This window comes from Pipra filicauda, unplaced genomic scaffold (genome assembly GCF_003945595.2).
Source record: "Pipra filicauda isolate LSUMZ 115617 unplaced genomic scaffold, ASM394559v2 scaffold98_size3848907_pilon, whole genome shotgun sequence".
In the NCBI taxonomy this organism is placed as follows: Eukaryota; Metazoa; Chordata; class Aves; order Passeriformes; family Pipridae; genus Pipra; species Pipra filicauda.
The window spans coordinates 2,500,324-2,642,244 of NW_024105186.1; the positions used below are offsets into that span (position 1 = coordinate 2,500,324).

Genomic DNA, 141,921 nt, shown 5'->3' on the forward strand with positions numbered 1-141,921 from the left:
CATGCGGAGCGCGCTGGGTCTCCCAGCACTGCAGGGTGGGTACATCATCACTGCCTGGTCCCCGTGGGACAACCCGAAAACATGACAGCAAGAGAAGACGGGAGCAGAAAGGGGCATAGAGCCAGCTTGGGGTTGGCCAGGAGGAAGAAGAGGATGGCCCTGGTGGGCAGCAAAGCTGCAGGCAGCCAGGCCCATCCAATGAGAGCGCGATCGAGCAAAGGAAACTCGGGTAAAATTCTTATTGCCTTTATTCTGCCCATTGCCTCCCACAGTCCTGCGGCCAGCACACACCCACGCACGCATGCACACACTCACGCACACTCAGGCACGCTGGGAGTCTCTCCCTCGGCTCGGAGGAACCGGGCTGCAGTGAATCCTCAGGGAAAGGTGAGTGAGTCTTTTGGCAGCAATCACAGCGTGTGTCAGGAGTGGGCAGCCATGCCGGCGGCACCTGCTCCTTCTGCATAAAAGAGAAGGCTGCGGGAGCCACGGCCCCGGCGCAGCCCCCACCCCAGCCCCGCTCTCCAGCCCCTCGGGGGGAGCGCGGCTGCCGTCGGTCCGGGGGGCGGAGGGTCCCTGTGCAAACGTGCTGATGGCCTCGCTCTGCAGTCCAGAGCCGGCCAGGAGAACCAAGAGGGTAAGAGATGTGGAGCCAGGCAGCTGGTCCCCCTCCCTCCCCTTTCTGCTCCCTCTTTTCTTTTTTTTTTTTAATATATCTCTTTTTTTTTCTTTTTTCATTTTTTTTGCCTAACTCCCTGCATAGTAAATCGGGTTCGGGTTCTGGCGTGCAAAGCCAAGAAAGGGAGCGAAGCCTTCCCTTCGGACACGTTCCAGTGCAGACCCTCGGACGGAGGGCTCGCCAGGGCTGGAGGAGAGAAGTGATTGTCTGGGGCTGGTGGCCCCAGCCCTGTCGCCGGCTTGGCCTCCCCCGGCTGCTTCCATTTGAGGACCAGAGTTAGGGAAGGGTTCTGACGTGTCTGATGGACTCAGTGGACGGGTCAACAGTCTGTGGCCTTGGGGAGGTGAGGGAAGGGAGGACTGGGGGGAAAACAGGGTGAAAAGAAATCCAAGAAGCAGAACAACTCTTCAAACCGATGAGCACCGAGACAGGGCGGGAAGCGGGATGTGCCATCTCTGTCCCATAATCCACCTTCAATATGAAGATGTGTTGCTGCCTCGCCGCTCCAGGACACGGGACGAAAAGCTGGGCTCCCTCTCGGCATGAGTGCCTTTGATCCAGGGAAGGGTGTCCAGTCCCATCCCGTCCCAGGCGACCGTCCGAGGCAGAGGAGCGCCGTGTGGAGGGGAAAACGGGAAGCTGGGCTGCACCGCAAACTGAACCTGGTTGGCAGGTTCCCTCGGTCCGTTCCAATGCAGAGTCCCCTGCGGTCAAACCTGCACTGGGAGCGTCTGGTTCATCTGCAGCCTCATGTCCTGAATGCTGCTCAATATCTTCTTCTGGTGCCCTGCTAACGTCACCCCTATCCTCAGCAGGTCCCTGCAAAGACAAGGTGAAGACTCAGCCCCCCACCACCAGCAACATCAGCATGTGGCCCTGCCCCATGTAGCTGCAAGGCTAGGGACCTATCCGTCTGCATTACAGCCCTCTGCTAAGCTCTAGTGCTCATCTAACACCAGGGGACTGGATGCTGAATCCCAGACCTGAACTCCCTTGGGACTGGATGCTAAATCCCAGCCTTAACTCAGCCAACTACATGCCCAGGTGGGAGGAGGTGGCTGTCAGAGAGGCAAGTGACAAGGGACATTGTGCAGCAGCCCCAGCCCCAGCCTCTTCTCTCCTCTGCAAGCAGGGACTTACTCTGCAGTCATCTGTGCCACCAGGTCAAAGGAGGCAAACCCGGCATTGACAAAGTTCTCCTTGTACCGTCCCATTTTGATGGCATCCAGCCAGTCTCCTACGGTGGTGAAGGTGGTGTAATCCGGGACGGTGCGGTCCAGGAGCGGCTGGGAGATGCTAAAGGGCAAGAGAGCCACAGGTCACAGGCAGCAGAGGGCAGAGAGATGTAACTGGAAGCAGGGGATATTTCTTATCCCTGTCCTCCCACAGTCTATTTCCAACCACTCCAGCATTTCCTGGGCTTGGGGGAAGCCCTGGCTGGAAACAGGGATGCCACTGACCCAGACTGGACGCTGGCGATGACTTTCAGGCTGGCAGCATTGCGGATGAGCTTGTCCAGCGTGTTGACGATCTGTGCAAACTTGGGCCGCAGGTTGCGGTCCCGCACCCAGCAGTCCAGCATCAGCTGGTGCAGTGCAGTGGGGCAGTCCATGGGGGGTGGCAGGCGGTAATCCTGCTCCACTGCATTGATCACCTGCAGAGAGACATGTAGGCTGTGAGCCACCTGGGCTCCCACAGGCAGCCTACAGCCCCCAGTTCCCCGCTCCCCAGAGAGCACTTACGTCCTGGTTGGACATGTCCCAGTAAGGTCGCTCCCCGTAGGACATAACTTCCCACATGACGATGCCGTAGCTCCACACATCGCTGGCTGAAGTGAATTTGCGGTAGGCAATGGCCTCAGGAGCCGTCCATCTGATTGGGATCTTGCCCCCCTGCACAGACACACAGCTCCCTGATTAGCACATACCTGAGGTGTCTCCCCCCACCCCCAGATCAGTGGATCCCTCACGAGTGTCCCATACCAGGGAGCTGGTGTAGGTGGGGTCAGCTGGGTCATCCTCCAGAAAGCGAGAGAGCCCAAAGTCAGACACTTTGCAGACCAAGTTGCTGTTGACCAGGATGTTGCGGGCAGCCAGATCCCGGTGCACGTAGTTCATCTCCGAAAGGTACTTCATGCCAGCAGCGATGCCTCGCATCATTCCCACCAGCTGGATGACCGTGAACTGCCCATCATTCAGCTGCCAAGGGAGAGATCAGAGGGGCTTGCAACACACCAAACAGACTGAGGAAGGATCCCAATGTGCCACCATCGTCTTCCTCCTCCCTAGAGCCACCCCTCTTCTCCCACCCCATGATGTCTATGCAGAGCTTAGCTCTGGGGACTCTAGCATGACAATATAGAGAGGTGGGGAAAGGCTTGGAGTTGCTGTCCCCCATTCACAGCAGTCCCCACCCCAGGGCAGGAAGGTATGGATGCTCACCCGGAGGAAGGAGTCAAGTGCACAGTTCTCCATGAATTCCGTGATGATCATGACGGGGCGGCTCTTGGTCACCACACCCTCCAGGTGGATGATATTGGGATGGTCGAACTGGCCCATGATGCTGGCCTCGCTCAGGAAGTCCCGCCGCTGCCGCTCGGTGTAGCCCACCTTCAGCGTCTTGATGGCCACAAAGATCTCACGGCGGCCGGGCAGCTTCAGGCGTCCACGACAAACCTCACCAAACTCCCCTGTGGTGGGGAAGGAGAGAGGAGAGCAGCACAGTGAGCCATGGGACAGGGTGGGAGGTGGTAGTCTCAGCAGCTGCTGTGCCCATATCCAGGACTTGCCTGCTCCAATGACCTCCTCAATTTTCACACAGGAGATGTCAATCTCCTTGGCGAATTCCCGAACAGCTTCGTTGGGGTCCTCATATGTGAAGGGGTCAATGTACACCTTCGTCCCAGGGGTAACTGCAAGGGCAGGAGTCATGACCAGGAGGGACACAGCACAGGTGACAGATGCCAAGTTACTTGGCTGGCTGTCAGCCCACCCCTCCTTCATTAGCAAAGGCTGTACCTTTGCCTGCGCACAGGGCAGGAATTGGGAGAGAGCAGGCAGAGCCCATTTGCTGGGCTCTCACACTCACCATATTGCTGCAACTTCTCTGTGTACTCAGGGTCGGTGTTGTTGCGTTGCTTCCTGCCCAAAGGAGACGAGAGGAGGTGTTCAGTAACCATCCCTTTCCTGATGGGGCAAAGACATTCACTGCCAGCTTCGAAATCCCAGTATAGACAGTCTATGCCAGAGAGCCTTCCCTCTGGCAGTCTGCGTGCAGAGCCATCCCTCCACCCGAGGTGCTATGGGAGGAGATGGCCTAGTTGTGCTGCGAAGATGGCAGAGCACAGCTCATGCTGGGGAAGGAGACCGGCACAGTCCTTCCACAGAATCCAAGGTCTGGGATCCCTGCATGGCAGGTCCAGTCCTTCGCTCTCAGACTGGAGCTGACAGAGCTCTGCCCGTAGGTCAGGGGAAGAAAGCTCTGTGGCACACAGGAGCAACCCCCAAACCCAGCTCTGAACCCACCCTTCCCTGCAAAGCCAGTACCTGAAGCAGACGATAGCGATCACCACCACAACGATGACGAACACCAACCCTGCTGTGGCCGAACCTACGATCAGAGGCAGTTCCTGGAAAGTCTTGCTGGTGGAGCCTGGATGGATGGAGAGGCAGGAATCAAAGTCAAGCTAGGGAAGGAGCATGCATAGGAGCATGCGTAGGAGGGCTGGGGGATGGAGGCAGCCCAGTCCTGGTACCTACCACCCTCTGCAGTTGTCTGAAACTCCGTGGGGAGGCTGTAGCGGCCATATCCAGCCACGGTGCGTGCCCGGACCTGCACCATGTACCGAGCATTGGCCTTCAGCCCATCCAGCCGCACCGAGTTCTTCTGGCTGGTGACTGTGTTGGCGATGCCATCACTCTGGCCTTGCTGTAGGGGAGACATGTGGGCGTCACCTCTGGGAAACCCTCCCCTGTTTGGTGGCTCCCACATTCCCCAGGGACCATCTCTGCAGTGGCTCCCTTCGCCACAGAGCTGATGGCCAACTAAGAAAGGCTGGAGGAGGGAAAAGGCTGCTCCTGCTTTACCTTCTCCGAGTACTTGATCTCATAGTCAAGAATGATGCCGTTGGGTCTCTCTGGGGGAGTCCATGACAGGGTCATGCTGTTCCCAGTGCTGCTGTGCAGGTGCATTGTTGGCACGGCAGATGGGGCTAGGAAAGAGGGCAGAGGAAGAATGAGCCACTGGTGCCAGGCTCCCCCCCTCCACCATCCCACATCAGTGTAGGACCTGCTTGGATGATCTTGGTGGAAAGGCATGGAAAACACTGGCCTCCCCCAAGTTTCTGTAAGGAGGTGTGATCTCAACACCAAGGGGAGCCTCAGAAATAGTACCAAGGCTTCACCCCATGCCTAGCTGCAAACTGGTCTGGGGAAGTGCCCTGCCAGCCCAAACTGGGGCTCCCTCCCCTCCTCCACTTGCCAGGAGCTCCACGCTCCACCCCACCAAGACCCATGAAATCAGATCAGAGCGCAGTGGCTGGAGATTACCAGTATGCTGGAGCAGGGCCAGAGCACGAGGAAGGAGGGAACGGCAGAGGGAGGGAACGGCTGGCTGCAAAGCTTTGGGCTGGTGCTGAGCCTTCCCAGGCCCACAGGGGAGAAATCTCATTTCCTTCCTCCTTCCTTTGCAGCAGGCACAGCATCTCTGGGGTAGGTCCAGGAGCTCCAGAGCTCTCTGGAGCATCTGCCAACCCTACCCTTCTCCACTTGCATGTGTTCTGATCGCATCTCCTCAGGAGACATGCGTTAAACGGAGAGGGCAGTTCACCCAGGGGATTAGATGCAGACGTGGAGAGCCATTACGCGGCACCACAAAGGACTGCAGCCTCCCAGGCTGTCAGCAGGAAATCTCTGCTCCGCTCTGTGGCGGAGATCCAGCCCCTGCTCCCTTGCAGCTCCACTGACCTGCCTGGTTGGTGGTGATGTTGACAGAGGCAAAATGGGGAGGGTAGGGACTCTTGTTGGAGATGCCATTCACAGCCTGGATCTCGAAGGTGTACTGGGTGTGGGCCATCAGGTTGCTGATGTAGATGCGTCGCTCGGTGAGGCCGAGCTGGCGCGGCACGAACTCCACGTTGTCGTCGCAGCGGGTGCACAGGCGCCGCTCCACACTGCACTTCTTGCAGATGACATTGTAGAGCAGGTCATCCCGCCCGCCCGTGTCCTGTGGCTCGCTCCACTCCAGCACCAGCGATGTCTCGTTCACATTGGAGATGACATTGCGGGGGGCCGAGGGGACACCTGCAGGGAGAATGGGGGGGTCAGGGATGGCATGTCCTCATGCCCAGCTCATGCCTGGCGGGCCCAGCATGCTCTTCCACCCCAGACGTGGACCCTCACCACTTCCACAGTTCCCCTCGCCTCCCCTCCTTGCCCCGGGCAGGACTCACTGGTGCAGGCGCTGTCTGCAGGGTCTGTGTCTGCCCGGAAAAAGCCATTTCGACAAGTGCAGACCATTGCTGCTCCAGATGTGGTCCGGCTGTTGGGAGGGCAGGGAGAGCAGGGACCTTCCCCCTGCTTAGACTTGAAGGTTCCCGGGCCACATGCTGGAGAAAGGAAAAACAGACCTGAGTTATAAAGTGAACCCAGAAAGCATCCATCGCCCTCAACAAGGCTGGGGAGATCCTTCCTGACTGCCCTGCCAAATCTTCCATCGGTGGCTTGAAGGCCACTTACAAGTCTTTCCATCACTGTCAGCCATGCCCAGGTATGTAGCACCTCTGGCTGTGCAGAGTGGGCAAGAGTGGGCTGCCAGAGGGCAGGAGCACCAGCCAGCTCAGGCACAGTTCTGCCCAGGAAATGCTGCGCTCCAGCAGCAGGACCACGGTAATTAGAAATGGGAAGAGCTGGTCACCACCAGCAGTACTGGGGGCAGGGCAGTCCATTCAGGAGACCACATCATCGGTTTTGTTTCTTCACTGTTCTTCCCAAGGGCTTTGCCATGCTCCCTTCCCCAGCTGGTTTCCCGACCCAGCCCGCTCCATAAGGTCATTGATCCATTCTCCGGAATTTGAGCTGGAATTAAGGCTCAAAAGGAAAGGATTTCTCAGCCCTGCTTGCAGCAGCCCCTGTGAGAGGCCTCCACCATCCAAAATCAGCCACTCAGCCCCAAACCTTCCGCCTTGGGCTCTTCAGCCACTTCTCAGTCCCGGGGCGGTGGCACCTCCCGAGGTCGGCTCAAGTGGAGCACTGAGTGAGATGAAAACATTCCTGCAGGTCCTTGGCTAAAGAGCTGCTTCAGCATCACTGCCACCTCCCTCCTCCACTTCCGATCAGGGTCCTTCAAGGAGCCATAAGTCCTGGGATATGGCCTGATTGGCACCACAGGGTGTTTATTTGTAACGAGGGGCACGTGAAAGGATTAACAGCACTTGAGCTGAGGAGCAATGTGGCCTCAGGAACCCAACCCACACCTCAAAATAGCCCAATTTATCACAGTGCTGCCCAAGGAAGTGGATTCTGTGCTCTGTGTTTGCAGCCAGATGAGATGAGAGACCTGCTGGTGCCACCTTTGCTTCGGCATAGCCCTGTCCCACCTCCCACCCCTGTCACACATCACCCTGAAAACAGGAGGAGGTTTCCTGGTGCTTCACCAGGCTGTGGCAAGTGGAAGTTTCCTGCTATGAGGCATCTCCCGTCACCCTCTGTGGAAGTTTTCCGGCTGGTTGCAGCCCCACACGGGGTGTGGAGCGCTGCTGAGTCACACGCTGCCGGGCCGGCCCTGCAGGGACCCGCACGCAGGTCCGGGGTGCTGTCCTGGGCCCCTGGTTTGACCAGACACCAGGAAGCAGAAGCCCCAAGGGAGAAGCCCCACTCCAGCACGGTGCTGCTGGGCAGGGGGATGTGAGAGCAGCCCCTCACAGGGGGTGTCACCTCGCTGCTATAGAGGGGACTGTGTGCTCTCCAGTCCCATTGCCCGCATGGGTGGCAGGAGCTACTTCCTGCTCTCAGGGTGTGAGCCTTCCGGCAAGGAGACTTCTTTGGTCAAAACAGGACCGACCACATGGCTCGACTCACTCCAGTTCCTTGACCTGAGCTCACCCAGCCTCTGGGCCTTCCCTTTGGAAATGAAAGCTTAGCCTGTCTCGACTGTGCAGGCTGGAGGGCAAAGGAGTGTGCAGACCTGCTCCTTGGCTAGTGATGGGAGGCCAGCAGGTCCAGGGCTCCCATCTCCCCAGCCTGGGACACCCTGGCCACCACAAAATGGGTCTTTATGCGGATAGCAGATGCCCAGAGGTCGCAGAGCAGCCTCAGTGCAGGCAGACCCACCCCAGCTGGAGTCCCGGGCGGTTCAAACTGGGTGGATGCAGATTCACACATAAGGAACCAGATTGTTGAGGAATGAGAGATGACTGAAACCTCTTGGACAGGAATGCTCTGGGCTCAGAAAGCTGCCAAACATGCTTTGGTTATGGAGAGGAGCCCAGATCCATCAGGGACAAAACCCCCTGAAATAACAGGCTTGTTGGGGGGAGAGTGAAGTCAGAGCAACCAGAGCTTGTGTGAAGCTGACAGCCCAAGCATGGCATGGCAGCTGGGGACAGCCAGGTACTCTGCAAAGGATGCAGGAGGGATGAGGGCACTTGGCCTCCTGCACATGCAGTGCTAGCTGGTGCCCGGTGGGTTATAGGCATGGAGGGGACAGTGACCTCCTGGATATGGGAGGAAGGGACAGGTAGAGCTGTCCTTAGGCGGGTGCCTGCCACCCCACAGGAGTGCCCGGTGCAGGCACAAGGGGTGAAGGTCATTTCTTCACATTCTCATGCTACCCCGGCAGGAGGGGGGAGAGCCATGTCCTAGCCCTGTTAAGCAGGGGAAGAGCAGGAGAGGGACCGAGGCCCAGATGCACTCCAGTGTTTAAGTTTCCAACTCTGCTTAATAAATCAGAGCATAAAGACCTCGGTGGCAGCATGACAGCTCTCAGCCGCCACATTTGAAGGCTGTAACCGAGCTGAAAGCTGATTCCAGGTCCCTGGTGGATAAGCCGCTGTGTCATCTCTTCTCTGCAAGAAACTGCCTGTACAACAACCACTGTCTTGGCCGGCAAGCCGCGGAACGAGCCTGGGAGCTCTGGAGTGGGACCGTGACTCCATCCAGCCGGAGCTGGGAAGCCAGGCTCCCCTCTCCCTACTGAGAGCTTTGCATAAGCACTTTTCCTGCTGAAGTGTCCTCAAATAAAATAACAACTCTGAACCTCTGCACACAGATCACATCTCCTGGTGCTGTGCTGCGGTCACCTCTGGGGAGAACATGACAGTCACTGACAGCCACAGGATAACAGGTCAGGGAACCGAAGCGGAGCTCCCCGGCCTGAAGAGGAGCTGCTGGTTTGATGGGAGGGAGAGGCAGTCTGGCCTGACAGCAGGGATCGGCCTCTGAGGGGATTTGTGTGGGGTGTGGGAGGGAGGAGGGCAGTAACAAAGGCCTGCTGCAAAGCTGCCCCTGCACCCTCTATGGAGCATTGCACAGCCGGCATGGCACGGCAACCTCGGCCATCCGGCTGCTTCTGGCAGCCCCTCCAGGGTTTTCATCAGTTGCCCACCTCCAGGGCCTGATCCTGCCTCACAGAGCTGCAGCACAGGGCTGGGGGAAGAGGAGGGCACTATTCCCAAATACAATCCCCACACTGGTGAATAAAATCCAAGGAAGGGAGCTGAAAAAAACACCGAAATAAAACCTTCCTGGCAGCAGCAGAGAGCAGTGACTCATCCCACAGGCAGCCTCCATTATTGCACGGGATGCAGGCAAGCAGCAACGAACCCTGAGTGCATCCCCAAAACTTTGGGGTTCCCTCCCTTGGGAAAGGCAAGGATAGTCGTGACACATGAGGAAACACTAGCCCCAAACTACCGTGTCTCATGTCTCAACTGCTTTCCCATTCACACTACACTATTCCAGCATCCTTCCAGCTATTTCTCTCCCTGTAGGATGAAGCAGAATGCCTTGCTTCAGCCTAGATAAATTAAACTGATCATATCCCTTTGCCCAACAACCCTGTAATTTCTTTAGAGGCAGCAGCCGGGTTTGCTTGGGACGATCTGTGCTTTATGAACCCGCATGGCTCGCTCCCTTCCTGCTGTCATAAGAGGCTGCAGATGGAGCAGAACTGTGGAAGCAACAGCCTGGCTATAGCTGAGGCGGTAACTCTGTTTTTAAGTCTCTCTTAAAAGGCAGTTATTTAAAAAAAAATAAAATAATCACACTTTGGGTGAAAATATTTCACACCAGTGCAGTCCAAAAGTGGATGGAGTAAATCTGAAGGGAGGGAAGGGAAAGAGCCCTCAGGGGTTTGAAGTGGCATCCAAAGAACAGGCGGGAAAGCATTTTTTTCTTTTTTTTCAAGAAAAGAAAAAAAAAAAATCAATAAGCAAAGCTGCCTCTCAAGCCACAGTGGGTCACAGGCAGTACAGCAGGGGCAGATTTCCTCGAACGTGTTACAAGTAACCCATTGTGGAGTTGCCTGGCTATAAACCGGCAGTTCTCCCTGCCTTCCCTGTTGCTGCCTTTGATCTGGGAGCCCGGGCAATTAATCCCAGGCAGTTTCACTTCCTGGGTTTCATGCAGCAAGCCCATGTTGCAATGCAAAGCTGCAAACAGTTGGCAAGTCCAATGCTTGCTTGGCAATTTTTTTTTCTTTAATTCAGGGTGATGTTTCCATTAGTCACTGATTGCAAGGGAAATTTATTTTTGCAAAAATTCTGTTTTTGGCCCCAGCCTGACCTGCACTCACCTACTGACTGTGCCCAAATGTTCAGTGGCTGGTGCCAAGAGAAAAGGGACATCAAAAAGTCTGAGAAATGGGTCTCAGGAAAGTGTGGTGTCAGGCTGGACACTGTCACCTCAGGTGCTCTTATGGTTCGGGTATCCACAGACTGCACCACACAGCTTCAGTCTCCCTCCTGAGTGGGGTGTAGGCTCTGGGGGCACTGTGGTCCTCCTCCAGGACCCCCATGGACATGGGACCAAGCGACAAGGGGGCTCACTGCTCACACTGGCATGGCAGCCAGCCAGACCCCAAACCTTTCTTTGCGTGAAGCCAGCAACATGAGGGGTGCAAACCCCAACGAATTTGGCATGGGAGCACATGCCCAGGAGCACTTTTAGAGAGCCCCTTGACACCAGGTCCTCTGAACAGTTTGGGTGCTTGCTAACCAAAAGGAGAAGAGATGGGATTGCAGGGCTTGGTGTGCAAATGCAGTGTGTCCCTGTCTGTGGAGGAATATGGGGGCCTTTGTCCCCTTCCCTGGCCAGCAGCTCTTCATCCTGCAAGAGCTGCCTCTGCAGCTCTGTGTGGCAGGGAGTGTGTGGGAAGCGGCACAACCCCCAGAAGGACCGTGTGCTAATTAAATAAAGATAATGAGGCTGAGAATGAGATGCCAAATCAATGCTGTGGCAACTCAGGACTAGAGCGCCAGGTACCAGCCTGGCGTATCGCCTTACAAAGCATGCCAAAGAATCTGTCTTCAGCTGGGCAGGATGAGCCCTCTGCTCCCGAGGGACTGGGATACAAGCTGCATTGTAACAGGTCTGAATGCAAGGCCTAATCTTGGCTCCGGATGGAGATAAAGAGGAGGAGGAGGAGATCTTCAAAGGCCACTGAAAGTCTGGGGAAAGGGGGAGATTTACAACAGGGCTTATCCCATCTAAGCGGTAACAGGGTATTGTTATTTATTAAAATGCCATCTGGCACTCTGGAGTGCTGCTCGCCCGCTCGGTGAAGCCTCAGAGGGCTCCCCAGGGTGGGAGTGATGAAACCCCAGCTCCGTGGGGCTGCATCCACACCTCTCTCCATGATGTGGGGGCCGGGAGCCTTCTCGGTGGTGCTGGACTGTCGAAATGGGATAAGGGAACATCCAGCCAAGAGCAGAAAAGGGAGCTTCAGCTCCAGCTTCTCCCAGCCCTTCTTCAGCTGTTTCCACTTAAAACACACGATCATATGGCGGAAAATCTGATCTTACAAGCGCAGCGCAACTTTCCCAGAGAAACGTGAGGACACTGCCGCTTCTGCCCAGCAAGAAGGCAGGCTGCCGGATGGAGACGTGCCCGTGGCTCAGCATGGCTTCCCTGCCTGCAGCAGAAGAAGCTGGGGTTTGGGGGGAAAATCAAAGGTGCCGGGAAAGCCGCCCACATGGGGGTCTATCCAGCTTGGGGGATGTGGAGAGGGGACCTCACTCTAGGCTCCAGCGATGCCCTGAGCCCAACTCGAGGAGCCCTCAGTCCTGCCTTGGGACGCCCCGGCCAGGCAGAGACCAGATGCTGGCTGGAAACGGTGTCACCTTGTGCCCAAACCCCACTCCCTGCTGGGAAAGAGCCAACACCCTTTATGGTCCAAGATCTCCCAATCCAAGCAAGAAGGAAATCAGCTCCCCAGGAGCGTGGACCCCAGAGCACAGTTTTAAGTGGGGATGGATGCCTGGCACCGGTGTCCATCTGCCCCAGGAGGAGCCAGATCGGCTGCTCTCAAGAGTGATGTGGGGGCTGGGACACCGAAGTCAGGGCTGTGCTGGCACTGACGGTGCTGGAGGCTCTGGACACCCGGCAGAGCTGCAGCCCTGTGAAGACTGAGCTCTCCCCAACCAGCCACAGCAGCATGGCTGACAGCAACACCGCTCCCAAAGCCAACGGAGAGGCCAGCCTGGCCCGAGCCCCACATCATGGGCCGTCCCACATCGTGTGGCCCCTGCCAAGAGCAAAGGGCCGGTGCCAAGCATCCCGTCATCGGCGAGCACGAGGCATCCAGTGCTGGGGGCCCAGCCAGCATCCCACTCCCTGCTCAATGCCTCCAGCCAAGGAGAACAGCGACCTTTCTGCCCTAAACCCCAGCCACTCCAGGGCAGGGCCCTGCCTGCCAGAGAAAGCTCCCAATTTAAAAATCACCCCAAGGGAGAGTAAGATCCACCCAGCAGATTTTTCCTTATCAACACACCCAAACTGGGTTAAACTGCAACACCAAAGTTACCGTGGGAGAGCATGGCAGCTGCAGGACCCACACAGAGCTATCCTGCTGCTATGGTGGCTCTCCATCCCCAGCATCAACATGTGCAGGATGTGTTTCCCTCTCTTCTGAGCAGGAAGAAGAGGTTTCAGACCCCCTGCCTTCATGCTGCTCCCCACCCTCCCTGCTGCTAGCTTTCAGCACTGTCAGGGGGAGCATGCATCCACATGGCTTCTCCCACAGCGCAGTGGAGCCCCGATCACCACCAGGGCTTCCGAGTGCCTCTGCACAAGCAGTGTGAAATCACACTTGCCAGGAACAATCAATAGGCCCAGCCACGAGCACTGCAGGAGGGAGAGAGGGGAGATGCTGGATATGGCAGCAGCGGCGAGAGAAAGGTTTTGGTAATGCTCAGGGGCTTAGGTGTGCTGGATCCCTGCTGAGGACCATGCCTGGAGCTGCAAGGAGATGCATCCTGCACTGGTGGTTGCAAACTAGTGTGTCACAGCAGACACCGCACCAGTCCAGGCCACAAAGGCTTTAAGGTTTCCAAGTCAAACTGCAGGCCAGTCCTCTGAGAAACCACCCTGCTCCCTTCTCAGGGAAGAGCCTCCAAAACCAAACTGAGCTCAACACAAAACCACCTCCACCGCGTCAACGCATCCATGGGGACAAAAGCCATGATCGCTCTGCCATGCGCGTACCTTGGCACTGGGTATCCTTCATGGCCGGCTCGTACCCAGCGGCACATGTACACGCTCCCACAGGTACCATCCACTCGCCGTCACCGTTGCAGTACAGCTTTAGGGGCACAGACACCTCCACCGCGTTGGGGATGCAGGTGCCTGGCGCGATGACCAGAGAAGTGGGCTCGGCCCCCGTTAAAGTCTCCGGGAAGATAGCAAAGCCAGCAATGGTGTTGGAACATTTCTTGTAGAAAGCCCGGACGGAGATGAGGGACATGCAGGCTCCCAGGTCCTGGAAAGCGAGGTAAAAGCCATTCTTGGAGAGGGGTCCAAAGCTGCGCACCTTGGTGTTCACGCGGCCAGACTCCAGCTTGGAGAAGCTCTCATCTGGGGCAATTGTATCCACTTTGATGTAGGGGTTCTCCATCCAGAAAGGGCTGTTTGCAGAGGCAGAATCCGTATCTGACTCATAATAGAAGAGGTTGAAGGTCTCTTTGCAGGAGCCGGGGATGTTGGGGATGCTGTTGCAGTCCCGCACAGTGAACTTCAGCTCCACATAGACGCGCTGGACGTCCTGGCGCTGGATGAACTTGGTGCGAAGCCAGTTGTTCTGGTTGGCCTCCCGTACATTGCAGACCTGGTACGTGCGGATGGGGTTCATGGCCTCATCGTAACCGCTGACTTCCTCCCACTGTGAGCGAGAGGGGAAGGGTTAGATCCCCAGCTGGGGACATCAGTGCCACGGACACATCGTGAATGTGGCTGAGGGTGGGGGGGAACAGGCAACAGTCAACAGGGAAGGGCAGCAGCTGCACCTCCACCTGTCACAACCCTCCCGGTCATCAAGGTGACTAAGAGCAACCCAGGCCAGGGCCCACAGCACTCCTGCTCTGCTGACACAGAGTCAGGAGGAGATAGTTTCATGAGGCAAGGATAAGCATGGGAGGGAAGGACAAAGACACAGGTCCACAAAGGCACTGGTGAGCAACCCTGATTCCCGTGGGGCCAGGGCCAGCTGTGCCCTTTGGAGGTCAGGACCAGGGCTGGCTCCAAACTTACCCCTGTCTCTGGATGAGTTGTCCAGGCCAACTCAGAGGTCACCCACTTCGTGTCCATCAGGGTCTCTGGAGAGAAAGGAAGGAGAGAAAGAAGTAATTGGAGATGAAGGCCAAGATTAGAGGGAAAAAAACAGGAGGAGTGGGGGAGAGGAGAGCTGAGCCTGACATTTCTGTGGAAAACAGCAACTTGGGGGGTGAGACATGGTGGGAGGAGCGGGAGTGGAGCAGACAGACTCCAGATTTCTCTTCTCCCATCAGGAGTACAGGAAGAGCGAGGCGTCCCCAGAGAGCTGTGCCGGAGCAGGCAAGCAGGACAAGGAGATGGCCAGGTGGTGAGGGGGGGATGGTGATGGGTTGCCACCCCCAGCCACCGGCACAGCCAGTTGTGCCCCCCGGCCAGCACAGGAGGTGCCAGAGGAGGGAAACCGGGCGCCCCCGTCTGCTCCCTCCCCCTCTGCTTTGGCAGGGCGCGTATTTACTGTGGCTGGGGTTGAAAGGGCCCGTTCCCATGACAGGGCGGTGTGGGCCAGGCAGGTTTATCCAGAGGAGGAGGGACTGGCAGGCTGCTCTCCCAGAGACGCCCCACATCACTCATTTTACAAGAGGGGAGAAGAATTTGACCGTCTGGCCAACATTCCTGGAGCAGACTACAAGACAAACCACCCCGGCAGCATTCCCCAAACAGCCCCAGCCCCAGCCTTGGGGGAGCGGGACGCTTGTCTGGGAAGAGCTGCAATTGCAGGCAGCTGTCGCTAATCCCAGGCAGAGCCGCGTGGCTCCACGCGAGCACTGCGTGCAAAAACCAGGAGCAAAATGCAAGGAAGAGAGTACGGCAACAGGCTGTGGAGCCAATGGCCCCGCTGTGGGCTGCTGGCCTTGTGACCCCCACTCCAGGGATGGCCTCTAGGCTTTTTGGAGGGAAGCAGGCACCTGGAGGTGTCTGGATTGTGGGTCTTCTGGACCCTTTTCTGCCTAAGGGGGGTCTAGTGCAAGAAGTGTGCAAATGCCTGGAAACCCTGATGTGCCCAGAGGGGCTTTAGTGCCTGCCCCAAGCGGGACCCTGGACCAGTGCCAAAACGCCTCCCTGATGAGGGCATCCCACTCCCCAGCTGCAGGTATGGCCCCATCCCAAAGCCCAGTGCAGCTCCCCAAGGGCTGTCTATCCATCTATCCATCCATCCATCTATCAGCCCACTCAGGCCCAAGATGAGGGGCAGGGAGCCATGGCTCTCTAGCCCCTAGAACCAGCAGTGGGCTGGGAGCCTCTCACTCTGGCTGGCTGGGGCACAGGACATGCTGGGGCAGCTCAGCTGTGCCGGCACCATGGCTCAGCCCCAGAGTGAGAGGCAGTTTCAACTTCTTTCCCTCCACCCCAGGAAAACCACAGGCTGACCCGGCCAGGGAGGAAGTGTGGAGGAGGAAGGAAATATTCACGCGTCGCAGGGTTTCGGATGAAGCCCGTCTGGAGGTAAACACCTTCCTCCCGCGTCCCACCCCGGGGAGACCCGCCAGCAGCTCCTGCGCCAGCACCCACAGACAGGCCGGGAGCATGGGCTGTGGGTGCCACTGCGGCACAGATAAACAAGCACATTTGGGGACACGTGGGCTCTCCGACCTGCCTCGCGGTTTGCCAGGTTCCCAGCCAGGCCAGTGAGCCTGCTTCTTGCCCAGGCTGCTTGCCTGGAGCAAACACAAGCACAGTCCCATTGTGGGCTGGTGGCACTGGCAATGGACATGGTAAGGGGGACAGAGGGAGGAAAACCCCTCATGGTGTTAGCTCCCTGGTGAGAGAGGGGCAGGGAGGCAATCTCTACAACAGACATCAGCTCTGATTTGCAAACACAGAGGTGGTTACTGGGTAGCGGTTATTTACTGTTTTTCAAAAACACAAACTAGGAGCATCTGGCAAAAACAAAGGCGGAGAAAGAAGGAGCCCTCTGCCAAGTGGGTAATGCAGGAGGGCTGGGGCACAGGATGGGCAGGATGGCGCTGGGCACCCATGAGGCAGCCTCTGCTCAGTCCCATGGCACTACCTGCCCAAGGAACACAGCAACACGCCGTCCCTGTCTTCCCATTTCCCACACCATCAGTTATTGAAGACCAGTAGGAGCCCAAGTGCAGCTCTGTGTGGTCACAAGACCCCCAAGGATGCTGCTGCACTCCCCAGACCCCTGCATGGAGTGGCTACCAGGGCAGGCGGGCAGCGCAGACCATGGGGGAGCAGGTTCCCGAGTGGAGCTGCCCACAGCTCTCCGAGGGACAGACCCCGTGCTGGCTGCCCTAATAAGGGCACAGTGGTGCTGTGAGGGCCTAGACGTGCCGTGCTGGCGGCAAGCAGAGCCAAGCATGTGCTCGGCGCTGACAGCGCTGCGCTGCCAAGTCCTGGTGCGGATACCCTGTGTGGGTCCAACCAGTGCAGGGCCCCACTGCCAGCATGGGCAGCGGCAGGGCCCCACTGCCGGTGGGTGTTTCTGCAGGAGGAGTGGGGAAGGGATGCCCTGCGTGCTCAGGGCTGGGGCTGCTGATGGATGAGTGGCTGCAGCGGTGAGTCAGGCTGAGGAGATGGGAATCTGGGTGCAGGGTGTGCCCGCAAGCAGAGCAACACAAGGATCCCTTGGCAAGCCATAGCACAGTTTGGACTGACCAGACCGTGGGGGGAGTTTGCTTCCCAAACCTGTCCAGGATGTGTGGGAAGCCTCCTGCACTCCATGAGGCTCCATGTAGGAAGCCCTTGCCATGGCAGACGTCCCCTCCAGCAGCGTCCTTCCCCATGAGTGCTGGTCCTGGGCAGAACCTCATCTTGGACAGGAGGCTTGCTGCCTGCATCCTAATTTGGCAGCATCTGCCATCTGACCAGCAGAGGAGAGAAAAAACTGACAGAGCCAAGTCAGCTGTTGGCGTGAGAGCCACGTAAACCACATGGAGAGAGTGGGAAGAGGAAATAATAAAAATAAAATCACTGAGCAACCCAGCTAAAGGAAACAGGCTGAGTGCAGAGGGCAGAGGGGGTTTCCTGCAGCCACAGGAGTGACCCAGGTGGGGTCAGCGGAGCTTCCCAGACCCTCACAGCCTGCCACAGTGAAGGTCGTGGGGGGATGGCCCCATGGGCTGCTGTGCTGCATGGTCCCAGGGCTGGTGGCACATGCTGGGCTGAGCCACAGAAACTGCTCTCTGCCCATAAAGCTGCCGCAGAGATCTCACAGCGGCCTGGGACCGAACCTGTGTCCTCCCTGGGAGGACACAGTGCCCAGGGTGCTAGTGCCAGTGCCCAGGGTGGGGAGCCCAAGCACTGAGCTTCAGTGGTTCAGGAGCACACAGCTGCTCTCTCCCTCCGGTGCAGGGTGCCAGAGGTGGGCTGAGAGACGTCACCGGTGACTTCCCGGCACAGTTCAGGTTTGCAGGTGCTTCGAAGGGACGTGAACGGTGTCAGGGCTGGCTGAACAGTGAGTCAAAGACACTTCAATCCCGCACGCCACAGAGAGAGCCTGGTCCCATTAGTCAACGGGAAATTGGCTCCCAATTTTGCCAGCTTGGGGAAGTCACCCTAAGGCTTGCTTTATCACTGTCTGCAGTGCTGGGAGTTGTCCTCTCCTTACCTTCAGCTGGGCAAAAGCAAGGGATGGAGCAGGAGCCTCGCTATGCTCAGCGAGTGCAGATGGTCATGGTCAACCCCACATAAAAGCAGTTCCATGGCAGAGTGGGATCGGGGACAGGGAAAGAGCCTTATTCCTCGCTTAGGGCTTTGAGCATCACTCCAATTGCCTCTTCCCTGCCCTGCAAGTCTCCTCCCAGGCACACCCTGTGCTGCGAAGACAAGGGGTACCCCAGCAGCCCTTCCATCACCTCCACAGAGTCCCCAGCAGTTCACTAGGTGTTTGAAGCCCTGGCAAGGACCCATCTGGAGCCAGGGACCTCTTTCTCCTGGTGCAGAGGCTCAGGAATGCGGTGTGCATGGTCTGAGGCCAGCGAAAACGTTTGAACTCCCCCCTTAAGAGGCCCAGAGAGCCCGTCTCGCGCTGTTGAGCGGCAGACGCGCGCGGCAGCAATGGCTGAGCCAGGAAAGGGGGGGGAGAAATATCAAAATTCTTTCAAGATGAAGCCACTGGGGAAGACTCAATCGTCTCCACCAACAGGCTCCAATTTGAACGCTCTCTCCTTTGAATACAGGGACTGATGGCTTTTATCAGGACGTGCTGGCAACATAGAACACCAGCTCCTAGCCCCAGTGAGGAGAAGGCAGCTCGCGCAAGTCCAGAGCATCCTGGAAGAAGGCAAAGGAGGGAAGTTACTAAAGACGCCCACGCAGCTTTGCTGCAAACAGAGGAACCTGTTCTACAACGTGTCCATGCTCTCTGGGAGCTATGCACACCATGGCACCATGGCTGCAGGAGCTCAGTGTGGGATGAGTGGCTCGGACTGGCCATATGGGCCACTTGCCCCATGCTGAGCTCCTGCAGACACCATCGATGGCTGGACCATTTGCCCCAGGACATGCCCCACCATGGTGGCTGCTCATAGTGGTGCTGGATGCCTCTCCGCCTTACTGCCATGCTTTTCTCCTCTGTAAGAAAAAGCAGCTTGTTTAGGGATGTACTTTAAATCTTGGTGACTGCCTGCTAGTCAAAAAGCCACCGAAAGGGGCATCTCCCGGTATATTTTAATTTCCTTCTTGGTTTTGAAGATAATTACGGCAGGAGCGAGTGGCCTCGCATGCTCCCCATTCAAGCACCTATCGGTACAATTAATCCCGGCACTGTTCTGAGCAGCGGCACAAAGGGCCTTTGGTGTAAGGTCCTTTATCTGGGAACAAAGAGCTGCCTGTGGGAGAGAACCTGAGGTTGCACTTTTCCCGCTGACGAGTGTTTCCCGTACACAAAAGCTGAGCCACACCGAGCGCCCTGAGTGCACGTCAGGTCTGGGAGACCCCGCAACACGTTTTCTTGAAGCATGCAGCTCACCCGGATCCCTCCTCCTCCGGGAGGGTTCTTCCCTCTCTGACCCCAGCTAAACCCTATATCCATCCTCCTGGGCAGGGGATGTCCCTGTTCCAGGGCTAGGGGACTTCATGTGCTGCCTGCATTGAGGAAGCTCTCCTGTCCAGCTCGGCCCACCATGCTCCGTGGATGGAGCACACCACAGACAGCAGCTTTGGAGCCGTTGTGTGCACAGGAGGTGGTGTGCTGGGAGGTTTTGGCACTTGGCAGCCCCTTGTGCCGGAGCTGCACTGCAGGGAGGGGAGGCCCTTGCTGATGTAGCTGAGAGCCAGGAGAGCAGGGAGGGAAACTGAAGCCAGGGAGGGAGGCAGCAGGCAGGGTATCAGTGGACTTGGCAGCACCTGGGGTGGGCAGAGGGTACCCATGGTGGAGGTGCCAGGCGTGGGGTTTGAGAGCGTGGGGAAGGTTCCGGCAGGCGCTGTCTGCCAGCTCCCTCTGCAGGGACGGGGCTGGCAGCACTGCCAGCATGCTGCACAGCCCACATGCCCTCGTCCTCCCCTCTCTCCTGGGGACCCTCTGCATGCCTGGCCACCTGAGCATCCAGAGCAAGGCCAGGGGGCTGTGCTAGTCCCACCCTTGCCCTCCCTGGCTGTCAGGCCAGGCAGGCCAGGCGGTGCGGTTCAGCCCAAGGGAAGGGCTGGAGCACTCCCTATCACCGCCCACGCTGGGAACCTGTCCTTATGCCGAGTAGGGCGCCTGCTGCTCCCCAGTGCCGAGGGGGAAGACGCAAGGCTGCCGTGGGAGCCGGCCTCCCACCTCCTTCCTCTCCAGGGGGACACGGGAGCTCTGACCACCCAGTCCCACCAATGTGCACTTGCCCCAGGTCCAGGGCAAGCCAGTGAATTGTCAATGAACTGGGAACAAAGGGAAGAGAGGAGGGGAAAAAAGAGAAAAAAAAAAAAAAAAGGGCCTGTATCACAGCTGTGGCCCTTCATGCCAAGGGCGTTTGGCCCATCATCAAAGGGGATCGGATTTGCTGAGGCAAATGATGACACATCCACTTCAAGCGGGGCAGGTTCTGCCTGCTGCTGGAGGCGAGCCACCAGAGTGAAGAAGTACTGTGGGCACTTAATAATAGACTCATTATTTCTGCATTATGGCAGGGCCCAGAGGCCCCAACTGAGATTAAGGCCCCTCTGCACACACACCGCGCATGCACGTGCAAAGGCAGAGGCAGTCCCTGCCTGGAGAGCCCAGCCAAGGGTGGGCAGCACTGCCAGTCCCGGCACCATTCACCATTGCTGGTTCCAGCCCTGCCAATACCATGGTAAGTTCACAGCAGGGCCCAAGACTGCCATTCCAAGGATGCTCCAAGGATGCATCCTCTATTTCCCAATTCCACACCTGCACTGGGGTTTTAACTTTATGCCAGAAGACAGTCCCATGACTCTGAGCCATTGGCCTTCTGCATCTTCCTCACAGTCCCCCCATCCGACCCCAACGCCCTTCACCTTCTGCATGGGCCAGATCCAGCTTTCAGGTGAGCGGGAGCTGCCTGGCACACGGGATGGAGAGGGACAGGAGCGCTCCCTCCATCCAGCCCTGCCTTGTCATCGACCCACTGGCTGCTAACTGGCTGAAGAGGGTTTTCCGGTCGTGTGCTCCTCGCCAGGAGCTGTTTCCTGACGGCCATGAGACAGACTGAAGCATGTGAGGGAGGACAGGTGGCAGTTCTGCAAAAGGCAGATCAAGTGGCAGTGCCTGGGATGCGGGAAGGGATGGGTGCTCCTTTCCTCTTGGTCACGCACCGGATGGAGGCAGGGAGGGCAAATTTCTGCCATTTCACGAGCAGGGTCATGCCTGCTCCAGCACCCACCAGCATCACACTGTGTGCACCCCCCTCCAAAGCGCTGCATTCAGAGTCTGGGACTTTTGCAGGACAGCAAGCTTCCGCCCTCCAGTTGCACGCCAAAGACACGTGCAGCCTGCTGCCCAAACCCTGCCAGGTCCCGCTGCCAGGTCCCGGTCCTGCAAAAAGGCTGTACTGACGCTGGGAGAGGACAGGAGCCAGCTGCTTGAGTCCAGCCCTGCACTGCAATTACTGTTCTATTAATACCACGGGAATTTCGGATGTCAGAGCCCAGTGTGCTACACCAGGGTCAGCTTGGCCAAGGAAGAGCTGCCATCCCTGCCCATGTGGTGGATGCACCCTGGTACTCGCTGCTTCGGCTTGCCCAGGAGGAAAAGGTGCTTTTCCTGTGGCAGGCTGTGGGCAAGGGGAATGGATAGACCCCACAGACAGCCTCTCATTCCTGCTGCCTGACAGCCTGCTGCCAGACACACTGCTGGCCTTAAAATGATTGCTGCTCACTTGGGACAGGAATGTCCCTGCCTGGCCCCAGGGAAGGGGCTGCTCACTGCAGCTCCCCGCCATGGGGACAACGTGACCAGCCATGCCAGGCAGGCAGGACCTCTACAGCCAGCAGGCAGGACAGATTTATAGGTCACCGTCCCCAGCAGGAATGGCCATGCCTCTGTCCTCCACTGCCACAGAAATAACTCATCCGATCAGGACATGCCAGACCTGTTCGAGCTGAGAATGCCATTGACTAGGACATAGGCAGGAAATGGGCCTGCAAAGCCACCCTTGTTTCCAGGACACGCTATGATAGGGACGTTCCTGCCACCTCTCTCTGTGACCCCACTGCCCTGTGGCCGTGGTTTCACAGGGCAGGCATCCCCACAGGGCCATCAAGGTGAGTTGGGCTGGTGCGGGTGGATGTAGAGTCCCAAAGTCCCTGGGGGAAGGAAGAAAAGGCAGTCGGTGCTGCAGACCTGTCTCCGCAGGGCAACTGTTTGCAGCAGGCTGAGATCCAAAAGGCCCCTCTCCCCCTCCAGCTCCATTTTTTCCAGGTTGTACTTTTGGAAAGTGCACAGAGAAAGAGTAATGATATTTAAAAGAAAAAAAGCTCCACCTCTTCCCCAAAAAAGGTTACTCAGTGCACATCCAAAGGCTCGCCCCACAGACGGGTGGCTCGGCTGCCAAGCTCCATCCCATCCCGGCAGCACAGAGCGGGAGTTTCTGCCAAAATCTCCCTCCTCTCTACTGCCTGGGGCAGTTACCCAAATCTCTGCACTGCTCTTTGCTGCTTCCTCAGCTCTCTGAGAGCACCAAGCCCATCTGGAACTGCTTAAACCCAAATATTGCCCCCCCCCCCTTCCCCACCTCCCCCACCCCCAAAGTCAGATTCTTCCAGAGTTAAAACAAGCACAGAGTCAGGAGGGGGTGCCGGGCCGGGCTGACTCGCTCCTTCATTTCAGTTTAATTTCTGGGGAACTAGAATAAATCTGTTCCTGGCGATCGTTCAAGCCCTGCACATTTTTCTCATTAATAAAAAAAGGCCTTGGATAGCACGCCGCGTGTGCATGCCCCCCCTCCCGGCGGGGTCCCCCCTGCGCCCCAGCCCTCGCTGGGCAGGCGCTGAGCACCCGAGAGACAAGCAGGACTGGGTGAGGGAACATGGGGACAACAGTGTCCCTTCCCCAGGACAGGGATGGGTTTCGGCAGCCCTGTGCGATGGCCACACCTCACAGAGGAACAGGGAGGCTCAAATCCCCTCGCAGCTGCCGCTGGGGAGAAGAGTCCTGGGGGAAGGCTCCCCTGAGAGGGGACATCCCTGCTGCCCACCCCTTCGGCATTGCAGCCCCTGCAGGGCCCCCGGGGCATTCCTGGGGAGGGGGGCTGGGAAACAGGTGTTTGTCAACAGTTCCTGCCACATGCATGAGAAACACCAGGCCCTGCAGTGCAGCGGGGCTTAGCGATGGGCAAAAATAAAATTAAGAGACCCTTACAGCAAAATCCCCTCCGCCCCAGCCCGGGACCCACAGCCAGCACACGCTGGCATGTGCATGGAGAGCGGCCGTGGGGCCGGCACTCGGCCCTGCTGCCGTCCTCCAGCTTCTTCCCAAGATGGCTCCCGTTCCTCTTCAGCGGGGCGGCCATGCGAAGCCAGCACTGGGCTCGCTCCCTCCTGCCTCAGGGAGCACGGGCTGGAGGGCTGGGCTGCACTGAGAGAAAAGAGGGCACCAGGGGAGGGATGCAACCCCTCTGGGAAAGGTGGCACTGTGGGAATAGCTGCAATTGCAGCATGGGGATGTCGCCCCACTCCCAAGCTCAGCACCGGAACTCCTCCGTGGCTGTGCCGAGGGTAGGTGATATCAGTGCCCAAGCATGGGAGGATGAGGCTTCACCAACAGTGCCAAGCCTGTCCCTCTGCAGGCAGGACACCCACCTGCCCGCCCTACAAAATGGCTCCCACATGGAGTTCAGCTCTGCAAGGGAATGGCCCATGCCCTGCTGCCAGCACCGCCCAGCCTGAGCACAGGGCTGGGTTTGGAGCAACAACAACAACAAAAATGCAACAAAAAAACCAAAACACGCATTTGAATGGGACAGTCCCAGTCGGGTGGGAGTGTCACTGCAACAGGCTGCCTGGCCTTCAAGGTGGCCCATCCCCTGGGGTGTGGGGTTGTACCTGGCTCTTCGAGGAGGGGCCTCCCCATCCCCACCATCCCCCAAACACTTCATGGAAATACACTGGACCTAGAAACAACACCAACTCATTATGGCTTAAACCACAGAGAAGTTTGTGGCTGCTCCACCATGGCCCTTGGGTATAGTCCCCCTTTCCCAGGGTTCTCCTTGGGGGGGGAGGCTGACACCCACCCTGCGGTCTGCACCAGCTGGGAACGGGGATCCCGACCCCGGGGCCGCCCCAGCACCCTTCCCCCAGCACAGCTCCCAGGCGGAGACGCTTAATCCTGACAAACCAGTTTGACTCAGCACAACAGGAACAGCTACAATTTTAAAAACATGCAAGTCTGTGATTCAGATTGCTGGGGCTGTTTTAATTAAACGCCAAGCTCCCTTGCTCCAGCGGCAGCAGCAAACGGCTCACGGAAAGAAAATGCAACCAACTGGTTTCCCCAAATATCTCTTGCAGTAAGTCATCACAACAAAACAAGGAGTTTCGGTTCATTCCTTAAAAACCAGAGGCCGCTATTCCCAATCGCAAGGGCCAGGCAGAAATGGTCCCACAGCCGCAGCCTTGCTGTACATTAAGGGAGAAACGTGGGGCCGCAAACGGACCCCAGTGCTGCAAGTTTTCCCTCTCCCCAGCTCTCTGCATGCTCCGCCTGACACAAAGGAAAGCCCTTCTCCTCCCCTCCTCGGGAACACGGACAGGCAGGCTTCCTCGAGTGCAGCTTTTAGTGAGGAATGGGAGATTTAATGAATCCAGCGAGTGTTGCGGAGCCCCACGACCTGCTTTCCCTTGCAGCCCTACCCCAAGCATCAATAAAACAGCAGGGCCAACTTGCCCCATCGCCCCGCCGAGAAATATGCCATTTCTGTGAAAAGTAATTAAACGGAAAGCAAATCTCCCTGCCAAGAAAATACCTGGCAGTTCCAGCACAGGGGTCAATTAAGTAGGGGTTTGCTGGTGCTGAGAGAAGCGTGGTCAGACTGTGTAACACCCGGCTGGGGTCTGGGAGCTGCCACTGGGCAGAACTCAGATGAGGAAAATCCTGCCTAGAAATCCTCCTGCACTGGGGGCTTCGGCTATTTCACTGGAGCCTGAGAAGGCTTGGGACTACGTGCAGCAACACAGTGCTTCTGCACAGGGGTTCGTGGGGAAGCACGTGGGAAACCCCAAGTTTAAATGGAGTCCTGGATCCAGAGAGGCTGTTCAGGGCAGAAGCTGCCTGGCAGAGCGGCTCCTTAGGAGAGCAGGTCCCTGTCCCAGCCCACCTGCACCCCCAGAGCAACAGGCAGATCCAGCCTGTGGCTGTCCACACTCCCTTGGGCCAGGGTATTTTGAAGCCTGGGGTTTTACCCTCGGATGGTCAGCAAGGGCCTGGAACGCAGCACGTTCCCCATGCTGTTCCACCGTGTCCGCTCCCCACAGGGCCTCTGCTCCCACAGCCCTGCTCGAACAAACTCCTCAGCTCAAACCCCTGCACTGGAGAAAGGATCCGCTGTTGCCCCTGGATAGAACATTCCTTCTGCAGCCGGCCTGGGGACTGCTGAACCGGAGAAGAAAAACACATTGTGACTTCAAACAGACCCAGCGCACTTACAGGATCTGGAGAGAAACCATTTTCTCCTCGGCAGCACAAAGCCCTCACTGAGCTGCTGCCGAGTGTGGCTTTTCCCCTCCACCCCCGTGGGGCCTTGTAAAGAAACCCAACTCCCTGCCATCCCCCCGGGAATGAGGAGCGCCATCCAGCCCCAAAGCCCCCTGCCCTTCCAGCCCAGCACCAGCCGCAAGACCAGCCTGTTGCCCCTCGGAGGGGATGGTAAAGTGGCCGGGTCTGGGGACCGCTCGCTGCTGTTCTCTGCAGGACGTGTGTGCAGATTTATGGTCACGCCAGATTTATGATCAGCACTAAAATATCCGAAGAAACGTGCACGCGAGATTTACAGTAACCGCTGGAACGCGCCGGTCCCCATCAGGAAGCAGCGTCGAGCGCGGACAGAAATGCCCAACGCAGCAGAAGCGCGGGAGCTCGCTGACCGTGATGTGAGCAGCGGCTTCCCAAAGCTGGGCAAGGCAGAAGCCTCTCCGGGCCAGCTGAAACTTTCCCTCCAGCTCGACCAAGAGCAAAGGAGAAAAAAAAAAAAAAAAATAAAAAAAAGAGAATCCCAGGGGAATCGGGGCCAGCCCCAAAAATGCTGGGTGGCTGCCAGCCAGCCCTGAAGCAGTCCCACTGGGTTGGCACACAGCTGGGCCCTGACCTCTTGGATGGCGTGTTCGGCCCCTGACCCCTCCACACGTTCGTGAAGCTGAAAAAAAATTAGCGACTCCTCAGCAGGGGCTGTTTATTTTCTCTCCATCGGACTCTTCCCATTGCTCCATGCCCGGTCAGCGCTGGGGCTCCCTGCCTCCCCCGGGACACGCGAGACAGTGCCCAGGTGATGCTTGCTGGTGTTGCCAGCTCCCATGTCGGCTATCCTTCCCCAATTCCCAAACCGCTGATGGGAAGCAGGTTGCACGGCACTGCCTGCAAACCTGGGGCCCCACTGGGCTCTCCGCCCGCAACTTCATCCTCCGACACCTCTCCAGCAGGCAGGGATCCCCGGGTGGGTGCTCGAGAGCCTCCATACCGGGAGGGCTGGGTGCCAGTGGCTTCCCCTTCTGCTGCGGGGCTCCCGCTTAGCCAGGAGCTCATGGACCCGGCAGGCCCACCAGCTCTGATTCCTACGGCGTACAAAGGAGAAGGGTTTTTAATTTTTTTTCCCCTTTTAAAGGAGAAAAAAAACAAATCAAAGGGAGGGAGGATGAAAAGGAACTCGGGCAACAAGCACCCCCGAAACTTTCTACAAAGCCCAAAGCCGGAGGAAAGATGTCCCCCCATCCACCTCAGGGGAGATGGGGCTCCTGCCCACGGCCCCCCCCGGGGCCGCGGCCTGAACCCCGTAAAGCGGGGCGACGGCAGCGCGAGCCCGAGCACGACACCGCCTCCGAGCAGCCCCCGCCGCCCTCCGCCCGGGCGGAGGCACCCACAGCTCCGCTCCAACTGGGGCTTCTCCCTTCTCTCCCTCCCTCCCTCCCTCCTTCCCTCCGGCAGTGGGTTCGGTTACCGGACACCGGAGCGCCGCCGCTCCTGGCACTCCTGGCCAGAGCCCTGCATACTTTGTGCCGAGACAAAAACCCGTCCGGGCCCCCTTCTCTTCCTCCCCTCCGGCGCGACCCGCCTCGCCCGTCTGGGGATCCCCAGTCCCTCAGCGGGGCCAAAAGCCGCTTTCCTCGCTCAAACCTAGGGGTGCTTTGACACCCCACGCACCGGGGTTCATCCTTCGAGGGGGGAGGATTAGTCCCCGTTCTATTTCCAACTCCACCGGAGCTCAGGGGTGGGCAAGCCGCGCAGCGCAGACCCGCTCGGGGGTGGATGTGGCACGCGTGGCCACTCGCCCCGGCGGTCCCACGCTGGAGCCGCGGGGGTTAAAGCGGCGGGCGCGGCGAGCCCTGCCGGGGAAGGGATGGAGCCGGACACGGCACACGGACACTCCTTCCGCGGCCCCACCAGTTCTGGCACGCCGCGAGCTTCCACTGAAAGAAATATTAATTTTCCAGCCCTCTCGGTCGTGGCGAAAAGCCTCGAAACGTGAACCGAGTATCCAACGAGGCGCCGCTCCCTGCCAGCAGCCGCCGTCCGCGGAGCAGCGCCGGGCTCGGTTCCACGGGGCGTTGACTCTGAAACCCACCGAGGGCGGCGGAGCGCGGGGAGCGGGGCTGCGGCGGCGAGATCCCCGCGGGGACAACCGGCCGTTCGCGGCGCCACGACGAGCTGAGCCACGACGAGTCGGCGGGCCGGGGACACCCCGGAGGGTGCGTGCGCCCGTGCGCACTCGCCCGGGCCCCGGCACGGCGGGCGGGGATGCCCGCCCGGTACTCACCCTCCAGAGCGCGGCGGCCGCCGGGGAGCAGCAGGAGCAGCAGGAGGGGGAGCAGCGGCGGCGGCGGCGGGGGGGCCCCCGGGCGGGCCGCGGCCATGGCGGGGGCGGTGCGGGCGGCCCCGCCGGGCAGTCCCGAGCTCGGCGCCACGCGCGGCTCCTCTCGCCGCCGCGCCACGATCGCGCTCTGGCGCCGCCGCCGCCGCCGCCGCCGCTGAGCCGTGAGGGGCGGGGCCCGCCCGCCAATCACCCCGCCCCTGGCAACCCGGCGCCCCTGGCGACGGCGAGCGCGGAGCCGATTGGGTGGTGCCGGGCTGGGGGGCGGGGCCTCTGCGGAAAGATGAATTGGAGGGGGCGGGCCCTGCCCAGCGCGGCCTCGCTGGCCCCGCCCCCGGCGCGCGAGGCGCAGGGCGGGGAGCGCGCCCCACCCAGCGGCCGCCCGCGGAACTGGGCTCTTAAAGGGCCCGCGCCCCCGGCCCGCCCCGCACACCCCCGGCCTGCCCCGCACACCCCCAGCCCGGCGTGAGCCTGGTACTGTGTGTTGACGGGCCCCTCTGTGCCACACTACTGGCAGTCTGATTTACCTGTGCCACCCATTACCATCCCATCCTCTACAGTCCCATGCCATCTTCTCATGTATCCCACCCTGAGCCATCCCATCTCAACCCATTGCCCCCTAACCCATCCCATACATCCCATCCTACCTCACCCATCCCATCCCATCCCATCCCATCCCATCCCATCCCATCCCATCCCATCCCATCCCATCCCATCCCATCCCATCCCATCCCTCCTCACCCCATTCCATCCCCACCACATCATGATTCCCACCACAGGGACTCAGATGAGTGCTGGGATCCTGGCCAGGGTGATACCATACACACATCCCCAGGATCCCTTCCCCTGCCCCCAGAGTGCCTTCACCATCACATTTCTTACGGGAGAAGGTGCTGGCTACTGTGCATGCAGCCACAGCTTCCAAGCCTGTGAGTGCTTCAGTCTTCTTCCCCTTCTGTCCCGACATTGCCATGGAAAGGTTTTGGAGCCCTGTGTTGGACAGACTGCTCCCTTGGGGTGGTGTACACACACACTCTGTCCCTGTGGTTGGAGCCACATCATTCAGGACAGACACATACCTGCCGTGCCAGGTGCGGGACACAGGCTGTGACCTGTCCTGGCCCTCTGTGCTGCGTCTCCTCCTTGGATACCTCTGGAGGCTGTGCTTGGGCTTAGCAAAATCCCCCAGGTCCCTGATGTTGGGGCATGTTGATGCTCCTGGTCCCCAGGGGTGGCTGGAACTCCAGCAGGTCCAGGGGCAGTGGGGTGCATGACTGGTTGCATCACCCCAGGCAGCCTTGTCCCCCTGGCACAGCCATCTGGGCTGCCCCCTCCGCAGCCACCTGCCATCTGCCAGCAGCACCTTCCACACTGCTCCTGCCCCAGAAATCTGGCCCAGAAATTCCGTAGCTGTGCAGACCCAGTCTCAGCCCCGCACAAGCACAGTGGGGTGTCCACAGGCCCACGCTCCTGGCTACACTCCCTGCAGCTGCTGGCAGGAGCTGGAATTCGGGAGGTTATCAGACCTGGCTGTTGTTGACCTCTCCTCTATGCAAACAGACGCAGAGCATGTCCATATAACCTCTGCCTTCTGCTGCACAAACCAACGCTGTGGATGGGCATTTTCCTTCCTTGTCCTGGAAGGATTCCTATTTCCAAGCCCTGGCCACAGAGATTGGCACAGGCCTGAGCTCTGCCTGGGCTACTGAAAATTTGGAGATGACCAATTCCTACTGCAGGAATTCTGGCATCGTCTGGGAGCTGCAGGGAGTCTCGGCAGAATGCTGTGCCCTGAGGAGTGCCACAGTGCCCCAGCACCACTAGGCACAGTTTCCAAAGGGAAAAGCCATGCCCGAGACAGGTAGTGTGCTAATTTAAGACAGGACATATGACATATGACTGTGATAAATATCTGAGAGGGACAGGAGATGCAGCAAGTGGGGCATTGAACTCTCCAGGTGAAAGGAAGCGGTTGAGGAGCAAAGCAGAGGTAAGGGGATTGCATTGGTGGAAAACACCAAAGTTTCAGCCAACAAGCAGAAGCTGTTGGTTTGGACACACTGTCACTCAAGGAGATGAGCAGTGGAGAAGCGAGTGACAAAGCCAGCACCACTAACACCTGCACTGGGGTACGATGCTGCCCTCAGTGGGGAAGGAGAGGACTGGGGGCTGATGGAGATGTCGAGACTCTTAACCAAGGGCCAGACTCAGGGTGGGAAGATTTGCTGTCTCCTTATGAAATCACTCCTGGGAAATCCTCACTGCTGGAGACACCGTACCAATTCCGGCAGCCAGAGCCTGCTGGCTTAGCGAGATGCAGAAACCTCGTTTATTCTGCAATTCCAGAGGTCTGAGTTACCCAAGCACAAAATTTCTGAACGGAGCACATGGGGAAATTGCTTATTCACACTTGAATAACTCAAAAATGGCTGAACCAATTTTACTTAAACTTTCTCCAAGAATTCCCCTTGGAGCCAAGCCATGCCTGGCAAATTTCAGCCCGAAAGGAATTTATTTCAGAATAGGATGAGAAACTGGAACAGGCAGCGGGGGGGCGCGGGCTGGGGGAGGATGCTCCATACAATCGAGTCTCTCCCCACGTGCTGTAATTAATGAGCCCCTGCTCTCTCCCACTGGGCTGGTGCTGCCAGCCGACCCCTCCCTGGGGCCTCAGGCTCCCCTGGTGCTGGCGGGTGCAATGCCGTGGTCTTGACTGGAGCCTGAGGATTTTGGGGCAGATCGATGGCCAGGGAGCCCCGGTTGCTGCCTGTGTGTTGCAGCTGGTGGGCAGCGTGGGGAGCAGCACTGGCAGGGCTCTGACGCCTGCACAATAGGAAATAACTGTGGTAACTGCGTGGTATTTTCTGGCAGGGGCTGGCTCTGTAATGTCAATCCGCCTGCTTGGGCAAGGACTCAGTACTGGGTATGGTGCTGCTGTGGCCCTCAGGGGACTGGGTGATGGTGTGGCTGGGGGACACACATGTTTGTATAGACACGGACATCTCCTGGCCACAAAATGTCCCTGCACAGACACTCAGCCTCAGTCCCCTCCAATGGCACTTCCCTGGAACTTTGGGGTGATGGATGGAGCTGAATAGGGCTGTAAAGAGGACCCCGTTGGCACGACATGGGCAGGGATGGGCTGAGAGCTGAAACACAGCACTGTGGGGTAGGCAGGGGAGCGTGTCTGCAGCATTGACCTGAGTTAGGGATGTTTTGCCTTAGAACAGCCTACAGCCTGCATGGCAAAGCTGTGGAGCCCACAGTGTCCCTGGGAGGCATTCCTGTGCAGACAGGGAGCAGTAGAGATGAAAGAAAAACCTCGAAAAGCAGCAACGGCCATGGAAGTTCAGAGGACAAACCTCCCAGCCAAGCCCTCTCTCTGTAAGAAATTTCCTACCTAGAGACCCAATCCCGCTGAAGCAAGCCTGACTTTCACTCCCCATTTCCAAATGCAGTCCTTATGTGCTCCGGTGATGGGTCCACATCGCACAGGCACGTGCACAGTGTGTGTCAGACCATGGCCCCGCACACGGGTGCACCCACACACCCTGCCTGCTGCGCCCAGCCACCGCCCCTCACCTCCTTTGCATGCGGCAACCTCAGCTGCAATTTCATAAGGGAAGGTGATTAGGGAACAATTATTCCTATTTTCTCAGAAGATCTAAGGGGCATCAAATGAAACTACCCAGCAAGAATCTAAAAACAAACAGACGGGAGTACGTTCCTCACCAGGCAGCCAGTCCCAGGAGCGCATCGCCACAAGGTAGGTACGGGGACGCGTTTGAAGGGTGGAACGGGGGGAAAAAACCCTGCAAGACGCCTCCGTTGTCTGCTCACCTGGAGGACAACTGTGCTGGGGATATGGGAAGCTGGGTGGAGGGTACCACTGTAGTGGGGCCATTATGGCATCAAGTGACATCATCAAGTCCCCTGTCCAAAGGTCAGCACTCAGAAGGGCAACATCTGAGCAGGCACTTGGGGCAGCCATGTGGCTGCTGGGGGGTCCCCTATGCCCTCCCCAGTCCAAAGGGAGCCCCAGGGTGCCCTGTTCCCAGGGCTGGGAGTGCCACCGGGTGCCAACTTGCCCAGCCGGTGTGTTTCCCGCCAGACCAGAGCGGGCTCCAGCCTGTCTCCTTCCCAGGCTCCCTGGGCTCTCGCCCCTCCGGGAGCTCCTCCCTGTGCTGCCAGGCGCTTGATGCTGCCAGCGGGTTGGGGTGGCTGGCAGCACCCATGCCAGCCCAGCTGGGCCCAAGCAAGGCAGCCACCTCCTGCTGCTCCTGGTCCCCACTTCAAAACCCTCTTCCGTCCCACCCACATCCACCACCCCTCACCTCTGGCAGCTTCAGGATGCAGTTTAACACTTCAGCACTTAAAATTTCAGGTGCTAATTGCTTAGTAATGAAAACTTTAATCACAGGGCAATTAAAACCTTAAGTAGCTGTGGGAGATCCATTCCACGTCAACAAAAAAAAGAGTGCCGTCACTGCTCCAGCACCACCCTGGCACGGCAGGGCACAGCACGGCTGGGAGAGCCCATCCTGCCTCCCCCACTGCTCCCTGCTCTGGGGATCTGAGGAGCCCCCCTTCCCATGCCGAGCAGGAGGTGGCCGAGGAATGATCAGCTACTGCCGTAAAACTTAAAACCCAGCTAATTTCGGATTAAGTGCCATATGAAAGGGTTTTGTTATTTTAAATCTCCTACTTTCCAAATTCCCAGGATTAAAATTCTCTGCATTTATTTTAACCACATAACATTTGCAGACAAATCACTTCTCCCAGTGCAAAGTTTGAAGCAGGCTTAGCAGATCTAAAGCCTGGCCACAAGCTCCAGGGTGGAATTGCTGGAAGTGGCTGCCAGCGGCCACCAGCCTTGTTTGCTGGCGCGCGCTTGCAACGGAGCTCAGCCACCATTTCTGCAAGGGGAAAGGGCCTACTAGGTGCTGGAGCCCTGTGAGGCAGCATGAGGAGGAAGGGTGGCTGTCATCTTGGGTTCTAGGCTGATTCCTGCACTGCGGATGTGCCCTTGGAAAAATCTGATGAGGTTTGTGTGTTTGGAGAGCCAGCCCTGTCCATCTGCCATGGGGTGCGTGTTGCAACCATGCTGATGCTGTCCAGGTGACACTGTCCACTTCTGCATCACCCCTTTGTAATCAGATGCTGACAAATGTTGCACCAAAAATAAATAAAAATGCCTTTTCCCTCCTGCTCTGCAGCCCACTGTGGCCGAAAGGGAAAAGAGGCATCCAGCCTTGCATGCTTTTGGCTCTGCAGGAGGCAAAGGCTTCGGGGCTGGGGGACGATGTTTGGCCCCAGCTGCTGGGAGGTGTGGGAAACATGGGTGCCTGTGGGCAGCAAACTGCCCCCTGCTCTTTATCAAAAGCAGCATCAGTGTCTGGCAAATGTCACTCTCCCGCATGCTTCCCAGCTGGGAGGTCCATTTCCTCCTCCCATCGCCCCCTTCCCCTTGCAGCCTCCCAGCCCTGCGGCAGGATGGGGCACGGCAGGATGGGGACGCACTGAGGGGGGTGGCCAAGGGGCTGAGGGGGCCAAGGCAAGGATGTCAACTGGTGACACTGCAAGGGGGGTGTCCTCACCCAGCCTACTCCTCTCTCGGGAACTTTGCTGACCAGGCAATTAGCAGCCTGGCCCCATTACGGACATTTTAGGGGGCTGCAGCTGAAATGCCAGCGCAGAGACCCTTTGCATGCTTGGCCCTGAGCTGGGGTCAGCTGGGTGCCCACTTTAGTCATGGGAAGCAGATAATCTCCAAACATGAAGATTTAGGAACTGAAACCTGCCTTGTGCCACAGCCTGACCCCACAAAGACATTCCTAACTGGGGGTTAGTGACCCCCAAGGGGGGTGACAAGGTATTTGGGGTTCATGCTCATATTCAGAGATGCTTGGCAGACCCTTCTGGCTGCAAAAATCTAAGAGGTCTCACCTGACCCTGCTTGTCCTGCAGAGATGGTTGCTCTCCTGGACTGAGCATGCAGGAACCAGCACCATGTCCTCTTGGAGCTGCCTGGGAGTGGCTGGAGGTGATGGTGGCAGCGAGCACAGTGGGGCTACAGTAGGGTTAAGCACAGAGCCTGGACCCCACCAGACTCCATCTGCCCACCCCCTCCAGGTGCTGTGGGCCAGGGGCAGCCCTCAGAGCAGGGTGGCTTTCCTGGACTCCGAGCCCAGGCTTTGGCATTCCCCAGCCTCAGGGGGGTACCCTGGTCCTGCTTCCCATCCCACCTGGAGCATCCCTTGCCCAAAGCCAGCTCCGGATGCTGCGCCTCTCATCGCCATGGCAACCCCCATCCTTGCCGGGTTGCCATGGCTCCCCGGCCCCCAGCCGCAGCAGCATCCTCAGCATTGAGAGGACCCAGTGATTTGGGTCCTCAGAGGCTGCCACCAGAGGAAATACCATGTAGGGCCTGGGAATGTAGGGATGAGCCAGGGCTGGGAGGATGAGCAGCCAGGGCTGCTAATGGCTTGCTGGCATCTCCACATCATGCTGGGTTTGGGCTCTGGGAGCACATGGGACCTTGGGAGGCTGGTGGGGACAGGGTCTCCCAGGACCATCACTGATGGCACTGGGATGGCATCACTCCATGGGCTACCCTCACTCTTCGCAAACCTGCCTCCTTCCAGCCTAGGGTGTCTCTGCTTGGTGTAGCTGCCATGGGCCTGTAGGGTTGGGTTGGTGGGCAGACACACAGGTGCTGAAGCCCTTTGGTGTGGCTGTGTGCTGGCAACATCAACAGCGCCAAGCGCGTGTGACCACCCTGTTATCCCCTGCCCACTGTCCCCTTGAAACACCATTGAACCCATTGCAAACACCCCACCAGGCACTCGGGAGAAACCTCAGCACGGGGTTGCCATCGCGGCACTTGCTGTGCCGGGGTTATGGCTGTGCTCAGCAGCAGCGCGAGCCCGGCGGGCTCCAGGCTTGGCGTGCTAAATAAACACAGCCACCGTGAGAAAAAGGCAGCCAGGAATAAATAGTCAAATAAAATAATAAGCTGAAGGAATAAACAAAGTGGGGATGTGCCTGGGCATGGCACAAGCCTTTGACGTAGCAATTCCAAGCCGGGCTCCAGCCCAGCCCCAGTGCCTGCAGGTGGTGGAGCCCAGCCTGCTGGCAGCACGCTGGCCAGACGCACCCCCACCCCAGTTTCCCCCCAGCTGCAGGGATCCCCTCTCCCCGTCAGGCCGCATTCCTAGGGTGCCCGAGAATGAAAGTGCAAACACCCTGGGAGAGGTGCCAGGCAATTCCTGGCCTGCCCGGGATTTGCATCCGCTGCCCTGGCGCTTGGCTCGGGAGGGATAAGCCCAGGCTTAGCTATTGCTTCCCCTGGGGCCGGTTGCCAGTTCCTAACCAGTTTTGCTGTAGCCCTTTCCCACACTAACTGGGGTCAAGGGAGTTGTGTGGCCTCCATCCCACCTCTTCCCTCCAGCCCTCAGGAGCTTTCATGGTTTAAACAATTTGCTGCAAAGCGAGGGTGGGAAAGGGGCAGCACTGAAGGCAGGGGTCTGTAGTTGGAGGGACTGGAGGGATGTGATACTGCAGAGGATCTGCCTGCAGGCTGCAAAGCTGGTGTGTAGACCCACGGCTGCACCCCCAGAGCCTGGATAAGGTTTACGTGGTGGCAGAGTGGGGACCAACTGAGAACTTGCAAACTCAGTGCTTCCCGGGGGAAACCCACAACACGGGGCCCAGGTGGCAGTGGGGGAGAGGGCAGCTCAGAGGACTCTGAGTGTAACACACTGTCCCCATCACCACAAACCTCCTTTAAAACTCTCTGCAGGGCCCTGACACTTCACCTCCCTCCCTCTGCAGCTGGCATCCAGCGGTGCTCAGCCAGGGAACAAAGGAGTATGGTTTAAAGTAGCCAGTTATTTTAAGAGCCTGCACTGGCAGTGACAAGAGGAAAATAGAAAGAAAACCAGAATAAGCGACAAAAGAACATTCCCTGATACATACTTTCCCAGCAGTGCTTCCATGCATTCGGTGTAAAATCTATTGCAGGCAAAAAATTGAAATAAAAGGAAAATTGCCTCAAAGCCCATCCACAAAGCAGCACCTGGGTGTCCCGGTGGGGCAGGACATCGGTGGAATGTCACTGCCAGCAGCTGGGCGCTCAGCCTACAGGATTTTGCATGTAAACTTCACATCTGCAAGTTTCCCTTGGCTTTCCAGCCTGAAAGGTTGAGTACAAAACAAATTGCTGGCATGCCATGCTTCACTCTGCTGGCCAGGCAGATGGACCTGCCGGGGCCCCGGCACAGCCTGGCTCACCCTAGGAGTGAGCGACGGCAGAGCTGCAGCTTTGGCATGACCTGGACACCCTTTGTGTCCTATGGCACAATTCTGCTGAGATTTCCAAGTGAGCCTTGTTTGATCTTTGCCTCCACATGTCTGGAGGAGCAGCTTGACTTCTCCCTGGCTGTGGTGGGATGCTTTCTCATGCTGCTCAGCAGTGAGGCTCTGAGGATTCAGCATGTTGTAAAGAGGTCAGCAACATAAGATTTATCACCTCATGAGTGCTACATTCCTAAAAAGAGCCTGTCACGGCACAGCCCTCTCCACCGTTCACTGATTGGGATGCTGTACTGGCTATCCTGACTTCCCCTGACTTGGGAAATGGCCCCCAAAGCCAGCAACAGTGTGGGCTTTTCCTGAAAGCATTAATGTGTGCCATTATACCGGGGAAAACCCAGTGAGAAGGTGTAGAGGAATGCAGGATGTGTTGTCCAGCAGCCTCTGGGTGCCAGGGCTGGTTCAGCAGGCCTGTGGTTTGGTGACCCTGGTGTGCCCCTGCCCACCACCTCTGTGTGAGCCTGGTGGGATGGGGAGGAGAAGAGTGGTGAGGGAGGACCTGCCCACTCCACACCAGCATGGAGGAGAAGGCAGGAAAAGCTGACGGGCAGAGAGGTGCACCTGGGACTGTGCTGAGCCCCAAAATGCCCCCAGGCTGAGAGCTGGTGGCCCCAGCACAGGAGGGGATCTGCTGTCCTTTGGCAAGTGGGCAGACCTGGACCTCTTGGCCACGGTGCAGATCAGGGGAGGTTGCTACAGTTCAGCCGGCCCAGAGATGAGGGCCATGTGTGGTGCTCAAATCAGATGCACCCCATCAGAAAGCAGCCACTGCTGACCCAACCAGGTACGGCTTTGTCCCCTACAATGGCTACTCAGGATGCTGTGGCTCATCTCTGTAGTCCACATGGCAGCATGTTTTTTAAATTTTAACTGCTTACTAACCCCATGTTAAAACACCATGGAAAACATCCCTGACAAGCTGCTGGGATGCCAGCAGGAACATCCCTGCTCACTCCTTGCTGAAGTCCCAAACTGCCTGGCACCATCTTCACCTGCAGCAGGTATAGGAGCATGTGGGATAGACCAATGGGAAATGGGGACAGGGAGAGGACACTGACTTCAACCCTCCCTCTTGGCACCCACACAGACCCCCAGATGATGCCCAGAAGGCTGGCAGGCTGTTGGGATGCTGAGCATAGCCTCTAGGACCTATTCACACTGTTTGGAACAGGGACCCCCAAAGTGCCAGGCCCCCCTCAGCCAGGGCTTTGGCAGGTGCAGCCAGGGGTGCTCCACGTCCACCCAGGTTCTCGGCCTCCAGCAGAGCATTCGGGGGGAGGTCAAGCAGTTTCTTCATTCTCTCCCCCCTCCTTTTCCAAGATGAAGAATTTAATTTTAGTTTTTACAGCTCCTCCTAGGTGGATAAATCCCTTCCTGGCGAGTCCAAGCCCTGGAAAATCTTGTGAATCTAACGCTGGCCCTTCTGGCAGTCACTGCAGCAATTCCTGTTTCTCTCCAGCCGCACTCTGTAAAGTTTTATAGTTTCCTGGTTGTAGCTGCAAGGCCCCAGCCATGCCGAGGAGGGTGGTGGGAGGAGAGCCCAGCACTCAGGAACTCGAGGCCAGGGAGGTGAAGCAGGGAACCGCAGCCAGGTGAGATGTGCCAGGGAGTTGCCAGGTCCCTCCGCAGGCTCATCCAGGCAGAGATGTTCTGTGCAAGGGGTGGCACAGTCCTGCACATGGAGATGTGGTCCATCACGGCTCTCATCCAATCCCAGGGTGGATCTGGGCCAGCTCTGCCTGTGCACACTGGGATGGTGGCACGGAGATGCCATCCATCACCCGGTGTGGGGCACGTGCCTGGGGAACAGGCAGAGCTACCAATGGCACAGCCCTGCTGAGTCCAAGCGGGGCCCCACGGTGAAACCTTGTGCTCCTCCCTAATGAAAATCAGCTTTATATCTGCTTTATATCACCTCGACGCTGCTCCAGCCCCGGGGGGATGAAGAACCTGGAGAGCAAGCAGAGCTGCAGTACAGCCCATCACCTTGCCCATTCATCCCCATTGGCCATGTGCATGTCCTTGTACCTCCAGCTTCACAGTGGCGGCAGTGCTCCCCATGGTGATCCACTCCCCTGGGAGCCTTGGGCACTGCATAGAGAAGATGAACCATCACATCACCAAATCTATTGATTTTCTTTCTGATTCTTACCTGTATTTGGCAACTTCTGGTGGAAAATTTCATCCCCAGCAAGGTCAGGGGTGAGAGGATGAATCTGGTGGCTGTGGAAGGCAGAGAGAAGACCCTGCTAAATGCACCATCGTGGCTAAAAATCCTGGCTGATGTTAGGTTTTACTAGGGAATCTGTGGAAGACTGAGTGCCAACACTGTAATGCCATCAGCTCTGTTAATACTTAAGCTCAGCCTTTGAACACCAAAGTCACCATGCTCAGCTCTGGCTGCTCTGTTGCCAAAAGGATACATTAAAAACAGCCCAGAGAGAGGCAGGAAGGTAATTTCTGGAGAAAAGGAAAGAGGATTAGCACAGAGAACAGAGGAATGAAAGGGTTGTGACAGTGGTACACAGCCTCCTGTGGTACCAGCCCGGTGCCCTCTCACTGAGTCCCATGGGGCTTCAAGGCATCAGAGGAGACAGAAAATTGTGGTTGGGGTGAGGAGGCTGGGTGGGAAACAGCATTTCCACTGCTGAACTCACACTGGGTCTTTCCCTCGTTCTCCCCAGTCACCCAGCAGCCAGGGAAAAGAGGGTACCTGTGGATGTCGGGGCACCCAAGGGTGCTGGGGGTCATTGCAGCATGAGTGGGACCTGGGGGATGAGAATGCTCTTGAGTAAGTGCCACATGGGGAACTTGCTCCTCATCTTCCTCTTCATCCCAGTGGCCAGGCTGGGATGTCCCCATCCCCTCTGCTAGTGCCAAGTTGCTGGAGGAGGACATCACGGGTCACAGAGCAGCACAGAGACCTGTCTAACCCTTCACACCCTTCCCAGAAACAACGGGCCGGGGGAGGCGGTGAGTGGGGTCATAAACTCTGCATTACCACTAATTAAGCACTTGGCTGTCACTGAGGCTTCCTAACACACCTCCTTCCCTGACACTTTTACTGTTTGGGGAAACGGTGTCTCGGGCCTTTGATGAACTTGCTATGAAGTTGAAAGGAGCTCTTGGTGCAGTGCCAAGGCCCATCACAATTGTCTCTCGGGCTGGAGATGGGAAATGACCCATTTATAAAAAGTGTAGTGATAAATTAGACCTGGGAAATGGGATCCACTGACTGTGGATAAAAGGCAGGATGGGCTGGACTGGCTGTTGGGTGCCCCTGCCTGTCCCCAATGCTGGTGGGTGCAGCTACAGTCAGGCTAGGATGAACCCAGGGGGTGACAAACCTTGTCCTAATGGTGATGCCAACCCAGCACCTGGCCCCTGCTGTGGTGGGAGCATGAGCTGGTGGAAAAGGTGACAGACACCCTGCAGGACACCATGCAGAGGAGAACTTATTTATATTTATAATAGGGTATTTTTGGGGCAAAGCAAATTTAAAAGATGGAAATCCAGAGCAGGGATGAGGAGGAACACATTCCACTGTCAGGCTGTTGGGAGGAGCAGACATGATCCTTGTCCCACCATGAAGGCAGCTCATGGCTAGGGCTGAGGCACAGCCCTGCATGCTTTGCCTAGGGAATGTGCAGTCCAGGGGGCTATTGAGCCCCCATGCACATGGCTCAAAGTGCCACCAGGACACAGGACCGGGTTGGGGTGCAGGTGACAGTGAGTGTGTGGCCATGCATTCCTGCTGTTCCCATGTGGGGACCCCACACACCCTGCCAGCACAGATCCTCCTGCTACAAGGGGCCAAGTCCATTCCTTGGGTCAGGGTGGGCCATGGGAGCCAACTCCTGCTGGGGTGCAGAGGCCCTACAAATTCATTTCATGCAACACGAGCCAGGACCATGGGGGCCTCCCAAGCACCTCATATCCTGAGCAAGTGAAGGTGTGACTATGCTGATGCCTGAGTTCAGGAGCCATCACCCACAGCTACACCTTCAGCCACCTTCCAAGTTCTCCCTGTCCCTTGTGTCTGCCCCTTGCGTCTGCCCCTCGCCCTACCTCCATCTGGCCATGGGTCACGACTCAGCTCCGAGCTGGAAAAGCAGCCTAAGGGCTGCACTGCAGGATCACTCCAGGTTAGTTCAGGGCAGCTCCATAGAAGGCGGCTGGTTTTGCATGACTGGTGCCTGACCTCAGAGAGTGGGGGCTGCAGGAAGGCAGCAGCAGCCTTCCCTTTCCCTGTCCCCATCCCTGTTCCTGATCCCCAGGCTGGGGTGATGCTGGGCGATTCTCCCCTTCTCTTGACAGGCTCCTGCAGTCAGTATGGGGCAGGGGGACACCAGCTCTCTTCTTGCTTCAGCAGATTGCAATGGGTTCTGTAGGGCTTGCAAGTCCACAGTGTGAAAGCCTGCCGGAAAGCTAATTAATGACTACCAATTAGCACTTGTCAGGCCCGGTTGGAGGCTGGGAACCGGATGCAGCAGGTGATAGGATTTGCTGTGCAGCTGAAGGGAGAATCTCTGGGTTTCACATATGCAATTCAGTTGCCTATTTGCTGGCTGTGGATGGCCAGAAGCTCAACTGCACACAGACACAGCAATGGCTGCATGGGCTTGGACAGCTACTGAGAGGCTGCAGAGCGTGCTTTGGTCAAGGATGCAAAACACCGGCACCCAGAGATGCTGCTTCTCATCCCTCCTTGGGCTTCACCACCCACTGCAGCACAGGTGCCCACCAGGATTTCACCCCTTCCCCAGGGCAATGTGGGAGTAGCCCTTGGCATTTCCCTCCCTTTGGCTTTGTGCATCCCTGCACATCTCTGGGGAAGGAGCTGAGGGAGATGCCTCTGCCTATGGTGAGCTCCCGGGCCAGTTGGTAGGTCTGGGGGTCCCTGCTGCCATAGAAGACAACACCTGTATCCCATCCTTTACACCCCTCAAGCCCCCTCCATCTGTCTTTTAGGATTCTCCCTTGTGCCCCTGCTCTTTGCCCCACATTTTCATGGCCGCTGTACCGCAATATTCCCTATACATTTGAGCCTCAATTATTCCTAGCACTATATATGAGTGTGAGTATATGTATACATATATATTCATCTTATCCTCCTTGCGTTGTGTTTCTCATTAATTATTCACATCTCATGAAATAGGAATGAAAAGAGATTGCACGATGCTGGCCAGAGTCTCACAGGAGGGAAATCAGCCCAAAGATTTCCTGCAGCCACTGCTGAGCTCAGGCATGAAACCTTTTGCCCCGGGGCACAGGGCACCTGGTGTCAGGGTTCCCCAGGGTGAGAACCTGGAGAAAGAGACCCCAACTGAAGCAAGGTTGCAGGGAGCCTCTCAGCTGCATGGAGTGGGGGACAGAGAGCTCTCCTGGCCCTTGGTGAGTTCCTGCCATGGTGCTCTAGCTCCAGCCTCTGGGTTTCATTATGTATTTTTGACTGGAAGAAATCCCTTCCCTATGGAGGCACGTGCTGACTGCAATGGAGTCTCATCCTAACCTCCACTGGGATAGACTAAATAGGCAGGGGCCTGCCTCAGCCTCCCACTCAAAAAGCAGTTTCCCATATTCCTGAGCCTTCTCCAATCTTTCCATATCCTTTCTCAAGCCAGGACGCAGCATCCACTCCTAGTCTCACCCACTGTACACAGAGCTGGGCACATCTTTCTCCTCTTTCCACCTTTTCTCCTTGGACAGTCACACCCTGGACAGCACACAGGCACTGAGCCCTGGGGTCACTGCTCTGCATGAACGGGAACCACTGCTCCTGCTCCACCCAAATAGCACTTGCTTTTTAAAATAACTCTGTTTTCCCTCCCCCTTCTCCCTTGCTATTTAAAAATCTACTCCATATACTTCATCTATTCTGTTTTTAAGAGGTTATCAGGAAGAGATGGTTGAAGAAGGTCCCTCACTGTCCCCTTTTAGTCTCTTGCTATACTGTCCTGTGCCTATCACCTTCGCCCTCCACTCCCCCACATGCTAGCTGTGTTGATTTAAGCAGTGGTACTGCAATATTTCCAGTGCTTTGCTCCATGCTCTCTGCCCATTGTAATCTTTTCTTTGCTCTTTTGACCATCAGCATATATTGAATAAGAGCTGTTAATTGAGCTGTCTGCATTGACATGTTGGGCTTGTACTTAGTGGCTATAATTAATTTAGGACAATATATGTGAATTATCTTGATTAGTCTATCCAAGATGCATCATCTTGCATGGGCCCATGGTGAATGTCATATATCTTCGTGCAATCCTTTCCCACAGCAGCGAAGTCCTTCAGCCTTAACTAACCTAAATATGTCACGTTTTTGCTAACACGCTGCCTTCTCCACATCATTAATGAGCGTAATAAACCACACTGATGCTAACGCTCAGCAGCCTGCCTGGCCCTCCGCTAACCTCCTGCCACGGGGAATAGACTGTTCACACAGCCTGGAGGTAGAAACCAGGACCTGGTGATGTGGAGGTGCCTGGATACCTGGATATGTGCTGGGATGGGGGTGGCTTTGTGCAGTGCATGCTGCCAGGGGCTTTCCCTCCTCCCCACTGGGTTGGACCTCATGAGAGGTCCAGACAGGTCTCCTCCGAGGACTGTGCTATAGTTGGCACGTGGATCTGGGGATGCATGGTCATGTTTGCATTTTTTAGTGTCTTTTTCTGGGGGGAGAGGTGTGTCTCTGTCAGCTTTCCACAACTGAGGAAATACAATGGTGAATATGCTCAGCCCTGCTTCTGTCAACTTCCCCACTCCCCTGCCTCTCCACAGCCACATTTTGGCCACAACCTTTCACACCCACTGCTTGACCCCTGAAGAGAGCCTTTCTCAGGGTTCTCCTGGAAGTGCTCAGTGATGTTAGAACCTGTTTTCAGGCACAGTGGGCGATCCCCCACTCCTGTGGGAATGCTGGTATGGCTCTGGAGCCGCCACTGGTAGGACGGGTTATGCTTATGGGGACATGTAGTGGCTCGACCTGGAGAAGGGCTGGTGCTGGCTTCAGGGCAGGCCCTTTTTTAGAAGCGGCGTGTATCACCGCCGAGACCTCCTTTGATAGTTGTGCTACAAACAAACACGCAAACAAACCAACCAGACCTTCAGATATCACTCAGGCAGAAAAATACAATTACAGGGCTCAGGTTTCCAGCATCAACCTCACGCTGGTGCTTTGGAGAGGCCTGAAACCAGTAAATGCTTAACTCTGCATCCATTTGCAGGTTGCTCTGAATTTCTCAAGCACTGCAGAGGTGTTTACCCAGTGCAATAGCGCACCGAGATGGAGGAAATTTGGCAGTCCTGGTGATGTCTGAACCCAAGGCAGTGGGGAGATGTGGCACACACACCTCACATGCCGGCAGCCTGACCTTGCCCAAACAACCACATGCTGCAGGATCCTGTTTGGGACAGACTGAGCAAGATGGGAGAGATGTTTAGGCTAAGTCCTCGGTATTTAGCCTTCGGAATTTAACCCCGCTGGTTCTGATTATGGCTCAAGAAGTTCAGTTTCCATCACAGACCACCAGTTTTGGCCATTTAAGAGCAGTCGGTATCACCTCTGACCCCCTGACAAGCTTTATTGCTGCAGCTCGCAAGGAAGCAGCCTCATCGGCTGCCTCGTAAACCCCAGGGCTGCCGAGGGTTGGTCCCAGAAAATAAACCCCTCGCAGATACCCTCCCCCCCATGCACTCCCTGGGGTCCCTCAGGGCCACCCACCATCACTGGCCTCATCGCAGGATTCTGTGGCGGTGCGTGGGAGAGGGCAATGCTGTGGCAGCCAGAACAGTGCCACTCACATCTAGTGGCTGGTCCCTGGGGAAGGCTTCAGCAGGGACAGCGTGTCCACCTGGGGACACCCCTCACTGGCATGGAGTTTAGGTGACATTTCCTCAGAATGGCCTTGTTTCAGCTGTGAGTTGGAATGGTGCCGTTCCTGCCCTGTGAATGCTTCAGCTGCAGCCAGGAGAAAGCTTTCCTATGTGATTGCTGTTTGGGGAAACGGCAGTCTCCCTCCTCCTCCTCCTCTCCCCAGCCTTGGTTGAATTACTGACACCCAACAGAGTCAGGAGGGAGTTAACCTCACAACTATCACACCCCTTTCCTGCTTTGGGGGACCTCCTTGCAGCCTTGCGTGGGGGACATGTGGGTGATGGAGGGGAGCAGCTCCATTCCACTGAGTCTCTGTCCCCATTTCCTGGCAGGCTGGGGACCAGGAAGGTGGCCCCAAGAGGTCCCCATCCCCACTGGGATCTCTCCTCCTCATCCTGAGCCTACTTGCTTGACATCATCCCAGCTCTTTCTCTCCTTGGAGCTTCTCCCAGGCACACATGGTCTCAGGGGCTGCCTGCACGTACCCAGGCCCTCAGCGCCACAGGCCATCATCCCAAGGTGCTCGGCTCAGGGATTTCTCCTGCTGGCCTGGGACTTCTGTGAGGAAATCACAGCCAGTGCCCACCCTGCTCCTGGCACACAAGCATCCCCAGCGTCCCCTCTGCTGGCATCTCCTCCTCCACTCCCAGATGCTCTCAGCTGTGTCTGCTCCCCCTGCCATGGCCTCTGGGTCAGGGATGGGCACTGGTGGCACCTCGGCTCCAACGTCCCTTGCTCTGGCTGCAACACTGCTGGGGATTCTCATCCAGACAAGCTGAAGGAAAACCTCCAGGAGCTTTTCTGCTTTTGTACAGTGAGCCAAGGCTCAGGATTTGTTTTGGAAACTCTCCCAGGGGAGGCTTTTTGGCTTGAATTTTTTTTTCCCTTAGAAGGATGAGGTGTGCCCAGTCTGGGCTCCCCAGCCCTGCCTGGAGAGAGTTTGGGTTTCTACTGAGATGGTGAGTGAAGCTCACGGGAACAAAACTGCATGCCTAGGCTGGCCTGCAGGTCCCCTCCAAGGGGACACAGTGCCATACACGGCCAATATCCTCCAGGAGAGATGAATCCCACACTGCTAACATGCACAGCAAGCAAACGCATGGGTGTTTAAATTAAGAAAAGTTAGTCTTCTGGGTTTTCCCGTGCCTCACAAAGCGCCATGAAAGGGCACCCACCCAGTGTTCCACCTTCCAGGCCATCCCTGATGCCCAGTGCCAAACCACCAAGTGCTCCCCAGGACCCAGTGCTGCCCTGGATGCAAGAACCCTGAGTGGCTGCGGCCACCATCACTGAGGCAAGGAAGCTGCATCTCTCCCTGCATGAGAGCCAGGGCATGGAGGCACCCCACGGTGCTCGTGGAAGGGAGCAGACCCAGCAGCTTGTACCCAACGGGCCTCAGGACTCCAAGGGACTCTCAAGATGATGTTGGTGCCGGGGCTCCACCAGGGCTCCACCCTCCATCCTCCTCTCACGGCTTGCTAGGAGGAAGAGTATTTTGGCAAGAGGGGTGGCTTTTCAGGGGAGAAAGGGACAATTTAGGCTGAGCTGGAGTCCCCCATCTCCCAACCACTGAGTGCACGCAACAGGGATGTGCGGGGGCACTGCTGGCCGCGGGGACGCTCTCCACAGGGACACAACGCTGACGTTGATACTTGAGACACTTCAAACGGTACCGGCCAAAGCCCCCGAGAGCAGACTGACGGCAGAGCTGCTGGCGCCGTCCCCAGACGGGCTCCTCGGGTCCGAGGAGGGCTGCGAGCGCTCGCCTCTCTATTTACATTACGAGGAATGCACAAAACAGGGGGGCGCAGGATGGGAGGGGGGCGGTATTGGCTGATTGTTCCCAGGATCCCCTTGTCAGAAACCCTCCCTGCTCCGTTAGTGTCTCTTGATATATGGCTTGCATTAGGGGATGAAAGTGAGGCATAGCTTGGGGTTTTGGCACGACAAACCCCATTAAACTCTCTCTGGGAAAATGAGTCCAAAAAGCGTTTCGGGGGGTTGAGTCACTAACGGAGCTGTGAGCAGCATTTACCCGCACCTCCGCCAGCCTGGCCAGGGCAGGAGAGGGGAGGGTGCTGCCGGCGGCTAGAAAGCAGCTACAGCAGCTCGCTTCACCCGCCCCCCACCCCCCTGCACCCGCCGTCCTGCCGGGGACCTGGGAGTGCTCAGAGGCAGGGCGACTGGCCCCAGCCCTTCCACCGTGCTGGTCCCAAATTCAGGCATCCCTCTGCCACCTGGACGTTTGGGAGTGGGGGGAGGAGTCGCAGATTTGGGAGTCTTCCCTGCTCTCTGAAAGCTGTTTTTGGGGAGGAGATGAAGACAGTATTCTTCCCCACCATCGCAGCCCGACCAAGGAGGTCACCCCACACCCTTCTCCTTGGGGTGCTCCACGGGCAGTGGGGTGCTCCTCCTGGCACTCCACATCCCCAGCTGCTTTTCATTTCCCCAGGGACAGCAGGTCAAACCAGGGGGGACCCAGCTCAGTCCCACTCGGGTGTGCCACAGGCTTAGTCCTCCACTGCTTGGAGGTCAGGTGGAGCAAGAGTGAGCCATGCCGGGAGAAATCAATGGGAGCTCTTATGACCTGAACTGCTGGTTAAACCCTCTCTCTCCCCAGCAGCGATAGGACTCAAAGACAGGCAGGAGGAGGGAGGGTCAGAGCAGCCCTGAGCCCACAGCCAGCCTCTGCCTGTCGTTCCCAGCCAGAGGGGCCAGGCAGCTCAGCCACCTGCCTGCACCCCCCAGCCCCACAAAGGCCACTCTGCAGGTGATCCGCTCCAGGGCAAGGAGAGAGGACTGCCGAAAACTTTCCATCACCCGGTGAGGGAGCAGGAAAATACCTGCAGAGGCTGAGGCAAGAGTCAAAGCACCAGCAGGGATGGCAAAGCACGGGTGAAAGGAAAATTGCTCCTGGTCAGAGAAGGCAATCCTCTCCAAACCCAGCCCAAATCACCTTCTCTTCCCTGTTCACACTGTTTCCTGCTCTCTTTGATGAGAGGCCACATGAATCCCTGAGTGCCAGTTGTACAGCAGTGAGAATGTATCAGATGCCAAGAGCAATGTAATAAGAAGATTGAGAAGAGGGACAGTGAGGACATTGTTTGCCTGCTTGCCCCCTGCCTCCCCCACTAGCTACTCTCTTACTGTACCATGCTTGCCCCTAGTTTCCTTTTGAAGGGACCAGGAATTTGGGCACCAGGGGCAATGGGCAAAGGCAGAGCATCACAAATGTCTCTGGCTGCTGCCCACATTGGGTTCCTGAGGCTCTTATCTGGGGGAAAGGGTGATCCAAGCCCCAGCACCTGCCATGCTCCATGTGTCCTCAGACAGCATCTCAGGATAGATGGTGCAAAGGCACCAGGGAACTGCGAGTTACACTAGGGTCACCATCCTGTGGGACATCAAGCCTGGCTTCCCTGGCCTGCCAACCCTGCCCAGTGCTGATGCCAAATGCCTCCTCAGCATCCCCCAGTGGGGTGATGCTCATGGGTGCCTACTGCACGGTCTGCCTGGGCCTTGGAGGGGAGGGGGCGGCTGTCAGGAATGAAAGGCAAGGCCCTGGAAGATGTCCAGCTCTATTTTAATTAACCTGAACAAGCCAGAGCTTAAGTTTCCGAGCCAAGCTGAAGTCTCCCTGTTAGGAAAAACCTGCAGTACCTGGCAGTAATTTAATAACTCTCATTTCGAGCTTTCTAATAGCAGTGCTGTGGAATGGCTCCAAACCCGCTGGTCTCTCTGCCTTTCCGCAATCAAGTTACCTTTATTGCTTTATAGCAATATTAACAGAGATACCAGTGTTAATGCCTCACCTCAAACTCGGCTGGTAGGAGCCTGGCACGGCTGAGAGGAAACCCGGCGGCACGTGGTGGGGCCGGGATGGCTGTCTCCCAGCACGCATTCCAGCACCCACCCCTCAGCCCCCAATGTCAGGCACGTGGCAGGGTGAGCTGTCACCCCTGGGATGGGGACTGGCTCAGTGGGACCCCAGGATGTAGGATGCCTGTTCTCAGGAGTAGTACACACCATCACCCTTGGATCCAGCCCTTTGCTGCAGGGGTACAGGATCAAATCCTTTCCCAGCCGCCACAGGGGCTGCCAGGATCCATGAGGGATGTGGCACCAGCCACAGCTGGCTTGTCCCCTGCAGCACAGGAGGAGTTAGGGTGTCCTGTGTGGCAGGAACTGCCTGCCTGCCCCCCACCCCTCGCAGGGCTGCAATTAGCTCAATTGCATTAACCTAGAAGAGGAGATCCATGGCTTGAGGTCCTTCAGAAATACTCCTCCCTCCCCTCTCAGGGAGGGCAGGATGACTTTCACTTTCGAACCGACAAGCAAGAGAGGGACAGATAGGAGACAAGTCCCTCTTTCATTTTGAGCCCAAATCTTGCTACTCTACCTGGGGCCATGTGAGTTATTTATAGGAGCCCTCTCCTCTCTATCAGTCACAGGTGTCCCTCCATGGGGCTTTCCCTGGCTGTGGTCTGCCCCGGCTGAACCCTGTCACCCAGCAGCTGATGCTTTAGAGGGGTTTCCCCAACACTCCTGGCTCTGCCACAGGTTTATGATACAACTGTGGTGCTCCGAGAGCATGTTTGGAGAATGTGCTTCTTTCTTGCTGGCTGGACATTGTAGGGAAAGCTTGTCCTAAGGCACAGCCCTGACCAGGGGTACCACACAGGAATGTGGGTCGTGTCACCCTAGACTCCCTTGGTCAGCCCATGTGACAAGGGACAGATTTGTCACCGGTGCCATGAGCACCAGTGAGGAAAAGGAAGGGCTGAGGAAGCAGTTGGCACGTGGCATCTCAGCTCTCCTAACCCAGGCAGTGCCATCAGGGGAGTGGGGTGCTGGTGTGGGGAAGGCGCACATGCCTGAGCCCTGCTGGGGCGGTGGCAGCGCCACGTCCCAGGGGAGAGCGGGATTGTGTAAAAGCCCCTGGCTGTGGCTGGCCACTGGCATGGGAGCTGACAAAGCAACACTGTTCCAGTTTATGGGATTGGTAACAGCTGTCAGTGGGATATGGATAACCTGACATGGCAGGGAAAGGATGGACTGCCCGAGGGGACAGGCTGACAAAGAGTGTGCCCTGCTGGGGGTCACCCAAACCCTACTGGTCCCCACTGGTTTCAGCTGGGAGCTGGGCTTTGGCAGCGGATGCTCCCAGGACTGGTGTGCTTTCCTGGAGCATCTCCCCATTTGGGTGGGAGGTTTCTCCCCAAGCAGGAGAGCAGAGCCGAGTGTCAGCCTGCGTGCGGAGCTGCTGCTAATACCTTCTTTGCTATTTTTAGCTCAGCAGCCTCGTGCTGTTGGTTTCAGTGTGTTTTTTTTCCTCACAGTAAATTCCAAATCTTTTTCCTCTTTCACCTTCTATTCCGGGATGCTGCCTGCACCATTCGGCTTTGATCTGCACTGATGCCAAGTGTGTTTTGAAACTCTAAGTATAGCACATCCCTTGAATTTCTCTTATCTAGCAAAGCAGTAATATCCTCAAAGAGCTCCAGCAGGCTGGTTAAAAACCTGACATTGCACGGCTCAGTCCACACCAGCTACTTCTCAGCCTGGTTCCCAGGCATCCTCCCCTCCAGAGTGCTCTGCAGGCTCATGACCCAGGCTGTGCATTGCTGCTGGTGTCTAGAAGTCGCTGTCAATCTTTTTTTACAGCTCAGAGACTGAAAAGGGCAGCTAGGAGCAAAGAGGGCCAATATTTATTTTTCTTTTTTTGTTTCCCCCCCAAAGATGCCTGAATGCAGCCTTGAATTTTGCATCTGAAGAATGATTGTAGATACAAATGATAACATTTTAGACTTCAAAATAACTGGTTTTCTGATGTAGGCAGGTAACCAGGTGGCCAAATGTAGTCATTTGTGACTGGCAGTGGATTGCAAGGGCAAAGATCTGAAGGCTGGTCTTAAATCCGTCCCCAAAATGTCTAGTGCTCTATACACACACTCTGTAACAAATTAATGTCAGATGCTGCACTTGGTATAATTAGACAGGATTTAGAGTGGCAGAGCCAGCAAATTGCTACAATTTATGTGAAGTCCCTATCCCGAGGTCTGTACCCGTCGCTGCTTCATCATCACTGAAAAGCTATTCATCAGTTGGAGGAGGGAGCCCCTGAATTGTTTGGCACAGTTTGGCCCCAAATTTGGCCCCTATATGGATTCCTGATGCCAGCTCCTTGGGATGCCCTTTGAGGTGTGGGGTATCAGTAGGAGCCCAGAGTGCTGATAAACTACATAAACCAAGAAAGACACGTACAACATCCAGAGCCAGAATGCTAGGAAGCACCAATCTGGTTAGTAAATCTTTTGCTGCTTTTCCCCAATGCACAGTATGAAATAAAAAAAGGTTAAAAAAAGAAAAAGTGCCTTCATTCCCTAGTTCTCATTAAGAGATAGACCCAATCTGGCTTAACTAACTAAGCCAAGCTCTGGCAGCAGTGGCGCGTGAGTGGCGCGGGTCTGCTCCAAAGTGGAACCAGCTCCCAGCCCAACTCTTCAGGAAACATCTCATCCAGTGAACCTCGTATTTTTCCCACAAACTCCCCTCAAGCTGTAAAGCACATCTGGATAATTTTAGGCAGAAAGGGATTTTCCCAGAAAGTTGGAGGGGGAGGGGGGGGGAAGCAAGGGGCTGGTTATATTTGGAAACCTCTTTTAAGCACGGAGACCCCATTGCGGCGGCAGCATCGTGGGGTGATTGTAAGCGGCGCGGCGGCAAGGGCGGGTGTTGCACCGGCATGGAGTAATGTCTGGCAGCAATTTGTGGCCATGGGTGGGTTTTTCTCCTTGCAGCTTTGTTTTGGAGTGTGCTTCTGCCTGTACTCCCTCGGCTGCCCTAGGATGAAGCAGGGACCTGCTAAAATTCTACGGAGATTTGGTCCAGTGGCTCCAGGGCAGCTCCGGACATGGCACTGCTCAAAAGCAACGGAAAGGCAACAAAAAAAGGCATTTTGAAAGGATAAAGTGCCCCGACTGCCTCAGGGCCCAGCCAAGCGTTTCTCGGAGGGGCCGGGCCAGTGATGAGGGTATGAGGAGGCAGCTCATCAAGCCCTTATTAGCACAGGAACTACCGAGTGCAAATTAACGCTCCAGACTCCGTCTTGTCCCAGCCGTACGGTGAGCACCGCGTGCGCAGCCACGCTGAGCAGTTTAATCAACTCAGAAAGCAATTTGTTCTCTCTCTCTCTATAACCTTGACAAGCTAGCAGGTTATTTTTAAGCACACCGGCAAAGGCAAAGGTAATTCCCGGCCGGGAGGCAGCTGGCTGGCAAACCATCGTGCTGGGCAGGTGAGCAACCCTCTGCCAGCTCTGCTGCCGAGCAGGCAAAACCTCTGCCGAAGCTCCAGCCCCTTCACCCCCACACACTCAAGTCAGGGTCACTCTGCCATGGGCACAGTCCATCACCTTGGGGCAATGCAATTCCCCGATGCTGTTGACCTGAGGACACATGTGCACCCTGTTTGCTCTGTGCTGTGCTACAGAGAAGGTTGGAGGAACCAAGCTGTGTGCAGGGCTCAGGAACTGAGGAAAAACAAATAAGGCATGATGATTTCCCAGAGGATGGGTGAGTAACTGGGGTACTGTGATGTAGTGGCATTGCTTGCCCTGTTTAATAATTCCTTCCCCCTGGAGAGGGCTGTCCCCAGGCAGGGAGGATGGAGGAGATGGTGTGTTGGGATGGCAGACACCCCTGCCACATGCACCCTGCCACCCAGCCTGCTCCTTCACCTCTCACATCTGATCTCCCAGTGAAGGAAGGTAGATGTTTTGCCAGGCACGGTGCCCACTGTGCAGCGTGCCCAAGGTCACCCAGGTACTGGTGTCAAAGCACCAGCCCAGATTTTGGCCAAGGCAGCTCCCTCCCTCCCTGCCACAGCATCCCTCCTCCCCACTGCAGTGCTGCTGGGTTTGTCCTGCCGAGCCTCTTTCTTTCCAGAGGCCAACCGGACCACTGTGGTGGGAGATATGGTGGGAGATATGGTGGGAGATATGGGACCTGGAAACCCGAGAGTAGGCGCAGCTGCCTCTGACATGCTCTGTGTCCTCAGGGCACTGGGCTGTGTTTGCTTTGGCCTGTGCTGCCCCAGCAGCTGCTCAGATGTGCTGGTGATAACATGATTAGCAGCAAATTAGTTAATGCTTTCCCAGCGAGCAGGGTGCATGGGGGCCGAGGCCACCTCCCCATCATGACCACTACGCTCCCTTCAGGCATAGAGGTGCTGGGTGCTCTTGGGGATAATGCTCCCATGCTGGGAGCTGGAGATGGGAGCTGGAGAGGACCTGGAAAATGGGACTCCTGCCCCAATGATGATATGGTTCAGTGCCTGCACTTCAAGCTGATTTAAAGCAATGCCCAAGTTTATAGAGAATTAGTGAAACTAAGGAACGTTATTTTTCTTTATTAGGTTAAAGGGTAAGCAAATACAATCAATCTTGTCATGTATCACAAGATGTCAGCAACTTCCCACCTCAGCCAGAAAATTACCAGCTCCTCAGTGGATTGTGGAATTACATTCATAACCGCAGAAAACAAATATATCCGTGTATATTTTAATGAAAACACTGAAGGTCGCTACCTCACATCATCATCACAAATAGGTTACTGCTGAGCTAATTTAATAAATAATGAAATCCAGGCTGTGGAGGAACCCCCACTTGGCACAAGATGCAGCCCACATAGGGAGACGAAGGTGTTGGTGAAGGGATCTGCAAGGTATGGAGCCGGCAAACACGACCCCAAACCCCAGACTGGGCTGGGATTTGCTGGCCCAGCCCCCAGCCCTGACTCAGATGAGTACAACCACAAGGTGAGGTGCTCTGCCCTGTGTTCTAATGATGCTCTACCCTGTGTTTTAGCTGTGGGGACATTTTGCATTGTCCCTGCTCTGGCTCACTTTGGCTTCTTCCTTTAACAGCTTCCTAATTCAATTGCACTCATCCTCACCCTTCCCTTGCCATTCCTGGTGCAGATAACCTTGCTGAACTCCTCTTGGAGATTTACCAGCGGGAGAGAGCCCAGTCCAAACTTTAGAGCTGCTAATCACAGCTAATGAATTAACCAAGAGGGTGTTGATTTCCAATCTGAACATATAGGAGAGGGACAAGATCTGTCCTTCGCTCTGCCACATCTCCTGCATCCCGCCACAGTCCCTTGCTCTGACAGTGCAGGATTCTCCCCTCTCCTCACTCCATCCTCAGTCCCACCTGGCTCGAGGCCAGCCAAGAGTGAGGTGAGAGGAAAGCCCTTTTGAGCTGGGAAAACACAAATAATCATTGTAATAACGGCTGGTAGGATTCCAAGCTGCCTGCCAAGATCATGAGCTGCTCAGACAGCCCAAAGAGCAGAGAGGATGGACGTCAGCTGGCAAGGATGGGGCTGCCCGCAGTGGTGGCGGGGCAGAGGGCAGGAGATGCAGAGAGGCGAGGAGGAGCACAGGGCTGAAGGCTTTCCTGCCTAGCAGGATGAGGGATGTGGCCCAGCAGGGCCAGTCTCACCGTCGCGGGCACTGTGCCATGAAGGAAGCTGTGTGTGCCGGCCGGCGCTGCCAAGGGCTGCTCCTGCCCTGTGTCTGACCCTGCACTCACCCTGCTCCCCCCACGCAAGGGTGACCGAGTGACAGTTTATACAGTACCAGGCTGACTGTGTCTCTAAACATAAACTGGCGCTCTCCTCGCTCAGCAAAGGGCAGGACCGAGTCATCGCCTTTTGCAGCTCCAGGCCCCCAGCTCCACTGCGTCCACATGTCAGAGACAAATCCCGAAGCAAAAACATTTGGTGACGCTCAGCAAGGTCCCCCAGACTGCAGGCAGCAGGAGGAAAGGGGTGGCCCAGGCAAGCGCTGCTGTCCCCTTGCAGGGAGAGGATGTGGCAGGTTTTCCCACTCCAGAACAGTGCACCCTCCAAGATCTGATGTGCAGGGTGGGTGATGATGGCAGTGCTGTCCCATGCCACTGCAGCATTGTACCACAGTGGAGCTGGATCAAGCCTTGTACTTGAGGTGCTCGTGGGCAGTTAGTCTTGGATGTATATCCTTCCTGGAGATGTTCTGCATACGAAGCTGGTAAGGCCCTCATCCCTAGTCAGGGAGGTCACTGTCTGTCCCTCTCCCGCCCACCTGGTGGAAGAGCCACACTGCAAGGTCTCTGTTACCCTTGTCACCCAGCAGGCAAAGACTGTGTTTCCCCAGAATTTGCTCTCCAAACCTGTCCAGGGAGCCCAGTCATCCACTCCAAGGGTCACACAGGCAGCCTGGGCCCTGTTTGGCAGAGTCATCGCTGCACTCCAAATCCCAACCAATGCCCAGACTGCAGTGACAGGCACCATAAAACGCACTCGCATGAACAGACGCGCAGCAGTGCCGAGGGCTGGCTGGCTGGCTGCCTCCTCCAGAGAATGTCCCTGATTCAGAAGTGCCCATGGTTGCCCAGGCTGCTCAAGGCTCCCCCGGGGAGCCCTGGCTCAGCCCCTGTGAATTGCAGGGAAGTCATGGCAGCTCAGAGCTGAAGAATTACTGGGGTTGCACAACTTGCTGCTTACCCAGCTGATGCAGGCTGAAAGCTGCCGTGCACACGCTGATGCTCACCGAGACCTGCAGCAGGATGCTGTCTGTTCCCGCATGGAGTTTACCTGCACCACTTGATGCCCACTGGACAACGATGGCTCGAGCGTGCAAAGCCCAGGGGCAGGCGGCACGTGGCACAGCCACCACGTCGAACAACACAGCTGGGGAAGCCGAAACATGTGCAGACACAGGTACACAAAATATGCAGCCCCCTGCGCCTGGTGGCACATGCAGACCCCCAGCCTCAAGCTGGACTCCTCTACCTGAACCCACAGCTTTCAGTTGAACCCAAACACCTTTAAAAAAGGTTTTCCAGCAGGACATGTGCAGGAGGATGGCGGGGATCTGTCTGCGCCTGGCGCTGCAGGCGCCCTGCATCCGCAGCCACGGCGTGCTGTCGCTGCGCAGGGCGGGCAGCCCCAGCCTGCCCTCATTTATCTCCCCTCCAAATTGTGAATGAACGAACTTTCTCCCAGAATAAATAACAATCGCTCAAAAGTTATTTTAGGGCTGGTCTCAGTCGCTGGAGTTTCCGCGCCTGCCGAGGCCCATCACATTGTTTTCTGCTGCTTTCCTTGGCACAGCCCCAATCCAGGGTTCAGAAGTTATTACTATAAAAGTCAAATTGCTTTGAGGGGGGGAGGCTGGGAGAGGCAGGGTCGGCGGAGAGAGAGGGGATGGGATTCCTGGAAAGTCTCCAGCCGGGGATAATTGGAGCTGTGCAGGGTTGGACCAGTCCCCGCCGCGCTCAGAGGAGCGTTTCACCTGGCCCGTGGCCAGCGGGAGCTGAGGCGAGGAGGAGGAGGAGGGATGGGGTATTGTAGGTACAGCCCCCCCTACAATACGGTACTGCTGGGGCTCAGTGTGCTGGAGGGGTCCTGGGGGGCTCTGGGCTCATTCCCAGCCATCTCCTGGAGAGCCCCTGCCCATCCTCCTCCTCACAACCCCTTCAACCTGTGCTCACCCCGCTTCTATTTAATGCTGGTTATTTCCCCATCTACAGCACTAATTACTTTCCTGCCTTTGCACTGAGGATTGCCTTAAGCCTTGAAGCATTAATGTTTTATTTCCCTTCTAAAACTTCCTCTTTCAGTGTTTGCCATCACAACTCAGTAAATTTTGGCCATCCCTAAAAGCAAATGTTCTGTCCCTTCACACCAGGCACCACACTCAGTTGCAGTAAAGCTGTTGACAAGATGCCAGTCCCCATTCTGCACCAAGCAGCATCTCCCTCCATCCTTTGGGCCCATTTCCCAGCCCCTCTGCAGCCAGGGCTTGCCCTGGACCTTCCTCAGCACAACAGGGCAGGAGCAGCTCATGGATGTGGGATCTTAGTGGGGATGGGGGAACAGGCTACCTCTGTGTCCTCGTGGGATTGCGCCCTGGCTTGTGTCCCACATCCTTCAATCTAAACTCGATTTTTTTTTTCCTTTTTAAAATGAATTACATGAAATGATCATGCTATGTGCCCATGCAACCTCATTAGGATTCAGTTTGCTCTCTCCTTCCCTCCAGGCTGCCTTATTTTTATTATTCTCATTATTTAAGGTTGACCTTACAGCAATGACCAGCATCCTCCTGGCAAATGGGGCCTCGGCTGTGCCAGCCCTTCCAACCCACACCCCAGAGACCTGCCCCAGGGTTCTCCCTGCCCTGAAACTGGAACCTCTAGCCCACCACAGTACACGGTGCTGGGGAACCACTGCAAACACCCTGCAGCCGGGACTCCCAGGCTGGGAGCAGGCAGGAACACAGGAGATAAGATGTGGCTCAGCTTTGATACGTGCAGCTCGTACGCCTGCAGCAAAATCATCAAACACAGGCATCCACTCGGCGAGATGACCGCTGGGCAGTGAGGCTTCAGAGGGACAGGGGGCAAGCACGGGAGGTTACCTGGCAGCAGGATGTGGCAGCAGCAGATGTGACCTGTGGATGCACTTCAGAGAGGACATCTTCATGGAATCACTGACTGGAAAAGCCCAGCACTGCTCTCACTCCTGTTCCCCGTGCTTCTGTCCCGCTGGCACTCCAGCTCAGCTCAGCCACCCTGGCATGGCACAGGGCACATCCCCAACCCCTTCCCTGCCCCATCACCTGCCAGGGAGCTGGGATACTGCACTACCTGTGATGCTCAGTGTGAGCAAATATAAAAGCATTAACTGAGAATAAAGAAGAAAAATGTGACAAAAGGAGAGGAAAGCAAGCAGGGTGAATATCAGCTGCCATGGCAGCTGGGAGATAGGCAAGGGACAGTGTACCATGCAGGAGGGACCTCCCTGCCTGAGGGCATGCGGAAAAACCCTGTCCCAGGGCTGCAAGGTTGCCATTCCACACCTGCAGCGACCCAGCACAAACCCCCAGGCACAGCTGCTGAGGAAAGTCTCTGCTTCTTGCAACTCAAATCCAGCAGAAGTATCCCTGGGGCCACATCCAGCTGGGCCAGTGTGTGAAGTGGGCTCCTGGCTCCTCTGTACACTTTTTCCAACTAACTCTTCCTTTCTGTAGAATCACAGAATGGTTTGGGTTGGGGGGGACCTTTGAAGCCCATCTAGTCCAACTCCCCTGCCATGAGCAGGGGCATCTTCAGCCAGTTCAGGCTGACCTTGACCAGGACTGATCTTCCAGGATTGGGGCATTCACCACTTCTCTGGTGGTGAAACCTGTGCCAGTGTTTCACCACCCTCATTGTTAAAAGAGTTGTTCCTTACATCTAATTTAAATTGACCCTCTTCCAGTCTCAAACCATTGCCAACTTTTCCTGCCCCTTTTAAACCCCCACTGTGAGCCCCTACCATCCCGCAGCCCCTCCACCGCCCCTCTCCTGCGATCGCTGTCCACCAGGCATGGCTGGTTCCTTCCCTATTCCTTCCCTAATGGATCTGACAGCTGCTCCCTGCACTGGGCCAGGTTTCGGTTTCCCCACGCTGAGGTTTTCTTGTACAGTCTGTTGCAAAGCAAGAGCCAGGGCTGGCTCAGCCAGGCGGCACCAGTGCTCCCTTCACCCCAGCATGGCTGCTTTGCCAGTGGGTCACCCTGCCAGTACCCTCACGGGCAGTCACCGGCATGCTGGGGAGGGGAAGGAAGGAACAGAGTCGCAGGAATCAGATTATGAACTGAGTAATATCACATGTGGAAGGGCCTGTGGGGAAGGGGCTTCCAGGGCTATTTTTGCCCAACGAAAGTTGCAATTAATTTGCAGAGGAAGTCTCTCAGCATTAAGAAACCCTCCAGGCAGAGTCCGGACTCAGGGACACACATCACATTATTTTCTCGTTTAAAAACCATCGCGGTGGTGAAGGGGGCTGCTCCCCCCAGGCCGGCGCTAACGGGCAGCTGTGGGGGGAGCGGGGGAAGGGGGGAGCTGGCTCCGGAGGGGCAGGCGTGTTTGGAGAGGGAAAGGGAGCCGAAATTAACCTTGGAAAGCATTCAAATTAGGCTGTGTAATAAGAGACCCACTTCTCTGGGTAAATTTGTTAGGATTAGGGCTCACTGAGCTGTTGAGGAGAATTCAGCATGGCTCAGAGCCAGGGCAAAATGAAGCTCCTGGCTTGGTCGGCTGCGGGAAAAGTCCAGGCTAATGGGCTTTGGTTCAAACTTTGATACGAAAAAAATCCAGGAACAAAGGCACTAATTCTTCCAAAAGCCCCAAAATCTCAGTTTATACATTTCTGTTTATGTTCATTCATAATAGATATACACAGCTGTTCTTATCATTCATATTCAAATTCCATATGCATCTTTAGCAGTTAGTACTCCTGCCTCAAAATGAAAAAGAAAAAAAAAAGGCATGTGGAAGATTAAAGAAAACTGAAAACCAACCTGTCTGGGGGTGTGAATTCTTCCAGCATCTGTGTCTGAGCTCAGGTCCTTGCACTGGGGTCCAGCCTCGGGGCAGGAGAGGAATCCACTGCCAGCCTGGGCTGGACATTTTAGGGACTTATTTAAGGCTCTTTGTCACCTGCCATGGACCTGTCCACTGAGCTCCCTCTGCCCTGGGTAGTGACGTGGCTGGTTGGGGTTCACCCTGTGCCTCCACTCCCAGCACACATCGGTGCACCCACAGATTCCCTGGTGATACTCTACAAATCAGAGAGGAGTGGGCAAACCTGACCCTCTCCTCAGAGCTGGGGCATCTGTGCTCACACTGCCCTGGGTGAGCAGAAGGAAACTTTCACAAATTCAGTTGTTTTAAGCTAAAAAAAACCAAAAACCTGTGATTTTATATTACTTGGTCTTTTAAAAAAGTTTCTCTATCTCACATTCTGGAGGATCTCTCCTCTCTTCCTTTAAAACTTATCCCTGGACTAAGGAACAAAAAAAACCAACACATTTAAATCTGGATATATCACAGAATATTTGCATCTTAAATCTTATTTTTTGATCCCTGGAGTTTGCTGTTACAGACAAATCTAGTGCTGTTGAGTAAAGCTCATTAGTAGGAACTAGCTCTTAGAATGAGCAGCGGGGACACAGATAGCACAGATACTTAAAGTGTTGTCACTAGGTTTCAGAGTTAATCCTGCTAAGAAGTTCCCCTCTTAACTCTGAGCTGTTGTTGTGCACATCCATGGGGGCTAGAGACACCGCTATTGATTCTTAGGATTATTAGGGAGGGCTGAGGCTCCATCCCTCTGGCAGTGAATATGTGACCCGTGGTACCTCACTGCAGAAAGCAGGAGCTGCAGCAGTGGGACTGGACTGATGCAACAGCCCCTGACTCTCCTCCTGCTCACCTCTGCACACTGCCCAGGTGAGACTCAGGTTCTGCCATGGCACAGACACGGCCTGAGCTGTTGCAGGTGGTTCTCACACAGCTTCCAGAGCCAGGAAGGGGGCGACGCGCCCTGCGGAGCAGCGCGCTTCTGCCGTATTTACATTCCAGCATAAATTGGCTTCTCCTCTGGTCTCTCACGTGTCCTGTCCCGGTCCCCTCCTGCTGTGCGTTCCCCCGGCCGCTGCAGCCCCTCCGTCTGGTTGAAATATCCTTTAATCGGGAGCTCATGTGTTCCGGCCACAGCAGAAGGGGGGCAGCAGCCTGGGGACAGGGGACAACTCAAGCACGCGCTGCCCCCCTCGTGCTGCACCCCAGCACGGCCCGTAGTGCCTGGGGACTGCACAGGGTTGTACCAGCGCCTTCCCCCACATTGTCCTTGTCACCTAGGACACAGGTTTAACATCTGACTGGGACACGACCCCAGATGGATGTGTCCTCAACTCATGCAGTGTTTGGGTGCCTGTGAGATATGAAGGGGGGCGTCACCCCGAGGCCAAAAGACCCTTTCCACGATGCAGGAGGCAAACCAGAGGAGTGGAAAGCAGGCTCACCAGCCGTCTTTCATTTCATGAACAAACACATGAAGACCTGGAAGCAATAAATCCAGAGCTTGGACTACAAAACCAAACATGACTGCAGCTCTCCCTTGGAACAGGAAAGGGAGGAATGAGGACAGTCACAAAGCCAGCCAGGGAGCACAAGCACCACCAGGATGCTTTAGAGGGGCTGGATCAGGGTGCTCTGGCCAAAAACCTGTTCCCAAAAAGCTGTCTGTGCTGGTGTTTTTGAGCTGTCAGTCACTATGCCTCAGGGATGCACAGAGCACCCTTGGAAGCAGCCTGGATCGACAGGTCCCAGGGTGAGCAGCTGTCCCTCACCCTCCTGGGAGCAACAGGAGCAGAGCCCAGGGATGCAGAGGGTGCACTGGGAGGACATATACCCTCCAGGTGTATGGCATCACCTGCACCCCAAGCTCGAGGTGCCAGCCCATGCAGCAGCCAGAGCCCCACGGGGGGCTGTGGGCCACGTGTGCTGTGCCAGTGGGGTGCTGTGCCTGGCTGCTGCCCTGGGACAGGGATGCCTCAGGGGTGCTGCTGTGGGAGGGGGCTGCCCCGAGCTGCTCTGTTGGCAGAGCTCTGCCTGTGCAGGGACACCCAGCCAGGCAACCCCCAGCCTGGGTGCTGCCTGCCCACAGGAGCAGCGCGGTGCGAGACAACCGGGCTGAATCCCCCCTCTCAGTGTCCCACGGAAAAACAACTGGGAGCCACCAGACCCTGCTGCTGCAGGCTCCTGTCAGGTCTCCCCAGCCCAGCTCTCTCACTCCTGCTGCCAAAAACTCCCTTTCCCCCTCCCTGTCTTGCACCTGGGGCTGAGCTTTTGTATTGCTGCACTGGCCCTGCCGAGATCATCAGGCTCACCTCCACTTGCCCACACAGCAGGAAGGACAGGTGTGTGCCCAGGCCATAGGGATTGCCCTCCAGCCAACATAGCTCACTTTAGGAAGCCCTGATTCCCATGCAGTGGGGGACATCCCACCCCAGAGCCTTGGGGAGTCCCACTCACACCAGGCTGGAGACCCGGGGAGGAAAAGAATGAGAAAATGACAGCAAAACCAACGGGCAGTGCAAGCCATTAGTGGGATCCCTGGCCAAATCTGCACTTCCCCATGGCCACTCTACAGTAATCCCAGAATCCCCACATCCCTGCCAGGTGCAAGGGAAGACTGGGTGCCCACTGGCTTCCCTCCCCAGAACCCCGCTCACCTGCGTCGATGATCTTACAGGTGATCTTTTCCAACAAAGATGATTCTATGATTCTGTGATCTCCCCTGGCAGCTGGGGAAGCTGCAGCAGCATCGGAGCTGCCTTCTCCTTCCAGCACTCGGGCAAACTGCTATTTGTAAAACAAAGGTGAAAACATCAAATCAAATGGATGAGTCAGAGGAGAAGTTCAAAAACGGGGAGCGTGGGGAAGGGGAGAAGCAGGATCTCCATCTCCCCTCCCACCTGCCAGTAGGCAGGGAAGCAGGCAGGGAAACAGGCAGCACCTCGCCCGCTGGCAGCCCATCACGGCTTCAAAGCGGGCGCAGATCGGATCTAGCAGCCGGGGATGCACCGAGCAAGCGCTTAGCGGGGAAGGGAGATGGCTTCTCCGATAATGCAACGTGTGAACTCCCAGGTTTAAATTAACTAATGACTTCAGATGCTGCCGATAGTCTGCAGGGGATGGGGAGGAGTGATTTATGGGGAAAGATTATGCAGACTAATTAGGCCAGCTTTACCACTTAGGAGTTACCCAGCCAGGCTGGGGGCTGTGCCTGGGAGGACACACTGCGCCCCAGCCTTGTGCAAAAGGATGGGGAGCAAACCCAGGCCTCTCCCTGAAGCCACGGGCACCCTGGCAGCCTCCTCACCCAGGAGCATCACAGTATGAGCACAGGAGATCCCACCATGCACTACAGCACTTGCCCACAGCTGCCCGTTCTCAGGTGCAGACAGAGGATACTCATGGACTCTCTTCTGCCACATGACCTGCACCTCCCCAAGCTCCCCAGCCAGCACGGGGGGCCAAGGGCTCTGCTCAACCCCCCTGGACTGCTTTATGGCCATTGCACCACAGCTGCCAGGTGTCTGTGGTGAAGTGCACGGTCAACAGGACTCACACCAAGGCTCTTCCAAATCCCAGTTACATACAAGCCAAGAACCAGTGATTTCCAGTGGCTGGGCAAGCACTGAGCGCAGCCTCATGCTGCACTGACTCACCGCTCTCAAGTGTAAGAAGTTGCCGTGGCCTCAGCCAGGAGAGCTTTTTATCACGTTATGGGAAAGCACTTGCAGTTTCCTTTTCTAGGAGCCCTGGATATAATAAAAAGGCCTCCTCAGGCTTCAAAGCGGGAGGATTTTCATTGCTTCCTGGGCCAAGAACAAAGCACCACTGAGCTTGGCCAACAGTTGTTGTCTCTGTCCCTTGAAGTGCATCAAGAATCCAGTCCTCAGGGCTTGGTGACGGCTTGGAGGGTTCAGTTCACAGGGACGGAGACAGGTTCAGCCTGCCCTTGTGCTGGACCCGAAGCACTCTGAGATGGGTTTGCCCCCCTTGCATTACTCCAGTTTCACCAAGAGCTGCCAGGGTGGCCATGGGTAAGGCACAAGGAGCACTGGTGGCCTGACCCTGGAGCTGGCATCACTTCCCCATCTACCCACTCAGTACCTGCAAGACAACGGGGTGCTGCTGTAGTGCATAACACGGTTTTCAGCAGGGATTGCATGCATGACTGTGTAAATAACACAGAGGTACCATGAAACCAGCTGTTTTCACGTTAAAATGAAAATTTAACAGAGTGACAAGCAGGAGCTGCAGGGGATGCAGCACGGGCTTCCTCAAAGAGACCACACGAGTCACAGCTTAATTCTGGGGCACAAACTTCCCACCACTTCCAAAGCCCAGCCCTGGGGTGATGCTTGCCCAGAGCAGTTCAGGGAAGTGTGGGGACTTCCTGCCCCTTGGCCCAGGGTGCCCACAGGGAGCGGGATCCCTGCTTTCAGCCTGCAGCCTCTGGCACTGCGATATGCCAGGGACAGACAGACAGACAGGGACATTTCCCAGATGCCTTTGGAGAAACAGGAGGTCCTTGTCGCCGCTATCAGCATGAGGCTCCTGAGCCCTTCCTCTGCCCACGCTGGGTCTGAGATGGAGCCCTTTGTCACCAGCGCATGACCAGCTGCCTGGGGAGGGTTCTGCTTGGCATGATGCCACGAGTCCCATCGCTGGAGATGGGGTTCTGGGGGGAAGGAACTGCTGTTGTCCTCATGGCTCCTTCTCTCCCACATGCAATGCAAGGAACCAAGTCGAACAGGGCTGGGGTGGTCCCATGAGCCCCTGCCTGCTCCCCACATCCCCTGCTGCCAGCCCACGCTCAGGTCCAACCACCTCACCTCAGTTTCCTGGGAAACAGAAAGCCTTTACGTTTGTGCAGAGACAGAGGCAGGAAAGTTCGCATGGTAAAAAAAAAAAAAGAATAAAAAGTCAGAGGAAAGAGCTTGCCCTGTGCTGCCCCACTAACACCACACTGCTGTGGCTGCCCACGATCTGCTCCAGCCATGCACAACATTGTTGGCAAGCAATTACTTATTACACAATATTTTTGTTTCCTCAAACCATTAATGAATTATTTAGGCATCTCTAGCAGTTACATGGAGAATGATCAACCGCTGCTCAGTGTGGGGTGCCTGAGTGCCTGCCAGGGAGAAGCTTTTGGGAAAAGCACCCCTACACCAGGACACTCCACGTGCTCGAGCAGAGCCACGGCACTGCAGAACTCACTGCTGCAGTGTCAGCAGGGCAAAGCACACCACCCCTCCCCACAGAGGCTATCGACCAGGAGTAGGAGCTTTTCTCCAGAGCTTGAAGAGCAAAGTTCACCTGCTCCGCCTTCCCCAGCCCTTTCCTCCTCGCAACGTGCTCCAGGCACCTGCCCAGTGCCAAAACCATGGAGAAACTCGGCACTGATTTGTAGTGCGTGAAGGTAATTCAGAGCTGGAGCAAACTGTTGCACTGAGTCACTGCAATCCTTGGCTACCTGCTAATGAACACAGGGCCAGGATGTCTGAAACCTGCAGAGAAAGCCCTGGCTGTGGCTGCGGGAGAGTTCTGGCTGCTGCCAACTGCAGCCATGAAACTTCACGAGGGTGATGCCAATCCTGGACAAAACAGTTCCCTCCAGCATGTGCATGGGCTTATCACATCAGCCCATCTTCCTGGAGCAAGGTACCACTCAGCATCCTGCACTAGCACTAACAGGTGCTAACTGGAGGCTCCTGAACCCAGGCAAGCCTCAGGGAAGGAGGTTTTCCAAACTACTCCAAGAAGCATCTTTAGTCTCGCAGATAAATGCATGGAACATGGAACAATGAGGGGGTAAAAGCACTCTCTAAGAAAACTTCAGAAAGACACAAATTCTTCCATAAAATCACTCTTCTTGTTGGAAAGGCACATGGTGAGGATAGACCACTGCTGTTCCAGTGCTGGCTGGTGCTCTGAAGGTGAGAATAGGACCTCTGGCTTGCCTGGTGCCTTGTTGCCTAAAGATGTGGGATCTGATGGGAGAACTGGGGAGCTGAAGCTGGCCTGCAGCACAGGGAGGCTGTAGGGCTCTCTGCCCTGGAGCTAAGGAAGAAGGCTATATTTTAAAGCCAAAATCCCTAGTAAGGGATGGGAAGCTCTGCTCCCGGCCCTCCCTTTCCTGTCAGTATAGTCAGCAGGCTACGGGGGCCAGGAGAGACACCAGTCCTGAGGAATGACAAAGGAGCTCCTGGGTCTTTCAGCTCAACCATAAAGTTTCTTCAGCCCTTCACTCCCTCACTCTCACACTAAGTTTACAATCTCTGCCACAAACTCATCTTTGGGCTCACCTTGGACGGGCTTGAGGCTGCACAGGAGTCCTGGTGGGAGTCAGCCTCACTGCCTACCATGGATCTCACCCCCCAGCAAGGTCTGCATCCCTCCTGGCAGCCCTCAGCAAACTTGGTCACGGGTTTCTCCCAACACTTTACCCTCTCCCTTTTCCCCACCTCAGCCCCTTGCACGGCCTCAATTACTGGCAAAGGCTCCCACAGGCCCCAGCCACTTGCAGCTGATCACAACACTCTTCTCAGACCTGGGGACCATCGCCCCCTCCCCTGCTTCCAGCTCCTGAATAATGTCTGATTCCTCTTGCTCATGGCTTCACAGCTGTCTGATGTCTCAGTCATCCCCGGTCTGCTAGTCCATGGCATCCCGATCACCCCATGAGCCTGGCGCACTCCTGGGCAGTCTTTTACCTTGTGAATTACTTCCCCTATGCTGAGGAATGGGACAGAAAGAGCTGAGGAGGTGCAGATGAGGATGGAGCTGGGATCATGGAAGCCTGAGCCTGGGTACCAGTGTCTGGGTGCTCAGCCACAGCAAATTCCAGGAGAGAGTGCCCTCCCCAGGGAAAGCACTCAGCCCACTTTGGCTGCTTCTGAATTTGGTGGAGCACCTCACCCAGGCTCTATGGTTTGGGCAATTAGACCTTTCCCACAACACATAGCTACCATGGCGCTGGTCCCTCTGATGTCTCAGTGTTGAAAGCTGAGATGAGACCCGGAGGGAGGGACCCTCCATAAGCGAGAGGGAGTTTGCAGACATCACTGCAGCTCCAGCTTCCCCTCCTTCATCCCCAGCCCCACTGTACATCATGTGGGTCTCGCCCGCAGCGAGGCCTCCAACCAGAGAAACACTCGCTTTTTTTGTCAGGGCTGGTCTCCTCATGTTTATTTCCCTTTGCCGTGTGAGCAATTTCCCCTTCCCACACAGGGAGCGACGGCCCGCAGCCGTATCAAACGCGGCCGTGGGGATGGGGCCAGCCCTACCCCGTGCTGGCAGAGCCAGGCAGGGACGCACGGCCGTATCTCATCCGCTGGCATGCAGCACGCCGCCGCGCCTGCAGGAAACATATGTCACTGGTTAAACAGATCGTGAAAGCTTCAATCACTTCCTTATGGCGGAGCCGGGCTGAATTCATACCAACAGCCAGCATCTCCCGCACCCTTTCCTGTGAGTGGGACCAGCCCTCGCCCCTGTAGGGTGCTCCCCTGCCTCGGTGCTCCCCTGTCCCCGTGGAGATGGGGCGGTCTCATAGAGAGCCGTGAAACACTTATCCAGAAAGACAAACTGTTTCTTGTCAGCACCTTGTTACCTCCCCGAAATGCTCCTCTCTGCCTGCAAACCCAACCGACAGGGAGCTCAGGGGTGGAGAAAGTCTCCCAAATTCATGGTCTATCACAAGGCTCCCTCCAGCATATTTGCCTGATGCACAGCTGCTGTGTTTGGGTCACTCTTTGCTTGCTAACAGCACATGGTCAGAACCCAGATGAGCCTCACTGGTCCCCGACCCCTCACCGACCCCTAGGGTAGCCCTGTAGGAGCTCAGTGCATTTTATGGGCATGGGCTGTGCATGGAGGAAGGGACCCTCAGCTCTGCCTGTCCTCAGGGAGCCACAGGCAAAGCTTTCTTTGGGTGTCTCCTGGGCATCGGCAGCATCTCCTGGAGCAATCTGCTCTGGAGCGATGTCAATCACACACTCTCTCCTGCTCCACTGATGGGGTTATGAAAGTTCCCAGTGTCAATAAAGTAGACAAACACAGCTGTCCCTTTCCCTTCAGCTGGGGTCCAGGGCTGCCCAGGCAGGTCCCTCCTCCTGCAGACACGGGTAGGTGTTGGTGAGACAATGCATCATCACAGAGTCTCTGCCTTTACGCTCAGTTTTCTCCCGTGGGCTGGAAGTTGCTTTTTTTGGAAGAGATGCAGGCAGGAAAGCTCATGTGGGCTTTGGTTATGAGACTGGCAGCTGCTGTCATCTGAGCCCAGCAGAAGGAGATATTGGCAGGCCAGGCCAGCCTGGCCATGGGTGCTGCTGTGATGGCAGACCACATGCCAAAGAGCTCCCCCAGTTTCTCTGTTTTCACCCTGCCTTGCCCAGAGGTTCCCCTGTCTCCCTCTGCCTTCCTGCAGCCTTCAGCCACCTCCGCAACACCTCTTGCCTGGGACAGAGGGGAGCACTTGGCAATAACATCTTCCTTATGTGCCTGCAACAACAGCCAAAGTCCCAGGCCTTTCCTGGGATTGCATTCCAGTGAAATCCCCGCACCCTTATGAAAGGAAAGAGCAAGACAACAGTGTTATTTCTGCAAATACAAACACCCACAGAGATCCTTTCCCACCACAGGCACTGGAGCCATGGGTACACAAGCTGGTATCATGTCTGCATGGCTCCCACCTCCCCAAGCTCTGCTCACCAAGACTTCACCTGGAACAGCCAGTTTGCTTAGGATGGTCCTCCTGCCTCCCTGCTCAGAAGCAGCACCAGTCCCAGAGCAGTGCCTGCTCATCAGCTCCGGCTCTTCTCTGCAGAATTGTGTTTGCTTACCCAAAGCACTCTCTTGCTTGTGAAGGACAAGGACCAAATCCCTGCTTAATCTCACTGGTGTGATCCGTCCAGGTGCCTCTGCTCCAGGACCATGCGCTGTGTGAGCAGCCCTGGTTTTGTCAGTATTGGCAAATCCAATCCCAGCCAGTGCTGCCTCCTGCCAGCTCATCAAGGAAGGGAGTAGTACATAACAGACCCCTCCCTACCCACCCCTGCAAACCACCTATGGGGTGCTGTCCTCACTCGACTGCTTTTGAACACACGTGGCAGCAAGTTGGTCCCCTGTGTGGCCACAGTTTCTTATGAGTGATGGGAGCCACCATGGCTCTGCCAGATCCCGTGCCTGCCCCAGGCAAGAGGTGGGGTGACTGCAGCCCTATTCCACTGCTGCACACCCATTCCCTACCCCAAAATCCTCAGGGTCGGGTTTGCCTCCCACCCACGCCTACTGTTTTGATGGGGCAGCCAGAGAGGAGCAGCCACCTTCCCAGCAGGAAGGAGTTGGTGGAGGATTGTGCAAAGGCACCAGGCAGTTCACACGGCTGGTTCCTGCCATGTTGATTGATGTTCCTGAGGAACACACCTTCAGTCCAGTTCACCTGCTCCCTTTTATTTCCAGCGCCTGGGAGCCATCTCCCTGCCATGGCAGTTCTTGCATATCAGTATCAAGTGCTTGGCTCCACAGCTAATTTGTACAAATTAAACCAATTTTAAGGGGAAGAAGAGATGCAGACTCACTACCCATAAACATTTTGCTCTGTAGTCTACAACCTGCTCAAACCACGTAGCTCCTCATGGTAACAACATATAAATAACTCCCATTGCTGGTTCCCAGTCTGTGTCTCCAAAAACATTTTTGGGCCAGACCCTCTCTCCCTCCCCATCTGCCTGCAACTCCAGTCCTTGGAATTTACCAACACTTAAAAATATTTTATACATCCCTGTAAAATCACACACATTTAAAGCCAGTTAAGGCCTGAATTATGTTTTAAGAAGTTGTCCAATTTGTAAGCATCATAAAAACCTGAAACAAGTTATCGTAGAAATAACCACAGCAAAATTACCGTCCCGACTCGCAGCCGAGGAGGCCGTGACCCAGGTGCGGGAGCAAACAGCTCTCCCCATGGCTAATGCAGCCTGTGAGTGGGAGGGCTGCTGGCACTTTCGGGGGATCTAATTTAACCATCGAATTTGCGGTAACCCCAGGCAGCTTTAGGGCAGTCATTACATAGTTTGCCTGATGCCATGAGAGCTTGGTTTTTCACCAAGCACAAATTTATCACCAGCACAGGCAGAGCCCAGTCACATTACACCTGGGAACCCCATGGGTGCTTGAGGGATGGAGGATGAGGAACTCCAGGAGGTGGGTGCCAGGACAATCCACTGCCCTGGAGCTGTTTGGAAGCATGGGAGGGAGGGAAGCATAACTTAGGCTGACAGGTTTTTTTTTTCCCCAAACTATTTCCTGATGAGCCATGCTGGAGGAGATCAAGCCCATGCAAAAAGCTTTCCTACCAAGCCATACTATCTCATGTTTTGCATTTGAACAACCAGGCAGGGGCTGGGGAAGAAGGCTGCAGGAACCCTCAACAACACTAAGGACCAACCGGCACACAGGGTGGCTGCCGCTTCCCAAGTCTCCTCCAATTCATCTCCGCAAAGGACCACTGCCCTCTGCTACATAACCATTTTCTCCATCTTGTTTCATTTCCAGTAAGCATCCTGCTACATCTTGCTTTTTCTCTGAAACCCCCTTGTTTTTGCTGCCAGCTTCCAGAGAAGGAAAGGCACCATGGAACAGGATGCACCAGCTATTCTCGGCACAAGACTTCACTGGGTTCCCAGTCACTCTGAGCAAATCCAGTGCCATATCTGGGCCATTGGCTTTCCACCACCTCCAAGCAGGCTTTGGACATCATGGATGTGCACAAAAGGTGGGTCATGAAATGTGCAGAAAAGGACATGGAGCAGGACCCATGCTCATGAGCAAGCCAGCCCTCTGCATGGTAGGAGCAGCCGGATGCCTTCCCCATGTTTTGCACTCTCCATCTGTCTCCAATGCAAGGCAGAAGCCCAGCCTGGAAACCCGCTGATTCTTTCCAGAGCTGCAAAATGAAGCTTTTTCATCCCAAGGACGCAGGCTGCTCTGCAAGCTGCCCTCCTGCTTCCCTAAACTCTGACCAGATTTCACACTGAGCCTTCAAAGGGAAGGAGCTGGAGCAGCATCCCTGGCAGGCAGCACTATGGGGACTGGCCAGCTGAGCCCCCCAGGGGTACCAAGGGGCCACTGGTCCCCTGGGCAAAGCAGCAAGTTCTCATGGCAGAAAGGTGTTAACAAAGGCCAACCAAGCAGGCTGCAGCTCAGCTGCTGGCAGGCAATCAGAGAGCCCAGGTCTGTTTTGCTGCCAGGTTATCAGTGGATCCATCAAGGGATGCCTTCAAGACGCCAAATCTATCAGCTCTCCCATATGGATGCCATCCACACTGAGCCATTTCCTGCCTAATCGGTATCAGCCCTGCTCCTCCCTCCCCAAAATCACTCTTTACAGCCTGCTGCAACTCTACAAATATTTTTACAACAGGTAAAAAAGGCATGCAGCGCATCTCCCCCGCCCAACCCTCCCTCGGGGCACTCTGTGCACCATCACCATACCAACTGGGATGCAGGTGTGGGAAGACATCCTTGGACTCTAACATTGCACTCTGAATTTTCACTGTGGCTCTGTGAACACCCCAGTGGGTACTGGAGGCCTCACAGGTACCCAGGAATAGGGGTGCAGGTGACAGGGGCTGGACAGGACCTCCCTGGGTGCCAGGGCAGAGCCCTGGTCAGGGTGTGCCTTATTTACCAGCAGAGAGGAGTTTACCTTGCAAAGGTTTCTGTGCCTGATAGCCTGGGATTATTTTGTCTTTCATGTGGTCTCTAATGAAAGGGAGCCTGGAACAGACGCAGATTTGAAAGAAAAGAGGAGGAGGAAATTTCTTAGCATAGGGTTTCGGTTCCCCTGCCTATAAACAGTGCTGACAGCGAGAGGCGGCGGTGATAAACACGGCGATAAGGGCCCAGCTAGACAGGTAATCTGGCACAAAAGGTCCGTCTGGAGAAGTTTACGCAGAAGTCGCCACACACTGTTTAAAAAAACCAAAACCCTCAAGCCCTAACCAGTGCGAGTGGTTGCACTAGGGAATTCCCCCAGCTGCTTGGGCACAGGGTGTCCCTGCCAGGAGGGGGTTTACCCCATTACTAAGAGTGGTTCGTTTTCCTGCCTAGCAGCTGTGGGAATTCCCAGCAGAGGGGCTGCTTCCAGCAAAGGCACTCAGCATTCCCTCCACAGCCCCAAAACCATCTCACTTCCTCATCTGATGAGCTGTCACATATTCTTAGAGTTAAACGTCTTCAACGGGCACCATTCGGGGAAATAATTTCTTCTGTTTAAAGATTCATTGATATTGGTGTTGGAGAGAAAAACAGCAGTTTTCCCTTCCTTGTGGTCAGAAATCGCTGCAGGGCAGGATTGTTTCTGATAACAATAAATAGTACCTTGGCCCAAGGATCATCCCACCGCTAGTGCCGTTCCCAGGGTCCCAGGTAAAGGGACCATAAATCCTAAAGCCTTGAATAAAGAGGGCAAATGTTTTAAGGCAGAAGCAGCACATATAAATTGTGCAGAACTTTATAAAAGCCACAGAAAATACATCCCTGCTGCACGAGCACCATAAGCCTTACACAACAGCCGGGATGATTCACGGGAGTGGAGAGGCATGAATCACCGGAGGCGGGTGAAACAGGTTTCTACCCTGTACCTGTAATGCAGAGACAGCCCAGCTTCGGCAGGGATCTTATCAATCCCATCCTCCTCCCTCGGCAGTGCTGCATGACTTGACTTGCCGGCATAGGCATTGCCAGGGTGTGATGGGAAGAGCCAGGGCAGGCTAAAGTGCTGTAGGAGAGCCAAGGAGGGTTTCTTTTAGACCAGCTGGTGCCTAGCAGGGACAGCAGAGAGATGCCCACTATTTTCAGGTGATAACAACGAAATATTTCTACAAAGAGCAGTGCCAAAGGGGCAGAGATTGTATGTCTGGCCAGCACAAAGCCTCTGAAGTTGAAAGCGAAATACCCAAAGGCTCTGATGGCTCTCAATCACCAAGTGACCTGGCTGCTAAGAAAAGAGCCAGCGAGGGAAATAGCCTGTTCTCTGGCAGGCATAGAGACGCGTCTCTCTTTAAGGCTGCGAGAACCGAATTGGTGGTTAGAGATGAAGGTGCTCATAAGAAGCTTAATTTTAAAACCTGTAAATTAACTAAGTAAGAAGGAGGCGAGCAGTCTTGGCTTCCTGAAAAGAAGTTCATGCCTCTATCTGCTAGGATGCTTTCTTCCATTATCAGGAGGGCAAAGTAAGGAGAACTACTTGACATAATGTGTTTGGGGTTTCAAAGCTCTTTGACAAGGGTCCCTTATGAGAGACTATTAAGGGAATTAAATGCTTGCAAAGCAAATGGAAAAAGTAACTCTAATGGTTGGAAACACAGAGGCTAAACAGTCTATATCAATGAGGGCTACCTTCCAGGAGGCTATGGTACCTGTGGGGAGGCTCCCCAAGTTTTCGTGTCAATACCAGTGGTGTTAAAGAGATGCCTTAATGATCTGGAAAAGGAGAATGAAAAATGTCATAAGAAAAACCTGGCAGAGGACTCGAATCGCACAGAGTGTTCAGAACAAGAGAAGACTACGGGAAACTTCAAAAGGCCTGAAAAGAACTTGATGGATGGGCCAGTCAATGGCGGATGAAATCCAAAGTAGACAAATGCGTAGTCATGCACGCTGCGAGGAACAGGCCCCACTAATTCAAACAGAATGTTAAAGCACAGAGGAACAGGAGAGATAACAGGGGAAATGCTCTGGTGCCAATACTTCCATCGATGGCACCCCCTCATTGAGGGTGTCATGCTCAGACCCAGTTGCTTCACTTTGGGGGCAAGAGGCCCTTTGCAGCCCTGCTTTCCCCAGGAGGAGCCCAGGGGCTGCACAGGCACAGAGAAACCCTGCCCATTTTTAGACACTGAGATCAGTGCAGATGGAGGAGGTCTGTCAGGTGAGATTAAGCATCTCCTCTGTCAGGAAGTGCTGAGCAAGAGCCCGATTTTGTGGGTTGGGATTGCTCTCATAGGGACCCTCATCTCCCAGAGGGAGAGCCCAGTGAGACCTGCCAGGTGTTCATCCAGCTGAATAACCTCCTGACAGCAAGGTAGGGTGAAATACCTTGCCACCCTCCCCAGGGATCAGTCATCCTAGAGAATGGCTGCTCTGAAGCAGACTGGGAAGATGGGAAGTCCCATATGGAGCCCAGGTTTAACGGGATCAGCCAGTCTGGTGAGGTCCACGTGGTGCCTGACCCCAATGCTGTCTCTCTCCTGGGACTGGGAGAGCTGCTTGTTTGCTCAGCTGGGGATGGTCCCAGCTCCCCACTTCGTCCCTCTCCCCCTGGTGCTGCCCAAACCAGCTCAGAGGAACCATGGAGCTGGGGCTGAACTTCTTCAGCCTTGACAGGTCCCCTCAGCGGGTGCGTGGAAGTGATAAACATCTACAGTGTCTTTGAAAGAAATGCAGATGTTGAGACATATCAATCACTGAGCAGGGGAGCATGGGTGGGCAGAGGGTGCCCCCATGGGCTGGGGAACAGATGCCAGCAGGGTCCCAACAATGCACCCTGGTTTTGACACTTGAGAGGCACTAGGCTTCAGTGGGAGCTTTGCTTCGAGAGCTGGACACTCCAACCCCAGCACTGGCTTTAAAGAGCCCTCACAGGCTGGGGAGGGAGAAAGCAGAAAGTACACCAAACTGAACACCACTGGGCAGTCTGATGTGAGCAGGGACCTTGTGGGGAGCAGATGGGGAAGACCTGGTGGAAGTGGTGCCGAGGAGGCAATGCACACACAGCTAGGAGCGGGGATGGGAGCGCTTGTTCCCACAGACAAAAGCAAGCAAAGGCACACGAAGAGCCCTGCCGGGTTTTTCCCATCCACTCACAGCTTTGTCAATGGTTACTTTTCCGCAAATAAATTCAATATTTATTTCCAACAAGTGGCTGGTGGGAGGTAGGGGAAGGAAAGACACTTATTGAATAATTGCACAACCCTCAAGAAAAGCCATAAATTACCCAGATCTGTCACTATAATTTCCAGCCAAAGTCCTAATGAATCTTTCCCAACAATAGTGTAAGGACAGGTCTGAAAATGTATTGAACCATCTAAGCACTTGGGTAAGCAAAGCAGAGGCATTAATAACCACCACAAGACAGCCCACACTGCAGTGGGGACAGAGCATCATTGCCTATCTTCGCCCCCATGGCCTCTGCCACGGCCGTCGCTGCCCCATCACAAGGTGAGGGTGGCTCTGGGGGTCACCAGCCCAAAAGAGGAATTGGAGGCTTAAATAGTTCAAAGGTTTTGATAATTATAGGCAAGAAAACTCAGCAGCAGGAAGGCATCACTAACAGAAATCGGTGCCTGAGGTGTGTCTATGTGTAGGAGAGAGGCGACAGTTTTGCTGGTTTACCCTGTAGTTTTGATCCACAAAGCAAGAGAAGATGAGAGGTTTGTCTGCACAATGAGTCATGTTTCACCTACAGGCTTCAGCCCAGCACATTAATGTAAGAGCAGATAAAAAATACAGGCAATTTTTTTGCCAGACAATAACAAAATACAGTAAAAGCTTCTTCTGTGAATTGCTTCTCCAAGAAGTGTTTCTTAATTCAAACAGATCTTTTTGCCTTTTCTCCTCAAACTCTTCCAGCAGCCAGTATAAGGGAAGGTTAAAAAAAATAATAAAAATGAAGTACTCAGACAGTGGCAGGTGGGATGGGCAAAGCCCAATTCTCTCCAGGATTACACTCACTCTCACAGCTGTGGCAAACCAGCACCCTGATGACCATGGGATCCTGGGGGCCAGGGCACCCAAACCCCCTTCTCCCAGACAAACCCAGTCCTGAGTTACAAGTCCAGTCAAATTCCTAAGACCCCGATATGTTGTATGCTTTCACTTCACGTTTCACTTCTGCACTTCAAATACTATTCCCACCGTGAGGATTTACTGCTGCCGGGTTTGCACAGCCCTCTGCCGTGTATCACGTAATGCCATCTCCAAACCACCAGCACGGCTCTCTTCATGCTTACAGGACCCCCATTATTGATATCTGAGCACTTCACAAACAGTAATGGATCTAAGCCTGCAACCTCTAGCTGAAGCAGGGAAGAGGTATTACTCCAGTTTACAGAGGGGAAACCACGACACAGCAGGAGTGGCTTGTCCAAATCCATGATGAAATCTGTAGTGAAGCAGGTGATAGGGATGTGGTTTTGTATCTTTTGGATTAGCATCCTAATACCAAGTTTGCCCTTCCCTTCCCATTCCCATGGATGGCCTTCCTACACCAAGGTTTCAGATGTTATTGCCTGCCCAGCCACACTGCAGCTTTCAGTCCGAAGGGATAAATCCCAGTCCTGCTCTGCCAGAGGGCACAGGCAGCTCCTGGGACCCTGGGGGGCAGCTGTGAAGGGGGGTCCCATGGGAGACCTCAGCCTCCCGCAAGCAGACAGATTAATGTTTCAACTTGTCTTGGTGTGACATTTCCATCTGGTTTGACAAACTAAACATTTGAGTTTGCAAATGTCAAAGTATTTCCATCAAAAATGTCGGTGGTGAAGTCTGACATTTCTTAATCTCTTTTTTGTTCCCATTCTGTGAACATTTTTGATATTTCAACTTTGTCTTGATTTGAGAGGGAAAACACATTGCAATTTTCGACCAGTTTAAGCAATTGCATATTTTAACCTAAGCCATTAGCTAGGTCCTGTGGGCTATTCCTGCCAGGAATAGACATTGATGGTGGCACTGGACAATCACTCCATGAACCCCGGTTATTTACAGAGCGGGTTCAAAGTCACAGCCGAGAGCATGCCGGGAAGCAAGCATATGAAGTTTCCTTCCTCCAGGCTCCAAACCACATCCAACCTGCCCTTCACCTCCAACTTCTTGCTCAGCTTTTTCATGGGATCACGCTGAGCTCCATCTCCAGGGGCCTGGGCAAGGGGCTTCCCACCACCTCCTGGTGCGTTAGTGGAAGAAGGAGCAGAAGTCAATACAGAAGAGCACGTACCATACGGAAATCTATAGTCAGCTGCATTTTGATACAGTTCCCAAAGTACCTAATTATGCAGCTCAGATTTCTCCCTGCTCCTCATTCCAGAGATAGCTCACCCTGAATCTTTATCAGGCCTTCGGGCTTCGCAGACTGAAAGGAGACATTCGGCTCTCCCTTCTTCCCAGCAGGATGGGAGGGCAGAGGTAGAAGGGCGACATACTGCTCTTGTCAGATTTGTGGAACGCGATGTCAGGGAGCAGGCGTCTGTGTGCACGTAACACCTAAATAAATGCCTGACTTCCCCACGGAGCTCGGGCTCTGCTGGGGAAGGCTGGTGTGGAGCCAAGGAGGCAGCTGCAGCAGCGCAGGAACACGCTCCGAGGGGGTCTTAGAGGGATTTGGGAGAGGGACAGCATGCACGAAAATTGCATCAGAGCAAGAGCTAATTGCCAAGATTAACAGGCTCCAACAAGTGAAGGGTGAGCACTTGAAGTATGAAGTGTCGACTGAGATGCGAGCGTTACCCACAGGGCCAAGCAGGGATGATGTGCAGAGGGGCAGAGCTACTTTTGAGTGATGAGGGGGCTACACACATCCATCTGCACCCCATTCCCAGGGGATGGGCAGAGGGAGTGAATGGCCTACTGCCCCTTATCCACAGCAGGGAGGGTGGTTTTGGTGGGCAGATGTAAGGGAGCACAGAGTTTTATAAACCATGGTCCTCCACCGCAGGGATTTGCATGTTAGAGATTTCTCAAAGGTGGGGTCAAGGATGGGCAGCAGCTCTGCCAAGGTGCCACTGTGTGTTATCCATAGCATGTCCTCACCCTTATGTCCCAAGAAAGGTGTAGAAATGCTATTTGCAATTAGGAACTGGTGACCTAACCAGAGAGACTTGAGCCTGGGAGGGAGCAGACACTGGGGCGCAGGTGGATGCCTGCTTGGAAAACCAGAGCCAGCTGCAAGAAAAATAAACACAGCCAGCCAGCTCAGACGCTCAGCCAAGGGACATATTAACTGCACAGCCAGGGAGAGCTGCGAGGTGGCTGCAGGAGCTGGACAGCTTAAGAGATGGATGAACACCATGGCCAGGAGGATTTGTTGGTGTTTAAATTAAATGAGGATGGACATGGAGATACTCTGGCTTTGGCAGAAACCCCTGGGACTGCATACCTAGCACAAGGCAGAGGCCGATGATGGTGGTGTGCTGCAAGAGGAAAGGAACTGCCTATAGGAGAGGGCAAGAATACCACCACTGCCTCTGTGGATGAGGGGAGTGAAGAGGAACAGCTGGAGTGAGGGCTGCAGCCCAAGTCTAAAAGGAGCTTTGCAGCAAGATGCTGTCACGAGGAGGGAGGAGATGGATGGGTGCTGCCTGGGAGCACTGGACAGGTTGCAGAGCACATACCAGCCTTGCAATGGCAAAGCTGTTAGCAAAAGGATTCAAGGGAAAAGCTGAGATACGGAAGTACAACCTAAAGGAGAAGATACAGGGAGCATCTTCTCCCACAAACAGCAGCAGTGGGAGTGAAGAAGGTGCCTGGCCCTGTGCTGAGCTCCCAAGGATCATTTTAAGACAGGGGTTCAGCTGGCATGTGCTGGGTCCTGCACTTTGGCCACAACAACCCCATGCAGCACTACAGGCTGGGGACAGAGTGGCTGGACAGCAGCCAGGTAGAAAGGGACCTGGGGATACTGATTGACAGCAGGCTGAACATGAGCCAGCAGTGTGCTCAGGTGGCCAAGAAAGCCAGTGGCATCCTGGCCTGGATCAGGAATAGTGTGGCCAGCAGGAGCAGGGAAGTGATTCTTCCCCTGTACCCGGCACTGGTGAGGCCATACCTGGAGTGCTGTGTTCAGTTCTGGGCCCCTCAATTTAGGAAGGATGTTGAGGTACTGGAACGTGTCCATAGAAGGGTGACAAGGCTGATGAAGGGTCTGGAGCACAAGTCTTATGAGGAGCGGCTGAGGGAGCTGGGGGTGTTTAACCTGGAGAGGAAGAGGCTCAGAGGAGACTTTATCACATGCTAAATGGCCTGAAAGGAGGTTGTAGCAAGGTTGGGGTTGGTCTCTTCTACCGGGCAACTAACAATGGGGCGAAAGGACACACTCTTAAGCTGCACCAGGGGAGGTTTAGGCTGGACATTAGAAAGGGTGATTATGCATTGGAATGGCTTCCCAGGGAGGTGATTCCATCACTGTCCCTGAAGGTGTTTAAGAAAAGAATGGATGCAGCACTTAGTGCTATGGTCTGGTTGACAAGGTTGTGTTTGGTCATAGGATGGACTTCATGATCTCAGAGGTCTTTTCTAACCTAGTTGATTCTGTGATTCTGTAAGTGGCTGATACTGCAGCGGGATCAGGAGAGTTGGGCATTAGTGACCCGCAGAGGAATGGTGCCCACATGAATTTGGGCCTCCAGGCCCCAGAGGTGGGATGCAGACAGCTCTGCCAGTCTGTGTCTCTCCTGCTTAAATCCCAAAGGAAAAGGAAATTGTACACATCTGTGTTTGGCTTGGAAAGGCAGGAGTGCTGTGGAGGAGGATGATGATGAGACTCACACCAAGTCCTGGAGGAAATCAATGTGGGAACTGGAAGCAAAGCCTGGTTTCCCCAGTTGGCTGGCAGCATGCTGCAGGGCACCCACTCCTCCTTACAAGCACATCCCAGATGTAAGCACAAGCACAAGCACAAACCAGGTTTGGGGCAGGCGTGATTCACAAACTAGGGAGAGATGAAGTTCTAACAAACATTATTTGCAAACGTATCATTCAGCCAGCTCTGTTTCTAGGTTACACAGCTGACAATTTTGTAATGCAGAAAGAGAAAAAAGATCAAAACCAGCCAACATGTCAAGGAACATAAGCCACAGAAGACAAAACACAGGGGAAAAAAAAAAAAGACCAGTTTTCAAAGAGAAAAGAGAAAGAAAACATTAAACCATGGGGTGCCTGGAGATCTCCGCCAGAACCAGGCAAACCTTCCTCTGTACCAGGGCTGGGAAGTCAGAGTTGAAGCGATGAAAACTTGAAAACTCTTTGAGGGGGGGTTAATGGAGGGCAGTGAACATGGTGTGGGGCACAAGGGGGCCCCTGGCACAGCTGGGTCTCAGTGCAGGGTACAGTGCTGCTTACCCAGAGCCCAGCATGGGGATGTCCTGGGCTATTCATGTGCACAGTAAGTGGTTTGAACACAGCTGAGGTGGAAAGAAAATACCTGAACGTCACTGCAGATATTCCCCCAAATGTGTCTATGCATAATGCAGCAGCATTCAAAACCCAAATAAAACATTATAGAATATATAAAGGGTGGGATAGAAAATACTATTATATAAAGCTGTCTTCACATCCAGACTGGGGGCCTTTCCAAAAAGATACACTTCAGCCAAACAAATGATGGAGCTCGGTACAGGGATAACCGGATGAGGTTTAATGGCCTGTAATAGGCAGGAGGTCGGACTAAGTGAGCTAATAGCTTCTCCTGGCCTTAAAGCCCATGAATGTAGGAATAAATCAAGGGAATACTTGTTTAGTTCCAGCCCCCCAGCTGCAAAATTATGATACAGAAGGAGGAGAGGGAAATTAGGGATGGGCAATGGAGGCAGCACGGGATGAGGAAGAGGATGAGGGAGGTTCAGGGATCACAGTGCTGGACAAACCCGAAAGCCACAGATGAAGATGCTGGGCTTTGCACAGTGTGTGACTGACCTTGGAGCTGGTGGATGGGAGGCATTGCTGAAGTGAATTACAGACATAAGAGGACAGCTGGTAAGGAGTGGCAGTTGCTGGGGCAGGAGGATACACACGCCTTGGGCCAGGATCAGCCCATGGCCAGTGGGACTAGAAGGAGATGCAAAATGGGAGCACAGGACACAAGAAGAGATGGCACCAGTCCCCATTCCCTAATGCTCATGAAGGGAGGAAGAAATCCCTCTGCTAAATACCTCATCCTGCAGCGGGTTGGGGCTGAGAAATCCCAGAATAAACATGGTCAGTGAGGAGAGGAAAAGCACCAAAAGCAGGGGCATGAGGTGAGTAAAGCCACAGGGATGGCAGCTGACTGGTGGAATAAGTTGGAACTGACAAAATGTTCCAGGGAATACAGAGGGCTTATAAAGAAGCACTAGCGAGACAGAAGGATAATAATAAATGAGAAAGGGACTGGAAGGAATGAAGAGCTTTAAAATGGCTGTTGCAGAATTGCTTTTTTAAATTGCTCTTTAAGGCGATAACTAAAGAGAAGAGGTATGGTCAATTAGGAAGTAATGAAGACCTTGTAAATACACTTACTGATAAAAAGCACGTAAGGGAATGCTTGACAAGCCCAACATATACAAATCAGCCGGAGCGAACAACATGCGTTCTGAATTATTAAGGGAATTCACTAACGAACTTAGCAAGCCTCCGCCACTTCAAAACCCACCACCACCACCACCAAAAATAAAATTGGAGTCCGCCAAATTCCGAGCTGGCGTAACAAATCAGTGGAGGACTCGGGGGGGGGGTGGCGGGAACTGTCAGGGAAGGAAATAAGCACAAAGTAAAATTTAAAAGAAAGAAAAAAAAAGGGAGACTGGAAAAGGAGACTGACAATTAGTAGCCAGGAAATTTGTTTCATCTTCTAGGCAAGGAATGCCACAAAAATTGGGGATTAAGGAAAAGGCATTTGAAGCTCCCAGAGGAGAGCAAAGCCACAAGCAATGCCAAGGATGAATTTATTAAGGATGAACTACGACGGTCAAAGCTGACTGGTATTTTACAGGACATTGCACCCTCTCTGGAGGCAGGGACTTGTGGATAAAGCCTGGCAGGACACACAGCATTTCACCTTGTGTCTCGTAGACTTTTCTTTGAGGAATTAACTGGCTGCAAAGTGAGGCCATCTCGGGAGCCCACATGGTGCAGTGGCTGGTGGAGGAACCAGCACTAGGTTTGGTCTTGCTCGGGATGAACATTAATGATCAAGAAGATAAATGGTAAAGTAATTGCATTTGCAGCTGATGCTTAATTAGGTCACACTGCGAACAGCAATAACACAACAGGAGCCAGGAAGGTTTGAAACACAGGTGGAACTGGGTGAGCAGTGAGCTTGAAATGATGCAGGGACCTCAGGGGAAAAGGTATCCTCAATGTAGGTGGTGGGGAGACAGCTGGGAGTGGGGGGACAGCTGGGAGACAGCCCCGGAGTGGGGGGAAGCTGGAAGTAGCAGATTAGGTGGGATTTGTCAATGCATCTGTCCCGTGCTCTCAGAGCTCTGAAAGTCATCACAGTCCCTCAAAATCACCAGTGGCATGGCAGGGTTTAGCCAGGCATTTTGCAAGGAGGACACTGATTGTTGCCTTGCCTGGAGATTTTGGGACAGAAAATGTTGTTCTGGGGACCAGGAGAAAAATGCTCCCTTGGGGTCCAGGGGGGCTGGAGTGCTGGTTGCCTCATGTGGCATGGCCAGGGCTGAATGGCCAACCAGGAGAGATGACACCTCTACTCTGGGAAAGGGCACAAAGATTTGCCCAGCGTGGGAGGAAACCCCTTCCCACCCCACCCCACCTCCCAAACAGGGCAGGGCAAATAAAAGGATGGAGTCCCAGCAGAACGGGTGTTATTTGGGAGAGCTGTCAGAGTGCTCACTCCTGGGGCACCTCTGTTTCTCATCTGCCTGATGGAAGCTGACGTTGCATGAACCTTTCCGAGCAAACTCAAATTATTTTAATTTCTAAATCCAAACAGCTCCAATTATATCATTTCCCCTGTGCGAAGCTGGGTAATGCTCTCCCTCTGCTTCCCTGGCAGGGCTACATCAGCTGGCAGTGCTGGGGGCCTGGGGCTTGTTTGGGGGTGCCAGGAGCTCAAACCCCTCCCTATGCACCCCTGCTGCTCAGGGACAGCTCAAGGGGCACATTGGGACAGACCCCAGCAGGCAAGGGGAGGTGGGGTAATGGTGAGATGATTTAAATACACAGATGGAATTTCCAAGGCTCAGTTTTGCACGTGTATCAGAAGAAAGGGGAAAAAATCAGGCTTTTCAAAGAAATTAAAAATCTTTTGGATGAACTGTCCTATCCACAGCAGAGCTTTTTTGGTTTTCTTCCTTTTGCTCCATACAGAGCAAGCTCCCTTGGCAGGCTCAGGGCAGATTTCACCTTAAGGATGAACAACAAACAATTTGGTAGTTATGGAAATAAAGGGGTGAAAAAAGCAATTGAGGAAACACTTCCTAAACAACTCTGCTTAACTAATTAACTGAGTTTCTTCCTACACTAGCCTGTCCCCCACAGCTTCAGTATCATCCCTTTGCAGAGGGTATATTGCACTAACACTTATGTATCATAATTGTTATTATACACCTCCAGCTGCCTTTGGTAATTTTTTTTCTCCCACAAGGAGCTCTCCCCCCTTTTCTCCAAAATTGCTTCTGCCTCAGCACCCTTTTCCCACCTTTGCTTTACCCACAGCCTGTGCAGGGCAAGCAGAGCAATCCCTGGATGCAGCTCCTGCCTTTCACTTGCAGGTCCCTACAGCTTTTTCACCTCCACCCCCAAACCTTGTTGCCTCCAGCATCACCTCTTTCTCCTCTCTTCCCCTTGCTGCCTCCTCTTCCATCCCTCCCTGTGCTATTTTTACCAGTGTGCCAAGGTGTCTGCTTCTAGCAGCTCACAGAGCCTCTTCTCCAGCTCAGCCAAGCCAAAATCCAGGCATATTCCCCTCCTTGCACCCACAACTCAGCTCCCCAAATCACTGAGGGGCTTCTGCGAGCCACTCGGTGCCACACAGTCCCAACAAACCTGGTCTCACGTGGACAAGCCAACCTGGTCTGTCACACACAGGAGAGGCGACCCTGCTGCCACCACTCCTGGCATCCCTCCCTCAGCCCTGCCCTCGCTGCCTTTTAGCACCTCTGGTCCTCTCCAGTATCACTGGCTGTTGCTGGCAGCCCCTAAGTCCCCCACTTTCAGCACCCTGCCTGCACACAGATGGGGGCAAGGCAGGGGTGAACTGTTCTTTCTCCCCCCTGGAACCCCTTTGCTCCAGGAACCTCAGCTCTCCAGCACCATCTCCCTTCTAGGCTCCACTAGAGTTTGCCGGAGCACCCGCAAACACCCTCTCAACCCCTCCATTTCTGGTTTAAATTCCCGGCCCCTTATCACATTACAAAGTAACCGGGGTGCCTCTGCAGTCCTCTAAACTTAAACACCTTTTATTCTCATTAAAAGGGTCTATGCTTCTCTCTCACTTCTCTATCTCCCAGTTAAAAGCCAGTTAATTACTGTTGACTTTCCCAGCAGATGTTCTCGCTTCGGCACTGGTCGGAAACGCGGTGATTTGTGAACCGCAGGGCTCCGGTGTGGAGGAGTGAGGACCGGGACATGCAGGCCGGCAGGGAAAGGAGCCCTTCCCAGCCAGCCCAGCTTTTGAAAAGGGAGAGAGCATGGCTGCTTATGAGAAAGTCACTGGCTGTTTTTCTTGGAAAGAATTAAAATCCTCAGATAGGGGTAAAATCCTGATTCCACAGAAAATGAAGCAGTGTGGATTTCAGTTGGGTCTGGTCAGAGGTTTATTTCCCCTTGTACAAGAAACCTCTCATAAATCACCGCTCTCTCCAAGGGCTTTTCAAAGTAGTGATGCAAAACAGAACTGCACTGTCCGCCAAAGGCTAGCCGGCCCCAAAGTGCGCAGGGAAGTGGGAAGGAATGGTCGGCCATCTCTGCTGTCCCACTGCTCTGTCCTGCCACGCTCCCCACTGCTCTGCATTTGTCCTGCTCTCCCTGCAGCTCACAAAACACCAGCCAAGGGCAGCAGGGATGAGGAACAAATGGGTGCTGGAGTAAGGAGATGGGTGACAGCGATGGATCAGAGGGACCTGGCAGCATGCTGCATGTTCCGAGGCAGAGAACACTTGCCGAGGGTATACTGTTGGAAAGGGGTCTGTAGGTGTATTGGTGGGTATGGGCACCCCAAGGGGCATGGGCACACCAACGGAGATGGGCAACCTGGCGAGCATGGATATTCTGTTTGGCCAGGGCATCCTGATGGGCATTCCAGAAGCCGTCCTCGTGAGCATGGGCATATTAGGGGCAAGGACATCCCAACAGGAATGGGCATCCTGGTAAGCATGTGCAGCTCCTGGCTGGGACTGGCGTCCTCACCAATGCCTTTGCTCTGCTGGAGGTTCGGCGCCCTGGTGCAGACTGGGATACAGAGGTATGAAGTCCCCACCAACAGGATGCATGTCAAAGGCACCTTTTTCTGCAAAAATGCTGCTGAAAATACTTGCAAATAGTGAAGCTCCTGGGCTAACAGCCATGCAAATCCCCCTGATGATTACAGTGACTTTCTAATATCGACAGAAACCTCTGTGCTAATGAAATGCACTGAAGTTAAGCAGCCGTGGAAATGCCAGTGTAAAGGAGAAAGGCCACCAAACAGGCACTAATGGAAACCCAAATCCCCAGAACTAACGGGCTGTGATTGGAGAGGAGAGAAGGGAGCAGAGGTCTCCTGTGCCGCTGTCCCTGGACAGTGGTGTGACCTTCTCTGTCTTTGACTGTGTGGTGCCACTGTCCTCAGAAAAGAGAGAGTGCATGGGTGGGGGTATCACTGAAACTGGACAGAAACTGGGAAAATATGGAGGAGTTTATCCCTTTATCCCTCAACTTGGGCACTTTGAGGTGCTTTTCCTTCCTGGGGAGCCCCCAGTGTGACTGGGAAGTGCCAACTGCGGAGTGAGTGCCTGAGGAATGCAGCCACTCACAGCCCTGCCTGGCCCTGACAGGCTGTTTCCCACTGAGCTGTGGGTAGAAAATGGGATTTCAGCTTTTCCTTTTCATGGTAAATGTTTCTGATTCTGCCAGCCGATGTGTTCACCTCGCAAGTTAATAGGCAATAAGCAAAGCGTTGTCATTCTTGTTAAGGAGACAGAAAGGGCTCCATTTAAATGCAATGTGCCCTCGACATACGCTGGGCGGGGAGAATACCCTGCGCCTCCCGGCAGCGGTTCAGGGAGCGGGGAGGGCGGTTTGCATTTTCTCTGACAGCAGAGGCAGGCTGGGTGCATGGCTGGAATACACCAGCACTGAAAATAGGGATTCTTCTTATTTTTCCATCAGCACTGCCAGGCACTTGAGTCGAAAGCGACCTCAGACACAGGTCTTCCAAGCTACTCCTGCATGGTTATCAGGACACACAAGGTGTGACCCTCTCCCAGCCCCATTCTGCCTCATGTGCTGCCACTCTTTGTAGCTGCCAGAGCACCACAGCCCAGGACTGTGCTGCTGCTGTGAACACCATCTTGCTGAAAAGACACAAGAAATAGGGACAGAATCCCTTCAGACACCATCCATCTTCCCGTAAAGGCTGCAAGGTGCCAGCAGCGTGGCAAACCAGGGTGCCCTGTGCTGCAAGCACGTTTGCTGTTGAACACTTTCTACTAATTGCATTAAAAATCTCACACCAAGATGAGGGTAAAGGCACCTGGGCGATCAATGAGAACACTCTCAAATCGACTCATTACAAAATCTCCGTTACTGATAGGGCCCTCTTTTTAAATAACGAGTGCTGGATTCTTCTTGCTTTTTAAAATTCCATTAAAGGAGAAATTGCAAAAGCTTTCTGACTCCTTTGATCATTTTTAAGGGTCCTTCCAATGTGGGAGAGAGGAGGGGAATGGTGCTGAGCTGAGGGAAGTGCTCGGAGGGGTGACTGCACTGGGCTCTTCTCACATATCTGAGGAGAAATCCCTCAGCCACGCGCAGAGCACTCTGTGTGCCATCACAGACATGTTCACAGAGCCCAGAACTGCTGCTGCAGCTGGCCAGGCTTGGATGGTCCTGGCCCATGGGACCAGCTGGTGAAAGGAGAGGAGAAATGCCAGGGCCTTTGTGACCGGGGGAACTGCTGGTGCTCACATACGATGTCTGTGTCACCTTGGAGGAGCCTGAGCAGCTTGCTCTGCAAAGTTGAAAGGTGTCAAAATTTGTGTTCCAGCCTTGACCCCAGCCATGGCAAGGTTGTGATGGGAACGGGGTGGCACGAATGGAGACTGGGTTGTCCTACCAAAGTCAGTGTTGGCATCACCATATCACCACATCACTGCGTCACCACATCACTATCACCGGACATCACCCTGGGGGAACCGCCACTGCCAGGACCAGGTCTGGGCCGTGCCAGGCTCACCACTGCCAAGGACATACAAGGTCACTGCTGAAAGCCTTCTCATTGCTGTGGCATGTGAAGGATCTGTTTCCTTACAGCCACGCACGTCCTTTGGCTTAGACACCAAAGCCCTGGCAGGCAAAACTTTTTTTCTTTTGTCTTTTTATTGAAGGGCAGAATGTGCATGGGAGGGAACGGCAGCCGGGTGTGTTCTAATGAACCCTGATTTCTAGCAAAGCCTTTAATAGTATCTTGGTCTTGTGGTATCTTGCTTGAAAAATTAATTCAAATTGGTTTGGATATAAGCCTTTTCACAGAGGCTGAGAACAAGCTGAAGGATCTGAAACAAAAGGGAACAATAATATCTTGAGCTGGAAGGTGCTGTTCAGACCCAGCAAGGATTGGTGTTAGGCCTGGTTTTATCTAACACCTTCAATTAATTATCTAGGAGAGGGAACAAACAGCACCTTAATTAAATCTTCAGATGACATTACAGTGAAAAGGTGTTAGACACCAACAGGGATGTAGAAAGGGGCTGGAAAAGGCGGTGGAGAGAGCCTGGCTGACTCAGCCATGCCATTCGGGAGGAAGACCTGAGGCAAACTGGGTTCTCCAGGCACCCCTTTCCCACCCCCTGCCTCATGCTGCATTCACAGAGATTAATGTGGAGAGACTTCAGCGTGCTGGCTCCATCCCCAGCATCATTTTACCCCCAGATTCCCATCTGAACAGCTTTTGGTGGTACCAAAGCCATGACAGTCGGAACAGCACCCACTCCTCCTGTCTGCTGCCCCCATGGCTATGCCAGTTCTGATCACACTGGACCATGGAAGACTTGCATTTCCTGTGGCTCCTTGAGCATCTTTGAAGCTGTGTCTGGGTTGGGTATGCTCAGAGTAAAGCCAAAACCCTTCAAGCAATCTGTTTGAGGTGGCAGAACCCAAGTGAACTTAACAGAGGCACACCTACAGTCTTAACTGGAAATGCCAGGTTTATTAATAAAGAAACCGAGCTAAGGAAGTTCTGGACAAAAAAGTTAATTAACTAAAAATGAAGCTTCCAGAGGAAGCTATATAAATACTTCTGGGGAAAAAAAGTAAACACACAGAATATTTCCAAGAGAATTAAGAAGAACCATAAGTATTTCAGCCTAGAAATGAGAAACTAATATTGTGAGCATAAAGATTTCAGTTCCTTTGCAGTTCATACATTTTATAACAGAAACCCAGACATCTAAAAACCAAAATAAAACACTCCAATAACAATCATAACTCTGACTCTCTCTTTTTCTTCTTTCCTGGCACCCAGACAATGGCTCAGAAATGCATCTCATAACTCGAGCTTGGCACCGGAAGGGACTTCTATAAAGTGGGGTAATTAAGCAAATGTAACGTGTTATTTTAGAAATTACATCCTCGCCATAACATGCTGGAGGAGGATGCTGGGCAGCCACGGGCTGAGACCGCTGCTAAATGCATGCTGGCACCCTCAGCACTGAAGCCATTGGCATTCCCACTGCGGGGGTTACCCGTGGCTCAGGGTGGTTGCAGTTAGCCCGGATGTACTCAAGCTTTGCATTTGCAAAGACGTAGTTCTTAAACTAGTGCTTCACTCCCAGGTTCTCTGCTGCTGGGGAGGGCGGAGGGTAGGGCGGAGGTCAAAGCAAGGCTGCTCCTGGCAGAATGATTAATTCAGGCTGCGAGGAGCAGGGTTGTGGTGCTCTGGGATGACAAGCACTGACATCTCCCTTTGCCTTATTCTGCTGCACTGAGGCTGTATTTTGCATCTTGTAGCTTGCATCAGATGTTTTTTGTGTGGTGTGGCTAATAAACCAGCTGCTGGCAATTCCCACTCCCCTTTTCCACTCTGGCATTTTATTGCTGGGGCCGTTGTCCCTCTTTTACATCCTGGTGTTTATTTTTCCCTATTGTTTAGATTAGCTTTAACTTCAGGTGGACGCCAGGCTTTTATTCCGAAAAAAACCCAACAATCCCATGAGCAGCCAGATCTAACAACATCTTGCAAGTACCTCTAAATATTTCAGGGAGAGAGTCTGTCAAGACTGCAGGGAACGTCTCCGATATGTGCTCATTCATAGTTTAGCACATCCCTCGCCTCCTCCCGCCTCCTCCCACCTCCACAAGTCATTGTGCCTGAGCTCAGACACACACGCACCTTCCTCATGCTGAAAACATGTCAGCAGCTTCCTGCAAGGAGCTGGGCCAGCCCGGGCTGCCAATCCAACTGCCCTGGCCCTGCTGGGGGGAGAGGAGCAGGAGGAGAACCGCTGCCTCGAATTAATCCTGAGCAAAGTCCCAGTGCAACCAGAGAGAGCTCAGATTTATCTCCTGACTGCCTGACTTGGCTCCTCTCCCCCAAACATTTGGCAGCGGCGGCTGAGACGCGGCGGCTGGTGGAAACTCGCAAGGGTCCACTGGCGCTGGAGCTGCTTCAAGGAACCTGCTGAGGGTCCCTGTGGTGGGGTAGGACCCTCAGGGCACCCCAAGGCAGAGGTGCCCGCCCTGCCATGCTCTGGTCCCATAGTGTGCTGACTCCTTGCTCTGAGTCAGCACACTGTGCTCTGTGCTCCTCTTGCCTGCTGCTGGGAGCTCCCCCTGGTCACTGCGTGTGCACGGGAGCCTTGGCTGGGACCCACGCCAGGCAGGAATGCCACGGGGAAGGCAACCCGCAGCCAGTGCCTAGCAGAAAGGATGAGCCGGCTGGTTAAAGAGCTGTGAAAATAACATTTTGGTTTTGTTTTGGTTTGTTTTTTTTCCAGTAGTCCTATTAAAAGAAAAGATTTTTGAAATCCCTGCAGCCAGGGCAGAGCCAGCCATGCTGGCAGATCCTCCAACCTTAGAGCAAGGACAGCGGCAAACGGTGGCTGGGAGCAATGCCGAGATGCTGCTTAACCTTGGAGATGACCCATCTGCCCAGGCAGCTTCCTCCAGCCCTGCTGCGTGGGCACGGAGGGATAAAAGGATTCATGCTGCCAGCACAGAGCAGTAAGTCACTCTGGAAAAAGAAAAAGAGGAGCAGCAAAGGCAGAGGAAGATTGAAAAAGGGGTGGAATAAGTCCTGGGAAGAAGGAAAGGTGAAGGAGTGTTTGGGTCCAGCACTGCCTGGGGAGGCCTGGCAGGCTGAGCAAACCCACAATCTCCTCTGCTTGATTCCTGCTGTGCCAAGAGTAACAGGATATCGCACGTCATTTGTAAATAAACCACGGCATCAAAGGAGTCCTCATCTCCGGCCCATGCACCCATCCCAGCCCATGACTCTCTGGAGAGCACACCAGTGCTCCCAGGGAAGGAGCACAGGGAAGTATGAGGGCTTTTGGGGGCTTGTTCACCCAAAAGGTGGTGGCATGTCAAAAGGGGTTATCCAGGTGCTTTGAAAAGGGACACATTGGAAGAATAGGTAGAGATGTCTCCATCCCTGCAGCCCCGACTGGTGGTCATAAGCCACCCCACTGAGGTGCCAAGACGTGCAGTGACAGGAGATGCTCTGCAGAGTGAGGACCTGGGATAAGAAGAAGCTCACGGGTGTCACACGCCTTCCCCAGGGCCCTCCTGCCACCACCTCCGCCCAGGCGCGCGGGAGCCCGCCAAGGGAATAAGAGCTGCTTCGACTCTCTGACTTCAAAGCTGTGAGGGGAACATAATGATGTGCGAAACGCTGAGCTGCCAGCTCCCCGCGGCCGGCCCCACGCTTCCTTTGGAGTAAATAATGCCGTCTAACGAGATGGTTTAATTGTGTCACGGTAATTCCATGAGAAAGGAGACAAGATTGAGCATGTGCGCAGTCACGGTGGGTGCAGGATCGCAGCCCACAAAGTGTCCCCCTCCCCATGGTGGCCCGGTCACAGCGGTGCTGCTGCATGATGCTCAGCCGGGTGTGAGAGGCAGAGACCACTCTGGAGACAGGGGGGTGGCTGGTGAAGCTGTCCTGTGCAAAAAGGTCCACTGCTCCAGGGCACCCTGGGGTGCACATGGGTGGGTGGTGGAGAGATGCCTGGTACCTGGCAGAGCAAAGAGGCCAGGGAAGGTGCTATCTCACACTGGGACCTTCAAGAGGCCAGGGAAGGTGCTATCCCACACTGGGACCTTCAGTTCATGCCTTGAGAGCCTGTGTGTGCTGCTGGGATGCTGGGAGTGGTGCCAGCCTGGGAAGCTATAGAGCGAAGCCAGAGTTCTGGCAGTGTGGAAGGGATAGCCTGTGGCTCGAGTTTGTCTGGGCTCCACAGGCATTCGCGGTACAAAGATACAGCATTGTCCTTGATCACAGCGCCTCAGGGAAGGATGCTGTTGAGCCTTGTCTGCCACTGAAGCCCTGTGCCGATACCTCAAGGCCAACCCATGGGATGGCTGCAGGCAAAAACCAGGTGGGAAAACCCCAGCAGCAGGACACACTGTGCCCGGGGCACAGTCATGTCCCTGGTGATGGGCACGGATGCTCACAGACTGAGCAGGGCCATGAGCATCTTCCAGCTCCCAGCTCCCATCCAACCTGGTTCTTCCAATTCTATTTCTTAAATGAGATCAGGACAAAGGCCACAAGGAGCTGAAATGTGTACGAGGGGTAAACCAAGCCTGGGAAAACCCCCTGGTGAGCCTGAGTCGAGCCTGTGGCAGGATGTTTTGTAGTGACAGTCCCCAGTTTCCATCTCCACGGCAATGTTGCTTTATCTGGTAGTGCTTCCTGTCCCCCTGCGCAGGTGTGCGCAGCACCACAATGCTTCTGGGTGGTTTATGGCCACTGTTATTCCTGTGGATTAGCATTTAGTTATTGTCTCCAGGCATCCTGACCTTGGTCCCCACACTGGGATCCCAGCTGGGGCTCCTGGACACCAAAGCCCCCAGGCATGACTTCGGCCACATGTGACAAAGTGCTGAGAAGCCAACACCTGCGTTCACCATGAGCCTGGTCACCCCGGCCACTGTAAGCTCTTTCCGGGATGTAAACCCTTGGTTTTCAAGGCTGTTTTCTCACCAGATGAATGAAATAAACCAGTGATTAAAAGGAAAAGTAGGAAAATAAATTGCACCATGTGCAGTCGTTTGGACACCCCAGATGGCTTGTCAGCAGGGTTTGACTTTCAGGTCTACAGCACAGATGGCTACCTCTGAAGCCAGGGGAAGAGCTGCTACCCATTGTGTGTGGCAGTTCCTGGCCCTTATAGCGCTTCCCAGAGGTCAGGGGCCGTGGTTCAGCCCCAGGGCAGCCCCAGGGTCTCATAGGTCCCACCACAGGGTGCTCAGCAGAGGCTCCACTCGTGTGGTTGTTGCACTGGATGGGTGACGCTGTGCCAATGCCCTTGGGTGCTGCCTCTTGTGCTGCTCTGTTTGCATCAGGTGATGCCAAAACACTTCGAGAGCAATTCAGCCAGGCACTATGCCAAGGGCAGGATGTGTGGGCCGACCTCAGACAGGGAGTACGGTGTTTATGAGGGGACATTGTGTCAGGGGAAAGCTAGGGCAGGTTGGGGAACCTCAGTGGCCACACCTGCCCTTTTTCCTGCACACAGTAGTGATGATGACAGCCGGCCTGTTCTCCATGAGCCTGCAGCCCTCAGAGCTACCTTCCTCCTTTTCCTCACAGATGTATGGTCTAATTTGGAGCAGCAACTCCTTGGAGTGGAGGCTGCATCAGTCTCTGCCTGGAACTGCCAGACACATCAGCGTGGTGGCATCGGCACGAGGGAGTAGCAATAATCATTAGCACTGGGACCGAGGACTCCGTGCTGGCAGTGATGTAGTATTTCCATTAGGAGCCTCACACCGTTCTATTACTGTGGCATTAGCAGGAACATCACTGCTGCTGTGGCAGCCCTGGGAAAGGGAGAGGATGTTGGCTGTGGTGGGGCAACAGCCGATCACCAAACCTCCCTGCTCTATTCCCAGACAGGATGCACTGGCAATGCTCATGTCATCACCCGGGGGAAGAAACCTGTCCCCCATCACCAGAGGGTCACCCCATCACACAGAGGGGTCTGTCCCAATGTTTTGGCACTTGGTTTTGTTTCCTTTTTTCTCCCCACAGCTCTCTGGTTTTCATTGTAAAGCTCCAAACTTTCCCCTCCACTTCCCTGCATGCAACAACATTTCCAACTCTCCCCTCCTTGGAGACTCACGAAGGCTCCAGGAAGAGGGAGGTTTGTGATAAACAGATGGGAAATAGGGAAAATAGTCAAACAAAGAGAGGAATGAGAAGGAGAAGAGAACAAGGTGCAGATTCCTGGCCACTGGGGTGGGAGGGGGAAGCGGGTGGATTATTACGTTAGGAGCAGCTTCAAACTCCCAATTCTCAGGGCACGAAACCTGCACAATTTAAAGTAGTCAAAACAAACCCTTTGCCGCTATTTATACTTGGGCTGCCTGCAGGCGGCAAAACCTTGACTCCATATTCCAGGCCTAATAGATTCCAGGTGTTTTCCAATAAACTCCCCTCCTCCAGCAAGAAGACTGAATAAGCTCCAGGCACCTTTCGTTCCCTTGTCCCCCTCGGAGCAGCCGGAGGGAAGGGGCTGGCCCCCAGGGTGACCAATGCAGTGGAGCATCTCCTGCTCCCAACTTTCACTTCTGGGGCTGGAAATGCAGGCTGGGAGCTGGGGCTGATGCTGCAAGGGGGTCTTTCCTAACTGAGGGGTGCAGAGCAGCTCTGGGGGTAACCTCTCTGAAGCCAGGCTGGCTCCCAGGGGTGATGGAACCAGTTCTATTCCATGGAACCAATGGGAGTGGGAGATGGGGCTTGCAGAGGGGATGTTGTTTATGCCTGTTACATCCTCATTTCCCCTCCCCACATCATTATGGACGGCCATGGGAGGTCTGCTGCCTCTGGAGGGGGTCCAGCCCCATGGCCAAGCTGCATGGTGCAGCCCTCAAGGGCAGCTTTGTCACCTTCAGCCTCCAGTACTCTGGGGTGAAGGCTCTGTCCTGGCAATGCCTCACAGTGGTGCTGAACAAGGAGTAACGTGGGGAGCACCACAGCACCCAAGGAGAGAGCACCCACCTGCATCCCTGCCTGCAGCCCCGCTCCTGAAGGATGATTAGATCTTGCAGAGCAGAAACTCCCCTTTTTAAAGCAGCGGAGGAGAAGTGGTAAGTCACGCTTAGCATCAGGTAGTTAAGCTGGTGACAGGGGTCATGAGCAGGCTGTGTATTCCCCTCTGCTTTCCTGTTGTTCTCCAAGGGTGCTGGGCACAGCCAGGTTTTCTCCCTGTTGCGATCCCTGAACCCTCACAAGCCCACCCCAGTGCTCCCAGTAACATTTTAAATATCAGCAGTTATTCCCCATGAGCTAAGCAAGGTTCATTTGCAGCTCCCCAGGAAAAGGTGCAGGTCTGGCTAAAAATGTAATGTTTCAGAAATTACTTGAGTGGGATAAAGCCTAACCCTTTATCTGATTTACCCAGCTCTCTGGGAGAAGGGTGCTGGGACAGGGATACAATCAGACTGAGCCACAAAAATGCGCTGTAAATCCTGCTCCTACCCCCTCCATTTCCAAAGAGGTGTTTGTGAAAGAGCTGGGAACTGGTTTTGTTTTATTCATGTCTCAGAGCCAGCAGAGGCCACAGGCATTAGCACTGCATTGCACGTGGCAGAGAAAACTCCCCATCAGTTCCTTTAGTGTGTGGAGGAAATTAACCCTCAGCATTTGAGCTACACCCACAGATTTACAGACCCCACATATCTGAAGGACCCGCAGCATCCCCTGGCTGCAGTGGTTAATTCCTCTCCCAAATAAATATTTGTGCCTGAATTCATTTTTTCCCCCTCCTTTGAAACCTCCAGCTGTGGCATCCTGCTTTACCTGCTAAGCTGGAGAAGCCTCCGCTATCAGATATCTTCCCCTGGTGCAGCTCAGGTCTCCTCTCCTTTGATCAACTGATTGGGATCCTTACATTTCTCACGGTAAGCAGGTCTTGCAGCTCAGCTCTGCCACGTATCTCAGCCTGCTTCTGATCTTGTTACTGTTTTCCAATATCCTTTGCAGGAATGAGGTCACAAAAACTGCACCACCGCTGCTCTCCCCCTTACCTCTGGAGTAGCATCCGCCCTGTCCACCCTGCATCCCAGCTCAGCCAGCAGGTGTGACACAGGGCTGGCACTGCCATCATTTCTGTGGGCAGAAACCCCACAGACCCCATGGCTGTGCAGCATCCCCTATGCCTGGTGGCTGCAAAATGCAAGCGAGGGCTGGAGCAGGAGCTTTGGCACCCTCCACCAGCACTTGCACCAGCGAGCTGTGTGCCTGCTCCTGAAACAATCCCTGGTCATTGCATTTATGGTCAGGATTGACTTTCCTCTTTTTATGTGCCAAATTAGCCGATTTACAGAGAAGCAGAGCCAGAGCATCTGAGGCTGCTTGTAAGGGACAGGAGAGGGTCAGCACTCGGGGCTGGCCCTCGTGGCAAGGAAACTACTTGCTCTCCCGAGGAGGAAAAGAGGTAGAGCTGAACCCTTTGGAGTCATTTAAAATGAGACAAATAAAAAGAAAGCGCATCAGGAAAGACAAATAGTTTTCAGGCTTTGTGTTGGCATTTTGGCCTAATGACTGATTAATCTAAAGTGGAGTCTCGTTACGGATTCATGGGTGTCGATTGGATCAGATCGTTAATTCCAGTGTGCACTGGCCGTGATTAGAAATTCAAACCGGCAGAGCCTGTGGGGGAAGGGTTAAAGACTTGGGCCAGGAGGAGGGAGCGAGGCAGTGGGAAATGGAAAGGCATGGTCATCCCTGGAATGAGGGGAACACAGTGCTGTCACTGCAACAGCTGCTGCTGTGGTCCCAGGACTGATTTGCTCTGCAGCAGTGGGAAAGCATCTTTGTATTGGTAATGAAGACCGTCAAACACAACCTCAGGAAATTTTGATTGCATCTCCCAAAACTGGGGCGAGAGTGCTCAGAAGGGTCCAGCGCTACTGCTCAGAGCAGACACAGTCCCAGAGTGGTCGCCATCCACTCTTCAGCTGTCGGATGTCAACTGATTAATTTTGCCTGGGATTAATTAAGGATCAGCCAGCGACCGCTGTGCTAGCGGAGGGCGCCGTAGTGACCTCTCCACTGCAGGCAGCGGTGGGAAGCTGGGGTCAGTGACCTCCTCCATGGACACAGCCACCACCGGGCCAGACTCTGACCCCAGCGGGGTGAGGCAGCATTGACCCCAAAGGCTACCTGGGTCACATTTCATCCTGTGGAGACTCAAAGCCAGGGCCGGTGTGCGGGACTGTGGCAGCACATCACCCCCATGTTGCACCCAGACGCTTCTTAGGGGTTTCCCTCCACTTCAGTACTAGGTTTATAGTAAGTATTTTTCAAGGCTCCATGACAGCTGCTTGGACAGGATGGCTGTGAGGACAGGGGCAGGTCGTGCCGGCTGGGTTGAGCTTGCTACTGGTTGGCACAGCCAGCTGTTAGGCATGTGCAGGACTGTCTCACTCACAGGTCTGTTGCTGAGTCATCACTTGGTTCAGGAACCGAGAGCACTGGACGGAGATGTTTTGGGGAATCAAAGCACTGAGGCTTTGGCAGACTCGGTGGAAACCTGAAGACAGAAAGGAGGCAGGAGGCAGCTGGTGAGCAAACCTGTAGCAAGATGTGTTACACCGGCATAAAATCCCCATGGCAGAAGTGCAGGTGAAAACGTTGCTTGCTCAGGGCTTCCACACTGGCTTGCCATGCCCAACCATTCTCCTCCTGGCCCCTGTGGGAGGACGCACTCCCTCTGTGAGGAGCAGTGAGTCCTGGCGGGATGGGGTGAGGATGGCCATGGCAGCTGGCCCTGGGGTCACGTAACATATCATGGCTGGAGCTGCTCTCATCGTGGGTGCAGCCTCTCAGCCAGGAGCTCGCCCTGCCTGCTCCTCCACTTCAGTGCTCTGGCTTTGAGGGGGTGGATAATGACAGCCTGCTGTTTCATGTGGACGTGAACACCTGAGAGCTGCTCTGGGATGGCAACTGGAAGGTGAATCATCACAAAATCCAGTCCTGTTTTCCTCAGGAGGAGCCAAACACCTGGGTGGTGCTTCACAGGCGCAGGGGGTTCAAGTGACCATCAAACATGAACATGTGATGCACCTTCACTGTGCTCCCAGCAAACTCATCCTCACACCTACAGACAGCTAACACCCCGATCCTGCTCTCTGCAGAGCAATGTGCGGGAGGTTGTAGCAGCAAACCCATGCTGCTTGAACCCCACCTACCACGGCTCCCAGGACCCCCACACTCCCATTTCCCTCCTGGAACCACCCTGTTCAAAGCAGCCTGCTCACAGCCATCCCAGGTGAGACCCATGTCCATCTGGGGAAACCTCCCAGCAGAACAACTCAGAACAAGGCGGAGGAAGGAGACTGTCTCCCAGGTCCCTGGCACTGAGTCTCAAGAGATGTGCATTAAAAGCACTTACAGGGAAATGAGTTTCATGGCATCATCCAAGACATGGGTGCTCAGGGACCCCTCTTGGCAGCATGATGCATATGGGTACTATTTGGTGGAGCACTTCAGATTCCATAGGTGCAAACCACAATGCTTCTGCAGTGCTTCCAGCACTGGACACTGGATCCATTCCGCTTTCCCCTCTTGAGCACTCTGTGCTTGGCTGTGAGGGGACACCAGACACTGTGCATGGGTCCCCGTGCTGTTCCCTGGAGCAGGTAAGGGGGTGGAAGGGCCACACTGCTGGTGGTCCCCAGGCTGGTGGGCAGACCCTGCATGGGGTGGCAGTGTGGGGTATCACTTACAGGAGGCAGGCGCACAGGGAGACTTGGGGTTTGCTTCTCCTCTGCAGAGCCACCTTCGGACGGAAGGGAAAAAAGGAAAAGATGGGAAAGAAAAGAAAAAATTCCACACCATAGGGAAGATTTGCTCGAACTCCCCAGCTGGGACATTACCACTGCTATTGCAAGAGATCCCTGTCAGAGTTTTACAAAGAAAAACTACCAGGAGAAATACATAACCTTTTCTTAACATCAGCAGCTCAATTAACTAATGACAGCAAAGCATTCTCCAGTGTCACCAGCCCCACTGACTGCGAGGAGGTGGGGGCGAGGGAGGCCGCCTCGTATTTATACAGCTGCACCCGGCCTTTGGCTGGGGCTGGCTACTTACGTTTTATCTCTGGCGGGATCTCTCCTGCCTCTCGCACGCGTGCGCGCACACATGCTTTTGAGAAGTGAGTTCCACTCTGCACAAGAAGGTTAACAAATACCAGACTGCCTCTAAAAATACCTCCCCAATCGATTCTGAGCATAAGCCAGCCCAGAGTGCCAAAAGCTGTGAGAAAAGCCATTTGTTCCCTGCAGGATCACCCCTTTCTGTCTCCCCTCCATGCTGCCAGAAGCTCTGGATCTGTCCCGGACACCCATCCCACCTGGGTGCCTCTAAAAGGCTGGACCGTCTCCTACCACTCCGGCAAAACCCTCTATATTATATCATTTGTCTGTGTCGATTGATTCAATATTGAAACGCGACTTGTAGCCACTTGTATCTAAATAGAATCTAAATTGTTATTACGGCTCCATAGTCGCAGCTTCTCCAGCGTTGCCCCTCGTCTTGCCAGCTCCGCTCCACTCTAATTGCCTTCAGCACACTGAAAACATGAGCGCCTACAATTTGCAGGGAAGAAATTATCATCACATCTCCTTTCAGATCTCACTAAATGCTGTTGTGTTTATTCATTCACCCTGTGATTGCTCCCGGGGCAGAGAGCAGCAGGCAGGCTAATAGCAGGCAGATAGTGCTCACTTCTGATCAGAGGCCAAGAGGAACATGAAAAAAAGAGGGTATCCCATCTCCACACGTGCTGTGGGGACAGCTCCTGGTTCCCTGTGGCTGGGGTGACCCTGGAATCCTGGCTGTCACCATCCCACCTGCTGCACCCTGGGGACAGCTGCCTTGGTGTCATGGAGCTGTTCTTTGCACCAGGCTGGGCATTGCACTGGCTACGATGGGCACTGGGTCCTGTGAAGCTGGGGAGGCTGTGACTCCTTGAATGATGGAGAAACTGAGGCAGGGAGGGCAGTGGAGGTGGCTGGGATGAAAGCTTCAATGTGGGGAGTCCTGCTCCTGAGGCTTCTTTGCAAGGCAAGTTATTTCCAAGGTTGATCCAGGGTGGAAGCATCACCGGCTGCAGCCAGAACAGCTTGCTGGGCCACTGGTCCTCCTGTCAGGCTTGGCAAGAACCCATTGCACTGGGCAGCTCTGGCAGCAGCCACAAGGAGGGGGCACGGGCCCAGGCTGCCCATAAATCACCCACTGCATGTGTGTCCCTCGGCTCTGACCTCAGTGGGGCCGAGATTAATGGACTATCCGTTTAACCCCACTAGCCCTTAACTAGCCGTGAAGCGCAGGAACAGCTCACCAACAGCACCAGTGGGAACAGTCCTGCTCTGTGGGTGGCTGGGGCAGAGAGGATGAAGAGCCTCTCTTTTTTGGAGGAAAGCTGCCTGGGAAAGTCATTCTCTCCAAGCAGGGGGGAGCAGCTCTGCCACTTCTCCCCTGTGCAGGACATTTTTCATAATTACAAGGAAGAGCTCTGTCACAACAGCTCGACACAGCTGCAGTTAATACCTAGCCTGCTGCTGGCTTTTACAGCCGGTTCCTGCTCCACCTTCCGTTAGAGACATGAATGCAGGAGGTGGCATCTCCCCAGCACAGTGCTTCCCACACTGGCAGCACCAGTTATGTGAGAGGAGCCTGTGCACAGGGGTGGTGCCAGCCCCTATGGTGGGTTCCCACACAGTGCCCCATACAGCCAGGGTGAAAGTATCCAGCCTTCATGGGGCAATTAGAAGGAAATGCACATGGCTCCATCCCCAAGCCCCAGCAGTGAGGGACAGCTCACCCTCCCACCACCCCATCCTCTCTGTTGATGGTTTCTCATCTGCTGATGCCCAGTGTCAGGGTGAATATGTTTGGGGTTTCCCACCAGTTCCCACCCCGGCTGCTCCTCCAGGCTGGGTCTGGCACTGGTCCCAGCAGTACCCAGCCATAGGGTGACTTTGCACCACAGGAGGAGGCTGTGCAGCAGAATAAAGCCCCTGAGGCAGAGCCAAGATGCTTTTGCAATTGCTGGTGATGACAGTGGTGGGTCAGAGCCTCAGCTGCAGTGCCGGTGTTCAGAGCCTCCCAGCTGAACCTGCCGCTGTGCATTTTACAGCAGCAAAAGGGATGGGAGATCAGCCTGGTGTGTCCTCAGACTTCCTCACCGATCTTGTAAGCTCCTGGCTCTGTGTTGCAGCATAGTCCCCTTAAACAACAAACTATTCTGCCTTCCCAGCCCCAGCACAGCTCCTGGCTCCTTCCACCATCAATCTGCCCTGCGCATTCATCCATCTATAGCATTACCCCACACCATGAGGGGCACTGTACCAAGGCGTTTTCCCCATTTTCAGGACTCAGCTCACAGCCCTCTAGCACCATCTGAAACCCTTTTGGGTTTTTGAGACAACCACTTCTTGGCTGCAAATGCAGCATCCTCATCAGTGGCAGGACCTGGGTCCTGTCCCTGTGGCATGGAAGGCTGAGGGACTGGGCTTTGTACTCTGCTCCACCTTCTTCCCCAGCCTTGGAAAGACCTGAGGGGTGATGGCCAGCCAGCATCACCAGTATCTGCAGGTATCAGCTCCCCTCTGTGGGAGCAGGGCTGGCTAGCTGAGGGTGGGAGTCAGATGTCCCCAAAACCACAGTGTTCATTCTTTCAATATTGTTATACAGGAAAATGGAGAGTAAATATGAATGAATTCAATATTAACCGTGTGAGATAGGATGTCGTATATTCACACGGTTAAGTAAAAGAAAGTAAATGGAAATCTTTATCACTATAGACTGCTGAATATTAATAGTTATTGTTTGAGTTGCTGCAGCATGGAAAAGTCAATTATAACCTAAGTGTAAAAACGTCCTGAATTATAGATAAACTAGGCGAGGAAAGAGACGAATCTTCACCACACAATACAAAAACCGTGATAAAAGAAGAAATAACGGTGATAAGAACTTTAGAACAGTAGCTGTCAAAACGCACCGAACGATTCTTTACGTTAGGTAATGCTTTGAATAAACTGGAATCCTGAAAGGGTTAAATGCCTGCATGTTAAACGCTTGCTTTATTTCTGCAACCTACACAGAGACATAGGCAATGGAGGGGAACTAACATGTTTGCATCTTCAGCACAAAGCCTGAATTTTCCGAACAACTCAACCCCCACACTGAGGTCAGGGTTTTCCAGCACCCTTTGGAGGACCAGAATGGTCAGGTTTCCCAAAGTTTTCAGGAACTGAGAGCTGAAAACACAAGGACGTGTGCCTTGGCAGTGGCTGCTGGGCCCTGAGCATTTGGAGAGATCTTGTTGTGGGTCCCTGCCTGGAAGGGAAGCATCCTCCCTCTGCTCTTGTTAAGGCAGGAGCTGCCTTTGGGATACCGCAGATCACTGACTCCCAGACTGGGAGCTGCTGGAGCCCCATGCCTCCTCATGGTCACACTTGTGAGATCACTTCTGGCAGTGAGAAATTAAGATACACACCATGAGCATGTTTCCAAAAACACCACAGAGGCCTGGATGGGGCTTGCTGCACCCCACATCCCTTTTGGACCAGGAACCAATCCACATTTCTTGCATTTATATCCAGAAGAGACATATGGATATCTCTGGGAGATCATCTTAAAGCTGGTTGAGATCTGGCAAGAGGACAGTTCTGCACTCTAGGGAAGAAGGGTTGCCATTCCCCACCCACCCCGACATCACTGCAGATGTGAAGGACACTGGTCCCTTGCAAGATGTCACCATCGTTTTCCATGACTGTTGCTGGCAGTGTGCAGGCACAGGAGGAGGTCACACCTTCTTCAAGTCTCTCTGGATCTCACATCATCCCAGCCTGCCCTGCTGACAGCAGTGGTTTTGGCTGGTGTCCTCCAGCCCTGCAGCTGTGTTAATCAACCACTCATCCCACCTGCATTTCCGTAGACAAAAGTGAGCCTTCTGCCATGACCTGAGATCTTGGTTGCCTTTATGGTAGAAGAGGTGACCCAGGCAATCCCTGGCCTGTCGAAGGGCCAGGATCCATTTATCACCCAAAACAGAGGTTTCTAAATCACTTTAGTTGCACACGTCATTGCTCCCAGGCTGTGCCAAGTGACCCGTTATAGCAGGGGTAATAACAGCACAATTCCAGAGCGAGGAGATTTGACCCAACACCAAAGGTGATGTGCTTCCTCTTCAGTAATTAACCCATACTGCTCCCACCCCTAGCAAATGCTATGTCATTATTTTGCAATCTGGATCCTTCAAACAAGTATCTCTGCAGGTCAGCAGCTCCCATCGGCATCATTTATCCCTGGAGGGCAGCACTGGAGTTTATTGTATCGGCATTCACAGCTGAGAATTGCTTCCCCAGGGGAGTGGAGAGAGAGTCAGACTGTCCCTCCTGTGCCTGCCTGGGTGGGAGTAGAACAGAGGGAGCCGTGCTGCCTTTGTGCTGGGACTTGCTGTATTGATCCCAGCAGGGAATTACAGACTCTCACCGCTCCTCTGTCCAGAGGTGCTGGGTGCCGGCTGCACAATCTGCCGGCAGTGATGAGGGACTTGAGGCCGCTTACATTCTTGTGTGAAGCAGAAATGGGGCAAAGCCTTAGGTCCGAATGGAGTGAGCCAGAGCTGTGGATGGTGGAAATGAGGAACATTTCCCTTGCCAGCCTCAGCCTGAGAGACTCCTATGAGTGAGCAGCCAAGGCCACCGAGCCCTCATTGTCATCCTGTCACCATCCTTGGCTCAGATCTGCTGCATATACCAAACCCCACTGCTGAGGTTGCACAACTATTTCCATTAGAAGCCATAATTAAGGTCAAAAACTATTTCTATTATAACCCTGCTTTACTCACTCAGAACTTCTTGAAAAATTCTCCTTTTGCTCTAATTTTTTCCATGCCCTGAGCCCAGAGGCAAATTGGGAGTTAATGTTTAAATTAAGCCTATTGAAGAGCATCTGAGACGTGCAAGAAGCACACTGTCCTGCTTCGGAAACAGGCTGCATCCCCAAACCAGCACCACGTCCTGCTCTGGAGGGGGGGCTTTGCTAGATCTGAGTGGAGGAGAAAGCTGATTAATATTAAGCTGATTAATATGGGACCATTGTTTAGACATACCCCACAGAGCATTTATATTAATTCCACACTAGCACTGTGCTGTGACCCCGTGTACTGTGCCCGTGTGTGGATATTCATGTAGCCTGAATATTAAAATAATTTCAAAATAAGGAAATGTTGGCCATACCCAAGATCAGAGCAGCAGCAGTGAACGGCCTGAGTCCCCTGCCCATGTGGTAAGCTGACACTTCTGCTCAGCCCAGGTAACCATCCACAGCCAAAAGACGAACCAGCACAGAAACAATTTGGCCTCAAAGCAGCCATGAGTGTTGGGGTCTGGCAGATCACCTGCCGCAGGTCCTTCAGCGCTGCAGGGTGGGAGATGGGCTGTAGGAAGGTTACAGTGACCAGGAGCAGACATTTGGGGGAGATCCTATCACTTCTGCTTGCTGCAGGGACATGGGGGTTGTTGCAATTAGTGTAATTTCCTTTAGGAATCTAAGAAAACACCAGTTCTCCAAATCTGCTGAAATTCCTACCCTTCCAGAAAGGCAGGTTAGCAGCAGCCAGCCGGCACCTCTGCTTGCAGACAGAATTTGTGACTCATTAAGGCAACAAATATGAACAAGATCAATATCACCATCTTGAACAACTCCAGGTACGATTGGCATGGAAAAAATCATCTGATTCAAGCTGTGGGAGAGGAGAAACACACTCTGGGGCAAGACCCTGCAGGTATTCTGCCCGTGCCGGGCAGAGAGGCGGAGATGAGCTGGTGTAAAGGCATAAGAGTGTTTTTTGGAGGAGGTCTCCATTTCAAGGGTAGTTTCTCCTCCCGGAGAGGTCTCAGGTTGTGTTCAGGGACCGGGAGTCGGGCAGACTGTTCTTGTGTGCATTAATCCCCTCCGTCTGCTCGCCATACGGGCTGCTGCGGCCGGCCCCGGCGGGGAGAGGAATGCTTTTGTTAGCCCAGCGCACTTGGCAGCCGGGAGGGATCTCTGGAAAGCAAAGCGGGCACTTAACGAACCGCGTCCTTCCATTATAATTAAAGTGAGACCCAGAAATCAAAGCTGTTATCTGCCTGCCCGCGACAGGCGAGACACTGCCCTCAGTCGCTGCCAAGCCGGGGTCCAAGCCGACCCATAGGCTTTCTGCCCCAAGGAATGGCTGTGGACACGGGCCAGGGCTGCCAGCGAGCCGCTGTCACCAGCTGGTTTAATTTACAGGTAACCCGTCTCCAGCACCGGAGAGCGGCTGCAGGGTGCAGAGAGACCTCTGGCTGTCAGGGATCAATAGTGACAAGCTCCCCCCGTTTTCCTCCCAAGACTTCAGATGCTGGGTCACCTTCAGATGGGAGGAAAGCCATGTTTTTTGGCAGTGGTTCCCAGAATTGAAGTGCAAGCCTGGCTGTCATCCCCCACAGCAGGGCGATGGGGTGAGCATGGGGGATGCAACTGAGCTTTACCCTGCTTTGGACCAGCAGCAGTTGTCCAATGACTCAGGGGCAGCCTGGCAGCAAGTTTTAACCCCAATTGCCCCAGAATTTATATGCACAAGCATAGGATGAGGAAAGGATGGTTTTAGCAAGGAGGACCTCCCCTGCCCAGCATCCCAGGGCATCCCATGGGCATCAGCACAGCATCGCACTCCCTGCCAGGCCAGGATGGCTCCTCGCACTGGGCTGGCGTCTCTGTGGCCGCTGCAGAGACCAGACTCGGCAGGACCCTTCTGGTTGGATCAACATCTAATGGCCACAGCTGGGGGGAACAGCCGAACCGGGGATGAAGGGGTGAAAGGGCAACGACTGATTCACAAACCACCCAGTCACCAGAACAAAATTCTCCTTCTAACAAGGCATGGAGCAAACAAATTATCTTTGTTGTTAGGAAATCTGTAAGCACTTATGGTTATAATTACCATCTGTGGTTTTGCCATTCAGGTAAAGTAGCAGCAGCAGCTCCGATATGGGTTAGGCTCAACCCTGCGAGCTGCTAATCAAAACCAACCCCTTTGCCTTCAGGTTGAAGATGATGTCAAACTTTATTGAACGTCCACCTTTGATGGCTTTACCTGAGACCTAGTAACATCTGTGTCCTACTCACAGTAGCTCTGAAAGGTAATATGTGTGGAAAAGTGAAGCTGCCTGCCATCTAAGCAGAGCTCCAACCGAAACATCACAGCTTCAGGAATCAATAAAACACAATCGAAAAAAAATAGAAAAAGAAAGTGTAAACAACAGAGACCAAAGCCCAAAGAACTGGTCAGAAGATTTATATGCAGCTTAGTTCAAATTTCTGTAATCTATTTAAATTAATAGCCACGTCCCATGCTAAATTGCTTCCAGAGACCAACAGCTTCCAGGTTATTTCATTCTTTGCAAGGGAAGCACAGAGGGGGACCTTGCCGTGGGCTTAAATACATGGTGCAACTCATCCTTCGAGGGCTGAAGTCCGGATGTGGAAGGAACCTGGACATGGCAGTGAGCTGGATAGGTCCCCCTTAACTGCTGCCCAGCACCTCCCTGCAGAGAAGTGCACTGGGAAGCAGGTTTGGTGTTGCTGTACCCTACTATTTGATGCTCTCATTTGGAGTGAGGGCAGGAGCATCCTTCTATGCTCAGTGCCCATCTGTGCTGTGCCCAGCTGAGCACAGCAGACAGCAGCACGAGGGAGCCCAGTCTCCATCAAGGAGGTTGTCCTCACCATGCCACATGCTCCAAAGCTATTTGGGCTTGCCCAACATTTTCCATTTTAAGAGCTTCCCTCAATTCCTTATAACTGTGCCAGCATTTAGCTGTAGTTTTCAAAAATAAGAAAATCCCCCGGAGCTGGGGGCACAACCCGGTCCAGGAAGATTTCAGCCAATGTGCCGAATGAGGTTCTGGAAAACAAAAATGGCCAAATGAAGAAATTTTTGCAGCCGCTTCAAGGAGAAGCTTGAATGCCTCCGCATTTGTGGCGGAGAGCTGAATTCCCCTCGGGTGCTACAGTAATTTTCCCAGTGATAATTCTTCCAAGTTGTGCAATATCTTGAGCTTCTGAAACTCCTGGGTCACCCGTGCTGAATGAGGAGCTCGCCTTTGCTGACTGACAACTCAGAGGATTTATCCAAGCCCCAACTGGAACTGCCAGGAGAACAGAGCTCTCTCTGTCCTTTGCACCTTGCAGCAGACGAGGTGACTCACACTGCATGTGCAAACTCTTCCAATTCCGGGAAAGGAGAGAAGAAAATTGCACAAAGGAAAGGGAAAGGGAGGAACATGCCAAAATTCAGCCTGAGGAGGGCTGGGACTTGGCAGGGGCAGGAATAGTGCCACAGAAGTTCCATAGGAGTTCTTGGGCTGGATCACGGGATCCTCAGTCTCCTACAATGAGAAGGCAAGGCCATTTGTCAAGTACCACCTCTTATTGGTGCTAGGCAGAAACACTTAAATCCCTGTGGGTGAAATTCCCGATGTCAATGCCTATAATTTTCTTGAAATGGAGTAGCATCAGACTACCTAGACTGGAAGCTGCACCCAGCTTTCACCCCTTGTCTGTAAGCTCCCAGGAAGGAAGGTGCTCACAAAAAAAAAAAAAAATCAGAAAGGTGGAAGTCTCCTCCTCCCTCTCTCCATCACACACTTGGTATCTCAACACAAAACCCCACCTAAGAAGTTTGATTTTAACTCATTCTCTCTACCAGATACCACCTCTGGCAGAAACCAAGCCCTGGGAATGAGAGCCCCAAAAGCTGAAAGCAGGAAAATCTCCTGGAAGCCATTACACAACCCAGCACTGTTGCGACATGTCTGAGGTATAATAAACAAGGTGCTCGACATACCAGCAATACCATCGCTCTGCCCTGCGTCACTGCCACCCACTTGCAGGAGACTTTTGTCTGTCCCCAAACCTCTTTTGAGCCTCAAGGGCCAGATTGAAATCCTACCCAGTATTATCCTGGTCACCCAGCCCCAAGGAACCACCATCCTGGAGGGAGGTAACAGCCCTGGGAAAATGGTGTTGCATGAATTTGGTGTTGCTGTTCTTCTGGGTGGGACATCTTCTGAGGTTTCACTGATACCATTTCTATCTGTAAGCACAGTAACCACTCTTATTTTGAGTGGTAAAAGAGCTTTCCCTGCACCTTATCTGCTTCGTGGAGTGCAGAGCCATGCACGGTGCCTGCAAAACCCTCCATCCAACAGCATCCCTCTCCATACACCTGGGACCCAGCACCACAAGTACAGAACCTCTTGCCAAGGATGGAGAGGTTACCCCCCTCCCAGGGCAGCTGTTCTGTATAAACCATGTCCCACAGATTACCATCTGAGGGCAATATTTTAACCACAAACTATTACTGTTTACCCGTTACAGAGGCAGGCAGGTGCAGGAGGCACTTTACACTGAGTCATGGCCGTGTGAGTTATGGCCGGGGGGATCAAGGCACTCAGTGGCACTGAGAGCTGCCATTGCTCTTCCCTTCGGTGTTACCTGGAGATGTCCTGAGGAGAACCCCCTCAGTTTGCCTGTGACTCTCCACAGCTTTTTAACAAGCCCTTTCCCTAAGCACAGCTTCTCCTTCTGCTTCTCACTGGCAGCTCCCAGAAAGGAGTCCTTCAGCCCCAGCCTTTCCCCAGATTCAGCGACCAACATCACGATGCTGATCACAGGTGTCCCCCCAGGAGGGCTCAGCTCCCTGTGTCTCCAAGGAACAGGCAGCTGACAGGCAGAAGCCTGACAGATTCGCAGTCCTCATTTAGGCACCACCATCCCTGGGGGTGGAGGATGCTGCAAATGCTCCAAACTGAATGTGCGCCTCGGCAGGTGGCCACTGTCCCCCCATGCCAGGCTGAGGAGGAAAGCAGCCTTTGATCACCTTGGCTAAGGTGATGCAAGGTACGCAGATGAAAGGTACACTTTGGCACCCCGGCTCATTGCTGTTACCAGTTCACTGGGGGAAGGGAGGTTTTGGGGACAGTCTGATGGATGAGTAGAGAGCACGGTCTGGCAGCCAGCCTTGTGCTGGTCAGCATCACACTCCCTCTTCCACAGCCCACTGGCAAATTTCTTCCTGGAAATATTTGTAAAATGTAGGCAACTCTTTTAATAACTCCCACATGACATGCTTTTGAAAAAACCAAAAACCAAAAAAGGCAACGGAGTGTCAATGTTTCCTTCAAACTAATATCATACTAATGCCGAGCACAGTGAGTGGTGGAAGAAGGTGGATTTACAGCAGATGCAGAAGGTGAAGTGCTGAACCCCCTGGGGTTTTGTTCCAGCTCTGCTGCAGACCCACCTGTGCTGGAGGAGACATCTCTGCCTGCATCCCCACCATCTCATGCCTCAGTTTCCCCAATGAACACAGGAGAAGGGAGGCCAGGAAGTGTATTCCTACCCACCAAGATATTCTGGAGATATGAGTGAGGAAAGAGCACATCATTGATGAACTACCCAGGCAAGCCCAAGCTGCTGCCCTGCAGGCAGCAAGGTGACTGGGAGAGAACCAGCCCTGCCATGCACAGGGACTGTGCTCCGTCAGGATCTGATGCCTGGCAGTGGGGACAGTAGAGGCTGCAGAAAGCATCTCAAGGGATAATTCCTAGTGCCTGCACCTGGCCGGGGAATGAGCAAGAGGAGATGCTTCAGTCTCCTTTATCAGCCTAGAGAATGGCATGAGCAGCAGGGTCCCAGTCATGGCTTCCCCAGTCCCATTTCTGCCAATTCTCCCGCAGCAGCCCCAGGAGGATCAGCTCTGCCTGGCACTCACCCAACCCATGCAGCATCCCTCCCTGCCCTGGAGGAGAGAGGTGAAGGGGGAGGATGACACTCAGCCCTGTCATCCCAAGAGGCCTAGACCCTAGAATAGAATAGAATAGAATAGAATAGAATAGAATAGAATAGAATAGAATAGAATAGGAGTAGAAGTATCTTGAGTTGGAAGGGACCCACAAGGATCATCAAGTCCAGCCCCTGGCCCTATACAGGACAACCCCAAACCCTCTCCACTGAGTAACACAGGGGATAAGATTCAGTCCCCAAAAAATCCCCTTCAGGGAGCAATCAGAAAAAGGCTTAAATACTCTGAAAGACCCTCTCCGTGCCAGAGAGCACCTCCTGCTCTGCTCAGCCTCCCACACCAGGTGTCAAAAATCCCACACTGCAAACATCACTGTCCCTTTTCCCCCTTGAGGCTTTTCACACCACGTGCCTCCCTCCACATTATCACACTGGCACGAGCCACTTCACCCTGTTTGCTAAAAGCATCCAAATTAGGAGGTCGGTGCAGCCAACAGCTCCGGGATGGAGCAAGATAGACTCACATCTTCCACACCACTGGTTTCCCAGCTTTCACAGGGTTGTGACCGTGCAGCTCCACAATGGCATTCACTGGCACAGGGAGCATTTACTGTGGGTAATGCTGGGGCTCTGCTGGGCTTCCAGACACCAAGATCTGCATGTCTGACAATTCACATTCAGGAATGCTCATACATTGATATTTCCAATATTTGGGTACTGTAAAGCAAACGCAGATGATGTGGAGTCATTAATATGTAATAAGTGCAACTCCACTGTGGTGCTTTGACAGCCGCAGTTTTTCATAAGAGAATGACTCTTCTGAACACATTTTAAACCCAAACAAGCTTTTTCTTGGCAGCTGCTAGGAACTTGGTTTTTAGGAGGTTTCACTGGCTCAGAAGATTCCAGGGATGCCTTTGCCAAGAAGCCATCTACCTTTAAACCTCTACAAAGGTATAAAAAAGTCCCACAGGGCTGTGGGGGCATAACCAGGATGGCAGCAGCATGATGAGGGACACAGGTGGTTGGGGAAGTTCACCCCACAGCCCGTCACGTGGGCTGGTGGCCTAGCAAAAAGGGGTCCTGCAGCCCTAACCCAAATGGGTGGCACTGCCCTCTGGCCTGGGATCGGGTGGAATTTTTCTTGGGATGCTGTTGCAGGGGTGGATTTTTATTCCTTGGTTGTTTTTTCTTTAATTCCAGAGCCCTGGTTTCAGTCTGTGGGCTGACACTGGCTTTCAGTGCAGACATCAGGCAGCGCAGCTCTTCCTGCATCAGCTCACACCTGCTTCGTAAAGCTGCTCTCCATCCAACACACACAGCCTGTTTGCAAGCTCTGCGTATGTTTGCATAACCTCGGGTTTTTTTGGCCGGAAACCAGGCTTTTGGGAGGATTTCTCAGGCTTTCAAAACCCATCATGGTGCTGGGGCCGTGAGTATGTGTGCTCTAACCACACAACGTGATGGGCAGGAGGAAGGAGCGACGGCCGCAGGAGGGAAAGATGAGTCTGTCCAAGCTGCAAAAGCGGACTTTTTGGGATCACACCTTGCTTTTTTTTCTTTCCTCGGAGATATTTTCTTTCAAACATCATAAAAAGGTATTGGATATTCTTTCAAGGATGCCCAGGAGAGTGAGCAGAAGGGAAACCAGCCTGCAGCGTGGCTCTGTGGATAACTGATTGCTTTGCTCATTTTGGTCTGACCCAGAACAAATATGTTTCATTTTTCCAATGAGGTGGTAAAAAAAATACAGTCCCCTTATTTCTAGTTTACTTAGAGCTGGATTTTTTTTTTTTTTATTCTCTTCTTAATGCAGGGCAATTTCAGAACAAAAAGCCAAAAGAGGGACTTGAAAAATCACTTTTCAGGGTTTTCTTATTCTTGTCAATACAATTTGTCCCGCTCAGCCTGATTTCACAAACCCTTTCAGTCACCTTGAAACACCTTTTTTGTGGCCCTTTCATTGCTCACCACAGTCACCCTGTCCAGGTGCAGTCCCCAGTGCCCCCAGCCAGGATGGGACAGCACTCCAGCACCAGCAGCTCCCATGCAGGATATGGCCAGCAGTGTGGTGTTCCCCTCTGCGCTGGGACTGTGCTGGCTGCTCGGCTTGGTGCAGTTTCCCCAGCAAAAGACGCTTCAGACTAAAGCTGAGATGCGGTTTGCCAAAATATTTGACAACACGAAACGCTGCCTGGCCGGGTGCCAGAAGCCCCATTTAAAAAGTGAAATTCGGCATGCTCCAGCCCCAGGAGCCGTTCCCACGCAGTCGGGGAGGGCAATGGCAGTGCCTGGGGGTGGGGATGAGGTAGAGGGCCCATTGCCTCCCTATTTTGACCGTGCTGGAGCATGAGCATCCCCGTAGGTCCCAGAGCTGTGGGAGACAGGCTGCACCTCTCCTGCCCAGATGGCTGGGCTGAGGTGCACCCAGGCACCCCCTGGCAGGGCACAGAGAGCTCTCCTGAGATGGGTCATGGCTCTGGGGCAGCCTGCCCTCCTCCAGCATGGCTTCCCACCGCAAACTCACCCTGACACAGCTTCCAGGTCCCACTGGCTCCAGCACAGCCTGCAGCTGAGATGCCAGCCTGGGTGAACGAGCCCTCACTGAATGCCAATGTTTCCCTCCACTCGCAGGTGGCTCAGGGGGACTGTGCCAGGCTGTCAAATGGTCCTGGCACTGCACTGTTCGCTGGTCCCCATTTGGGAGCTGTGAGCCATATGCCCTCCTTGCTGCAGCTTTCGTGGGACTCCCACCTGCCAAAAGCAATGGCTTGGGTGAGAAGCAGAGCACAGCAGGCAGCAAGGCTGCCATGGGGCAGAAAAACCCCCTCATGTCACTAAAAAAGGTAGAAGCTGCTCAGAGTTCCTGTGGCAGCATGACAGGATGAAGGCCAGGGCACACACACTACTTCTTTCCTTTGTAATCCAGTCAGGATTTAATGCCGGGTAAATCTGTCGCATGGACCTCATCTTTTTCCCTGCACTGTAAAGTGCTGAGCACACATCAGGGTGCTGTAAAACTAACTCATAATAAGAAATAAGGTCTTCCAGAATGAAAATCTAATGCATTATCCTCAGCACAGGGAGAGGTTAGTAGTATATTTGGGAGGCATCCCTGTCTTACGTGTGCTTTCTCCTCCTGCCCTCGCTGTGCCAGGTGTTGGGAACACCTTGGGTGCTCACTCTCCTCTGTCCAGGCTGTTGCCCCTCCATCACAGCCCTCACAGGATGCCCAGAGCTGCAGCAGCTGCACAGGAAGATGCTGCCCATTGCCCTCCCACTCCCCCCAGCCCCCACTCGGAATGGCCAGTGTTGGTTTGACTCCAAACCAAACGCTCCAGCCTTTATTTGCATCACTTCATCTCTGTGCCAGAGAGAAAACGACAAAATTAAAGAGCAAAGCACCGCAGTAAATACAAATCTGAAAGCAGTGAGCAGCATCCCCGGCAGCAGTAACACATGTCCAAGAACTCGAAATCCCAGCGTAGAAAGATGGCGCTTCTGGAAAGAGGTAGCAGAAAAGAGGAAAGTCTTCTCCGAGATCCCTGAAGCATAAATCCCCGATTTGAGCTATGAAGTAGAGCATTAAGATGGAAAAAAAAAAATCCCAACTCTTTGCCAGTATGCTGATGTTCATGAAAAGAATAAATATCTGGAAGGAGAGTAGCTGTTATTGCTGGAATAACACAATCACAAAGGAACACACCGCAGTGAATTACACTGGAACTAAGAGGGATGGACGCTCGCTCTGTACTCAATTAGGCACAGCTCTGAGGCAGGGAAACACACATTTTTCTAGAAATATTGTGCTTCTCCATAGCACAGAAACCACCTCCTGGATGGCAGAATAAAGTTAAAAAAAAAAAAAAAGAATAAAGGGAACAGAAATCTGCAGTATCATAACAGAAATCACAGATCAATGTGTTTGCCCTAGGAAATGAACAGATACACATCAGGACTTGGCAGCTAAAGGAGTCTCCCAAGCAAAGCAGAAACAGCTCAAAAGAGAAGGAACAAAACTGAGAGGGAGAGAAAGGGAAGAGGGAGCGGGCTCTGGAGCAGACACCATCAATCTGCACATATGGAGAAGGAGTCAGCAGCAGTACCTGCCTCCCGACCAGCAAAAGCTGTACATGCAAAGAGGGAGGACAAACAGCTCTGAGAAAATACAGATTACTTGCTTCCAAGGACTTTTTCTTGCCAAAATTTACAGGCCTGCAGTTCTCAGTTAATAGATGGAGCTCCCCTTAGAGCTTCTAATGGAAGAGGCTGAAATGAAAACCACCCGTTCCCCGAGGGAGAGGGGGGTCAGATCCAACCGCCTGCACGAATGTGTTCTGCATCATCTCTGCCGGGACAGACCCCTGGACACCTCATCACATGCCCTGAGATAACGAGCTATGTGGAAGTGGGAATGTGGATTTTTAAATTAAAAAGAAGAAGAAACCGCCTAGCACAAAGAGATCATCATCAGAGGGAAATCCCAGTCTCCTGGCGCACCTCAGACATGTGGGGCTTTGCTTCTTCCCGCCAGGACACCTCCAGCCTGACCACTGGTGAATACCATGGGATTTCTGTGCCTCATCTGCCTGTGGGGTGGAGAGGGTAAATCCATTAAAACCGTGCAGATTTTAGCCTTCCAGCTCTGCTCCCCAGCAAAGAGTCACTCACGTTTCACTTTGGTTCTGGTTGATACAAGGCGGGAAAAGGAGGGCAGAGCACTCAGCTCCTGGGCACCTTCTCTGTGATGATGCTGCCCCAGGTGGGCAAGGGGACTTGGGGACAGTGGCCAGCAAGTGCTGTGCCGGCTGCAGCCATCTGGAAGAGGCACCCACCACTCGTACCCAGCCAGCGACTACTCCAAACACACCGTAATCAATAACTCTGCCCCGACAGAGACGCACTCCCAGACCTGCACAGGCTGGCAGGCAGCAAATGACACAATGGTAAAAAGAGGGACCCCAACAGCTATTAAACACAATAGGCAGCAAACGCCTCCATCGATATTCTGGACACACAACCTAACTCTCACCATAAATCACTCCTGATAACACTGAGAACACAACCTTTGCAGAACTGGCAAGGTGTCGCACGGCTCCACGGGCAGCGTTAAATGCAAACTGTTAACGGGATGACATATTTGCAGTTTGCCTGCATATGCCCTGCGTTGTCAGCCTGTTCCCAAACATACAAGGCAGGATGCATTGGAGTCCTGGCACCAAGCAGGGTACTGATGGATCCAAAGTGGTAATGGAAAAGTGAGGTGCCACGGAGGATTGAGGAGACTGGAAGCAGAGCAGAGCCCAACCGCCCAACGTCCAGGTTGTAACACCAACTTAAAAAGGCTGCAAACAGGGTGTGAAGGGACTGACCCTGCCCCTAGCATGTTCTCTGTTTGCACATTCAGCCCCCCTGTCCTCTACAGCCCTTTTAACCCCTGCAGCCACTTCTCTCCCCCTGGCAGCCCATGGGCAGCCAAGCAGGAGACAGGAAGGGGACCAGGACAGAGCGACCCCCACACTCAGCTCCTGGGGAACAAGGTGACCATAACAGTGATTCATCTGACAGGCCAAAGGCAGGTGAGTGAGCTCCCATTGAATCAGGAATATACAGTGAGGTGCCACCAGGAAAGACTGAGTGTAACCCAGGAGTGAAACCAGCACTCAAGACACAAGGGCACACTGTGGAGGAGAAAGGCACATGCAACCATATATGTAGTATGGAGCATGCATATTTAGTGTATTTGCTTGGCAGATGGAATAATTTTGTTAACAGACTATTTAAATTCCTGAGGGGGTACCTGTAACTATTAGAAATTGATTTTATGAGCCTGTTATACAAACATTACTCTTCAAGGTCTAAAGCATATTGAAATTCTTCCTGTTCTCTCTCAAACAGATGGTGCTAGGAATTTTTCTGAACCTACTCGTATCCATAAATACTACCCGCCAATCCCTCTTGCAAGACAGAAACGATCCTAATTAGAACGGTAAGCCCTCACCATCTTTTCCTCATCACACAGTTACTATAAAATGCTCCAGAATAGGATAGTTTTGGCAAACCCCTCCCCAGGCAGCGGCCGTGAGTAGTCCCCTATGTTTGTCATGATAGACAGAACAAAAAGGACCTCGGTGCCTGGAAACAAGGCAGAGAGAGTGCGTGGGATAGTGACAGAAGTAGGCAGTGTCATCCTGGGCTGAGGATAACAGAGGGCTAGAGCTGGATAGGGTTGGGGATGTAATGCCAGCAGGATCACACCTCCAACCCCAGGTTCAGCAACACACTCAGATCTTCGGAGTACACCAAGAAATTGCAGAGAAATCAATGTAGAGGGTGATATTCTTCTACAACAGATAAAAGGGCTGGAAGGATTGATTTTTTAAGGAAAAATTAAAAGAGCTCAATCTGCCAAGCTTGACTAGGCACCAGCCAGGAGCAGGCATTGGGGTGGGAGAGCCTAATGTGGAGCCTTAGGTGTCCAGGGTATTTACACACCCTCAGGAGCTGCTTTCCAGAGCATTATGAGCCAAAGTGAGGGGGTCAGAGGCAGGTTAGCAGTGTAAATACAGCCTTGAGCTCCTCCGGGTACCACCCGCTTGTGTCTGTGGCCGGCTCGGTGGGTGTTCAACCAGAAAAGAAATTTTGCTCACGGAGATATCTTTCAGGCCTGGCAACAGATTCATTTAATCAAGCAGCCAGATTTGTTGCAGGATGAAATTAATTTTGTTCTGGGTAGGAGTGGAGGCAGTTGAGGGAGATGAGGGCTCCTATTCAGGGGAGAGAAACAATACTTGGTGTGATAAGGTGCCTGGCCTCGCAGCGTGAATAGCAAACTGCAGCTCAGATAGGCCACCGGATATTTTTTTTTTACTATACTGCCATTCATGAACAACCCTGAGCTCAAATACTGACATAAAGAGCATTCACTGAATGGAAAAAAATCATTAAAAATTGTGGTCTCTTCCTGGACAACTCAGCAACAGAAAGTGCCAGCTACATTTGTTGAATAAATTGCTTGCAGGGAATAGTTTTTACTAGGTCTAAATGGGATGAAATTAAGCATAGAGGAATGAATGCCAAGTACCACAAAACTGTTCCTGGGTGTGAGAGGTACAAGGCAGGGAGCAGCCTCTCCAGGCAGACCTCAACAAAAAGCCTTCTCCAGACCCCTGGTACCCCCCTCCACTGGGCACCCCTCAGATTTGGGGCTGTTTGGTCTGAATTTGGCACTTCCGTGTCTTATCAGCAGAGGGCAGGGGCTGGCCATCGAGTCAGGGACTGGGCCACGACTGGGCAAGTGGGCATGAAATTTCGGGGGTCCCTGCCCCCCAGCAGCCTGGAAGCAGGTTTATCCAGATATCTTCCTGCCAGTCCCAGTCCAGTGAGGAGATTACAGTGGATTGCTCGGATTTTGGAAGGTTGGGCATCTCAGGTGCATGGGAGAGGAACAGAGATTGCAGGAATTAATCCACCCTTTCTCCTCTGGTTCCTCTGCTGCTCAGCTGCAGTAGCTGTCCCCAGGCTCCCATTCTCAGTCCATCCTCAGCATTCCCAGGCTATTTCCCTCCCTGAGACCCAGGATTGCCCCAAGAAACAACCATGGCCCCAAGAGCAGAGTCAGGCCTGAAACCAGCATCAGGTAATGCTTTCCACCCAGCTATTTTCTAGGACTTCAGGGAAGGGAAGAGGGTCTAGAAAAGAAAAGAAAAGAAAAGAAAAGAAAAGAAAAGAAAAGAAAAGAAAAGAAACAAAAGGAAAGAAAAGAGAAAAGAAAGAAAAGAAAAAGAAAAGAAAAGAAAAGAAAAGAAAAGAAAAGAAAAGAAAAAAAAGAAAAGAAAAGAAAAGAAAAGAAAAGAAAAGAAAAGAAAAGAAAAGAAAAGAAAAGAAAAGAAAAGAAAAGAAAAGAAAAGAAAAGAAAAGAAAAGAAAAGAAAAGAAAAGAGAAAAGAAAAATCCCCAAATTATTTGTTATTCCATCTGCTGTCTTGTTTGGTCAGCCCAAAGCAGGAGGTATCACAGGATGAGGGCTGGCGCCCTCTAAGTAAACATTATAAGGTTGTTTCACAAACTCCATCCTCCATGGAGGAGGCAACATCTTTTTTCCCCTTTAACAGTCATTAAGACACAGAGCAGCCAGGGCAGGAGGCTCACAGACTGCAGCCCCCATGAGCAGAGACCTCCATGTCCTGGCAGAGGCTCTCCAGCCTGGCCTTGTGCCATTTGCAGCCAGATCTCAGCCCCACCAACACCTCCAGGGCAACAGGCACATGTTGAGTGAGATACCTACAGGGATTCCCTGAGCTTTGGCCCATGGGTGAAAGGCATCTGTGTGCTCACAGTGAACAACCGGCGAACAGAAGATCCTGCCGTGCCCCTGGGGCGATGGCGCGTCGCAAATTGCCATAGACAGGGGACTGTAATGCAACCCAGCAGCAGCAAAGACAGCCAGCATCCTTCTTGGCTGAATGCACTAATGTGTTGTGCCATGGAGCAGGGAGGTGACAAACCCTTGCCGAGCAGACCGGAGTTGACACGGAGGTCCAGGCCTCCCCTGCAGGGAAGGAGGCTCGAGGGGGGATTGGGCTAATCTGCCTCAAGATCTCCTCAAGATCCAAGGGCAAGAGGAATGCAGCGGTGCTGGCCTGGTCTCGACCTACTCTCTCCTGCCAGTTTACAAGCACAAGTATTGGGAGTCCCTTGGGAAGCAGCTGGAGGAGGATGGGTATGGATGAGGGTCTGAGGACCTTGGGGTAACAACTCACCTTGAGCCATGTGGAGCTTTTTGACTTGACACACAGGTCCCGGTTGCCTCTCAGAGCCATGGAGTATCTCAGGGGGTCCAGATGGATGGTGCGCCCACACAGCCCCACTAGTTAAGGCAGGAATTGGACAGCAGGAGAGCTTCAAGGAACAAAGATACCCTTGACCTAAGAACTGCAGTGGTTTCAAATCCAAGAAGCAGCTCCCTTTCCAAAAGCAATTCAGCACCTGCCACAACCTGCTCTGATCTGACAATCAGATAAAAATCAAGCTGAAATTGTGTCTTGTTGCCTACCCTCAATCTTGCTTCTTCTGTGGACGGGACAAGACCCCTCAGCAGAAGGTTCCTGTTTGTGTCCTCCTCCCGATGCCTCTGAGCCACTCTGGGGGACACTGATGGGAGGTGCTGTGCAAACCTGGGGTAACAGCAAAGCTCTGGATCCAAAAAATCTTCCCAAGAAGCAGAACTGATGGCTGGGTACATGCTGTGCAGGAGGTCACAGAGCTGAGAAGAGTATCCAGGCGCTTCCTCACCAGCTTCATGAGCGTTTCCATCACACTGCTACAGCAATTACAGAATCAGCCAAACGGTTAAAGAGGCTGGAGGGTTTGATTTAAATAAATAATAATAATTTAGTTTCCAAATTGCTCCCGCATTGAGGTGCTTCGGGCTTTGTGCAATGCAATAAAAACCCTCTCTAAAAACAACAAAACATGCTGAAATGTTATCAGAAAACACTACTCATTAAAATTAACAATTAAAACAAATTAGAAAGGCTCTACTGACACGGAGGGCGAGGGAGAGCATCCAAACGAGGAAAAATGCCTGGTAATTTTTAGTCACTGATAAGTAAAATAATGGTCTCATTTAGTACTGATTACCTAGAATTATTTAATTTTACTTCAAATTATTCAATTTTTGGTTGAAGTTACCTAGTAATTTTTAATTACCGATACATAATGCAGTGACGAATGGCTCTTATTTACCTCTGCCTGCACAGAAGCGTGCAAGAAATCAATAGGCATTTCTGGCACATTATTAAGCGACTTGATGAAATGACAGGAATGCTTTTCCCATTAGCAGGAATTGCTGAGCCCCAGCTGAGGATGAGCACTGGGGCTGGGCAAAGGGTGAGGGAGGAGAAGCCAGAGTAGCTCTAAGGCAGGGAGGCCCAGAACACAGAGCAGCTTTCGGGAAGCGATGGGGTCAGAGCTGGGAAAATGCAAATCCACCCCCTTGCACTCAGGAAAGAGGCATTTGGTCCATTTTTAGCAGAGAGCAGGCTCAGCCACAGACTCTTGGCTGCCTCATTGATTTTTCCCTCTTAATGGAAACAACCTGCAGGACTGAAAATATTTGCAAACTGCTCAGGTCAAAAAAGGGAGCAGCAATAACAACAGGGGCAGAGGGGAGGCTCTTCCAGGGCAGAGTTGTGCTGTGCCCCTTTTCCAGCATCTCTAGGATGTTTGCTTTCCCCTGGGCATGCTGCCTGCTTTTTTTTTTATTTTCAATTCTCAAGCAAGAGCATTCCCTGGGTATTTGCCCCAGGTGGACCAGTCTTGTTAAAGATATGAGGGTGGAAAGGGTCAGAGGAAGAGGAACTGACTCTGTCCTTAACCTGTGCATGGCCAAAGATCACCTCTTGTCACCTGCTGGAGAGCTTGTGTCTCCTGCCAGAGCCAGGAATGCTCAGCCAAGTCAGCCAGGCAGGATTAGAGCTCAAAATGATCTACATAAATCAGATATAGAGCCAGGAAAAACAGGAGGGTGTTCACCAAGACAAGTTCAAGGTTCAACTGAGCAAATACAGGGCTGGAGGGGGGAAGCCTAAATAAATACGGGGAGAAGCTGGCAAGGCAGCTGCTCTGCAGAAAAGAGCTGGGGGATGTAATGGATCGCAGGCTGAACACAAGGCAGGAGCACTGCACTGTGACAAAAAAAAAAAAAAGAAAATATTTTAAAAAAGTATTTTTAGGAAATGTAAAAAGAGTATCTCACCTCCAGAGCCCTCCTCAATCCTGCCAGAGTCCTGTCTGTGAATATGCCTCATTTTGGGTGATGCTGGCTGTGTAACACAGGTGGGAAATGAACAGCAAAAACATGTCTGAGGGCAGTGAGACCTGCCAGAGATCTGCAAAGCCTTGGAGCAGTTGTCTGGCTGGGGTGGGCCATCCCCCAGGGAAGGAGATGAGAGGCAGATACCCAGGCTCCTTGGGTGGTGGGATGCTGGAAGGAGGAAGGGTCTCATCTGTGCTGAGTGAGAAACAACAGGCTGAAGCTTCAGGGGGGAAAATCCCCTTTTGGCTGCAATGCTCTTAGCTGCAAACCCATCAGGAGTATCACCTCCACCTCAGAGGGGCTGAGAAACCTCCCACAAACCCAACAAGGCTTGAGCTGGTCCTGTCTTGGTGCTGGGCTGTAGCCTTGGCAGCTACTGCTCCGCCCCGGGGAGGGGACATGATGCCTCCATCCTTGCCATCCCATGGTCACATCCAGACCCATCTCACCCTGCCCAACGCCACCAAGACAGTTTGGCTGCTGAAGTGTTTTCAGCAGTCACTCCTATTATTTTTTTCAAATGAAAGAAATAGCTGTGAAACACATGATAAAAATCTATAGCTCTCACCACCAGCTTGCAGATAGAGTCCCACGACTGCTCATATTGGAAATTCAATTCCAATCAGCATATTGGCAGGAAAGGATTAGGGTCAGTGCCAAACACATTCATCATGGCCAGTGCTTTCCTGAGCCTCTGTGTGATCCACCAGCTACTCTGGTACCTGCAGAGGGCCCATCTTGGGAGCTGGCTGCTAGAATGGCTCTGTAAAGGGCTCTTGTGCCAGCACCCCATGATGTGCCCTGTGGAGGGTGTGGGCACATTCCTTGGTGATGCCTCCACATGCCCAGGCTGTGCCTGCCTCTCTCCTTCCCTGAAATGCTCCCCTTCAGATCAGTGAGCCCTGAGGCAGCTGCTCTGCTCTCTGCTGCACAAGCAATGGAGCCTGGTGAGCAAAACCTTCAATGGTCCTTCCAACACTGTTCCCCCCACCCTCTGCAAGGAGCATTCCCTACATCAAGATCCATATGGACTAACTAGCACACTAACCAGGATTTAGCACAGAGCAAGTGCCTCCAGGACCCCCTTTCAGCAGCTCTGGGGAACTATCCCATCGAGTATCCCAGTCCAAGCTGCTCAAAGACATCACAACGTACAGCTTGGTGTACAGCAGAGACCAGGACACCAAATTGCCCTTGGGTGCATGATGGCAGGGCCAGGGAGTGCTATACCAGTCTAAGGCAATACAACAATGCACATCACATCGGGTTCAGGTGCCTCACTGTAAAGGAGATATTGGAAACAGAGTCAGGAGTGGAGAATTTCAAGCCATTGGGTTTTTTAGGAGCCTGGAGATAAAGCTGAATAAAAATGAGTAAGGTAGAGGCATTACCCACAGGGTCTTATCTGATCTGGCACTCGAACCTGCTATTGCCTCCACTTCCCTATCTTGAGGAGCTTTTTAAATGCGCACAGCTACAAATCACACCCTTTCAGTTTAAGTGTCAAATTAAATCAAGACAAACGCTCCCCTGTTCCACATTTCCTTTGGTCCTTGGCTAAGCCCTGCAGCCCTTTCCCAAACCTCCACCTCCCACAACCTGGCAGAACCCCAAGCCTTTGCCTTGGGAGACATCTTCAGCCTGAACTTCCCATCCCTCTGGCATGCAGAGCTGCTCCACTGCCAGCCCCTCTTTTCAGTAAGAAAGTTACTGAAGACTTTTTGCAGAGGGAGGCTTGCTGTCAAACTCTTCCAGTCACCAGCCCTTTACCAGAAAAAGTCAGGCAAAACTGAAGCTCATCTTGGCATCCAACTCACTGCATATAAACGAGTGTCCATCCCTTACGCAACAGTGAAAGTTCTACCGGGACAGATGGCTAAATACAAAGACCAAAAGCTAAAAACTGATAAGAAACTCATTTTTACACCAGCACATGATTAATGTGTGGAACTCATTGCCGTAAGATACAACGAGGCAGAGAGTTTTGTAAGATTTTAAAGAAGATCTGACATTTATGCGGCTAATAGAAGATTCTGTAGCTCCACGAGTCAAGGTAGATAAAAGGAAGATGCCTGGAGGGAAGATAAGGCCATGTGCTTCGGAGCATAAGCTAATGACTAATAGCAAAAGACAAAGAAGAAAGCACCCCTGGGAGGCTGGGTTTTTCCTGTGTACCAGGTGTTTGCTTGTACCTTCTCTGAAGGTCCTGGCACATGTTACTGCAGGATTGGATACGCGACGAGCTGCATCCCAGGCTTGCCCCAGGACAGCAACTCCCCTGCTCCTAAATTTCTACGTTTTGTTTTGGTTTTAAATTAGACCCAGATCTCAAAGGCCTGAGAAGCCTCTATCATTAATCCTCCTGACACACAACCTGGCTGCACGCGCTGGAAATCATTGCTCAGGGGTTGGCAGGGTTCCAGGCAGAGGGGACTCAGTGCTGACTCACGGTGGCCCCAGGGATGCTGACACCACGGGCAGGCACCAAGAATGCCAGCCTAGCTGTACCCACACAGAAAGGTCTTGTCTGAGCAAGAGCGTGGTGCTGCCTGGACTATACCAGCAGCTGGAAGGGCATGGGTGATGCTGGCAGGACAGACAGGTGCATTGCTGGCTGGCTGAGCCCCATCTCAACAGAGGGGCCACAGACCCCTGTACACTCAGGTACCCTCATTTTGGTAGTTGCTACAAAGTGTGAGGCCAACGTGTCACAGTTCAGGAGGCACAGTGGCAACTCACAAGCCTCCCCTACATAGCAGAGTTAGGAAAGATACCACCTATCCCGGGCTGGAGCCAAACCACAGGCACATCTCCACGAATGCTGGGTATGGTGGCATCAGAGCTTTGTGTGCACTTGCAGACATGTATTCCCACATCCCATCTCCATGCTCTTCCATCACACAACAACACAAGTCCACCTCCCACCTCCATCGGGTGTGCTGCTTCACTGCCTTCTCCTTTGAAGCCCCTTGTGCCTGTGAATCAACATCCAGAGCTGTCACTGGCCGCCTGCCGGAACGTGCTTTGTACCTTGGTCCAACATATCTTACCTTTGCAGACTTTACATGATCTCAGCCTCCTCCTCCCCCAGTCTGTCTGTGGGCTCTGTCCTGCCTGCCAGCACACAGAGCTCTCTTTGTCTAGCTACTGTCCTCTGAGACATGGATGTTTAGGTCCCAGGACCCATCCCCTTCCCCTCCATCCCTGCATCCAACTTCCACTCCATCAGGCAGCTGTAGGGCCATTAACACCACCCAGGGACCTTACTTTGAGGTTTATGGGCCCAAATGCTCCTTATCTACTGACCACTTCTTCCACACAGAAGTGGACCCCATCTCTGGGGCCAGCCTGTTGCTCTCTGCCTGGCCCAGCTCTGCAAGAGGCAGGGCTGCTCTGTCTGCACAGCACCTCGGTGTTGCTGGAAAGCGTCTCAGCTGCAAGGTGGAGATGGAGGTCAGAGCACTGGAGGATGATGATGATTTCAGCCCTGCTGTACGGTGCTTTGCTAGGACCAGTCGTTCCTTGCTTTCATTGCTACCTCCCCACACCCACTTTCCACTGTGGTGGGTTAACACTCTCTATCCCCCTGCAGTGGGGGATAGAGTGGCCCATGGGCACTACCACTCTCTTCCTGCCCAGCTCCATCAGCCCCCTTCCTCACCCCCCCCTCTCCAGGGCTGCTACTCCCCCTCACACACCCCCATCCCCAGCAGGGCTGGCCTCTTCTAAACTTCCCCACTCCAGGCAGGAGACAAGTTCAGCTGCAGCACTCCTAGTCTAAACAAAAACAAGGGTGCAGCACCCCGACCTTCCCCTCCTCCCCCCAGTGCTCTCCCTACGTGCTTGTTTGTGCCTCTCCCGGCCATAGTCTGTCATTTACTGACAGCGTTTCAGCCTCCCTAATTTGGAGTTGAGAGATCTCTGAGGAAAGATTGCTTTTTCTTTTAATTGCATATCTCCACAGCACCCAGTCAGGGCACCAGAGCACACACAGCCCCATAGGAGCCAAGTGGGTACCAGCTCCAGCTCGCGTTCATGCCATGCACTGAACAGCCACAGACCAGTGATGAGCCCACCTTGACAAGGGCTACAAGCACAAGGAAAGGATCAAACCCTAAAATAACTCCCTCTGCAAGAAGCTGCCAGCAGCCAGACCTGTTGGGGAAACCCATCCCACCCTTCATCCCTATTTAAAAAGGCTCAGCTGCCACTCAGCAGGGAAGACCCAGATGTGAGGGGCTGACAAGCCTTTTAGCATCCTGGCAGGTTGCAGTGAACGGGTGTGATTTGCTCCACCCTGATGTAGCAGAAAGTTCCAGCTGTGGGTAGCACTCCGGCATTTGTTACAAAACAGCTCTCTGCTCCCCACCCTTTTTTTTTTTTTAATTTTATTTTCTTAAGAGGAAAAGTATTTGCTTCAGACAGCATTTAGCAGAGCGCTGTGGTACCCGCCGGCTGTCCCCGCGTTGTCACAGCCCTGGCTGTGTGGTGCCCATGGCCCTGCTGCCATCTTCAGGGCATCTCCCACCAGCTCCTGCTGGCCCCGGGTTACCGCGGCTCTGCGGGAGGGCGTTCCTGGCCACGGCTCCTCCGAGACCAAAGGCTGGGGGGAAAAAAGCCAACAGGCAAGTTCTGGAGGACTTTCCACAGCGCGATCCAAGAATTAAAAAAGCTAAACAGATTTTACATATTAAGACTACAACCCTTTAGTGCAACATTAAAGACTATTTACTTAAGAGGCTGTGGATGTTACGCTGGGAAGTTTTCCCTTCCACAGATGCTCCAAGCAGCAATGGCAGAAGTGTTTTATCACGTCGCTGCTGGAGCCAAAAATGCTCGTTACCCTCCGAAAGGGGGGGTTTGCCAGTGCTGTTGTAATGGGCAGCTGGTCCCTGCCTGCTGGCTGTGGTGCTTTGCTGCTCTGCAATCATGTGCCCAGGGTAGCCATGGGACCATCACCAGCAAGTCACTGCCCTTATGGTTAATTACAGAGTGAGGGCCGAAGGGAACGTGGAAGAGCATCCACAAATCCTATCCTGTGCCATTATCCCAACATGGCATCGCCCAACCTTCCCCTCCTCCCCCCTCCAGCTTCTCTCCTCTGGATGACCCTTGGGAAAGCTGGAAGAATTAGGGATTAACAGAGAAAAATATTTCACCTAATCAAAAAAATGATATAATCAGAAGAGCTCACTGTGAGCCCAGAAACCTGATGGGCTTTAAAGCTTCAAGTTCTTCTCCCGACCGCAGGGAGCCATTCCCACTCCTCCATTGGAGGTGAAAAGAAAGCTAACGCCTCCTGCTAAATCCAGATAACCCCGTTCATCTTCTGCGGCAGATCTTTAAAGTTTTTACTGGAGAAGAGCCAAACACCGGGAAACCCAAGTTTCACCTCCAGCCCGCTCTTGGGCCACCTGTACTCATGTTGGCACGGCCACGACAGCCCTGCGCTGCCTCCCGAGCCGGCCTGTGGTTTCCTCCCACCCCAGACGGCGCTCCTGGAGCTCTATCTCCAATTCATTATGCTAAATGGGAGGAACCAGAAAACCAGACTTCAAGTCAGCAGATTTTTACTGGGATGAAAAAAATAAAAAAGAGCAGGTTTGGCTTTTTGTAGACACACTTCCCACTGCAAGAAAGTGTGGGAAACCCCAGTGGGGCTAAAGGAGCCATTTTGCCCCAATCTTTTGATTGCTCTTCCCTGTCCAGGTCTGTACCCGCCACAGACCCAGTGATGTCTCCCGTGGTTTTCAAAGTTACGACCACCTGAAATTGTGTTTAGATGAGAATAGCAGCTTTCATTAATGTCTAACACGTCCCCTGTGTGCCCAAAACGCTCAGAAAGCCGAAGAAAAATTAAAAGCCATAATGTATTTTTTTATTCTTATTGATTTTTAAGCCTATCTCATTTTGGAAAGCTGGCTCATAATTTTGGAGCGCTTGTGGGATAGTATAAGTACCCAAGGCCTCATGGTAGGATTGTACAAAGACTTTTCCTCATGTTTTATTTTTCAGTAACCTTCATAGCTAAACCTAGTCTTGTGGAGAAGAGTTTTTAATATTCAGACTGACAAAAATAATTACTTTTCAGTATTATGCGATAAATCACATGATAGGGCCATGGCACTGGAGTTCACGTGGGCAAGCTGGCTAGGACAGACCTCCAGTGAAGTGTGGGGACCAGCCACCCAATCCCAGGGCTTCCTTGCTTTTCCCTGGGTGTAACTGTACCACTCTGGACTAAAAAACAGAATACTGGGAGCCCCAGGATGCACTGGCATCTCCCAGTGTTCATGAGGAGGCTCGGCTAGCTGTGCAGGGCACACCACGAACCCAGCGGCTCCATGTGCACATCCTTGCTCAGGAAGCCATGCTTTAATCAAGGCTCTGGGATCCTTCCTTTGCTCGCCTGGGGCGGGGGGGATTTTAACTCTAAACACATTAGTGTGTGAGATTGAAAGGTAACGTGTCCTCCCGGGGCTGCCGAACAACGGAAAGGAGCCTGGGTTTCATTTGCACAGAGTGCGCAGTGGGAATTTCCCTAATCAAATAAAAAGAAAATGAAAAACTCACTCTCTCCAAAAGTTTAATTCCCTTAATTACATTAATTGGAGAAATATAGGAACCTCCTTTGCACGCCTTTCTTCTCTGCAGAGGAGAAGGGCTGCAGGGAGGGACTTTTTGTGCATGAGGGCATAAGCTGGACCTGCATCTGCTGGCAGTATGGGATGGGGATGGAGGAGGGACAGCAGGGATACTCTGTGGTCTTCCTTGTCCCAAAAAGAGAACAAATAAATAATGTTTCCTCCACCCAGATCTTGGCCTGGGTAACTCTTCCACTGTTGGATGGTCCATTCATCCCTCGAAAATGTAATGGGGATTTTCTCTGGCCCTCACTTGATTGCCATCAGGTATCAGAGGGGAGATGGGGAGCAGGGCAACTTGTCTCACCCCTGGCTTCTCCAAGGCAGCTGGGAGGAGGCATGTAGCCCTGGAGGGGGCTGTGCTGTGGGCTGAGGTGCTCTGTCAGCCCCCAGCCATGGGCACTCCCTGCCAGGTGCTGCCCACCTGCACGGCCTGGCCCCACCGCCCCGCCAGCACACGGGCTCCGTTAACGCCTCCTTGGGGAGAGCGGGGAGGTGACATCATGTCGAGCAGCAGAAGAGAGGGGGAGCTGCTTCCGCCCTGCTCTGCACAGCCATGGCCCCCAAGAGCCCCCCCGGGATTCATCCCGTCGGCTTTAACTCCTTTGCTACCAGAAGGAAGGGAGGAGCTTGCAAAACTGCCGGCCGCGGGGCTGGATGTGTGTGTTGCCTGTCCCCACTGCTGGCCATCCTGAGACAAGCGGGGATGTTAACTGCCTTCACTGGGACCATCCCCCAGTCCCTCACAGCAGGGAGATGACAGGGAGAAACAGCATAAATACATCAAAAAGACCTGCAGATGTGTATTTCCCAGTCCTGCTTGAAAATCAGTGCCTTTGGGAAATGTGGAAGGAAGAGGGGTTTTGAAGTTGAACCTACCCCAGGCTCTGGCTGAAAGCAGCCTGACCCCCACCCAATCTGCCTCCAGCTTGCTGGAGGAAAACAAACCCTAAAGTGGGAACACGCATTGCTCTGCACTTGGGCAAAATGCCTTCCTCAAACGGTCATAATTCAGGTTTCCTGGGGCACCCAAAGGGGCCTGGGGAGGGTCAGTGTTGGGGTGAGCTGGGGAAAACCGAGCTGGGTTGGACGGCAGCATCCCCCTCTGCACGCCAGCTCCCCGGCGGTCGGCCAGAGGCCTGCTCCCCACTGACACCACAGCAGGAAAGGTGACTCTATAACTATAATTTTAATATATAATGAGAAAAGTCTGTGTTTACTAAAAAAAAAAATAAAAAAAAATAAAGAAAATGGACATAGCCAAACCATTTGGCTGAATGCTTTTCTTGGGTAAAAAAAAAAAATAGGAAAGGAAAGACCCACCTTTGTAGGGGAGATCACGTCTGGAAAATTCCAGTCCAAATGACATAAGTTATGAGCAATTGAAAATTTGGATTAGAAGGGAATTGAGCACGAAACCTCAAGAATGAGCATCAGCATCCTGCTCACAGGTCCCCATTGCCCGAGCAGAGGTCGGCAGCGGGATTTTTCCCAGGGCGCAACCCCTCCAGGCTGCTTTGGGGCCTGGGGAGGGGAGAAGGGGGAATCCTCAGGTGCTACAGGATGCTGGTAGAGCAGGGAAGGTAGAGGGGAGCCAGGCAAAATCCAGAGCATTCCCACTGAGCTGTGAGCATCAGCAAAAGCAGCTCTAAGACAACATAAATTACTCACAGCAAAACCCTTCACCCCAAACACCTCCTGTTCTCTCCTACCATCTCGGGGCAGGGTTGAAGCTACAGCCCAACCCTGGGTTGCACACAAAGCTGAACCTGCTGAACTCCTGTTGTTTCATGCTGGCTTAGCTCAGCTGGGGCAGCTTTGTGCCAGAAGTCTCCTAACTGAATTTACTCCTGGCTTGCCTAAGGTCAGGTTGTGCCAAGAAATGCACAGGTGCAAATTAAATCAATATACCTGGTGTGGGGAGGGAGGTGGGGAGGCAGGGGTTGTCTCTGTGGAAGGTTTGCACGGCTGTCACCAAATTGGCTTTAAAGCCAAGTGAAGCCAAAGAACTGCAACTTCCGTTTCAAAGCAGCCGTGGGTCTGCAGGGCTTTCCCAGGCCAGCACAGCTGTACCTGCCTCTAATGAGGATGGAGACACAACATGACACCAGCAGGAGCACCCTCAGTGTCCCCACTCCTGGGGGACAGAGACGTGCCCGTCTCATTTTGCACAGCTGCAAGAGTGCTGGCAGCTCCATTGCCCCCGGGGTAAGACATCAGGAGGGGGTTCTGCCCTGGCTCCCTTGGCTCTGCTGAAACCTGTTGCAATACGTGAGGCTGGATGCAGCAGGGTCTCCACCTGGACAAGGTCTTATGGGATCAGAGAACCCCAGTGCAAACCAGACCCAGTGGCAACAACAAATAGGGAACTGCTCTTTTTTCTGGGCAGGATATAGCAGCTCAGCCCCAGCTCCACCCCATGACGGTCCTTCCCCGGTAGCTGCTGGTGCTGGAGGTGCTCCTTTCTTGAGCTGCCATCCATGTCCCTCACTCCCTCAGTGCCCTAATCCTCCCTGCATTTCAGCATCATCAAGAGGATGAAGGTGAGAGCTCACAGTCCTCCTTGCAAGTTCTCATGGTGGAAGGCCACCTCACAAGCCTCCATGCTATGAGACTACCTTGCAAGCCATGGTAGGAGATTATGTTGCAAGCCCCATAGTGGGAGGTTGCCCCAAGCCAGGCCCAGAGCTCTCTCGACAGGGCAAAGGTGGGCCTGTGGTTTTATTCCCACTAGCACAGAGGGTATGGCAGCCCTGGGCATGCAGTGACAACCCTGAGCTCAGCTCTTGCGAGTCCCTGCAGGATGGTGTGGCCATGTCCACAGTCATGAACAAAATGGTGTCAGGGAGTGGGGAATTGTTAGCACAGCTTTGGGCTCGGTAGTTCTGCTAAACACGACTTTGGGAGGCGTGGGGCAGGGACCATTCCTGGTCGACAAGGTGGACATGGCCCTATCTGGGATGCTGCGAGAGTTTGGGCTGCTCGGCTTCAGCAGCCTCTCCAGCCAAGCTGTGGCCAACAGCCAGAAATCACACGAGTCTCTGGGTCTGATCCGTACAGGCCAGCATTTACTCTATGATGTAGCCACAGAGGAGGGGATTCAGCAGCCCAAACACAGCAGTTCCTGCCAAAGTGGGTGTCTGTGTTGCCTTCCTGGGTTCATCACAGGGATTAACCTGTCTGTGACACCATGCCCTAAGGCATGCAGATACCCATGGCAGGAGCCACTCTGTTCCCAGGCCCCTGCACAACAGAAACTGGAGATGCCCTTTGTCAAGTGAGGGCTCATTTGGGAGCCAGGTCTTAATCTGGGAGTCAGTGAACCCAGCCATAGACTGTCCCCAGTTTGTTTTATTATCTGCATTGTTTATGGGCCCCCACACATGGCCCTGACAGCGAGAGGGGACGTTGCACCCCTCTGGCAGTGCTGTGCACCCCCTGCACCAGCCCCAGAAGCCAACATTGGAGGGCATCCATGGACAGCATCACCCCCCTTAGCGAGGGCTGGGAGAAAGATGGGATCAGTGGTGTTATTTTACTTAATTTATGACTAAATGCCCCCAGAAGAGTTTAGCCCTTATTACTGAGATATAATGGCCTATTAAGGGAGCAGCATTCCCTGGAAAGCAGCCCAGTGTCAGTGACTCCTTATTGCGATAAGAACTTAATAATCACACGTGGGGTGAGGACAGGAGGAAGCCCACAGCCTGCCCATGGCGCAGCACAGGGGCTCCTGCCTGCGTGGGGAAGGGGGGTGATGGGAAGCCCCTCTGGGGGCTCTGCTGATGGAGAAGGAAATCCCCGTTCTTGTAAATCTGTAATTCCTCACTAAATGCTTCATAATGACAACAAATGTAAAGTAGTGTCAGAAACCCCTCATTTTCTTTTACGGTAAAGTCATGTCCCGAAGCCAAAGAAAGGAACTAAAGAAAAGCTAATTGCTCACTCACTGTTTAAAACGTGCTGGTCTTCAGCATCTTTGCAGCTCCTTCGATCTGTTTTCCATGTTGTCCTATGAGCAGGATGAAGAGCTTGAGCCCTGAGTGTCTCCCACCCTTGCAATCAATTAATTTCAAATTTAACTTTCAGAAGGAGGGACCCCCCTCCTCTACCCTCATTTCTCAGCACATCGTTTGCTAAGTGCGATGGTCTCATTTGCTTCTGGGTTTGTTATTGAACAGGGAACATTTTCTCAGCAAAATGTAAGGCTGAGTGATAAGGACTGGGAAGGAACTGATAGAGACTTTGCAGATCGAATATGATGTTGTTTATTTGACTATGATGTATATTTAAAGGTCTCAGTTACAATTGGCCCCAGGCACTCTCTAATGAGCTGCAGCTGCCTGGACTCTCATTAGCTTTAATGACATCTTCTCAGTACATTTTTCTTGGGGTAAGACCTTGTCCTCTCTATGGTTGTGCACACACTAAAACCAAGAGACATCTCACCCTAAAAGGGCAGCCAACTCAAAACAGTGGAGCAGTGATAAATGATGCAAGTGCCCAGAAGAGACAAACCTTTCCTGGAAGAGTCATTGTTTATTTAAGGCAAACTAAATGTAATTTACTTTGGCACGCCTTAGAATTAGACCAGGAGGTATTTGCGCCGAGGCTCAAAAAGTGGGTAACAAAGTCACTGTGTGTGTTCGGCAAAGATCAATTTGCAATTTCCCTGATTTTTGCCATTTGCCTTACTCAATGGGCAACCATCTGCCTTCCCAAGAGCCACTTTCCAAGGTAGAAAAGCGGCGAGAAAAAAGCCTGGATTAGGAAAGGAGGTGAGAGGAGCAAACACAAGCCCCAGTGTTAGGCAGCACCTCCCTGCTCCCGCTCCTTGCCGGCGAGCACTCTGGCAGGCTGCTGCCTATTGATCCTGCCTCTCCATGCGGAGCCCCGTCCTTTTTTTTTTGCTCTGGGTATGTCTTCTGGTGCTCTGCCCCTACCGCCAGCGGAGGCCTTATCCGACTTCCATCTCTTCTTCGGAGAATTGAGGGAGCAGTCATTAATCATCCAAGCTGTCCCCTCCGTGGGAGCACAATGGCCTTCTTTATCCTGCACTTCAACAGCCCTGACATGTACAATAACAATCAGCCTTGACGTATCTGTATTGCACCAAAGAGACTTACTCAAAGGGTTCTTTTGCAACATTTAGGGTTGTAGTTAAAATATATTGGTGTATTGTAAGGGGAGAGGTACAGATCATATCGGAGATGTATACGGGTTTCTAGGAAGCAGGGCAGCATCGCACAAACATTTTTCTGGCTGCGTTGCTAACCCTGGCAGTGGAGGTAGAGCTGACTGGTGCAGGGAAGGTGATACGTGCTTTCATGGGGTGGTTTTCCATCCTTACTGTTTTCTCAGGGAATCTTTCTAGCGGGGAAATTTGGCTGCTTCTTACTGAGACGTGAAGAGCTTAGGAAATTCCTCTCCCAAAATGAGCTCTGCTCCCATGATGGGCAGTAAGGCACCATCTCGGCAACCCTGGGGAAAATCAGATGAAACCAGTATCTCCTAGCTAATGTCTTCAGACCAGTCCTACATTCATGGATTTCTCCCTTACAGTGTAGCATAGTGGAATTTTGTCCCCAGTACTCCCAGCAGAGACATAGAAGTCTGCAGGAGCTGCTCATAGGATTTATCTGAGGGAGTGTTTGGACCTCACCATAACCACCACACATGTGCACCAAATATCCACAGACACAGGGCAGGAGAAGACAAGCTGAGCATCACAACTCCTGGGCATGAGGGGGACAAGAGAGTGGGGAAGAGAGAAGGGAAGGGAACCACAAAGGACAGTGGAAATGCTGGTTGAAAAAGCAGTGAGCTACCTTCACCCATGTTTAATCAGTTGAAAGTTGTGTTAGGAATTTCTAAACCCTCCTTAAATTCCTGGGCTCCAAAATGCCACTGAACTAGCAGAGGTATTTCTGGACAAGTTGCAGGAGCTCCCAAATAACCAGGGAACACTAAAAAAATACAGAAAGGTGGGGGTGGGGGAAATAAAAACAGGAAACAGGTGGGATTTACTTTTCCCTTTTCCCCCCTCGTCGTTTCACTGCTTTCTGCAGGGGCAAGCCGCACCTCTGAAGCTCAGATTAAATAGTTTGCTACAAAATAAAAATGCAAGTGAGTTAACAAGCTCTGAGATTTAGGGAGACACCACTCCGGGAGATACGCGCGTAGGTTACCAGGGCATTTCTCAGCTGTCCAGACCCCGTGGGTAACTGCTTTGCCCCTTCCACCGCCAGTGAAATCTAAGCCTGTCATTTCCTCACAGCCAGGCAAGCTGCTCTCACTCAGCTGTCCCAGCAGCCAGGCCTCCATTTGGGTTTGCCGCTGAGTATCTGACGCCCTGCTCCGCCTGGGAGCAGCCAGGCCTAAAAAAGCAGCAGTAGCAGAGCAAATATGGGGATTATTTCAGTTTGATGGCCTTTCTTGAAATAACAAATTGGTTTCAGTCCCCTGTACTGGATAAATGGGTGGGCAAAGCAGAGCTGGGGGAGCTGCAGGGGGGTGAAGTTGTCCTGGGACCCCCATGCTCTCCCTGCAAAACTACTGACCTGCTCCAGAGCAGGCAGACAGGGAAGCTTCCTTGGCACCAAGTGAGCCGTGCCAAGCAGAGTTGTGCATGCTGCCCTTTTGCTCTTACCCAGCAACCTATATTTTTAAACACATATTTTCTGCTAGCTGCCTCCATGGACTTTTTTTTTTATATATATATATTTATTTATTTCCTTCTTTCTTCCTGAAGAAATGCAGGAATTAAAAAGCACACCTCTCACAGCACACAATGACCTGGCAAGTGCCAGCGTTGGTGCTGGCAGTGCTGCTGGATCTGGTACAGCCAGAGCCATGCTGGGCATGTGCTCTCAGCAGAACCACCCTTGGCAGCAAAAGTAGCTTTTCCCTCTGACATAAACCACACTCAGATCCAACCTCTCATTCTCTCTCCTCGGTTCTCCCCCAGCCTCTCCACGGAGGAGTGCTGGGCGCCCGTGGAACTCTTGCTGCCAATTGCCATGGGTGGACGTGGGTGATCCACTGGCTGAGCTGGAGGCCCAACAGATGCTTCCTATTTTATCATGTTTTGGTGCAGTGGTTTGATGCATAATTAGAATTATAAATTTATCCCATCCTTCCTCCCACAGCCATGAATTACCCTGATCTCCTCACCAGTCTTTCATCATTTGCAAGTGTTGTAGAGGTGGCCGAATTTGGGGTGGGAAGGTCTGTGCACCCCGGCCATGTGGCGTCATCCCACCATCCTGTCGAGGGAAGGGCATTCCAAACCAAGCATGGCACTCTGTGAGCAGCTGGTGGAGGTGAGGGAGATCGTTTTGGCAAAGCATCCCAGGAGCACTGGGTGAGGTTGAAAGGACTGATGAGCTCTGTCCTTCTCCTGCTGCGAGCTGCAGACCCAAGCACAGATATTTCAGCTGATCGGGACTTGCACATCAACATATCTGTTCCTCCAGGTTTTGTTTTCCAACCTTTCCCTGAGTAAAGTCTCATGCTGCTCTGCAGCATGCTCAGGCCCCAGGCTTTTTATTATTTCCAAGGTCATTTGCTCTGCAGTGGGGCTGGAAAGCAGAATTGCCTTCCTTGCGCTGTTTATGTCTACCAGATACACACTACTTGCTTTTTCATTTGGATTCATTTTCTGTGCTGTCCTGAGAGAAAGGAGCAAAGCAATTTTCTATTTACTGCAAAATTCCAACTGAGCAATTTTGTGGATCTGGAGATTGTCAGGAAGAGGTTACTGGACTGTGTACACAGTGGAGGAGGAGAGCAGAAGTGATAGGAGAAGTGCACAGAGCAGGAGAGGCGATAGCTAAAGCTTTTGCAATCCCATCCCTGTCTCAAAAAACCTTTGCCTAAACACCCAAGACTGGTAACTATTACTGGATGTGTGAGTAATTCCTAGATAATTTTTTAAGTATTTCGAAAAAAACAATGCATAATGAAAACATTACGTTATTGTCGTGCTGCTGACACTGTTGGCCAGATTCTCATCTGCTGTGAATCATGCTCTCGCCTTTGACTTGAGCAGAATTATGTCTTATTTATCCCAGCTGAGGATCAAATCCATCAGCCAGCACTTTGCATCGCAGGTCAGAGTGAAGTTCTGCCTAAAAAGCTGGTGAATTCCGTGGTGCCTGCCCGTGGCAGCCAAGGCCACAGACTCCCAGCTACAGCTGGCTGCTGTTGCCTCCAGCCCAAACCGGATGGAAATGAGCTTTGTGCACATCTCCTGGTACTGGTGAGGGCAGGCAGAAGCTTTGCTGGATCCTTGGGATGGGAGTTCAGCAAGGGCAGGGTTGCAGCCAGGGAGCTGAGGAGCGCCTGGCTGGCAGGAGGAAAGGATAAACAAGGACTGGTTAGTAGTTTGCAGATATAGATTAATTCCTATATGTTTTTTAGAACTTAGAATAATTTATTGTAATTACTGTTGACTGAGTTGTGTTTGAAGAAGGCAGCACTGTTTAAAAGGATTTTTGAAAGGTATTGAATTGGGAGGCAATTATTTTTTAAAAAAAATATGTTTAAGGATTATAAAAGTAATTACTGCCCTCAAGCCAGGATGTCTAATTATGTTAAACTGTGGTTTAAGACAGCACAACTTTCAGTCTCTTCCTTGGGTGGCTCATGCAAGAGCAGAGTGCATGTGGCACAGCCAGGGCAGGGCTCAGCACGAGCAGGGATGTCCCCGTGGCACCACAGCAGTGATGCAGCCCTTGCAGGGACACAGGACAGACCCACAGGGATGAGCATGGGGCCAAAGGAAGCAGGGAAAAAGTGGGGGAAAAGGGAGAAAGGGGAAAATAGTGAGAGCAGTGGAAGTGAGGGACTGTGAGCACCAGCCTTTAGGCACAAGCCCCCCAAGCTTGTGGGGAAGAGCTTGCTCTTGCTTTGGGGAACAGGCACACTGACCCCTCTGGGGCCTCTTCCTGCCCTGTTTTTCTCTGTTTTCCTCTGGGAGCCCTTCACAAGCAGCAAGAGAGAAGTATGCGTTTATTTTTCAAGCTTGCCTTTTGACTCCAACTCCCCTCTGTTCTTCTGCCAACGTGTGAGAAACAAGTTCAGGTTTAAAAGGCAACCTGAAATGTGCATGCACGCACAAAACAGTTTTATTTTTATAATGCCGTGATTTATGAGCCAACTTGGGGCAGGGGGGGAATTTCACTGGTGATTTCTGAGCGTTTGAAGACTGCCCATAGCAGGAGAGACAGCCAACATCCTACGTGCCAGGGAAGCAGCTGCCACAGGCAGGGGCAAAGGGCAACAGGGGCAGCACTGGGAATGGCACAGAGGGTCTCTTCGATGGCACTGCAGCTGCAGCAGGAGCAGGGTTGGGTGGAAGGTGGGGAGGCAGGAGTGAGGAGGACGATATTTCAGTAACAGGAATGAGAGGTGGAGCTGCAGGAGTGATAGGCAAAGCTATGCTTTGGGGATGTCTAAAGAACTACTGAGATCTGGGCTCAGATGAGAGGTGGGGGAATGGGGGGGAGGTGATCTCTCTTGTTGCCTGAGCGGGATGGAGGCTGGAGTGCAGAAACTGGGAGTCCTCCTTCACCATCCCGCCCAGCATTCGGTGTTGGAGGTAGGCTCACATGGTTGATCACACACATCAATTCTGAGTATGTATCACCTGGCTGATCCCTCTGAACCCACACCCCTCTTCTCCTCCAGGCAGCAGCCAGCCAGGAGGCCATGGGCTGGTGGGGGGGCACACACTCTCCTCTTCCAGCATCTCTCAAAACAAATTCACCCCATTTAACCCAAACTGTCAAGTGGCATTGACCCAGAAAAGGCCGTTCCCGGGGGGCAGCAGCACAGCAGGCTGGAACAGGAGGGAGGGCTGTGTCCCACACAGAGCAGGAAGGTGCTCAGCCCCAGGCTTGGGTGCAGGAGGTGAGTGGTGACAGCATCCTTGGCTGCTGTTTCACAGTCACTGGGGAGATACTGCAGGGACGGGGGATGCAGCAAGAGGCGACGGATAATATCTGCTTTCTGGGAAGAGGAAGTGCTGTGCTGCCACTGAGAGCAGCAGCTAGAAAGCAAACCAGGAGCTGCCAGCGCTGGGAGAGGAACAGCAGGGCAGCTTCCAGCATCCCATGAGTCTGTCAAGTGTCAGGGCTGAGTTTATCTCTGGCTCAGCTGCACTAGATAGACTGGAGAAAATGCATTCCCTACACGAGTTTTTTTTTTCAAATACAGAAAATTGTTTAGCATTATTATTGTTGTTGCTGTTGTTATTATTACTAACACTATTATTATTTTCCAGTCTGGCTCCCCAGTGTCTTTGGGTGATTTTCACCCTTGGAGGCTGCCAGCAGAAATACTCAGTGTGTTTTTTTTTTCCAGAGCCACACGTGGAAGCAGTTCTTGGTGGTTTGGGTCCTTTGTATTCTATGGATTATAAAAGGTCTCTCCTGTAAGTAGCCTGGAAAAAGAGAAGTACTAATTACTATTAACTCTGCCAAAGCCAATAATATCCTTGGGTAATTATCAGTTTACCCAATTTTCCTGTGAGCCTACTGTGTAAATACACCATTGTAAGAGGCAATTATTTCCTCTGTGCTCCACCTCACCATAGCATTGATGGTTTTGGGCTTAGTCACGTGCCCGTTGTGTTCAGACTGTTAATTTTGGTGGACGATCACCACCAATAATCAAATATAAGATAGGGAATGGCACGAGTTTATGCACTCCCAGCACTGTCCCAGTCCAGCCCCTTCTCTCTGCTGCAGCCTCACCAAATGCTTCTGAGCCCTCTTGCCCCAGCTGGGGCCATTTGACTCCTATTCAAAATCCAGCAGGATGTTCCCCAGTGAGCACAGCCACCCCTCCAACCCCTGGGCAAGTGGCATGGCACGGCAGGGATCGGCTGCCACCATGCCCGATCCCGAGCATGACTTTCCCTGCCACGCTGAGGTGAAGCGGCGGCAGGGAGCGGCGGGGAGGAAGCGTGTCTCACGGCAGGAGACCCGAGCCGCTTTCCCTTTCATCGCCGCTCATTTATTTGGATTAGAGTCAGGTCTCTCCTGAATCCTTTGTTCGCTGTTTGTTATTCCACATGCGCCCAGTGCTGCGTGTTCATTTTTATTAGCTTTAATTGCTTCCCCATTCTAATGGGATCTCGCTATTCGCATACAATTGAAAGGAAATGTATTCATTAAAATAATTCTCCTCCTAACTGTTGTTTAGAGCTGGTGCTGTCAGTGCCGCTCACCGTGATTTTCTCCCTGCCCACTGCCGAGCATCGGGTGGAACCAGGACAGAAGCAAAGCTTCGTTAGTAATCTTCTGTTAATGTGAACTGTAGGCTTCAGGCTCAGGTCAGTTTGGGTGATGTTTGCTGACACAAGAGAGGTCACAAAGCCACCTGGCTGCTCTTCCTGCAAAGCCTGAGGCACACGTGAAGGGGCAGCACATGTGTGCTCCCATCCCCGGGCACCAGACGGCTCTCCCAGTTGCATCAGTGCTGCGCTCGACCCCACTCACAGTCCCACACACCAGAACTCCCAGACTTCACTTCCAAGGGGAAAGAAATAAATGGGAAAGTGGTAGAGAGAGAATAAAGCCAGAGATGCTTGAGAGCTGGAGACACTGTGCTATGGAAAAGTCTCCAGCTGAAATTAGTGACAACAGGTGGCTTCAAACAGCAGACAAGGCATCTTCCCAACAGCTTGGCTTCTTCTCTGGCACTCAGACCAACTTTTCCTCCTTATTTACTTCCTCCCACCACCACTAGTTAAGCATCTTCAGGGAACAGTTTAATGACCCTTCTTCCTCCTGGCTGTTTATGGTGGGCTCTCCCGTCCCTGCCTGGGGCTGCTGAGGTACCATCGCCACTGCAGCTAAGCAACCTGGCCATTAGCACACGGGTAGCTCAGACCAAGGCACCTCCTCACCAGCTTTATACAATTAGCCCTTCGGTTTTTGTCTGTGGTGCCCCTCTGCTCTCCTCCCAACACCTCTGAACGTTTTGTGTCTGCAGCAGTGTCCGTTCAAATGAGTAGATCTCCCTTTCAATGAAAAAAACATCCCCTGCTTTATGACATTCCCAATCCTCTGTGAAAGCTGCCTTCCCTCGCCTGGCATATTTATGCCATAGTTTGTTAAGACCATCATGTAAAGCCAGGGAGGGGAAACTGGCAGTTTCAGGACTTGCAGAGCTGTTTCAGCTGAGATGGGCAACATGTTCTGCTTGTAAGTGATGCAGATGTGTAGGAGCTGTCCCTGCAAATGTGGCTGCATGGTCCTTGCCTGCTAGGCCACCCCATGGGCTACATTTAAATCACTGACTGGCCATGAGGGAACATCAACCTGGACCAACACCACCATCCTGGGAAAGACCCTGACAGAGGTGAGCCCTGCCAGCATCTCCCGTGCTCTTGTTCACCTCTGTGGGGTGGCTTTGCAATTGGCAAAAAAGCTGAGCCCACACAATGTTTGTTTTCACTAGCGAGGTATTCCTGGACACCCCAAGGCTCTCCTAGTACAGACACAGCCTTGCAGTTTTCCTGGAGCTAATCCTGGACTGGAGCTGCTCTGGGAGCTTCGTTTAAAATGCAAATGACTCGGTGTTTCCTAACAGCAGTGGCATTAATGGGATGCAAGTTTGCGCCCGCTAACAGCATCCTGCAGGACTTCTGAAGTCAGCATCTGCTTTGTCTCTGCATTTGTCTGTCACAGAAGAACATTGCCCAGGCCCTGGCTCATATTCTATTAATATATTTGCTTAATTATGCTGTACAGAATGAGTGCCAGGCTGGCAGACAGACTGCAGAAGCTCTGCTATCACTGGAAGTGCTCCTCTGAAGAAGACAGTGGTGACATCACGGGCGGGTGACATCAACCCTGTGTCACGCTTCTGCTCTTTCCTCCTGCTTTGCAAACCCTTCTACCTTGCCCTGCCAACCTTGGGCTTGCACATCGATGGGGGCTACTGAGTTGCCCCCCAATAGATGACACATGCTGTGCTCCCCAACAGCTCACCCTGCACATCCTAATGCTGGCATTCAGCTGCCCAGTGCTGCCTCCTTCTCCCAGAGAGGGCTCGCCATCTATCTGCATTTTAGAAGTGCCTATCAAGCCCCAAAAGACAGTGTTAGACAGACAGTAACCATCTGCCTGCAGGTCAAGTGGCTGTGACAGGCGTCCTCTGGCCACTAAGACAGCGAGACAGTTTTGAGACCGTCTTCGCAGAGACTCCGGCTGACTGCAGAAATCGCTACCTGTTCTGTCACTTTTTATTCATCTTGGGATGTACTTGAGAGCTGTCAGCTCCTTGAGTCGCAGTGAGGCTGAATGTCTTGCCAAAATGTGCGCTCAGGTAGCAAGAGCATGATGAACTCTTTCAGCAGCACCAGGAGCCCTGCCCTGAGCAGGGGCATTCTCCCTGGCATAGGTAGCTCAGTCGTGCACGTGGCAAGGGGGGGACCCCAGCCACAAAGGCCAGAAGTCCCCAGGCAGCAGTGAACTGCTGTGGCCACCAGATTCTTGCAGGTAATGGGGTGCTTGCCAGAGATGCTCCTGCACAGTGTCACTGTGAGCTGTGTGAGAAGGTTGGTGAAGCACTGAGATGTGAACAAGGTGGGTGGTGCTGACAGCGCCTGGTCCCAGGCTGGGCATCCAGCTCTGCTGATGCTTTTTTGGAAGCACTGCTGTTTATCTGGCCAAGTGGAAGGACAGAATGTGTCCAGCGTCCAAGCTTTCATCTCTAACAGGCTTACTGAGCTGAAGCCCAGGTCTCCCTTCCTTCCCTCCCTGCCTTCTTCCTCCCCACTGAGGTATTTTCCTGATGCCTTCTCTGCCTTCATGCTTCACTTTGGAACCCTATCCTCCTCCTTCTTCTCCTCCATCCCTTCTTCAGTAGAACCCACCTTCACAACAGGTGCTGGTGGTTGACACAGAACACCCTGATGGGTGGGAATTAGTAACAGGTCAAAAAATAAAGTAATCCCCCTTCCCCAAAAAACCCATAAAGGAACAATTATGGTATCACACAGCAGCAAAGACAGTGGCTTATAGGAGGGACCTCCTGGTAAAGCCACCTGAACAGCCAAAGAGGTTGAGCCAGGGTTACTAGGGGAGGTGTGGGGGTCCTCAGGCACAACCCACTGACGGGGGAAGCCAAGCAGGGGTCAGGACAGCCCCACTGTGGGGTGAGAACCTCTCCTGGGCACTGGTAGATCTTTCAGTGACTCATTAGAACCAGTTCCTGAAAGATCCTGGGGCATCTGCAGGTCTGGGGATGTGCCACACTTACAGGGAATAACACCCTCACGCTCTGGAAACGCGTAGTGGCAGCAACAGGAGCTTTTTCTCTCTTGCCTGCTATGAGGAAGGAGGGGAGCCAAGGGGAGAGAGGACAATTCTTGCTCCAAAGAAAGTAAAATGAGATTATTATTTTTTGCCTCATTCTGCACATAAACCTAACACTTCCTTTGAGGCTGTCCTCCAGGACTTCCCAGACCCTGACTTCATCAAAAAGGAGAATATTTAAAAAAACTAAGCTGTTCCACCGGAGTTGGTCTCCTGAAGCTTATAAACATGAGTGAGATTAGAGAGGCACAGGAGAGATGGGGAAACACGTGCCTGATCCTGCAAAGGGCAGCGGGTAGAGAAAGAAAGGAGTGCTGCTGGGGGGGAGATGGGGCTTAGCAGGGAAAAAGCTGGGAGAAGAGGGGCCATCCTTTGGGGAGGGAGACCTTGGCCCTGCATGCAGGGGGGGACATATCTCTGCAGGCATCATGCAAACCCCTCCCTGACTCTGGTGCCTTTGAAATATCTCCTGAGGAAGGCACCAGTGCCACAGCAGGAGAGGCGGCAGCTGTGCCTTATCCTGCACAGCACTGGAAACCTTGGCTGCCCCAAAGCCTTGGGGTTTTGGTGTTTTTGGCTCCTAATGAATCTTCTTTCTAAGCTTTACTCCAGTTACAAACATGCGTGGGTTGTTGCTTGTGTTGCTTTACTATTTTTTTACTGTTTGCCTGTTTTTGTTTCCCTTCCTTGTCTGACAGCCCTGTTCCCTTGCTGGGGTGTACCCCAGTCTCTGCTGCTGCTCCCTGTCAGCCCATGTCCCTGCCTGTGCTCCCCACCCCTGGCACAGGCACTGGCTGCTGCCTTGGACAGACATCTCCCACCGACCCAATGGTTCCGTGGCATCTCACTGCATTCCCGAGCTGAAATAATCCCCCCACACCTTGTCAGGTTTCCGCACCAGCAGCCCCACTGCAGTTTAATTAAGGCAAAATCCCTCCTTGTTGTAGAGATTTTTGCTCACCAGCAGATTTCCCTAAGGCCTCATCAACCGAAACACTTCTCTCTGCCCGCTCGTCCTCTACCAGCAGCGCAGCAATCCCTGGCTGCCCAGGGGAAATGGGCGAAGTCTGGATTTAAGATTCCACTGAGGGTACCTGTGTGGAATGCCCTGACACCTGGGGATGCATTGGGTGCATCTACTCATTGAACTGAGACTGGTCTTGTCCTGGGAAATGATGCTTTTAGTCCTAAGCATGGCTTTGCTTTAGGCTCAGTGCATTGTGATTTAGCTCTTGTATCTGCAAACGGCTTTATGGCCACATAGCCACTGCACAGGCTGGAGTCTGTGTTTGTTCTCCAAAAATATGTAGAGCTGGTGATGGCTCTGCAGCTGGAACAGCAGCCAGGATTACCCAATTACCAGGGTTTTTTCTCTCTTGAGCTTGACGACAACATTTGTGAAAAATTAAGAGAGGGCAATGCTCTTCCCTGCTTAGAAAAATGAGATCCTATCTGCCATAGGCTTCCAGATGCCATTTGATATTTTATATAAAATTTATAGGGAACCCAGCTGGCCCTAGAGACACAGTGTGAGGCACAAACAGCGAACTGCCACTTGGCAGAGGTGACCATGCAGCACGTGCCAGCAGTGCTGCTGCCTTCCCCAGCCGGGGGTTTATGGCTAAAGTGATGCTGGTACCAGCTGAAGCCTCTGTCCTGTGCCAGGCTGATGGGACTCAGCCCACTCTCGAGAGGGCAGTGGGAGGGCAGTGTGTCAGGAGCAAGGTGGGCTCCTCCTGTGATTGGTGGGAAGGTGGATGAGGCCCCCAGGCTGCTCCTGCTCACCAGCTTTCTGCACTCCTCGCTGCTGCTGGACCTGGTGTTTCTCTGGCTGTCCCCAGCATTGCAAACTGTGTTGGAGCAGAGAGGGGAGCAGGATTGGCCCCTTCTCTGACTTTGTTTCACATTTTCGGGAACATGAATTGCCATGGTTACCGAAGCCTGGGCTCCTCATTAGCAACATTTGCTCTCGATGTCAGATTAACGAAGTTGTTCCCTCACAGCACTGGCGGGTGCTGCAGCTGTTCCAGCGCCTTTCGCCAGCGGGGGCCATCGCTTCACCTACAGCCTGATGCCCAGCTGTGGGAAGGGAAACCAGTCACAGGAACCTGGCACCCCTGTGGGAGGGCAGCACCGTGACCAGGGCACAGGGTGCTTTCCAGAACCCGTTCTGTTGCATTTCCACAGATCCAAATTATTTCCCCTGTGGCATGTAGATGCCTTGCACCACCTCACGAGCTGCAGGAACAGATCAGCTTTAATTTTCCCTAACACATGCCGCTGGCAGAACTGTCTTTGAAAGCCGTTCGTATCATCACTCGGTGATGGCTACGCAGCCTGAATGCCACGGCCACCGTGCCTTCCTGACCCGCTCTCTCTCTCCGAAGAGGAGCTATTTAAAACATCATATTGAACCATATCATGTGTCCATAGAGAAATTTCGAGCGCTCGCACTATTCTACAGCTCTTACTGGTGCCAGCTATGAAAACGCCATGCAGGTGCTATTGCCAGCAAGGAGGGAGCAACTGCTGGGATCACCCAGCCCCTGCCAGGGAGAGGAGAGAATCAGTGGACAC

The 141,921-nt window shown here is 53.6% G+C and overlaps 1 protein-coding gene across 4 annotated transcripts; it reads right to left on the bottom strand.

Annotated features, from left to right (window-relative positions):
* Nucleotides 1-230: 230 nt before the first annotated feature.
* EPHB3 (EPH receptor B3) lies at nt 231-61,448 on the bottom strand. 4 transcript variants are annotated; one of them, XM_039377987.1, is made up of 16 exons: nt 61,219-61,448; nt 14,419-14,483; nt 13,378-14,050; nt 6,129-6,284; nt 5,644-5,979; nt 4,765-4,889; nt 4,438-4,606; nt 4,225-4,330; nt 3,767-3,864; nt 3,468-3,590; nt 3,121-3,368; nt 2,662-2,877; nt 2,422-2,571; nt 2,140-2,333; nt 1,820-1,975; nt 231-1,498 (listed from the first exon to the last, which is right to left on the bottom strand). In XM_039377987.1, exons 2-16 carry the CDS (start codon nt 14,473-14,475, stop codon nt 1,390-1,392), a joined length of 2,916 nt encoding a protein of 971 aa, XP_039233921.1. In that variant the 5' UTR covers nt 14,476-14,483; nt 61,219-61,448; the 3' UTR covers nt 231-1,389. The 4 variants fall into 4 exon arrangements, with proteins under 4 accessions (XP_039233921.1, XP_039233920.1, XP_027568698.2 ...); XM_039377986.1 differs by lacking the exon at nt 61,219-61,448 and adding an exon at nt 28,746-29,131; XM_027712897.2 differs by lacking the exon at nt 61,219-61,448 and adding an exon at nt 27,810-27,957 and having other exon boundaries at nt 3,767-3,819.
* Nucleotides 61,449-141,921: the final 80,473 nt, after the last annotated feature.

Bases quoted from the DNA above. Each gene is read 5' to 3' on its own strand.
- EPHB3 (XM_027712896.2), bottom strand. From the start codon at position 27,906: ATGGCCGCGGCCCGCCCGGGGGCCCCCCCGCCGCCGCCGCCGCTGCTC. The intron at 14,484-27,809 runs GTGAGTACCGGG...CTTTCTCTCCAG, and splicing joins CGGCCGCCGCGCTCTGGAGG to AGACCCTGATGGACACGAAG. The intron at 2,334-2,421 runs GTAAGTGCTCTC...GTCTCTCTGCAG, and splicing joins GGGACATGTCCAACCAGGAC to GTGATCAATGCAGTGGAGCA.